This window comes from Oncorhynchus mykiss, chromosome 27, assembly GCF_013265735.2.
Source record: "Oncorhynchus mykiss isolate Arlee chromosome 27, USDA_OmykA_1.1, whole genome shotgun sequence".
NCBI classification, from domain to species: domain Eukaryota; kingdom Metazoa; phylum Chordata; class Actinopteri; order Salmoniformes; family Salmonidae; genus Oncorhynchus; species Oncorhynchus mykiss.
The window spans coordinates 31249007-31393185 of NC_048591.1; the positions used below are offsets into that span (position 1 = coordinate 31249007).

Consider the following 144179-nt stretch of genomic DNA (forward strand, 5'->3'; position numbering starts at 1 on the left):
AGTTCTTCAGTTTCTTGGTAATTTCTCGCATGGAATAGCCCTCATTTCTCAGAACAAGAATAGACTGACGAGTTTCAGAAGAAATGGCTTTGTTTCTGGATATTTTGAGCCTGTAATCAAACCCACAAATGTTGATGCTTCAGATACTCAACTAGTCTAAAGAAGGCCAGTTTTATTGCTTCTTTAATCAGTACCACAGTTTTCAGCTGGGCTAACATAATTGCGAAAGGTTTTTGTTTACTGATCAATTAGCCTTTTAAAATTATAAACTTGGATTAGCTAACACAATTTTTAACTTGAATTTGAATTTTTATTTCACCTTTATTTAACCAGGTCGACCATTTGAGAAAAGTTCTCATTAACAACTGCGACCTGGCCAAGATAAAGCAGAGCAGTGCGACAAAAACAACAACACATAGTTACACATGAACAATAACAATAACGCAATAGAAAAATCCATGTACAGTGTGTGCAAATGTAGAAGAGTAGGGAGGTAAGGCAATAAATAGGCCATAGAGGCAAAATAATTACAATTTAGCATTAAAACTGGATATATGTGCAGATGATGATGTGCAAGTAGAGACACTGGGGTGCAAAAGAGCAAGAGGAAAAGTAGCAATATGGGGATTAGGTAGTCGGGTGTTGTCACGTCCTGACCTTAGAGAGCCTTTTATTCTCTAATTTGGTTAGGTCGGGGTGTGACTAGGGTGGGTACTCTAGTTTTTGTATTTCTATGTTGGCCTGGTATGGATCCCAATCAGAGGCAGCTGTCTATCGTTGTCTCAGATTGGGAATCATATTTAGGCAGCCTTTTCCCACTGGGTTTTTGTGGGATCTTGTTTGTGTGTGCCTGTGAGCACTCTATGACTTCACGTCTCGGTTTGCTCGTTATTGTTTTTTTGTGAGTTTCATTTTAATTAAACATGTGGAACTACGTACGCTCGCCTCGGTACGAGTATGATTACCACGACGAGTGTGACAGGTGTGCTATTTACAGATTGGCTATGTACAGGTACAGTGATCGGTAAGCTGCTCTGACAGCTGGTGCTTAAAGTTAGTGAGGGAGATATGAGACTCCAGCTTAAGTGATTTTCGCAATTCGTTCCAGTCATTGGCAGCAGAGAATTGTAAGGAAAGGCGGCCAAAGGAAGTGTTGGCTTTGGGGGTTACCAGTGACATATACCTGCTGGAGCGCGTGCTATGGGTGGGTGTTGCTATGGTGACCAGTGAGCTGAGATAAGGCGGGGCTTTACCTAGCCTATAGACTTATAGATGACCTGGAGCCAGTGGGTTTGGCGAAGAAAACGTAGTGAAGGCCAGCCAACGAGAGCGTACAGATCGCAGTGGTGGGTAGTATATGGGGCTTTGGTGACAAAATGGATGGCACTGTGATAAACTACATCCAGTTTGCTGAGTAGAGTGTTGGAGGCTATTTTGTAAATGACATCGCTGAAGTCAAGGTTTGGTAGGATAGTCAGTTTTACGAGGGTATGTTTGGCAGCATGAGTGAAGGATGCTTTATTGCGAAATAGGAAGCTGATTCTAGATTACATTTTGGATTGGAGATGCTTAATGTGAGTCTGTAAGGAGAGTTTACAGTCTAACCAGACACCTAGGTATTTGTAGTTGTCCACATATTCTAAGTCAGAACCGTCCAGAGTAGTGATGCTAGTCGGGCGGGAGGGTGCGGGCAGCGATCGGTTGAAGAGCATGCATTTAGTTTTACTTGCATTTAAAAGCAGTTGGAGCCCTCGGAAGGAGTGTTGTATAGCATTGAAGCTTGTTTGGAGGTTTGTTAGCACAGTGTCCAAAGAAGGGCCAGACGTATACAGAATGATGTCGTCTGTGTAGAGGTGGATCAGAGAATCACCAGCAGCAAAAGCGAAATCATTGATATATACAGAGAAAAGAGACGGCCCAAGAATTGAACCCTGTGGCACCCCCATAGAAACTGCCAGAGGTCCGTTCAACAGGCCCTCCGATTTGACACAGTGAACTCTATCTGAGAAGTAGTTGGTGAACCAGGCGAGGCAGTCATTTGAGAAGCCAAGGCTATTGATTCTGCCGATAAGAATGCGGTGACTGACAGAGTCGAAAGCCTTGGCTGGCCAGGTCGATGAAGACGGCTGCACAGTACTGTCTTTTATCGATGGAGGTTATGATATCGTTTAGGATATTGAGCGTGGCTGAGGTGCACCCATGACCAGCTCGGAAACCAGATTGCACAGTGGGATTTAAAATGGTCGGTGATCTGTTAACTTGGCTTTCAAACATTTTAGAAAGGCAGGGTAGGATAGACATAGGTCTATAACAGTTTGGGTCTAGAGTGTCTCCTCCCTTTGAAGAGGGGGATGACCACGACAGCTTTCCAGTCTTTGCGGATCTCAGACTATACGAAAGATAGGTTGAATAGGCTAGTAATAGGGGTTGCAACAATTTCGGCTGATATTTTTAGAAAGAGAGAGTCCACATTGTCTAGCCCAGCTGATTTGTAGGGATCCAGATTTTGCAGCTCTTTCAGAACATCAGCTGTCTGGATTTGGGTGAAGGAGAAGCAGGGGGGGACATGGGCATGTTGCTGCAGGGGGTGCAGAGCTGTTGGCCGGGGTAGGTTTAGCCAGGTGGAAAGCATGGCCAGCTGTAGAAAAATGCTTATTGAAATTATCGATTATTGTAGATGTATCGGTAGTGACAATGTTTCCTATCCTCAGTGCAGTGGGCTGCTGGGAGGGAGTTTAGTCACATAATTTCTCAATTTGCCAGTAAGCCAGTCAGATGTGCAGCCAGACTTATTAGCCACTCCTTTTGCCCCATCTCTTTCAACCATACAGTTTTTAAATTCCTCATCAATTCGTGGAGCCTTAACAGTTCTAACAGTCAGTTTCATAACAGGTGTTTATGTTTATCAATAATTGGAAGAAGCAATTTCATAAATTCATCAAGTGCAGCGTCTGGATGCAAATATTTTTATCATCCACATAAGAGTCACAGCTAAATATTTTGTATGATCTCTTATATACTATTTTAGGCCCTGCTGTTGGAACTTTGGCTTTCCTGGATATAGCCACTATATTGTGATCACTGCATCCAATGGGTACATATATAGCTTTAGAACAAAGTTCTACAGTATTAGTAAAGATGTGATCAATACATGTGGATGATCCTGTATTGTTTGTCAACACCCTGGTAGGTTGATTAATAACCTGAACCAGATTACAGGCACTGGTTGCAGTAAGAAGCTTCCTATTGAGCGGACAGCTTGATGAAAACCAGTCAATATTTCGGTCCCCAAGAAAGTAGACCTCTCTGTTTACATTACATACACTATCAAGCATTTCACACATATTATTTAGATACTGACTGTTAGCACTTGGTGGCCTATAGCAACACCCCAAAATAAAATTCTTTAGATGTGCCAAGTGAACCTGCAACCACAACACTTCAATAACACTTGACATAAGATCTTCTCTAAGCATTACAGGGATATGGCTCTGAATATATACAGCAACACCTCCCCCATAAGCATTTCTGTCTCCTCTATAAATGTTATATCCTTGTATTGCTACTGATGTATCATCAAATTAATTATCTAAGTGAGTCTCAGAAAAGTCTAATATATGAATGTTATCTGATTTTAGCAAGTTATTGATTTCATGAACCTTGTTTCTAAGGCTACATATATAAATATGGGCTAATTTCAGCCCTTTCCTGGTTAGCTTATCAGAGGTAGACATAATATTAAAAAGAGCACACAAATCAAGAGAAAAAATAAACATTCAGCAGTCCATTAATCAATGTGTGTGTGTGTGTGTGTGTGTGAGTGTGTGTGGTGCGGGGTTGAGGCTACAAACCCATAGGCTTGGCTCTCTCATCCCTTCCAGGCTTCTGGGATGGAGGGTGGACAATGAGCCTGTCATAGAGGATGTATGCAATGCCCTGATGCAGCTTTCATGGCTGGGATCAGTTCTTCCCTCTTCTGGCGCACAGCTTCTGGATAGTCCTCGTTGAGGAAGATATACGTTCCGCTCAAGTTCTTGGCTCTTTCCAGAACAACTACCTTGTCCTTGAACCTCAGGAACTTGACCACTATCGACCTGGGCCTATCGCCTGGGCCGGCGGTGGGTTTTCCAGTCCTGTGGGCACGCTCCACCTCAATCTTCCTGTGGACCACCTTCAATTTCTCAGAGATCATTTCCCTCACTTTGTCCTCAGACTCCATCCGGATCTCATGTGAAGATTTTGCAATTCCGTCCCCAACCATGTTGTTCCGCCTTGATTGTCCCTCGAGATAGTCTGATTTATCTGTCATTGTTATCATGGATTCACACACAGAACTGATGTCCACTCTCAATGACTTACAGATTGCTGTCATCTTGCTGTTCTCCTGCTTCAACTCGTTGAGCTGACCCTGGGAGAACTGCAAACTGTTCTTCAGGTCCTGGACCTCTCTGGTCAGGTCATCCATTATTTTATTAGTAGAATTCATGAGTATTTGGACAAAACAATTGAAGCTATTTTCTTTTTGTTGTAACAACTGCTTGTAGGTCTCTTTATGTTTGTTTAAAAGATCCTTCATGTGTGATAGAGAGACACCACTAGCACTGTACTCATTGGTACTCCAGCCGGCATTGGTCTTTGTCATGATAGCTAGCAACGTATGTTAGGTTACTCCTCACATTTCCAGATAAGGCAGGAGGCAGAAAATTTAAAACAACAAACAGCAGGGATCTAGACAGCCACAAACCCAGGACAATCCGTGGTCCCAGCCACAATGGCTAACCGCGTCACGGGCTATGTTCAAGAACACCTCGCTAGCTTTTACTTGCAGCTAGCTAGCAGCTAGGCTAGCTGCGATGCCAAATAGCTCCTCACACCCGTCCTTGGTTGGCAGGATCACTGGAAAGATACAAGATACAAGCAGCAACTGATGCCAACTGCGTCGCGGGATCCAAAATAAGAAGCTAGGTAGCTACCAAGAACTTTTCAATATACTTTTAAACAACACACTTTTCAAACAAACAAAACCGAGCTCTTCCTCGTTTGGTGTACAACAGGAAGTGACGTTCACCTACAGATTACCCAGTGGTATATTACTATAGGAGAGACATGTAGATTACCCAGTGGGAAGTGGGTATAGGGTGTCAGGTAAGGAAGAGGTGATATGACCCTTAACTAGCCTCTCAAACCACTTCATGATGACAGAAGAGAGTGCTACAGAGAGATAGTCATTTAGTTCAGTTACCTTTGCTTTCTTCGGGACAGAAACAATGGTGGACAACTTGAAGCAAGTGGAGACAGCAGACTGGGATAGGGAAAGATTGAATATGTCTGTAAACACTCCAGCCAGCTGGTCGGCGCATGCTCTGAGGACGCGACTAGAGAAGCCGTCTGGGCCGGCAGCCTTGCGAGGGTTAACGCGCTTAAATGTCTTACTCATGCCGGCCATATAGAACGAGAGACCACAGTACTTGGGAGCGGGCCGCATCGGTGGCACTGTGTTATCCTCAAAGCGGGTGAAGAAGTTGTTTAGCTTGTCCGGGAGCAAGATGTCGGTGTCCTTGACGTGGCTGGTTTTCCCTTTGTAATCTGTGACTGTCTGTAGACCCTGCCACATACGTCTCGTGTCTGAGCCGTTTGTCTCTGTACTGATGTTTTGCCTGTTTGATTGCCTTACGGAAGGAATAACTACACTGTTTGTATTCAACCATATTCCCAGTCACCTTGCCATGGTTAAATGCGGTGGTTCGTGCATTCAGTTCTGCGGGAATGCTGCCATCTATCCACGGTTTATGGTTTGGGTAAGTTTTAATAGTAATAGGGGGAACCACTATACACTTCCTGATGAACTCAGTCACCGTGTCCGTGTTTAAATCAATGTTATTCTCAGAGGCAACCCGGAACATATTCCAGTCCATGTGATCAAAAAAATCTTGAAGCATGGATTCCGATTGGTCAGACCAGCGTTGAATAGACCTTAGCACAGGTACTTCATGTTTGAGTTTCTGCCAATAGGAAGGGAGGAGCAAAAAGGATGTTGTGATCTGATTTGCCGAAGGGAGGACTTCTTTCGAGCATGGATTAAATTCCTTATATTATTTTTGCATCTCTGCCTCCTTAGGTTATTCATTTAATGGTTTTGAGTGCGAGTACGTTTTGAACTCTACAGATATTTTCTCTCCCACGCACCGGCTGCCTTTCATTCTAGTCTGAGCACAAACCCTCATACTTTTAAACTCTACAGATATTTTCTCTCCCACGCACCAGCTGCCTTTCATTCTAGTCTGAGCACAAACCCTCATACTTTTGAACTCTACAGATATTTTCTCTCCCACGCACCAGCTGCCTTTCATTCTAGTCTGAGCACAAACCCTCATACTTTTGAACTCTACAGATATTTTCTCTCCCACGCACCGGCTGCCTTTCATTCTAGTCTGAGCACAAACCCTCATACTTTTGAACTCTACAGATATTTTCTCTCCCACGCACCGGCTGCCTTTCATTCTAGTCTGAGCACAAACCCTCATACTTTTGAACTCTACAGATATTTTCTCTCCCACGCACCGACTGCCTTTCATTTTAGTCTGAGCACAAACCCTCATACTTGCTTTCCATGAATTATAATCAACATAATAATTAAAATTTCCTGCTGCTGCAGAATTATTTTCCTGCTGTAGCAAACTGGCTCAAATTAAGATCCTACATCTGTAGACGCACACACACATAGGCCACTCACCTGGGCTTCACATGAAAAAAAATAAAGACCGTCTCCACAAGTGCCCTCCTGTAAGAAAGGCTGTGATTGTGGTGAACAGAATGGGCATTCAATCATTTTTGTCCTGGCCCTTTTTGTCCTGGGTGCCTGGAAGTGTGTGTGTGTGTGTGTGTGTGTGTGTGTGTGTGTGTGTATGCACGTGCACGTGCACGTGTACAGGTGTAGGATCCTAATTGGATCACCCTGTTGCAGGTGAAATTTAAAACTTGCAGTGTATTTGTGGTTTAAAAAGGCTTCTGAAGTTTGTAAATTCCACTTGACATTTCAGACTTGATTTTCCTTTACGAAAAATGTATCAACCCCTACGAAAATGTCCATGAATTATAATCCACATAATCACGTCTCCTGTTACTGCAGGAATATTTTCCTGCTGTAGCAAACAAATGTGGCTCAAATTACGATCCTACATGTGCATGTACTATGAACATTTTTGCTTTGTACAGCTATGTCAGACTTCTCTGATGGAGCATAGAGTGGTTGAAAGCTGGTGATTTTGGAACAGCCTCCTGCAGTCCTGAGAATGAAAGAAAAGCCATTCTATTGTACTGTACGGGCATATTGGAAACCTTTTGACTGTCTCTGTGACACCTGAGCACAACGATTTCTATTCAGGAGACCGTGGGTGACCACAGAACAGCTCTTTAAGAACGTAAAGAACATTTTAAAAATCTTCTAAGTCTTCTACATGTAACAAGTATTTTGGCGTGTAAGGGAAAATGTATGGGTGTAAAAAGTGCATATTTTCTTTAGGAATGTAGTGGAGTAGAAGTAAAAGTTGTCCAAAATATAAATACTAAATTAAATTACAGATACCCAAAAACAATACTTAAGTAGTACTTCAAAGAATTTTTACTTATTTACGTTACACCACTGATCTTTGATGCTTCCAAAACTAAAGCTGCAACACAGCTAGTAAGAAGAAACATAAAGACAGAGAGAGGTACACAGGAAGTGAAGATGGAAAAAAAAGCTTTCTGTAATGGGGTGGCAGGTAGCCTAGTGGTTAGAGTGGAGGGACGGCAGGTAGCCTAGTGGTTAGAGTGGAGGGACGGCAGGTAGCCCAGTGATTAGAGCGTTGGGCCAGTAACCAGCAGGTAGCCTAGTGATTAGAGCGTTGGGCCAGTAACCAGCAGGTAGCCTAGTGATTAGAGCGTTGGGCCAGTAACCAGCAGGTAGCCTAGTGATTAGAGCGTTGGGGCAGTAACCAGCAGGTAGCCTAGTGATTAGAGCGTTGGGCCAGTAACCAGCAGGTAGCCTAGTGATTAGAGGGTTGGGCCAGTAACCAGCAGGTAGCCTAGTGATTAGAGCGTTGGGCCAGTAACCAGCAGGTAGCCTAGTGATTAGAGCGTTGGGCCAGTAATCAAAAGGTTGCTAGATTGAATCCCTGAACAGACAAAGTAAAAATCTGTTGTTCTGCCCATGAACAAGGCAGTTAACTCACTGTTTCTAGGCCGTCATTGTAAATCAGAATTTGTTTTTAACTGACTTGACTCGTTAAATTTAAAAAACACACACAAGAGCCGTCATATTTGCAGCCAGCCCATTAGATGGGTTATGAAATCAGTTGTCTAGACTCCTGTGTTCAGGGGCACAACCTTGGTTTTAGAAGTGGGCAGGACATATCCTGGCGGGGGGCTGGGGTCCTCCCTCCAAATTTTTGGGGGCATCTAAAGCCAATTTAGGGTACATTTTATTGTAAATAAGAATAGAATATGTTTTTAAACACTTCTACATGAATATGGATGCAACCATGATTATGGATAATCCTGAATGAATTGTGAATAATGATGAGTGAGAAAGTGCTAACCTCCCCTGTGAAGGTAATGGTGAGAGGTTAGCATGTCTTGAGGGTATGATATTTGTGTGTCTGTAACTTTCATTGTTCACGATTCATTCAGGATTATCTGTAATCATGGTAGCATCCACATTAATGTAGATGTGTTTAGAAACATATTCTATCCTTATTTACAATGAAAGTGACTCCAAAATGACACAATACATTATTTACCATTCATTTGTATTGGGCACAAAATAATCTGAAACACAACAAAAAGAAATAGCAAATGCATCCAACAAATGTCACAAGTCACAAGCTTGATGCAGTCATTCCGTGCTATGAATATGGTACCAAATACTTAACTTTGTACTACTTTAATATACATAAAAGTGAATTTGTCCAAATACTTTTGCCCCCTTAAAATGGGGAGACTATGTAGAAAAAGTGCCGTTACTTCTAAACGGTTTACCCAAAATTGATTAAAATAACCTCAAATTAAAGCTGACTGTCTGCACTTTAACTTCATAGTCATTGTTTGATTTCAAATCCAAACTTTTAGAGTACAGAGCCAAAAGAAGAACAAATGCTTCACTGTCCCAATAATTACGGAGGGCACTGTAATGCCTATCATAGGCCTAATAGTAATCTAGAGCTCTTTTACTTTCAATCAATATAACTGGATAGCCCTGTCCTGCCCCTAGTCTCCACCAAACTGCAGCGCCAAAGCCACAGTGACAACCAACATAACGGCAGACCAGGACGTGGGCATATTTTCAATACAGACTCCTTTTCAAATCAAATCTTATTTGTAACATGCGTCAAATGCAACAGTGAAATGCTTACTGACAAGTCCTTAATTAACCAACAATGTCGTTTTAAGAAAAATACCATTGTGATTTTGTTATTGTAATTGTTTGTAGGCTTATGTAGCCAAATTGTATCTATGATCGTACGCTATCCATCTATGTTTTTTGTATGCTATTTTAACATATGAGAATTAACCAATGATATCAGAGCTCCTATAGTGTGCAGCTCTCCTTTATTTTTTAAAGAAAAATATCAACACATTTTTTTAAAGATAAAAATATAAGAAATAAAAGTAACAAATAATTAAAAAGCAGCAGTAGAATAACAATAGCGAGGCTATATACAGGTGGACCGGTACAGAGTCGATGTGCGGGGGCACCGGTTAGTTGAGGTAATTGAGGTCATATATACATGTGGATAGAGTTATTAAAGTGACTTATGCATAGTTAATAACAGAGAGTAGCAGCAGCGTAAAATAGGAGGGGGGGGGGGGCTGTTTCCCGTGCGGTAGCAGAAGAAAAGTCTATGACTAGGGTGGCTGGAGTCTTCGACAATTGATGGGGCCTTCCTCTGACACCGCCTGGTATAGAGGTCCTGGATGGCAGGAAGCTTGGTCCCAGTGATGTACTGGGCCGTACCCTCTGTAGTGTCTTGCGATCGGAGGCCGCGCAGTTGCCATACCAGGCAGTGATGCTTTCGATGGTGCAGCTGTAGAACCTTTTGAGGATCTGAGGACCCATGCCAAATCTTTTCAGTCTCCTGAGTGGGAATAAGATTTGTTGTGCCCTCTTCATGACTGTCTTGGTGTGCTTGGAACATGTTAGTTTGTTGGTGAGGTGGACGCCAAGGAACTTGAAGCTCTCAACCTGCTCCACTACAGCCCTCCTTTTCCTGTAGTCCACAATACAAGACTTAGTCTTGATCACGTTGAGGGAGAGGTTGTTGTCCTGGCACCACACGACCAGGTCTCTGACCTGCTCACAATAGGCTGTCTCATCGTTGTCGGTGATCAGGCAACAATACTGTTGTGTCATCGGCAAACTTAATGATGGTGTTGGAGTCGTGCCTGGCCGTGCAGTTATGAGTAAACAGGGAGTACAGGAGGGGACTGAGAATGCACCCCTGAGGGGCCCCTGTGTTGAGGATAAGCGTGGCAGATGTGTTGTTACCTACCCTTACCACCTGAAGGTGGCCCGTCACGAAGTCCAGGATCCAGTTGCAGAGGGAGGTGTTTAGTCCCAGGGTCCTAAGCTAAGTGATGAGCTTTGAGGTCACTATGGTGTTGAATGCTGAGCTGTAGTCAACGGGTGAGTGCTACGGGTCGATAGTCATTTAGACAGGTTACCTTAGTGTTCTTGGGCACAGGGACTATGGGACTCTACTTGAAACATGTTTGTATTACAGACTGAGACAAGGAGTCTGTAATACAGTATTCCATATAAGGCATCCAGACCTTTTGAAAGTTGCACAGTATACCCTTAATCTTGTATTAAATCAAATCTAGTGACACATTACTTGACATTTCTGCCATCCATTGTTACATTGTGGGTGGATAACCAACCTTCCAATTAATGGCAATGCATTTCTTAGCTGCTATAAATGCAAGGTTACACAGTTCCTTGTGATAACAATCTCCAGTTTCAACATTTAAAAGCAAACAAAAACAGGGAGAAGGGAGAATCTGTAGACATGCTGAGATAAACGAACATACTCTTTGCCAGAATGCAGCCAGCCTTCACAAGAGCGAGCATAACATATGTCCCCTTGTGTTTTACACCTCCAGCAGAGGAATGACATGTCTGAGTGCATGATATTCTGTTTCACTGGCATATAGTATGTTCTATGGATGGTCTTCAACTGCAGTAATTTATGTCTGAGATTATATGAACATGATGGAGCATTCAAACACATCTGTTTCCATTCATTCATAAAAAAAAAAAGCACCTTTATTTAACCAGGTAGGAACAGTTGAGAACAAGTTCTCATTTACATCTGTGACCTGGCCAAGATAAAGCAAAGCAGTGCGACAAAAACAACAACACAGAGTTACACATAAACAAAAGTACAGTCAGTAACACAAAATAAAATAAAAATAGAAAAATATATGTGCAGTGTGTGCAAATGTAGAAGACTAGGGAGGTAAGCAAAAAATAGGCCCTAGAAGCGAAAAAATATGGGGATGAGGTAGTTGGGTGTGCTATTTACAGATTGGCTGTGTACAGGTACAGTGATCGGTAAGCTGCTCAGACAGCTGATGCTTAAAGTTAGAGAGGGAGATATAAGATTTTTGCAATTCGTTCCAGTCATTGGCAGCAGAGAACTGGAAGGAAAGGCGACCAAAGGAAGTGCTGGCTTTGGGGATGACCACCATCATCAATAGTGTCTCCCAGGTCTTCCTCATATTTGTATTTTACATTTGTTTTACAGGTTTGTCAGACTGTCTTAATAGAATGGTTTAAATATTTGAAGCTTCTGGCTTGCCCAGTGTTTGCTGCAGAGTCTGAGCATGTGAAGAGCACGCACAAGTAAAAAATGACTTGTTTTCCATGTTACAACACTGCCCTCGTGTTTTTAACACACAATACAATCCATGTTTGGCATAGAAGTTGTTGCTGGTGAGCCCAGTCTATAACAAAAAGTGGGTGGCTATAGCACACGATACTCTCAGGACAGCGAGTAGCCTACTGGTTAGAGAACTGGAGCAGTAACCGTGAGCCAACAAGGTAAAAAATCTGTCTATGTGCCCTTAAGCAAGGCACTAATTGCTCCATGGTTGCCGTTGGCAGATCCTAGCTGTGACCCCACTCTTCAAGGGTGTCTCAAGGAGTTGGGATTTTCAAAATAACGCATTTGAAATAGGCAAATGTAATCACCCACCTACAGTGTCTTGTGAAAGTATTCACCCCCCTTTTTTCCTATTTTGTTGCCTTACAACCTGGAATTAAAATTGATTTTGGGGGGGGGTTGTGTCATTTGATATACACAACATACCTACCACTTTGAAAAACTTGAGCGTGCATAACTATTCAAGTCAGTACTTTGTAGAACCACCTTTTGCAGACATTACAGCTGCAAGTCTCTAGGCATATGTCTGTATAAGCTTGGCACATCTAGCCACTGGAATTGTTGCCCATTCTTCAAGGCAAAACTGCTCCAGCTCCTTCAAGTTGGATGGGTTCCGCTGGTGTACAGCAATCTTTAAGTCATACCACAGATTCTCAATTGGATTGAGGTCTGGGCTTTGACTAGGCCATTCCAAGACATTTAAATGTTTCCCCATAAACCACTCGAGTGTTGCTTTAGCAGTATGCTTACGATCATTGTCCTGCTGGAAGGTGAACCTACACCCCAGTCTCAAATCTCTGGAACACTGAAACAGGTTTCCTTCAAGAATTTCCCTGTATTTGGTGCCATCCATCATTCCTTCAATTCTGACCAGTTTCCCAGTCCCTGATGAAAAACACCCCCACAGCATGATGCTGGTGTTCTCGGGGAGATGAGGGGTTTTGGATTTGCGCCAGACATAGCGTTTATCTTGATGGCCAAAAAGCTCCCTTTTAGTCTCATCTGACCAGAGTACCTTCTTCCATATGTTTGGGAAGTCTCCCACATGAACACTTTAAGCAATGGCTTTTTTTCTGGCCACTCTTCTATAAAACCCAGCTCTGTGGAGTGTACGACTTAAAGTGGTCCTATGGACAGATACTCTAATCTCCGCTGTGGAGCTTTGCAGCTCCTTCAGGGTTATCTTTGGTCTCTTTGTTGCCTCTCTGATTAAGCCCTCCTTGCCTGGTCTGTGAGTTTCGGTGGGCGGCCCACTCTTGGCAGGTTTGTTGTGCCATATTCTTTCAATTTTTTAATAATGGATTTAATGGTGCTCTGTGGGATGTTCAAAGTTTCGGATATTTTTTTATAACCCAACCCTGATCTGTACTTCTCCACAACTTTGTCCCTGACCTGTTTGGAGAGCTCCTTGGTTTTCATGGTGCCGCTTGCTTGGTGATGCCCCTTGCTTAGTGGTGTTGGAGACTCTGGGGCCTTTCCGTACAGGTGTATATATACTGAGATCATGTGACAGATCATGTGACACTTAAATTGCACACAGGTGGACTTTTAAAAATGAATTATGTGACGTTTGAAGGTAATTGGTTGCACCAGATCTTATTTAGGAGCTTCATAGTAAAGGGGGTAAATACATATGCACACACCACTTTTCAGTTTTTTAAAAACATTTTTTGAAGCAAGTTTTTTCTTTCATTTCACTTCACCAATCTGGACTATTTTGTGTATGTCCATTACATGAAATCCAAAGAAAAACGCCAAGGGGGATGAATACTTTTGCAAGGCACAGTAATAAATATCAACCCTCTACTGCACTCATTTTGGATTACGCTTTTTTTGGGGGGGGGGGGAGATTTTGTCTTTCTGATAATGTATCAATAATATAAAACAATCTTAAATAATATAAAACACTTTTACCCGCACACACATCATCTTTATGGGTTGCCTCAGGGCAATGCTGTGGGTTAAGTAATTGGATTCTGCATTCTGTAGGCTTTTACATAATGAAGGAAGAGCAAGGTTACTCAGCCAGCACTAGTTTTAAGAAACACTTACTCAGGTGCATGACAACATTTCCTTTCCGTGAGACTTTACTCAGTTGCGTGGCAATGATGGGGTGAAAGTTCCGATGATAATAGTGTTATTTTGATCTTATCAGAGGGGTGATAAAACATTTCAGACATCGACCTTTGACCCCTTCAAAGCAACTCAAGAGTTCAATTCACATCACAGTCAAACTGTCAAACTGTTATTTTGATGTGATGCAAATGCAATAATCGTGTGAAATACAGCTCCGTTTAAATTTGAATTAAATTACAACATTTTTGTCCCCGCAGGTAAATTAATTGTGTAGTCAGGAGTACATACAACACAATATATGCAGAGCCGTTGTTCAGCTGTGGTTGGTTGCATGTATTTATGGAATAGGATTGTGGTTTAGGGTAACAGTGAACTCAATCCTGATAAATGAATAACGCTGGGTTCAACCTACACCAAGCTCATGCATGATCTATGTCCTTAATTCAGTGTTGATGAGCTCAAGGTCACATTCGGAATACTAAATGATGCACATTATTCACATTACTGTGAACATACAGTACCATGCAAATTACTGTAAACATACAATGGCAAAAATACTGACCAAATACTTATTTTCCACCATAATTTGCAAATAAATTCATAAAAAATCCTACAATATGATTTTCTGGATTTTTTTTCTCATTTTGTCTGTCATAGTTGAAGTGTACCTATGGTGAAAATTACAGGCCTCTCTCATCTTTTTAAGTGGGAGAACTTGCACAATTGGTGGCTGACTAAATACTTTTTTTGCCCCACTGTATGTGGCAGACAACAAAGTAATCAGCTCATTATCTCTTTCTTTCTCTCTCTCGCTCTCACTCTCACACACACACAAATACACTAATCAACATTGATTATGAGAAGGGATTTCAAGCCAGAAATACGGTAGGTTATTGTAATTCATTAGGGAGAATTAAAGTCTAAGCAAATATAACCACAAACCACTTACAGATATAGAGTTAATTGGCAAATACGCCATCACAACCTGGGAAAATGTACAGAAAGTTGTTTTACTTTCCCTGCAGATTGCATCGAGCGTGGTTGCCAGATCTGTAATACTTTAGCCAGTTTCCCTGGGCTAAAGAATAGGAGTTGGCTAAAGCACCTACACATCTGGCAACCAGAATAGAATGCGGGTTAAATGCAAAGGCCAGTGTGTTGCTTTGACTCCCATTATTTTTCTGTGTCTTAACATGAAGAAAATAGTCAAATGTACACTCTGTGTATTCTGTGTTTGAACTAGAAACCTAGTTTATATTTATTCTTGTTTCAGAAGAGAGAAATAACCTTCTGACCTTCTCCTCAGCATTGCTTTTTAGTGTCTGCGTTGACAGGTGACAGGGGAACTAGCTCTCATTGCTCTAGCTGGTGCTCTCCATATTGTTTCCTTTCTGCATCATTTCGATGAACAAAGGATCTGGCTAGCCTGTTGAGAGGCAGTGGGTTAGCTGATGCTAAGTGCCTCCACACTTGACACACACACACACACATACAGACAGACAAACACACATACAGTCACACACACCTGTCCCTTCTCTCTATAAGGAATATAGAGAGTGTTATCAGGCGAACCCTGCCCCTTAGTTCCACACATAAACAGGCTGTATATAAAGGGTTGGGACCATAGAATCTGACTCTACCTCTTGCAGTGTGTGTGTGTGTGTGAGCAAATTCCCCATAGACAGATACAGGGCATATACAATAACACAAACCCGGCCGGTGCCAAGATGCCTGCAGACTTCAATGGACAATGGGTGATGGTCACCAATGAAAACTTTGAGGACATCATGAAGGCTATTGGTAAGCTGTTGTTCTAATGTCTGTTGGAAAATAGCAACATAAGATACAGAGAGAGATACTAGATATGCAGAGAGAGATATTACATATGCAGAGAGATACTAGATATGCAGAGAAACTAGATATGCAGAGAGATATACTGGATATGCATAGAGAGATACTGGATATGCAGAGAGATGCTAGATATGCAGAGACAGATACTAGATATGCAGAGAGAGGTATTGGATATGCAGAGAGAGATACTGGATAAGCAGAGATACTAGATATGCAGAGAGATATACTGGATATGCATAGAGAGATACTAGATATGCAGAGAGACATACTGTATATGAAGAGACATACTGGATATGCAGAGAGAGATACTGGATATGCAGAGATACTGGATATGCAGAGAGAGATACTGGATATGCAGAGAGAGATACTGGATATGCAGAGAGAGATACTGGAAATGCAGAGAGATACTGAATATGCATAGAGAGATACTAGATATGCAGAGAGATATACTAGATATGCAGAGATACTAGATATGCAGAAAGAGATACTAGATATGCAGAGATACTAGATATGCAGAGAGAGATACTAGCTGTGCAGAGAGATACTAGATATGCAGAGATATACTGGATATGCAGAGATACTAGATATGCAGAGAGATACTGGATATGCAGAGATATACTGGATATGCAGAGATACTAGATATGCAGAGATACTAGATATGCAGAGAGAGATACTAGCTGTGCAGAGAGATACTAGATATGCAGAGATATACTGGATATGCAGAGATACTAGATATGCAGAGAGATACTGGATATGCAGAGATATACTGGATATGCAGATATACTAGATATGCAGAGGGATACTGGATTTGCAGAGATACATACTGGATATGTAGAGAGAGATACTGGATATGCAGAGAGAGATACTAGATATGCAGAGAGATAGTAGATATGCAGAGGGAGATACTAGATATGCAGAGATACTAGATATGCAGAGAGATAGTAGATATGCAGAGGGAGATACTAGATATGCAGAGATACTAGATATGCAGAGGGAGATACTAGATATGCAGAGAGATACTGGATATGCAGAGGGAGATACTAGATATGCAGAGAGATACTGGATATGCAGAGGGAGATACTAGATATGCAGAGAGATAGTAGATATGCAGAGGGAGATACTAGATTTGCAGAGAGATAGTAGATATGCAGAGAGAGATGCTGGATATGCAGAGAGATAGTAGATATGCAGAGAGAGATACTGGATATGCAGAGAGAGATACTAGATACGCAGAGAGAGATACTGGATATTCAGAGGGAGATACTAGATATGCAGAGAGAGATACTGGATATGCAGATAGATACTAGATATACAGAGAGATACTAGATATGCAGAGAGAGATACTGGATATGCAGAGAGATACTAGATATGCAGAGAGAGATACTGGATATGCAGAGAGAGATACTAGATACGCAGAGAGAGATACTGGATATTCAGAGGGAGATACTAGATATGCAGAGAGAGATACTGGATATGCAGATAGATCCTAGATATACAGAGAGATACTAGATATGCAGAGAGAGATACTGGATATGCAGAGAGATACTAGATATACAGAGAGATACTAGATATGCAGAGAGAGATACTAGATATGCAGAGAGAGATGGTGGAGAGGGAGGGAGGGAAGGAAGGGGTGGAGACGAGAGAGGGAAATGACAGAGAAAGAGTGTGTTGTGTGTGTGTGTGTGTGTGTGCATATGTCTATGTGTGTGTGTGTGTGTGCATATGTCTATGTGTGTGTGTGCACGAGTGTGTTTGATAGAGAGGGGGATGTCAGACCCAATGTTAGTGTAAATACTTTATTTGAGAGTGTTAGTGAGTGAGATTGTGAGAGAGAGAAAGGATGATGTGGTGCTGCTTCAGTTACTTATTGAGCTTCTGTCATGGCGACTTAACCTCCAATGTTTGTGTGAATGGCTCCCGCTTGTTACCACGTCGAACAAATATTGATTTACTCTTTTAAGCATTTTTATCGTCCCCATTCAAGAGAAAAAAAAATCACATCCCAAGCTCTGCCAAGAGGCGTCGGCATGTCGCTGGAAAGCGAAGGCCCTCGTCCATCCACTCAGCATGGCGTTGATAAAACACAAGTCTTTTATTATTCATGACTTTATCGGCAATTTCAAACTCCCTCCATGCCATAACTCCCACCGTGTCATAACTCCCTCCATGTTATAACTCCCTCCGTGTCATAACTCCCTCCATGTTATAACTCCCTCCGTGTCATAACTCCCTCCGTGTTATAACTCCCTCCGTGTACTGTACAGATACTGGAAATGCAGAGAGATACTAAATATGCATAGAGAAATACTAGATATGCAGAGATACTGGATATGCAGAGAGAGATACTGGATATGCAGAGAGAGATACTGGATGTGCAGAGATACTGGATATGCAGAGAGAGATACTGGATATGCAGAGAGATACTGAATATGCATAGAGAGATACTAGATATGCATAGAGACATACTGAATATGAAGAGAGTTACTAGATATGCAGAGATACTAGATATGGAGAGAGATACTGGATATCTCATAACTCCCTCCGTGTCATAACTCCCTCCGTGTCATAACTCCCTTCGTCATAACTCCCTCCGTGTCATAACTCCCTCCGTCATAACTCCCTCCATGCCATAACTCCCTCCATGTCATAACTCCCTCCATGCCATAACTCCCTCCATGTCATAACTCCCTCCGTGTTATAACTCCCTCCGTGTCATAACTCCCTCCATGTCATAACTCCCTCCGTCATAACTCCCTCCGTGTCATAACTCCCTCCGTCATAACTCCCTCCGTGTCATAACTCCCTCCGTGTCATAACTCCCTCCATGTCATAACTCCCTCCGTCATAACTCCCTCCGTGTCATAACTCCCTTCGTGTCATAACTCCATCCCTGTTATAACTCCCTCCGTCATAACTCCCTCCGTCATAACTCCCTCCGTGTCATAACTCCCTCCATGTCATAACTCCCTCCATGTCATAACTCCCTCCGTGTCATAACTCCCTCCATGCCATAACTCCCTCCGTGTCATAACTCCCTCCCTGTCATAACTCCCTTCGTGTCATAACTCCATCCCTGTTATAACTCCCTCCGTCATAACTCCCTCCGTCATAACTCCCTCCGTGTCATAACTCCCTCCATGTCATAACTCCCTCCATGTCATAACTCCCTCCGTGTCATAACTCCCTCCATGCCATAACTCCCTCCGTGTCATAACTCCCTCCCTGTCATAACTCCCTCCGTGTCATAACTCCCTCCATGCCATAACTCCCTCCCTGTCATAACTCCCTCCATGCCATAACTCCCTCCATGTCATAACTCCCTCCATGCCATAACTCCCTCCGTGTCATAACTCCCTCTATGTCATAACTCCCTCCATGCCATAACTCCCTCCGTGTCATAACTCCCTCCTTCATAACTCCCTCCATGCCATAACTCCCTCCATGTCATAACTCCCTCCGTCATAACTCCCTCCATGTCATAACTCCCTCCATGCCATAACTCCCTCCATGCCATAACTCCCTCCATGCCATAACTCCCTCCATGTCATAACTCCCTCCATGTCATAACTCCCTCCGTGTCATAACTCCCTCCATGTCATAACTCCCTCCGTCATAACTCCCTCTATGTCATAACTCCCTCTATGTCATAACTCCCTCTATGTCATAACTCCCTCCGTCATAACTCCCTCCATGTCATAACTCCCTCCATGTCATAACTCCCTCCCTGTCATAACTCCCTCCCTGTCATAACTCCCTCCATGCCATAACTCCCTCCGTCATAACTCCCTCCCTGTCATAACTCCCTCCGTGTCATAACTCCCTCCCTGTCATAACTCCCTCCGTGTCATAACTCAATCCGCCATAACTCCCTCCATGTCATAACTCCCTCCATGCCATAACTCCCTCCGTCATAACTCCCTCCGTGTCATAACTCCCTCCATGCCATAACTCCCTCCGTGTCATAACTCCCTCCGTGTTATAACTCCCTCCATGTCATAACTCCCTCCGTCATAACTCCCTCCATGCCATAACTCCCTCCATGCCATAAATCCCTCCGTCATAACTCCCTCTGTGTCATATCTCCCTCCGTGTCATAACTCCCTCCGTGTCATAACTCCCTCCGTGTCATAACTCCCTCCATGCCATAACTCCCTCCATGTCATAACTCCCTCCATGCCATAACTCCCTCCATGTCATAACTCCCTCCGTGTTATAACTCCCTCCATGTCATAACTCCCTCCATGTCATAACTCCCTCCGTGTCATAACTTCCTCCCTCATAACTCCCTCAGTGTCATAACTCCCTCCATGTCATAACTCCCTCCGTCATAACTCCCTCCGTGTCATAACTCCCTCCGTCATAACTCCCTCCGTGTCATAACTCCCTCCATGTCATAACTCCCTCCGTCATAACTCCCTCCATGTCATAACTCCCTCCATGCCATAACTCCCTCCATGCCATAACTCCCTCCATGTCATAACTCCCTCCGTGTCATAACTCCCTCCATGTCATAACTCCCTCCGTCATAACTCCCTCTATGTCATAACTCCCTCTATGTCATAACTCCCTCTATGTCATAACTCCCTCCGTCATAACTCCCTCCATGTCATAACTCCCTCCATGTCATAACTCCCTCCCTGTCATAACTCCCTCCATGCCATAACTCCCTCCATGTCATAACTCCCTCCCTGTCATAACTCCCTCCATGCCATAACTCCCTCCATGCCATAACTCCCTCCGTGTCATAACTCCCTCCATGCCATAACTCCCTCCATGTCATAACTCCCTCCGTCATAACTCCCTCCCTGTCATAACTCCCTCCGTGTCATAACTCCCTCCCTGTCATAACTCCCTCCGTGTCATAACTCAATCCGCCATAACTCCCTCCATGTCATAACTCCCTCCATGCCATAACTCCCTCCATGTCATAACTCCCTCCGTCATAACTCCCTCCGTGTCATAACTCCCTCCATGCCATAACTCCCTCCGTGTCATAACTCCCTCCGTGTTATAACTCCCTCCATGTCATAACTCCCTCCGTCATAACTCCCTCCATGCCATAACTCCCTCCATGCCATAAATCCCTCCGTCATAACTCCCTCTGTGTCATATCTCCCTCCGTGTCATAACTCCCTCCGTGTCATAACTCCCTCCGTGTCATAACTCCCTCCATGCCATAACTCCCTCCATGTCATAACTCCCTCCATCCCATAACTCCCTCCATGTCATAACTCCCTCCGTGTTATAACTCCCTCCATGTCATAACTCCCTCCGTGTTATAACTCCCTCCGTGTCATAACTCCCTCCCTGTCATAACTCCCTCCATGTCATAACTCCCTCCGTGTCATAACTCCCTCCCTCATAACTCCCTCAGTGTCATAGCTCCCTCCATGTCATAACTCCCTCCGTCATAACTCCCTCTATGTCATAACTCCCTCCGTCATAACTCCCTCCATGTCATAACTCCCTCCATGTCATAACTCCCTCCCTGTCATAACTCCCTCCATGCCATAACTCCCTCCATGTCATAACTCCCTCCCTGTCATAACTCCCTCCATGCCATAACTCCCTCCGTCATAACTCCCTCCCTGTCATAACTCCCTCCGTGTCATAACTCCCTCCCTGTCATAACTCCCTCCGTGTCATAACTCAATCCGCCATAACTCCCTCCATGTCATAACTCCCTCCATGCCATAACTCCCTCCGTCATAACTCCCTCCGTGTCATAACTCCCTCCATGCCATAACTCCCTCCGTGTCATAACTCTCTCCGTGTTATAACTCCCTCCATGTCATAACTCCCTCCGTCATAACTCCCTCCATGCCATAACTCCCTCCATGCCATAAATCCCTCCGTCATAACTCCCTCTGTGTCATATCTCCCTCCGTGTCATAACTCCCTCCGTGTCATAACTCCCTCCGTGTCATAACTCCCTCCATGCCATAACTCCCTCCATGTCATAACTCCCTCCATGCCATAACTCCCTCCATGTCATAACTCCCTCCGTGTTATAACTCCCTCCATGTCATAACTCCCTCCGTGTTATAACTCCCTCCGTGTCATAACTCCCTCCCTGTCATAACTCCCTCCATGTCATAGCTCCCTCCGTGTCATAACTTCCTCCCTCATAACTCCCTCAGTGTCATAACTCCCTCCATGTCATAACTCCCTCCGTCATAACTCCCTCCGTGTCATAACTCCCTCCGTCATAACTCCCTCCGTGTCATAACTCCCTCCATGTCATAACTCCCTCCGTCATAACTCCCTCCATGTCATAACTCCCTCCATGCCATAACTCCCTCCATGCCATAACTCCCTCCATGTCATAACTCCCTCCGTGTCATAACTCCCTCCATGTCATAACTCCCTCCGTCATAACTCCCTCTATGTCATAACTCCCTCTATGTCATAACTCCCTCTATGTCATAACTCCCTCCGTCATAACTCCCTCCATGTCATAACTCCCTCCATGTCATAACTCCCTCTCTGTCATAACTCCCTCCATGCCATAACTCCCTCCATGTCATAACTCCCTCCCTGTCATAACTCCCTCCATGCCATAACTCCCTCCATGCCATAACGCCCTCCGTGTCATAACTCCCTCCATGCCATAACTCCCTCCATGTCATAACTCCCTCCGTCATAACTCCCTCCCTGTCATAACTCCCTCCGTGTCATAACTCCCTCCCTGTCATAACTCCCTCCGTGTCATAACTCAATCCGCCATAACTCCCTCCATGTCATAACTCCCTCCATGCCATAACTCCCTCCATGTCATAACTCCCTCCGTCATAACTCCCTCCGTGTCATAACTCCCTCCATGCCATAACTCCCTCCGTGTCATAACTCCCTCCGTGTTATAACTCCCTCCATGTCATAACTCCCTCCGTCATAACTCCCTCCATGCCATAACTCCCTCCATGCCATAAATCCCTCCGTCATAACTCCCTCTGTGTCATATCTCCCTCCGTGTCATAACTCCCTCCGTGTCATAACTCCCTCCATGCCATAACTCCCTCCGTCATAACTCCCTCCCTGTCATAACTCCCTCCGTGTCATAACTCCCTCCCTGTCATAACTCCCTCCGTGTCATAACTCAATCCGCCATAACTCCCTCCATGTCATAACTCCCTCCATGCCATAACTCCCTCCGTCATAACTCCCTCCGTGTCATAACTCCCTCCATGCCATAACTCCCTCCGTGTCATAACTCTCTCCGTGTTATAACTCCCTCCATGTCATAACTCCCTCCGTCATAACTCCCTCCATGCCATAACTCCCTCCATGCCATAAATCCCTCCGTCATAACTCCCTCTGTGTCATATCTCCCTCCGTGTCATAACTCCCTCCGTGTCATAACTCCCTCCGTGTCATAACTCCCTCCATGCCATAACTCCCTCCATGTCATAACTCCCTCCATGCCATAACTCCCTCCATGTCATAACTCCCTCCGTCATAACTCCCTCCATGCCATAACTCCCTCCATGCCATAAATCCCTCCGTCATAACTCCCTCTGTGTCATATCTCCCTCCGTGTCATAACTCCCTCCGTGTCATAACTCCCTCCGTGTCATAACTCCCTCCATGCCATAACTCCCTCCATGCCATAACTCCCTCCATGTCATAACTCCCTCCGTGTTATAACTCCCTCCATGTCATAACTCCCTCCGTGTTATAACTCCCTCCGTGTCATAACTCCCTCCCTGTCATAACTCCCTCCATGTCATAGCTCCCTCCGTGTCATAACTTCCTCCCTCATAACTCCCTCAGTGTCATAACTCCCTCCATGTCATAACTCCCTCCGTCATAACTCCCTCCGTGTCATAACTCCCTCCGTCATAACTCCCTCCGTGTCATAACTCCCTCCATGTCATAACTCCCTCCGTCATAACTCCCTCCATGTCATAACTCCCTCCATGCCATAACTCCCTCCATGCCATAACTCCCTCCATGTCATAACTCCCTCCGTGTCATAACTCCCTCCATGTCATAACTCCCTCCGTCATAACTCCCTCTATGTCATAACTCCCTCTATGTCATAACTCCCTCTATGTCATAACTCCCTCCGTCATAACTCCCTCCATGTCATAACTCCCTCCATGTCATAACTCCCTCTCTGTCATAACTCCCTCCATGCCATAACTCCCTCCATGTCATAACTCCCTCCCTGTCATAACTCCCTCCATGCCATAACTCCCTCCATGCCATAACTCCCTCCGTGTCATAACTCCCTCCATGCCATAACTCCCTCCATGTCATAACTCCCTCCGTCATAACTCCCTCCCTGTCATAACTCCCTCCGTGTCATAACTCCCTCCCTGTCATAACTCCCTCCGTGTCATAACTCAATCCGCCATAACTCCCTCCATGTCATAACTCCCTCCATGCCATAACTCCCTCCATGTCATAACTCCCTCCGTCATAACTCCCTCCGTGTCATAACTCCCTCCATGCCATAACTCCCTCCGTGTCATAACTCCCTCCGTGTTATAACTCCCTCCATGTCATAACTCCCTCCGTCATAACTCCCTCCATGCCATAACTCCCTCCATGCCATAAATCCCTCCGTCATAACTCCCTCTGTGTCATATCTCCCTCCGTGTCATAACTCCCTCCGTGTCATAACTCCCTCCATGCCATAACTCCCTCCGTCATAACTCCCTCCCTGTCATAACTCCCTCCGTGTCATAACTCCCTCCCTGTCATAACTCCCTCCGTGTCATAACTCAATCCGCCATAACTCCCTCCATGTCATAACTCCCTCCATGCCATAACTCCCTCCGTCATAACTCCCTCCGTGTCATAACTCCCTCCATGCCATAACTCCCTCCGTGTCATAACTCTCTCCGTGTTATAACTCCCTCCATGTCATAACTCCCTCCGTCATAACTCCCTCCATGCCATAACTCCCTCCATGCCATAAATCCCTCCGTCATAACTCCCTCTGTGTCATATCTCCCTCCGTGTCATAACTCCCTCCGTGTCATAACTCCCTCCGTGTCATAACTCCCTCCATGCCATAACTCCCTCCATGTCATAACTCCCTCCATGCCATAACTCCCTCCATGTCATAACTCCCTCCGTGTTATAACTCCCTCCATGTCATAACTCCCTCCGTGTTATAACTCCCTCCGTGTCATAACTCCCTCCCTGTCATAACTCCCTCCATGTCATAACTCCCTCCGTGTCATAACTTCCTCCCTCATAACTCCCTCAGTGTCATAACTCCCTCCATGTCATAACTCCCTCCGTCATAACTCCCTCCGTGTCATAACTTCCTCCGTCATAACTCCCTCCGTGTCATAACTCCCTCCATGTCATAACTCCCTCCGTCATAACTCCCTCCATGTCATAACTCCCTCCATGCCATAACTCCCTCCATGCCATAACTCCCTGAATGTCATAACTCCCTCCGTGTCATAACTCCCTCCATGTCATAACTCCCTCCGTCATAACTCCCTCTACGTCATAACTCCCTCTATGTCATAACTCCCTCTATGTCATAACTCCCTCCGTCATAACTCCCTCCATGTCATAACTCCCTCCATGTCATAACTCCCTCCCTGTCATAACTCCCTCCATGCCATAACTCCCTCCATGTCATAACTCCCTCCCTGTCATAACTCCCTCCATGCCATAACTCCCTCCATGCCATAACTCCCTCCGTGTCATAACTCCCTCCATGCCATAACTCCCTCCATGTCATAACTCCCTCCGTCATAACTCCCTCCCTGTCATAACTCCCTCCGTGTCATAACTCCCTCCCTGTCATAACTCCCTCCGTGTCATAACTCAATCCGCCATAACTCCCTCCATGTCATAACTCCCTCCATGCCATAACTCCCTCCATGTCATAACTCCCTCCGTCATAACTCCCTCCGTGTCATAACTCCCTCCATGCCATAACTCCCTCCGTGTCATAACTCCCTCCGTGTTATAACTCCCTCCATGTCATAACTCCCTCCGTCATAACTCCCTCCATGCCATAACTCCCTCCATGCCATAAATCCCTCCGTCATAACTCCCTCTGTGTCATATCTCCCTCCGTGTCATAACTCCCTCCGTGTCATAACTCCCTCCGTGTCATAACTCCCTCCATGCCATAACTCCCTCCATGTCATAACTCCCTCCATGCCATAACTCCCTCCATGTCATAACTCCCTCCGTGTTATAACTCCCTCCATGTCATAACTCCCTCCGTGTTATAACTCCCTCCCTGTCATAACTCCCTCCATGTCATAACTCCCTCCGTGTCATAACTCCCTCCCTCATAACTCCCTCAGTGTCATAACTCCCTCCATGTCATAACTCCCTCCGTCATATCTCCCTCCGTGTCATAACTCCCTCCGTCATAACTCCCTCCGTGTCATAACTCCCTCCGTGTCATAACTCCCTCCATGTCATAACTCCCTCCGTCATAACTCCCTCCGTGTCATAACTCCCTCCGTGTCATAACTCCCTCCCTGTCATAACTCCCTCCGTCATAACTCCCTCCGTCATAACTCCCTCCGTGTCATAACTCCCTCCATGTCATAACTCCCTCCATGTCATAACTCCCTCCGTCATAACTCCCTCCGTGTCATAACTCCCTCCATGCCATAACTCCCTCCGTGTCATAACTCCCTCCGTCATAACTCCCTCCGTGTCATAACTCAATCCGCCATAACTCCCTCCCTGTCATAACTCCCTCCATGCCATAACTCCCTCCATGTCATAAATCCCTCCGTGTCATAACTCTCTCCGTCATAACTCCCTCCGTGTCATAACTCCCTCCATGTCATAACTCCCTCCATGTCATAACTCCCTCCGTCATAACTCCCTCCGTGTCATAACTCCCTCCATGCCATAACTCCCTCCGTGTCATAACTCCCTCCCTGTCATAACTCCCTCCGTGTCATAACTCCCTCCGCCATAACTCCCTCCCTGTCATAACTCCCTCCATGCCATAACTCCCTCCATGTCATAACTCCCTCCGTGTCATAACTCCCTCCGTCATAACTCCCTCCATGTCATAACTCCCTCCATGCCATAACTCCCTCCCTGTCATAACTCCCTCCATGCCATAACTCCCTCCATGTCATAACTCCCTCCATGCCATAACTCCCTCCGTGTCATAACTCCCTCCATGCCATAACTCCCTCCGTGTCATAACTCCCTCCATGTCATAACTCCCTCCATGCCATAACTCCCTCCGTGTCATAACTCCCTCCTTCATAACTCCCTCCATGCCATAACTCCCTCCATGTCATAACTCCCTCCGTCATAACTCCCTCCATGTCATAACTCCCTCCATGCCATAACTCCCTCCATGTCATAACTCCCTCCATGCCATAACTCCCTCCGTGTCATAACTCCCTCCATGTCATAACTCCCTCCATGCCATAACTCCCTCCGTGTCATAACTCCCTCCATGCTATAACTCCCTCCGTGTCATAACTCCCTCCATGCCATAACTCCCTCCGTGTCATAACTCCCTTCGTGTTATAACTCCCTCCATGTCATAACTCCCTCCGTCATAACTCCCTCCATGCCATAACTCCCTCCATGCCATAAATCCCTCCGTCATAACTCCCTCTGTGTCATATCTCCCTCCGTGTCATAACTCCCTCCGTGTCATAACTCCCTCCGTGTCATAACTCCCTCCATGTTATAACTCCCTCCGTGTTTTAAATCCCTCCGTGTTATAACTCCCTCCGTGTCATAACTCCCTCCGTGTCATAACTCCCTCCGTGTCATAACTCCCTCCGTGTTTTAAATCCCTCCGTGTTATAACTCCCTCCGTGTTATAACTCCCTCCGTGTCATAACTCCCTCCCTGTCATAACTCCCTCCATGCCATAACTCCCTCCATGTCATAACTCCCTCTATGTCATAACTCCCTCCGTCATAACTCCCTCCATGTCATAACTCCCTCCATGTCATAACTCCCTCCCTGTCATAACTCCCTCCATGCCATAACTCCCTCCATGTCATAACTCCCTCCCTGTCATAACTCCCTCCATGCCATAACTCCCTCCATGCCATAACTCCCTCCGTGTCATAACTCCCTCCATGCCATAACTCCCTCCATGTCATAACTCCCTCCGTCATAACTCCCTCCCTGTCATAACTCCCTCCGTGTCATAACTCAATCCGCCATAACTCCCTCCGTCATAACTCCCTCCATGTCATAACTCCCTCCATGTCATAACTCCCTCCCTGTCATAACTCCCTCCATGCCATAACTCCCTCCATGTCATAACTCCCTCCCTGTCATAACTCCCTCCATGCCATAACTCCCTCCATGCCATAACTCCCTCCATGCCATAACTCCCTCCATGTCATAACTCCCTCCGTCATAACTCCCTCCGTGTCATAACTCCCTCCATGCCATAACTCCCTCCGTGTCATAACTCCCTCCGTGTTATAACTCCCTCCATGTCATAACTCCCTCCGTCATAACTCCCTCCATGCCATAACTCCCTCCATGCCATAAATCCCTCCGTCATAACTCCCTCTGTGTCATATCTCCCTCCGTGTCATAACTCCCTCCGTGTCATAACTCCCTCCGTGTCATAACTCCCTCCATGCCATAACTCCCTCCATGTCATAACTCCCTCCATGCCATAACTCCCTCCATGTCATAACTCCCTCCGTGTTATAACTCCCTCCATGTCATAACTCCCTCCGTGTTATAACTCCCTCCGTGTCATAACTCCCTCCCTGTCATAACTCCCTCCATGTCATAACTCCCTCCGTGTCATAACTCCCTCCCTCATAACTCCCTCAGTGTCATAACTCCCTCCATGTCATAACTCCCTCCGTCATAACTCCCTCCGTGTCATAACTCCCTCCGTCATAACTCCCTCCGTGTCATAACTCCCTCCGTGTCATAACTCTCTCCATGTCATAACTCCCTCCGTCATAACTCCCTCCGTGTCATAACTCCCTCTCTGTTATAACTCCCTCCGTCATAACTCCCTCCGTCATAACTCCCTCCGTGTCATAACTCCCTCCATGTCATAACTCCCTCCATGTCATAACTCCCTCCGTCATAACTCCCTCCGTGTCATAACTCCCTCCATGCCATAACTCCCTCCGTGTCATAACTCCCTCCGTCATAACTCCCTCCGTGTCATAACTCAATCCGCCATAACTCCCTCCCTGTCATAACTCCCTCCATGTCATAACTCCCTCCGTGTCATAACTTCCTCCCTCATAACTCCCTCAGTGTCATAACTCCCTCCATGTCATAACTCCCTCCGTCATAACTCCCTCCGTGTCATAACTTCCTCCGTCATAACTCCCTCCGTGTCATAACTCCCTCCATGTCATAACTCCCTCCGTCATAACTCCCTCCATGTCATAACTCCCTCCATGCCATAACTCCCTCCATGCCATAACTCCCTCCATGTCATAACTCCCTCCGTGTCATAACTCCCTCCATGTCATAACTCCCTCCGTCATAACTCCCTCTACGTCATAACTCCCTCTATGTCATAACTCCCTCTATGTCATAACTCCCTCCGTCATAACTCCCTCCATGTCATAACTCCCTCCATGTCATAACTCCCTCCCTGTCATAACTCCCTCCATGCCATAACTCCCTCCATGTCATAACTCCCTCCCTGTCATAACTCCCTCCATGCCATAACTCCCTCCATGCCATAACTCCCTCCGTGTCATAACTCCCTCCATGCCATAACTCCCTCCATGTCATAACTCCCTCCGTCATAACTCCCTCCCTGTCATAACTCCCTCCGTGTCATAACTCCCTCCCTGTCATAACTCCCTCCGTGTCATAACTCAATCCGCCATAACTCCCTCCATGTCATAACTCCCTCCATGCCATAACTCCCTCCATGTCATAACTCCCTCCGTCATAACTCCCTCCGTGTCATAACTCCCTCCATGCCATAACTCCCTCCGTGTCATAACTCCCTCCGTGTTATAACTCCCTCCATGTCATAACTCCCTCCGTCATAACTCCCTCCATGCCATAACTCCCTCCATGCCATAAATCCCTCCGTCATAACTCCCTCTGTGTCATATCTCCCTCCGTGTCATAACTCCCTCCGTGTCATAACTCCCTCCGTGTCATAACTCCCTCCATGCCATAACTCCCTCCATGTCATAACTCCCTCCATGCCATAACTCCCTCCATGTCATAACTCCCTCCGTGTTATAACTCCCTCCATGTCATAACTCCCTCCGTGTTATAACTCCCTCCCTGTCATAACTCCCTCCATGTCATAACTCCCTCCGTGTCATAACTCCCTCCCTCATAACTCCCTCAGTGTCATAACTCCCTCCATGTCATAACTCCCTCCGTCATATCTCCCTCCGTGTCATAACTCCCTCCGTCATAACTCCCTCCGTGTCATAACTCCCTCCGTGTCATAACTCCCTCCATGTCATAACTCCCTCCGTCATAACTCCCTCCGTGTCATAACTCCCTCCGTGTCATAACTCCCTCCCTGTCATAACTCCCTCCGTCATAACTCCCTCCGTCATAACTCCCTCCGTGTCATAACTCCCTCCATGTCATAACTCCCTCCATGTCATAACTCCCTCCGTCATAACTCCCTCCGTGTCATAACTCCCTCCATGCCATAACTCCCTCCGTGTCATAACTCCCTCCGTCATAACTCCCTCCGTGTCATAACTCAATCCGCCATAACTCCCTCCCTGTCATAACTCCCTCCATGCCATAACTCCCTCCATGTCATAAATCCCTCCGTGTCATAACTCTCTCCGTCATAACTCCCTCCGTGTCATAACTCCCTCCATGTCATAACTCCCTCCATGTCATAACTCCCTCCGTCATAACTCCCTCCGTGTCATAACTCCCTCCATGCCATAACTCCCTCCGTGTCATAACTCCCTCCCTGTCATAACTCCCTCCGTGTCATAACTCCCTCCGCCATAACTCCCTCCCTGTCATAACTCCCTCCATGCCATAACTCCCTCCATGTCATAACTCCCTCCGTGTCATAACTCCCTCCGTCATAACTCCCTCCGGGTCATAACTCCCTCCATGCCATAACTCCCTCCCTGTCATAACTCCCTCCATGCCATAACTCCCTCCATGTCATAACTCCCTCCATGCCATAACTCCCTCCGTGTCATAACTCCCTCCATGCCATAACTCCCTCCGTGTCATAACTCCCTCCATGTCATAACTCCCTCCATGCCATAACGCCCTCAGTGTCATAACTCCCTCCTTCATAACTCCCTCCATGCCATAACTCCCTCCATGTCATAACTCCCTCCGTCATAACTCCCTCCATGTCATAACTCCCTCCATGCCATAACTCCCTCCATGTCATAACTCCCTCCATGCCATAACTCCCTCCGTGTCATAACTCCCTCCATGTCATAACTCCCTCCATGCCATAACTCCCTCCGTGTCATAACTCCCTCCATGCTATAACTCCCTCCGTGTCATAACTCCCTCCATGCCATAACTCCCTCCGTGTCATAACTCCCTTCGTGTTATAACTCCCTCCATGTCATAACTCCCTCCGTCATAACTCCCTCCATGCCATAACTCCCTCCATGCCATAAATCCCTCCGTCATAACTCCCTCTGTGTCATATCTCCCTCCGTGTCATAACTCCCTCCGTGTCATAACTCCCTCCGTGTCATAACTCCCTCCATGTTATAACTCCCTCCGTGTTTTAAATCCCTCCGTGTTATAACTCCCTCCGTGTCATAACTCCCTCCGTGTCATAACTCCCTCCGTGTCATAACTCCCTCCGTGTTTTAAATCCCTCCGTGTTATAACTCCCTCCGTGTTATAACTCCCTCCGTGTCATAACTCCCTCCCTGTCATAACTCCCTCCATGCCATAACTCCCTCCATGTCATAACTCCCTCTATGTCATAACTCCCTCCGTCATAACTCCCTCCATGTCATAACTCCCTCCATGTCATAACTCCCTCCCTGTCATAACTCCCTCCATGCCATAACTCCCTCCATGTCATAACTCCCTCCCTGTCATAACTCCCTCCATGCCATAACTCCCTCCATGCCATAACTCCCTCCGTGTCATAACTCCCTCCATGCCATAACTCCCTCCATGTCATAACTCCCTCCGTCATAACTCCCTCCCTGTCATAACTCCCTCCGTGTCATAACTCAATCCGCCATAACTCCCTCCGTCATAACTCCCTCCATGTCATAACTCCCTCCATGTCATAACTCCCTCCCTGTCATAACTCCCTCCATGCCATAACTCCCTCCATGTCATAACTCCCTCCCTGTCATAACTCCCTCCATGCCATAACTCCCTCCATGCCATAACTCCCTCCATGCCATAACTCCCTCCATGTCATAACTCCCTCCGTCATAACTCCCTCCGTGTCATAACTCCCTCCATGCCATAACTCCCTCCGTGTCATAACTCCCTCCGTGTTATAACTCCCTCCATGTCATAACTCCCTCCGTCATAACTCCCTCCATGCCATAACTCCCTCCATGCCATAAATCCCTCCGTCATAACTCCCTCTGTGTCATATCTCCCTCCGTGTCATAACTCCCTCCGTGTCATAACTCCCTCCGTGTCATAACTCCCTCCATGCCATAACTCCCTCCATGTCATAACTCCCTCCATGCCATAACTCCCTCCATGTCATAACTCCCTCCGTGTTATAACTCCCTCCATGTCATAACTCCCTCCGTGTTATAACTCCCTCCGTGTCATAACTCCCTCCCTGTCATAACTCCCTCCATGTCATAACTCCCTCCGTGTCATAACTCCCTCCCTCATAACTCCCTCAGTGTCATAACTCCCTCCATGTCATAACTCCCTCCGTCATAACTCCCTCCGTGTCATAACTCCCTCCGTCATAACTCCCTCCGTGTCATAACTCCCTCCGTGTCATAACTCTCTCCATGTCATAACTCCCTCCGTCATAACTCCCTCCGTGTCATAACTCCCTCCCTGTTATAACTCCCTCCGTCATAACTCCCTCCGTCATAACTCCCTCCGTGTCATAACTCCCTCCATGTCATAACTCCCTCCATGTCATAACTCCCTCCGTCATAACTCCCTCCGTGTCATAACTCCCTCCATGCCATAACTCCCTCCGTGTCATAACTCCCTCCGTCATAACTCCCTCCGTGTCATAACTCAATCCGCCATAACTCCCTCCCTGTCATAACTCCCTCCATGCCATAACTCCCTCCATGTCATAAATCCCTCCGTGTCATAACCCTCTCCGTCATAACTCCCTCCGTGTCATAACTCCCTCCATGTCATAACTCCCTCCATGTCATAACTCCCTCCGTCATAACTCCCTCCGTGTCATAACTCCCTCCATGCCATAACTCCCTCCGTGTCATAACTCCCTCCCTGTCATAACTCCCTCCGTGTCATAACTCCCTCCGCCATAACTCCCTCCATGTCATAACTCCCTCCATGCCATAACTCCCTCCATGTCATAACTCCCTCCATGTCATAACTCCCTCCGTCATAACTCCCTCCGTGTCATAACTCCCTCCATGCCATAACTCCCTCCGTGTCATAACTCCCTCCCTGTCATAACTCCCTCCGTGTCATAACTCCCTCCGCCATAACTCCCTCCATGTCATAACTCCCTCCATGTCATAACTCCCTCCCTGTCATAACTCCCTCCATGCCATAACTCCCTCCATGTCATAACTCCCTCCCTGTCATAACTCCCTCCATGCCATAACTCCCTCCATGCCATAACTCCCTCCGTGTCATAACTCCCTCCATGCCATAACTCCCTCCATGTCATAACTCCCTCCGTCATAACTCCCTCCCTGTCATAACTCCCTCCGTGTCATAACTCAATCCGCCATAACTCCCTCCGTCATAACTCCCTCCATGTCATAACTCCCTCCATGTCATAACTCCCTCCCTGTCATAACTCCCTCCATGCCATAACTCCCTCCATGTCATAACTCCCTCCCTGTCATAACTCCCTCCATGCCATAACTCCCTCCATGCCATAACTCCCTCCATGCCATAACTCCCTCCATGTCATAACTCCCTCCGTCATAACTCCCTCCGTGTCATAACTCCCTCCATGCCATAACTCCCTCCGTGTCATAACTCCCTCCGTGTTATAACTCCCTCCATGTCATAACTCCCTCCGTCATAACTCCCTCCATGCCATAACTCCCTCCATGCCATAAATCCCTCCGTCATAACTCCCTCTGTGTCATATCTCCCTCCGTGTCATAACTCCCTCCGTGTCATAACTCCCTCCGTGTCATAACTCCCTCCATGCCATAACTCCCTCCATGTCATAACTCCCTCCATGCCATAACTCCCTCCATGTCATAACTCCCTCCGTGTTATAACTCCCTCCATGTCATAACTCCCTCCGTGTTATAACTCCCTCCGTGTCATAACTCCCTCCCTGTCATAACTCCCTCCATGTCATAACTCCCTCCGTGTCATAACTCCCTCCCTCATAACTCCCTCAGTGTCATAACTCCCTCCATGTCATAACTCCCTCCGTCATAACTCCCTCCGTGTCATAACTCCCTCCGTCATAACTCCCTCCGTGTCATAACTCCCTCCGTGTCATAACTCTCTCCATGTCATAACTCCCTCCGTCATAACTCCCTCCGTGTCATAACTCCCTCCCTGTTATAACTCCCTCCGTCATAACTCCCTCCGTCATAACTCCCTCCGTGTCATAACTCCCTCCATGTCATAACTCCCTCCATGTCATAACTCCCTCCGTCATAACTCCCTCCGTGTCATAACTCCCTCCATGCCATAACTCCCTCCGTGTCATAACTCCCTCCGTCATAACTCCCTCCGTGTCATAACTCAATCCGCCATAACTCCCTCCCTGTCATAACTCCCTCCATGCCATAACTCCCTCCATGTCATAAATCCCTCCGTGTCATAACCCTCTCCGTCATAACTCCCTCCGTGTCATAACTCCCTCCATGTCATAACTCCCTCCATGTCATAACTCCCTCCGTCATAACTCCCTCCGTGTCATAACTCCCTCCATGCCATAACTCCCTCCGTGTCATAACTCCCTCCCTGTCATAACTCCCTCCGTGTCATAACTCCCTCCGCCATAACTCCCTCCATGTCATAACTCCCTCCATGCCATAACTCCCTCCGTGTCATAACTCCCTCCTTCATAACTCCCTCCATGCCATAACTCTCCTCCATGTCATAACTCCCTCCGTCATAACTCCCTCCATGTCATAACTCCCTCCATGCCATAACTCCCTCCATGTCATAACTCCCTCCATGCCATAACTCCCTCCGTGTCATAACTCCCTCCATGCTATAACTCCCTCCGTGTCATAACTCCCTCCATGCCATAACTCCCTCCGTGTCATAACTCCCTCCGTGTTATAACTCCCTCCATGTCATAACTCCCTCCGTCATAACTCCCTCCATGCCATAACTCCCTCCATGCCATAAATCCCTCCGTCATAACTCCCTCTGTGTCATATCTCCCTCCGTGTCATAACTCCCTCCGTGTCATAACTCCCTCCGTGTCATAACTCCCTCCATGTTATAACTCCCTCCGTGTTTTAAATCCCTCCGTGTTATAACTCCCTCCGTGTCATAACTCCCTCCGTGTCATAACTCCCTCCGTGTCATAACTCCCTACGTGTTTTAAATCCCTCCGTGTTATAACTCCCTCCGTGTTATAACTCCCTCCGTGTTGTAACTCCCTCCGTGTTTTAAATCCCTCCGTGTTATAACTCCCTCCGTGTTATAACTTCCTCCGTGTTATAACTCCCTCCGTGTTGTAACTCCCTCCGTGTTTTAAATCCCTCCGTGTTATAACTCCCTCCGTGTTATAACTTCCTCCGTGTTATAACTCCCTCCGTGTCATAACTCCCTCCATGCCATAACTCCCTCCGTGTCATAACTCCCTCCATGTCATAACTCCCTCCATGCCATAACTCCCTCCGTGTCATAACTCCCTCCTTCATAACTCCCTCCATGCCATAACTCCCTCCATGTCATAACTCCCTCTGTCATAACTCCCTCCATGTCATAACTCCCTCCATGCCATAACTCCCTCCATGTCATAACTCCCTCCGTGTTATAACTCCCTCCATGTCATAACTTCCTCCGTTTCATAACTCCCTCCGTGTCATAACTCCCTCCATGCCATAACTCCCTCCGTGTCATAACTCCCTCCATGCCATAACTCCCTCCGTGTCATAACTCCCTCCGTGTTATAACTCCCTCCATGTCATAACTCCCTCCGTCATAATTCCCTCCATGCCATAACTCAGTCCATGCCATAAATCCCTCCGTCATAACTCCCTCTGTGTCATAACTCCCTCCATGTCATAACTCCCTCCGTGTCATAACTCCCTCCTTGTCATAACTCCCTCCATGTCATAACTCCCTCCGTGTTTTAAATCCCTCCGTGTTATAACTCCCTCCATGCCATAACTCCCTCCGTGTCATAACTCCCTCCGTGTTATAACTCCCTCCATGTCATAACTCCCTCCGTCATAATTCCCTCCATGCCATAACTCAGTCCATGCCATAAATCCCTCCGTCATAACTCCCTCTGTGTCATAACTCCCTCCATGTCATAACTCCCTCCATGTCATAACTCCCTCCCTGTCATAACTCCCTCCATGCCATAACTCCCTCCATGCCATAACTCCCTCCATGCCATAACTCCCTCCATGTCATAACTCCCTCCGTCATAACTCCCTCCGTGTCATAACTCCCTCCATGCCATAACTCCCTCCGTGTCATAACTCCCTCCGTGTTATAACTCCCTCCATGTCATAACTCCCTCCGTCATAACTCCCTCCATGCCATAACTCCCTCCATGCCATAAATCCCTCCGTCATAACTCCCTCTGTGTCATATCTCCCTCCGTGTCATAACTCCCTCCGTGTCATAACTCCCTCCGTGTCATAACTCCCTCCATGCCATAACTCCCTCCATGTCATAACTCCCTCCATGCCATAACTCCCTCCATGTCATAACTCCCTCCGTGTTATAACTCCCTCCATGTCATAACTCCCTCCGTGTTATAACTCCCTCCGTGTCATAACTCCCTCCCTGTCATAACTCCCTCCATGTCATAACTCCCTCCGTGTCATAACTCCCTCCCTCATAACTCCCTCAGTGTCATAACTCCCTCCATGTCATAACTCCCTCCGTCATAACTCCCTCCGTGTCATAACTCCCTCCGTCATAACTCCCTCCGTGTCATAACTCCCTCCGTGTCATAACTCTCTCCATGTCATAACTCCCTCCGTCATAACTCCCTCCGTGTCATAACTCCCTCCCTGTTATAACTCCCTCCGTCATAACTCCCTCCGTCATAACTCCCTCCGTGTCATAACTCCCTCCATGTCATAACTCCCTCCATGTCATAACTCCCTCCGTCATAACTCCCTCCGTGTCATAACTCCCTCCATGCCATAACTCCCTCCGTGTCATAACTCCCTCCGTCATAACTCCCTCCGTGTCATAACTCAATCCGCCATAACTCCCTCCCTGTCATAACTCCCTCCATGCCATAACTCCCTCCATGTCATAAATCCCTCCGTGTCATAACCCTCTCCGTCATAACTCCCTCCGTGTCATAACTCCCTCCATGTCATAACTCCCTCCATGTCATAACTCCCTCCGTCATAACTCCCTCCGTGTCATAACTCCCTCCATGCCATAACTCCCTCCGTGTCATAACTCCCTCCCTGTCATAACTCCCTCCGTGTCATAACTCCCTCCGCCATAACTCCCTCCATGTCATAACTCCCTCCATGCCATAACTCCCTCCATGTCATAACTCCCTCCATGTCATAACTCCCTCCGTCATAACTCCCTCCGTGTCATAACTCCCTCCATGCCATAACTCCCTCCGTGTCATAACTCCCTCCCTGTCATAACTCCCTCCGTGTCATAACTCCCTCCGCCATAACTCCCTCCATGTCATAACTCCCTCCATGTCATAACTCCCTCCCTGTCATAACTCCCTCCATGCCATAACTCCCTCCATGTCATAACTCCCTCCCTGTCATAACTCCCTCCATGCCATAACTCCCTCCATGCCATAACTCCCTCCGTGTCATAACTCCCTCCATGCCATAACTCCCTCCATGTCATAACTCCCTCCGTCATAACTCCCTCCCTGTCATAACTCCCTCCGTGTCATAACTCAATCCGCCATAACTCCCTCCGTCATAACTCCCTCCATGTCATAACTCCCTCCATGTCATAACTCCCTCCCTGTCATAACTCCCTCCATGCCATAACTCCCTCCATGTCATAACTCCCTCCCTGTCATAACTCCCTCCATGCCATAACTCCCTCCATGCCATAACTCCCTCCATGCCATAACTCCCTCCATGTCATAACTCCCTCCGTCATAACTCCCTCCGTGTCATAACTCCCTCCATGCCATAACTCCCTCCGTGTCATAACTCCCTCCGTGTTATAACTCCCTCCATGTCATAACTCCCTCCGTCATAACTCCCTCCATGCCATAACTCCCTCCATGCCATAAATCCCTCCGTCATAACTCCCTCTGTGTCATATCTCCCTCCGTGTCATAACTCCCTCCGTGTCATAACTCCCTCCGTGTCATAACTCCCTCCATGCCATAACTCCCTCCATGTCATAACTCCCTCCATGCCATAACTCCCTCCATGTCATAACTCCCTCCGTGTTATAACTCCCTCCATGTCATAACTCCCTCCGTGTTATAACTCCCTCCGTGTCATAACTCCCTCCCTGTCATAACTCCCTCCATGTCATAACTCCCTCCGTGTCATAACTCCCTCCCTCATAACTCCCTCAGTGTCATAACTCCCTCCATGTCATAACTCCCTCCGTCATAACTCCCTCCGTGTCATAACTCCCTCCGTCATAACTCCCTCCGTGTCATAACTCCCTCCGTGTCATAACTCTCTCCATGTCATAACTCCCTCCGTCATAACTCCCTCCGTGTCATAACTCCCTCCCTGTTATAACTCCCTCCGTCATAACTCCCTCCGTCATAACTCCCTCCGTGTCATAACTCCCTCCATGTCATAACTCCCTCCATGTCATAACTCCCTCCGTCATAACTCCCTCCGTGTCATAACTCCCTCCATGCCATAACTCCCTCCGTGTCATAACTCCCTCCGTCATAACTCCCTCCGTGTCATAACTCAATCCGCCATAACTCCCTCCCTGTCATAACTCCCTCCATGCCATAACTCCCTCCATGTCATAAATCCCTCCGTGTCATAACCCTCTCCGTCATAACTCCCTCCGTGTCATAACTCCCTCCATGTCATAACTCCCTCCATGTCATAACTCCCTCCGTCATAACTCCCTCCGTGTCATAACTCCCTCCATGCCATAACTCCCTCCGTGTCATAACTCCCTCCCTGTCATAACTCCCTCCGTGTCATAACTCCCTCCGCCATAACTCCCTCCATGTCATAACTCCCTCCATGCCATAACTCCCTCCGTGTCATAACTCCCTCCTTCATAACTCCCTCCATGCCATAACTCTCCTCCATGTCATAACTCCCTCCGTCATAACTCCCTCCATGTCATAACTCCCTCCATGCCATAACTCCCTCCATGTCATAACTCCCTCCATGCCATAACTCCCTCCGTGTCATAACTCCCTCCATGCTATAACTCCCTCCGTGTCATAACTCCCTCCATGCCATAACTCCCTCCGTGTCATAACTCCCTCCGTGTTATAACTCCCTCCATGTCATAACTCCCTCCGTCATAACTCCCTCCATGCCATAACTCCCTCCATGCCATAAATCCCTCCGTCATAACTCCCTCTGTGTCATATCTCCCTCCGTGTCATAACTCCCTCCGTGTCATAACTCCCTCCGTGTCATAACTCCCTCCATGTTATAACTCCCTCCGTGTTTTAAATCCCTCCGTGTTATAACTCCCTCCGTGTCATAACTCCCTCCGTGTCATAACTCCCTCCGTGTCATAACTCCCTACGTGTTTTAAATCCCTCCGTGTTATAACTCCCTCCGTGTTATAACTCCCTCCGTGTTGTAACTCCCTCCGTGTTTTAAATCCCTCCGTGTTATAACTCCCTCCGTGTTATAACTTCCTCCGTGTTATAACTCCCTCCGTGTTGTAACTCCCTCCGTGTTTTAAATCCCTCCGTGTTATAACTCCCTCCGTGTTATAACTTCCTCCGTGTTATAACTCCCTCCGTGTCATAACTCCCTCCATGCCATAACTCCCTCCGTGTCATAACTCCCTCCATGTCATAACTCCCTCCATGCCATAACTCCCTCCGTGTCATAACTCCCTCCTTCATAACTCCCTCCATGCCATAACTCCCTCCATGTCATAACTCCCTCTGTCATAACTCCCTCCATGTCATAACTCCCTCCATGCCATAACTCCCTCCATGTCATAACTCCCTCCGTGTTATAACTCCCTCCATGTCATAACTTCCTCCGTTTCATAACTCCCTCCGTGTCATAACTCCCTCCATGCCATAACTCCCTCCGTGTCATAACTCCCTCCATGCCATAACTCCCTCCGTGTCATAACTCCCTCCGTGTTATAACTCCCTCCATGTCATAACTCCCTCCGTCATAATTCCCTCCATGCCATAACTCAGTCCATGCCATAAATCCCTCCGTCATAACTCCCTCTGTGTCATAACTCCCTCCATGTCATAACTCCCTCCGTGTCATAACTCCCTCCTTGTCATAACTCCCTCCATGTCATAACTCCCTCCGTGTTTTAAATCCCTCCGTGTTATAACTCCCTCCGTGTCATAACTCCCTCCGTGTCATAACTCCCTCCGTGTCATAACTCCCTCCGTGTTATAAATCCCTCCGTGTTATAACTCCCTCCGTGTTATAACTCCCTCCGTGTTGTAACTCCCTCCGTGTTTTAAATCCCTCCGTGTTATAACTCCCTCCGTGTTATAACTTCCTCCGTGTTATAACTCCCTCCGTGTTATAACTCCCTCCGTGTTTTAAATCCCTCCGTGTTATAACTCCCTCCATGTTATAACTCCCCCTGGGGTTTTAAATCCCTCCGTGTTATGACTCCCTCCGTGTCATAACTCCCTTCTTGTCATAACTCCCTCCGTGTCATAACTCCCTCCGTGTTTTAAATCCCTCCGTGTTATAACTCCCTCCGTGTCATAACTCCCTCCTTGTTTTAAATCCCTCCGTGTTATAACTCCCTCCGTGTCATAACTCCCTCCGTGTTATAACTCCCTCCATGTCATAACTTCCTCCGTTTCATAACTCCCTCCGTGTCATAATTCCCTCCATGCCATAACTCCCTCCGTGTCATAACTCCCTCCATGCCATAACTCCCTCCGTGTCATAACTCCCTCCGTGTTATAACTCCCTCCATGTCATAACTCCCTCGGTCATAATTCCCTCCATGCCATAACTCCGTCCATGCCATAAATCCCTCCGTCATAACTCCCTCTGTGTCATAACTCCCTCCATGTCATAACTCCCTCCGTGTCATAACTCCCTCCTTGTCATAACTCCCTCCATGTCATAACTCCCTCCGTGTTTTAAATCCCTCCGTGTTATAACTCCCTCCGTGTCATAACTCCCTCCGTGTCATAACTCCCTCCGTGTCATAACTCCCTCCGTGTTTTAAATCCCTCCGTGTTATAACTCCCTCCGTGTTATAACTCCCTCCGTGTTGTAACTCCCTCCGTGTTTTAAATCCCTCCGTGTTATAACTCCCTCCGTGTTATAACTTCCTCCGTGTTATAACTCCCTCCGTGTTATAACTCCCTCCGTGTTTTAAATCCCTCCGTGTTATAACTCCCTCCATGTTATAACTCCCCCTGGGGTTTTAAATCCCTCCGTGTTATGACTCCCTCCGTGTCATAACTCCCTTCTTGTCATAACTCCCTCCGTGTCATAACTCCCTCCGTGTTTTAAATCCCTCCGTGTTATAACTCCCTCCGTGTCATAACTCCCTCCTTGTTTTAAATCCCTCCGTGTTATAACTCCCTCCGTGTCATAACTCCCTCCGTGTCATAACTCCCTCCGTGTCATAACTCCCTCCGTGTTATAACTCCCTCCATGTCATAACTCCCTCCGTCATAACTCCCTCCGTGTTATAACTCCCTCCGTGTCATAACTCCCTCCGTCATAACTCCCTCCATACCATAACTCCCTCCATGCCATAATTCCCTCCATGTCATAACTCCCTCCATGCCATAACTCCCTCCGTGTCATAACTCCCTCCGTCATAACTCCCTCCATGTCATAACTACCTCCATGCCATAACTCCCTCCATGCCATAACTCCCTCCATGCCATAACTCCCTCCATGCCATAACTCCCTCCGTGTCATAACTCCCTCCATGCCATAACTCCCTCCGTGTCATAACTCCCTCCGTGTTTTAAATCCCTCCGTGTCATAACTCCCTCCGTGTTATAACTCCCTCCATGCCATAAATCCCTCGGTGTCATAATTCCCTCCGTGTCATAACTCCCTCCGTGTCATAACTCCCTCCGTGTCATAACTCCCTTCGTGTTATAACTAACTCCGTATTATAAATCCCTCCATGCAATAACTCCTCCGTGCCATAACTCCCTCCATGCCATAACTCCCTCCGTGCCATAACTCCCTCCGTGTCATAACTCCCTCAGTGTCATAACTCCCTCCGTGTCATAACACCCTCAGTGTCATAACTCCCTCCGTGCCATAACTCCTCCGTGTTATAACTCCCCCCGTGTCACAACTCCCTCCGTGTCACAACTCCCTCCGTGCCATAACTCCCTCCGTGTTTTAAATCCCTCCGTGTCATAACTCCCTCCGTGTCATAACTCCCTCTATGCCATAACTCCCTCCGTGCCATAACTCCCTCCATGTTTTAAATCCCTCCGTGTCATAACTCCCTCCATGCCATAACTCCCTCCGTGTCATAACTCCCTTCGTGTTATAACTCCCTCCATGTCATAACTGCCTCCGTCATAACTCCCTCCATGCCATAACTCCCTCCATGCCATGAATCCCTCCGTCATAACTCCCTCTGTGTCATAACTCCCTCCGTGTCATAACTCCCTCCGTGTCATAACACCATCCGTGTTATAACTCCCTCCGTGTTTTAAATCCCTCCGTGTTATAACTCCCTCCGTGTCATAACTCCCTCCGTGTCATAACTCCCTCCGTGTCACAACTCCCTCCGTGTCATAACTCCATCCGTGTTATAATTCCCTCCGTGTTTAAAATCCATCCATGTTATAACTCCCTCCATGTTATAACTCCCTCCGTGTTTGAAATCCCTCCGTGTTATAACTCCCTCTGTGTTAAAACTCCCTCCGTGTTATAACTCCCTCCGTGTTTTAAATCCCTACGTGTTTTGAATCCCTCCGTGTTATAACTCCCTCCGTTTCATAACTTCCTCCTTGTCATAACTCCCTCCATGCCATAACTCCCTCCGTGTCATAACTCCCTTCGTGTTATAACTCCCTCCATGTCATAACTGCCTCCGTCATAACTCCCTCCATGCCATAACTCCCTCCATGCCATGAATCCCTCCGTCATAACTCCCTCTGTGTCATAACTCCCTCCGTGTCATAACTCCCTCCGTGTCATAACTCCATCCGTGTTATAACTCCCTCCGTGTTTTAAATCCCTCCGTGTTATAACTACCTCCGTGTCATAACTCCCTCCGTGTCACAACTCCCTCCGTGTTATAATTCCCTCCGTGTTTAAAATCCCTCCATGTTATAACTCCGTCCATGTTATAACTCCCTCCGTGTTTTAAATCCCTCCGTGTTATAACTCCCTCCTTGTTATAACTCCCTACGTGTTTTAAATCCCTCCGTGTTATAACTCCCTCCGTGTCATAACTCCCTCCGTGTCATAACTCCTTCCGTGTCATAACTCCCTCCGTGTTTTAAATCCCTCCGTGTTATAACTCCCTCCGTGTTATAACTCCCTCCGTGTCATAACTCCCTCCGTGTCATAACTCCATCCGTGTTATAACTCCCTCCGTGTTTTAAATCCCTCCGTGTTATAACTCCCTCCGTGTCATAACTCCCTCCGTGTCATAACTCCCTCCGTGTCACAACTCCCTCCGTGTCATAACTCCATCCGTGTTATAATTCCCTCCGTGTTTAAAATCCATCCATGTTATAACTCCCTCCATGTTATAACTCCCTCCGTGTTTGAAATCCCTCCGTGTTATAACTCCCTCTGTGTTAAAACTCCCTCCGTGTTATAACTCCCTCCGTTTCATAACTCCCTCCGTGTCATAACTCCCTCCGTGTCATAACTCCCTCCGTGTCATAACTACCTCCGTGTTATAACTCCCTCCGTGTTATAACTCCTTCCGTGTTTTAAATCCCTCCGTGTTATAACTCCCTCCTTGTTATAACTCCCTACGTGTTTTAAATCCCTCCGTGTTATAACTCCCTCCGTGTCATAACTCCCTCCGTGTCATAACTCCTTCCGTGTCATAACTCCCTCCGTGTTTTAAATCCCTCCGTGTTATAACTCCCTCCGTGTTATAACTCCCTCCGTGTCATAACTCCCTCCGTGTCATAACTCCCTCCATGCCATAACTCCCTCCGTGTCATAACTCCCTCCGTCATAACTCCCTCCGTCATAACTCCCTCCATGCCATAACTCCCTCCATGCCATAATTCCCTCCATGTTATAACTCCCTCCATGCCATAACTCCCTCCGTGTCATAACTCCCTCCGTCATAACTCCCTCCATGCCATAACTACCTCCATGCCATAACTCCCTCCATGCCATAACTCCCTCCATGCCATAACTCCCTCCGTGTCATAACTCCCTCCATGCCATAGCTCCCTCCGTGTCATAACTCCCTCCGTGTTTTAAATCCCTCCGTGTCATAACTCCCTCCGTGTTATAACTCCCTCCATGCCATAACTCCCTCCGTGTCATAACTCCCTCCATGCCATAAATCCCTCCATGCCATAACTCCCTCCGTGTTATAACTCCCTCCGTGTCATAACTCCCTCCGTGTTATAACTCCCTCCGTGTCATAACTCCCTCCTTGTTTTAAATCCCTCCGTGTTATAACTCCCTCCGTGTCATAACTCCCTCCGTGTCATAACTCCCTCCGTGTCATAACTCCCTCCGTGTTATAACTCCCTCCATGTCATAACTCCCTCCGTCATAACTCCCTCCGTGTTATAACTCCCTCCGTGTCATAACTCCCTCCGTGTCATAACTCCCTCCATGCCATAACTCCCTCCGTGTCATAACTCCCTCCGTCATAACTCCCTCCGTCATAACTCCCTCCATGCCATAACTCCCTCCATGCCATAATTCCCTCCATGTCATAACTCCCTCCATGCCATAACTCCCTCCGTGTCATAACTCCCTCCGTCATTACTCCCTCCATGCCATAACTACCTCCATGCCATAACTCCCTCCATGCCATAAATCCCTCCATGCCATAACTCCCTCAGTGTCATAACTCCCTCCATGCCATAACTCCCTCCATGTCATAACTCCCTCCGTGTTATAACTCCCTCCGTATCATAACTCCCTCCGTCATAACTCCTTCCATGCCATAACTCCCTCCATGCCATAACATCCTCCGTGTCTTAACTACCTCCATGCCATACATCCCTCCGTCATAACTCCCTCCGTGTCATAACTCCCTCCATGTCATAACTCCCTCCGTGTCATAACTCCCTCCATGCCATAACTCCCTCCGTGTCATAACTCCCTCCATGCCATAAATCCCTCCATGCCATAACTCCCTCCGTGTCATAACTCCCTCCATGCCATAACTCCCTACGTGTCATAACTCCCTCCGTGTTATAACTCCCTCCATGTCATAACTCCCTCCGTCATAACTCCCTCCATGCCATAGATCCCTCAATGCCATAACACCCTCTGTGTCTTAACTCCCTCCATGCCATAAATCCCTCCGTCATAACTCCCTCCGTGTCATAACTCCCTCCGTGTCATAACTCCCTCCGTGTCATAACTCCCTCCGTGTCATAACTCCCTCCGTGTTATAACTCCCTCAGTGTTTTAAATCCCTCCGTGTTATAACTCCCTCCGTGTTATAACTCCCTCTGTGTTTTAAATCCCTCCATGTTATAACTCCCTCCGTGTTATAACTCCCTCCATGTTATAACTCCCTCAGTGTTTTAAATCCCTCCGTGTTATAACACCCTCCGTGTTATAACTCCCTCCGTGTTATAACTCCCTTCGTGTTATAACTCCCTCCGTGTTTTAAATCCCTCCGTGTTATAACTCCCTCCGTGTCAAAACTCCCTCCGTATCATAAGTCCCTCCGTGTCATAACTCCCTCCGTGTTATAACTCCCTCCGTGTGTTAAATCCCTCCGTGTTATAACTCCCTCCGTGTCAAAACTTCCTCCGTGTCATAACTCCCTCCGTGTTATAACTCCCTCCGTGTTTTAAATCCCTACGTGTTATAACTCCCTCCGTGTCATAACTCACTCCGTGTTACAACTCCCTCCGTGTTTTAAATCCCTCCGTGTTATAACTCCCTCCGTGTCATAACTCCCTCCGTGTCATAACTCCTTCCGTGTCATAATTCCCTCCGTGTTATAACTAACTCTGTGTTATAAATCCCTACATGCAATAACTCCTCCGTGCCATAACTCCCTCCATGCCATAACTCCCTCCGTGCCATAACTCCCTCCGTGTCAAAACTCCCTCAGTGTCATAACTCCCTCCTTGTCATAACTCCCTCAGTGTCATAACTCCCTCCGTGCCATAACTCCTCCGTGTTATAACTCCCTCCGTGTCACAACTCCCTCCGTGTCACAACTCCCTCCGTGCCATAACTCCCTCCGTGTCAAAACTTCCTCCGTGTCATAACTCCCTCCGTGTCATAACTCTGTCCGTGTCATAACTCCCTCCGTGTCATAACTCCCTCCGTGTTATAACTTCTTCCCTGTCATAACGCCCTCTGTGTCATAACTCTCTCCCTATCATAACTCCCTCCGTGTTATAACTCCTTCCCTGTCATAACTCCCTCCGTGTCATAACTCCCTCCGTGTTATAACTCCCTCCGTGTTATAACTCCCTCCCTGTCATAACTCCCTCCGTGTTATAACTCCCTCCCTGTCATAAATCCCTCCGTGTTATAACTCCCTCCCTGTCATAACTCCCTCCGTGTATTAAATCCCTCCGTGTTATAACTCCCTCCGTGTCAAAACTCCCTCCGTATCATAAGTCCCTCCGTGTCATAACTCCCTCCGTGTTATAACTCCCTCCGTGTGTTAAATCCCTCCGTGTTATAACTCCCTCCGTGTCAAAACTTCCTCCGTGTCATAACTCCCTCCGTGTTATAACTCCCTCCGTGTTTTAAATCCCTACGTGTTATAACTCCCTCCAGGTCATAACTCCCTCCGTGTTACAACTCCCTCCGTGTTTTAAATCCCTCCGTGTTATAACTCCCTCCGTGTCATAACTCCCTCCGTGTCATAACTCCTTCCGTGTCATAATTCCCTCCGTGTTATAACTAACTCTGTGTTATAAATCCCTACATGCAATAACTCCTCCGTGCCATAACTCCCTCCATGCCATAACTCCCTCCGTGCCATAACTCCCTCCGTGTCAAAACTCCCTCAGTGTCATAACTCCCTCCTTGTCATAACTCCCTCAGTGTCATAACTCCCTCCGTGCCATAACTCCTCCGTGTTATAACTCCCTCCGTGTCACAACTCCCTCCGTGTCACAACTCCCTCCGTGCCATAACTCCCTCCGTGTCAAAACTTCCTCCGTGTCATAACTCCCTCCGTGTCATAACTCTGTCCGTGTCATAACTCCCTCCGTGTCATAACTCCCTCCGTGTTATAACTCCTTCCCTGTCATAACGCCCTCTGTGTCATAACTCCCTCCGTGTTATAACTCCCTCCCTTTCATAACTCCCTCCGTGTCATAACTTCCTCTGTGTTATAACTCCCTCTGTGTTTTAAATCCCTCCGTGTCATAACTCCCTCCGTGTTATAACTCTCTCCCTATCATAACTCCCTCCGTGTTATAACTCCTTCCCTGTCATAACTCCCTCCGTGTCATAACTCCCTCTGTGTTATAACTCCCTCCGTGTTATAACTCCCTCCCTGTCATAACTCCCTCCGTGTTATAACTCCCTCCCTGTCATAAATCCCTCCGTGTTATAACTCCCTCCCTGTCATAACTCCCTCCGTGTTATAACTCCCTCCCTGTCATAACTCCCTCCGTGTTATAACTCCCTCCCTTTCATAACTCCCTCCGTGTCATAACTCCCTCTGTGTTATAACTCCCTCTGTGTTTCAAATCCCTCCGTGTCATAACTCCCTCCGTGTTATAACTCTCTCCCTATCATAACTCCCTCCGTGTTATAACTCCTTCCCTGTCATAACTCCCTCCGTGTCATAACTCCCTCCGTGTTATAACTCCCTCCGTGTTATAACTCCCTCCCTGTCATAACTCCCTCCGTGTTATAACTCCCTCCCTGTCATAAATCCCTCCGTGTTATAACTCCCTCCCTGTCATAACTCCCTCCGTGTTATAACTCCCTCCCTGTCATAACTCCCTCCGTGTTATAACTCCCTCCCTGTCATAACTCCCTCCGTGTTATAACTCCCTCCCTGTCATAACTCCCTCCGTGTCATAACTGCCTCCCTGTTATAACTCCTCCCTGTCATCACTCCCCCCCATTCAACCCAAAAAATCCCAAATCCGAGGCGTCTCATTCCGTGCCGCTCTCTCATTTCCATGAACGAATTGAAAATCACAGCCATATGGAAACATAGGGAGGGAGAACATATTTGGATGGGTAAGTAATAGAACCTCATCAAAAAGAGAGATGGGTAAAAAGAGAGATGCAATGCAGTGCAGGCTCACAGTTTAACTTATTCAGCTCTATTTCTGGTACAAGGCCATTTTAAAAAGGGTAAATGAGATTGTCAACAGAGCTGGTCTGAGTGGAATAGTAATTCTAGAACTTGAGCTCCAGTCTCATAACTGAAGAGGGGGACTGGTGGCTAATACACAAGGGAACACAACAAAACAGTATACTATACACACCTCACTGTCCAACCAAGGTGAAAAGAGTATATATGAAATTGGTTGGTGGTTTGAGCCCTGAATGCTGATTGGCTGAAAGCTGTGGTATAGCAGAACGTGTAGCACAGGTATGACAAAATATTACTTTCAACTCTTCCAATTTCATTGGTAACCAGTTTATAATAAAGCAATAAGGCCCAAAGGTTGTGGTACATGGCTAATAAACAGTTGAAGTCAGAAGTTTACATACACTTAGGTTGGAGTCATTAAAACTTGTTTTTCAACCACTCCACTAATTTCTTGTTAACAAACTATAGTTTTGTCAATTCGGTTAGGACATCTACTTTGTGCATGACACAAGTAATTTTTCCAACAATTGTTTACAGACAGATTATTTCACTTATAATTCACTGTATCACAATTCCAGTGGGTCAGAAGTTTACATACACTAAGTTGACTGTCCCTTTTAACAGCTTGGAAAATTCCAGAAAAGTATGTAATGGCTTTAGAAGCTTCTGATAGGCTAATTGACATCATTTGAGTCAATTAGAGGTAAACCTGTGGATGTATTTCGAGGCCTAACTTCAAATCAAACAAATCAGCCAAGACCTCAGAAAAACAATTGTAGACCTCCACAAGTCTGGTTCATCCATGGGAGCAATTTACAAATGCCTGAAGGTACCACGTTCATCTGTACAAACAATAGTATAAACACCATGGGACCATGCAGCCGTCATACCACTTAGTCATACCACTTAGGAAGGAGACACGTTCTGCCTCCTAGAGATAAACGTACTTTGGTGCAAAAAGTGCAAATCAATACCGGAACAACAGCAAAGGACCTTGTGAAGATGCTGGAGGAAACAGGCACAAAAGTATCTATATCCGCAGTAAAACGCGTCCTACATTGACATAATCTGAAAGGCCGATCAGCAAGGAAGAAGCCACTGCTCCAAAACCGCCATAAAAAGCCAGACTACGGTTTGCAACTGCAATTCGAGATAAATATCATACTTTTTGGAGAAATGTCCTCTGGTCTGATGAAACAAAAATAGAACTGTTTGGCCATAATGGCCAACGTTATGTTTGGAGGAAAAAGGGGGAGGCTTGCAAGCCAAAGAACACCATCCCAACTGTGAAGCACGGGGGTGGCAGCATCATGTTGTGGGGGTGCTTTGCTGCAGGAGGGACTGGTGCACTTCACAAAATAAATCATCATGAGGCAGGATAATGATGTGGTTATATTGAAGCAACATCTCAAGACATCAGTCAGGAAGTTAAAGCTTGGTCGCAAATGGGTCTTCCAAATGGACAATGACCAAAGTTGTGGCAAAATGGCTTAAGGACAACAAAGTCAAGGTATTGGAGTGGCCATCACAAAGCCCTGACCTCAATCCTAAAGAAAATGTGTGGGCAGAACTGAAAAATCATGTGCGAGCAAGTAGGCCTTCAACCCTGACTCAGTTACACCAGCTCTGTTAGGAGGAGTGGGCCAAAATTCACCCAACTTATTGTGGGAAGCTTGTGGAAGGCTGCCCGAAACGTTTGACCCAAGTTAAACAATTTAAAAGGCAATGCTACCAAATACGAATTGAGTGTGTGTAAACCTCTGACCCACTGGGAATGTGATGAAAGAAATAAAAGCTGAAATAAGTCATTCTCTCTACTATTATTCTGACATGGTGTTCTTTGGCTTGCAAGCCTCCCCCTTTTTCCTCCAAACATAACGATGGTCATTATGGCCAAACAGTTTCATCAGACCAGAGGACATTTCTCCAAAAAGTATGATCTTTTCTCAATGTGCAGTTCACATTCTTAAAATAAAGTGGTGATCCTTAACTGGATTAAGACATTTTTACCCATCTGTGCCAGCTACCCGTACCCACCCTGAAGAGCCAGAGACCGTCAGGGAGGCAATGGAGAATTTGGGAGAGAGAGAGATGAGAGAAATGTTATGTAGGTGTGTTCTACACGGCATCCGACCTGAGGAGCCTGTCAACAGTTTGGTCCTGTGCCAGCTCTCCGCACAATTCCTGAAGTGCGTGTCACCAGTCCAGTGCAACCTGTGCCGGCTCCCCAGTCCGGTACGTCCTGTGCCAGCTCCCCGCACTAGCCCTGAAGTGCGTGTCACCAGTCCGGTGCCACCTGTGCCGGCTCCATGCACCAGGCCTCCAGTGCGCCTTTCACCGTAATAAAGATGTGGAACTTCAATCACGCTGCGCCTTGGTCCGCTCATTACGATGATCGTAACAGTATCTAAGGAGTAAATCGAAACTTATTTTGACTTGTTGAAACAAAGTTTAGGGGTAGATTTTCGGATTCCTTTCTCTGCATGTTGAACGAGTGGATTACTCAAATCGATGGCGCCAACTAAACTGACTTTTTGGGATATAAATAAGGATTTTATCTAACACATCGACACTACATGTTATAGCTGGGACCCTTTGGATGACAAATCAGAGGAAGATTTTCAAAAAGTAAGTGAATATTTAATCGCTATTTGTGAATTTATGAAACCTGTGCCGGTGGAAAAATATTTTGATGTGGTGTGCCGTCCTCAAACAATCGCATGGCATGCTTTCACTGTAAAAGCTACTGTAAATTGAACAATGCTGTTAAATCAACAAGAATTTAATATTTTGACCAATATAAGACACTTGTATGTACCCAGCGGGACGCCAAGCCCTAAAAAGTTCATACTTCATACTCACAGTATACACTAAAACATTAGGAACACCTTCCTAATACTGAGTTGCACCCCATTTTGCCCTCAGAACGGCCTCAATACGTCAGGGCATGGACTCTACAAGGTGTCGAAAGCTTTCCACAGGGATGCTGGCCCATGTTGACTCCAATGCTTCCCACAGTTGTGTCAAGTTGGCTGGATGTCTTTCATGTGGTGGACCATTCTGAAAAACCCAGCAGCGTTGAGGTTTTTGACACACTCAAATCAGTGCGCCTGGCACCTACTACCATACCCCGTTCAAAGGCACTTAAATATTTTGTCTTGCTCATTCACCCTCTGAATGGCACACATACACAATCCATGTCTCATTTGTCTCAAGACTTACACATCCTGTTTAACCTGTCTCCTCCACTTCATCTACACTGATTTAAGTGGATGAAACAAGTGACATCAATAAGGGATTGGATTCACCTGGTCAGTCTATGTCATGGAAAGAGCAGAGCATCTTTAAACATTGACATTGTTGTTTCATTGTGTTTCCTCCAGATATTGACTTTGCAACCCGTAAGATCGCCACCCACCTGACCCAGACCAAGGTGATCATCCAGAACGGAGACAAGTTTGAGACCAAGACCTTGAGCACCTTCAGGAACTACGAGGTCAACTTCACCGTCGGGGAGGAGTTTGAGGAGGTCACTAAGGGACTGGACAACAGGACGATCCAGGTAGGACCACAACCAATATGACCACGTCAGAGTGTCACTGCACTTTGTCCTAACTGGTTCCAACCCCTAACCTTTACCCTCTCCATGCTCTCTCCTTTTATTCTATTCCACCATTTTTATTTACATTTCTTATAGGTTTTCATCTCCTACTTTCCCTTGACTCTCAGTTTGTTAATGCATACTGTATGGTCACATAGCCCTCACACACATAGCCCACAATCCAAGCATCTTAAAAGGTTTGGCCCAGTCTCTCTCAGATTAGAATTCAAGAGACAGCCATAAGCACTGCTGTGGGTTGTTGACCCTGGCTTTATGGAAACATACACACATCTTCAGCCTGTACTCAGGGTTAGACGTAACATAGTAAATGAAAATACGGGACACCCAAATTAGTCTGATATTTTACATTTGGTATGGTATGTTTTAATTTGTGGATATACATCATCCACTTTGTATGATATGTTCTGAATTAAAATGTGTATGATATGTTACCAATTACAACTTTGGGGTTGCTAGACGCTCACGTCATCCACCCCGACCAACGTTTTTGCCTTAAGTAACCTTCTGTCTTATGCAACCATACCAAATGTAACATATACTAATTTGAGTTTCACGTATTATCTTTTACTATGTTACGTCTATGATACCAGCCTGATATCTTAGCTGTGGGACATTTGGGTAAATGCTTGTCTACGGTAAGCTAACTGTGTGTGTTCTTCAGACACTGGTTACCTGGAATGGAGATACGTTGGTGGCTGTGCAGAAGGGAGAGAAGGCCAATCGTGGCTGGAAGCAATGGATAGAAGGAGACCTGCTACACCTGGTGAGAGCAAGACAGATGGGGGGAGGGGTTTAGAGACAGAAAAGAGAGAGAAATGTCCTAGACTTCAAGTTGAACATACAGAACGTTACATATTCTTCATATCTAAGACAACAGAAGCTCTATACATTTAGTACATTTCTGAGGAGAGAGATAAAGAGGCAGACAGCTATCAATCCTTCAGCTTTTATACATATCCTCATTCAGACTTACACTCTGGCCTTTTTCATGATAATAAAGTGAGAAGTTGCATGTATGTATGTCAATCAGTACAGTGTAAGTTGTAAAGTCAATCTTGTTTTCGAGCTCTGAGAAAGAGAAGTGGTACTATAATCCCTATAGGGCTTCATGCCAAATGGCACCCTATTCCCTTTATAGTGCACTACTTTTTACCAGAAGTGCACTATATAGGGCACATATGTCAAACCCATTTTATTGAGGGACAAGTGTCTGTGGGTTTTTGCTCCACCCTTGTAATGATGAATTAAGGGTACTAATTAGTAAGGAACTCCCCTCACCTGGTTATCTAGGTCTTAATAGAAAGGAAAAAACTGAAACCCGCAGACAATCGGCCCTCCATGGAATGAGTTTACACCCCTGATATAGGGAATAGGGTGCCGGTTCAGATGCAGACTACATGTTATATGATTGTCTAATTGTCTTTCTGTCCGTCTCTTTTTTTTTCAGGACATCTATGTTGAAGACAAAGTCTGCAAACAAGTATTCAAGAAGAAACCCTAAAACAGTCTTTGTTGTAATGTTTAAAAAATGATTTCACCTTTGTTTAACCAGGTAGGCCAGTTGAGATCAAGTTCTCATTTACAACTGCAACCTGGCCAAGATAAAGCAAAGCAGTGCGACTAAAACAACACAGAGTTACACATAAACAAACATATAGTCAATAACACAATAGAAAAATATATGTACAGTGTGTGCAAATGTAGAAGAGTAGGGAGGTTTAGGGAGGTAATAAATAGGCCTTGGAGGGGAAAAAAATGACAATTTAGCATTAACACTGAAGTGATAGATGTGCAGATGATGATGTGCAGGTAGAGATACTGGGGTGCAAAAGATAAAAGAAGAACATTACATACATGTGTTTCTGCCTGCATAATTATGTTATGTATTTATGATGTGATTACATTTAATAAATACTTAATTCAACCCAAGCAGATGGGATGCATTGACTTTAAGTTAAATTCATATTTATATGGGTGTATATTGACCAGAGTTGACAGTACTTGCAAATAAAAACAAACAGTATGACCTTTTAAAAACATAACATTTCTTCTCAAATTAGCACGTCATTGTGAGAGAACGGAATTGTGTAAATTGGCAAATCAATCGAGTACACTGTACAGTAGATGACCAGAAGAAGGCATATATGAATAGCGTACAGTATATGATGTTCAGTTGGGTTGTGAAGGCCTGCAACCTTATCTACTACTTCACAGGGACAGATCTAAGTGATTATCAATGACATGACAGAAGGTCTACGGAACCTTTCAACATGCAACAGTGAGGAGGTTTGGACTTTGAATACAAGATTGGGAGAGTATTCCTCACACCATCCAGGCTTTCTTATCAAGACCTGACGGATATGAAACCCTCAACAGGAGCAGTTAAATGATTTAAAGTAGAACACTACGACCATAAAGCATAGGCATAGAGCTGGGAGCGTATAACATTCTAATTGTTATGACACAAGTATGTGATTGCTTAGTTGGTTGGAACGTGCTTCTTGCAACACCAACATGGTCTGAACTTTAGTCTGAACCAACTATACTGGATGACTGTGTGATAATGCTCTCGGTAGCCGATGTGAACAAAACATTTAAACAGGTCAACATTCACAAAGCCACTGGGCCAGACGGATTACCAGGACGTGTACTCAAAGCATGCATGGATAAACTGTCAAGTGTCTTCACTGACATTTTCAACCTCTCCCTGACCGAGTCTGTAATACCAACATGTTTCAAGCAGACCATCATAGTCCCTGTGCCCGAGGAAGTGAAGGTAACCTGCCTAAATGATTACCGCACCGTGGCACTCATGTCGGTAGCCATGAAGTGCTTTGAAAGGCTGGTCATGGCTCACATCAACTGCATCCTCCCGAACACCCTAGACCCACTCCAATTCACATACCACCCCAACAGATCCACAGATGAAGCAATCTCATCGCACTCCACACTGCCCTTTCTCACCTGGAAAAAGGAACACATATGTGAAAATGCTTTTCATTGAATACAGCTCAGCGTTCAACACCATAGTGCCCACAAAGCTCATCACTAAGCTAAGGACCCTGGGACTAAACACCTCCCTCTGCAACTGGATCCTGGACATTCTGACGGGCCGCCCCCAGGTGGGAAGAGTAGGCAACAACACGTCTACCACGCTGATACTTAACCCTCAGGGGTGTGTACTTTGTCTCCTCCTGTATTCCCTGCTCACCTACAACTGCGTGGCCAAACCCGACTCCAACACCATCATTAAATATGCTGAAGACACAACAGTGGTAGACCTGATCACCGACAACGATGAGACAGTCTATAGGGAGGAGGTCAGAGAACTGTCAATGTGATGCCAGGACAACAACCTCTCCCTCAATGTGAGCAAGACAAATGAGCTGATTGTGGACTACAGGAAAAGGCGGGCCAAACAGGCCCCCATTAACATTGACGGGGCTGTAGTGGAGCGGGTCGAGAGTTTCAAGATCCTTGGTGTCCACATCACCAACGAACTATCATGGTCCAAAACATACCAAGACAGTCGTGAAGAGGGCACGACAAAACCTTTTCCCCCTCGGGAGACTGAAAAGATTTGGCATGGGTCCCCAGATCCTAAAAATGCTCTACAGCTGCACCATTGAGAGCATCCTGACCGGTTGCATCACCACCTGGTATGGCAACTGCTCGGCATCTGACCGTAAGGCGCTACAGAGGGTAGTGCAAACATCACTGGGGCCAAACTTCCTGCCATTCAGGACCTACAGTTGAAGTTTACATATACCTTAGTCAAATACATTTAAACTCAGTTTTTCACAATTCCTGACATTTAATCAGAGTAAGCATTCCCTGTCTTAGGTCAGTTAGGATAACCACTTTATTTTAAGAATGTGAAATGTCAGAATAATAGTAAAGAGAATAATTTTTTCCAGCTTTTATTTCTTTCGTCACATTCCCAATGGGTCAGAAGTTTACATACACTCTATTTAAATGTTGGCCCATTGCTCCTGACAGAGCTGGTGTAACTGAGTCAGGTTTGTAGGCTTCCTTGCTCGCACATGCCTTTTCAGTTCTGCCCACACATTTTCTATAGGATTTAGGTCAGGGCTTTGAGATGGCAACTCCAATACCTTGACTTTGTTGTCCTTAAGCTATTTAAGCCAGTATGCTTCCAATTGGAAAACCCATTTGTGACCAAGCTTTAACTTCCTGACTGATGTCTTGAGATGTTGCTTCAATATATCCACGTAATTTTCCTGCCTCATGAGGCCATCTATTTTGTGAAGTGCACCAGTCCCTCCTGCAGCAAAGCACCCCCACAACATGATGCTGCCACCCCCGTGCTTCACGGTTGGGATGGTGTTCTTCAGCTTGCAAGCCTCCCCCTTTTTCCTCCAAACATAACAATGGTCATTATGGCCAAACAGTTCTATTTTTGTTTCATCAGACCAGAGGACATTTCTCCAAAAAGTACGATCTTTGTCCCCATGTGCAGTTGCAAACCGTAGTGTTTTTTTTAATGGCGGTTTTGGCTCAGTGGCTTCTTCCTTGCTGAGCGGCCTTTCGGGTTATGTCGATATAGGACTCATTTTACTGTGGATATAGATACTTTTGTACCTGTTTCCTCCAGCCTCTTCACAAGGTCCTTTGCTGTTGTTCTGGGATTGATTTGCACTTTTCGCACCAAAGCACTTTCATCTCTAGGAGACAGAATGCGTTTCCTTCCTGAGCGGTATGACGGCTGCGTGGTCCCATGGTGTTTATACTTGCATACTATTGTTTGTACAGATGAACGTGGTACCTTCAGGCGTTTGGAAATTGCTCCCAAGAATGAACCAGACTTGTGGAGGTCTACAATTTTATTTCTGAGGCCTTGGCTGATTTCTTTAGATTTTCCCATGATGTCAAGCAAAGAGGCACTGCGTTTGAAGGTAGGCCTTGAAATACATCCACAGGTACACCTCCAATTGACTCAAATGATGTCAATTAGCCCATCAGAAGCTTCTAAAGCCATGACATCATTTTCTGGAATTTTCCAAGCTGTTTAAAGGCACAGTCAACTTAGTGTATGTAAACTTCTGACCCACTGGAATTGTGATATAGTGAATTATAAGTCAAACAATCTGTCTGTAAACAATTGTTGGAATAATTACTTGTGTCATGCACAAAGTAGATGTCCTAACTGACTTGCCAAAACTATAGGTTGTTAACCAGAAGTTTGTGCAATAGATGAAAAACAAGTTTTAATGACTCCAACCTAAGTGTATGTAAACTTCCGACTTCAACTGCATATAATAGGCGGTGTCAGAGGAAAGCCCATAAATTGTCAGACTCCAGTCACCCAAGTTATAGACTGTTTTCTCTGCTACCACACAGCAAGCCGTACGGGAGCGCCAAGTCTAGGACCAAAAGGCTCCTCAACAGCTTCTACCCCCAAGCCATAAGACTGCTGAACAATTAATAATATTGCCACCAAAAAATTTACATTGACCCCCCTCCCCTTTTGTACACTGCTGCTACTCACTGTTTATTATCTATGCATAGTCACTTCACCCCCACCTACATGTACAAATTACCTCAACTAGCCTGTACCCCTGCACACTGACTCGGTACCGGTGCCCCCTGTATACAGCCTCGTTAATGTTATTCTTATTGTGTTACTTTTTATCATAGTCTACTTGGTCAATATTTTCCTAACTTTTCTTGAACTGCACTGTTGGTTAAGTGCTTGTAAGTAAGCATTTCACAGTCAAGTCTACACTTGTTGTATTCAGCGCATGTGACAAATACAGTTTTATTTGATTTGAACTCTGCATGGACTATATTGGGTAAGCCTAGATACTGTAGCTTTAGCCTGATAAACATCTGAAAGACTATTCACTCACCAAGTTAGCATATTTATACACATTAGAAATAGGGAGATAATTTGAACAAATAGGAAATTAGGCAATGTTTAAGATGTTCAAATTAATGATTATCTTTATAATTCATTCATTTATTCGTTTTTATTTATGTATATCTTTTTTTGGAGGGGAGAGTGGGCAGGCTACATACAATTACCTGATTTTGCCTGTAATCGAACGTCCATACATTTCTCTGTAACCTACATACACACCGCATAGTCTGATCATGTTAGGTACAGACTGTACTGGTGCTCCACCGGATCTTGCGAAGTACAGCCAGGAAGCGTCATAGACTCCACGTCGCCAAGAAGACTCTCCGCTCTAAACTAGTCTACCCGCCCGACTAATTTCTCAGGGTGGTCGGGCACTTTGGTCAAACACTACACGCAGACGTAGAAACATGGTAAGGAAATGAAAACATCGATTTTGAATGAAGTGGAACATAGATTTAGAGTGAAAGTATTGATAAAGATCCGCTGCCGCTCAGGCCAGTCGTTTTAGGCATTTAAAAAAATATATGAATAGCTTTTTTACGATTGCTACCTGATTGAAAACTAATTTAGACCACATCCAATGAATTAACCTATGCCTGGCTAGTTGTGAATGAAGATATTGCAGAAACTCTAGAAATGGCAATAATGTTACAATATGGTATTCAAAAGAGACATGAAGTCTCTGATCGATTGGTCAGTTACTAAATATGCTAGTCCTTCAATATGCAACTTTATATAACGATTTTTTTTCCTAAACTACCTTATCGCAAATGGCTAATGCCTGGGAATTTCCAGACCAGAGAGAATCATTCATGCACCTCAAATGTGGTGGAATGAGACACATGCCACAGACACGCCCCCATATTAACCCTCCCCACAAGCTGTACAGTTGACTTGATGAAACTTTGTATCTACTGTAGGCCGACAAGTGTATAGCTGTTATGGTTTGGATACACTTATAGTTTTATTGATAAGCGTAATCAGACTAATTTGAAAACATGTTATAAAAAAAAGGGGGGAAGTGTATCCGACCTGTCTCTATAAAAACATACTCAGATCTGATCTCTGTCAAAGCAGATGTTTTATTTATTGTTTCCTTTCAACTGATCTGCATATACATAGGAGTGAAGAGTAATCTGGTTAGTATCAAAATAAGATACTGTGTCTAGTATTGGTCTAGTATAAGTTAGGAGTCAGAGGTAAAATATGACTTAATATATTGGGTTCTCTCTCTCTCTCCCTCTGTCCCTCTCAGCCTCTCCGGTTGGACATCAAGCGGAAGCTGACCGCTCGGTCGGACCGTGTGAAGAGTGTGGACCTGCACCCAACTGAACCATGGATGGTTGCCAGCCTGTACAATGGCAGTGTCTGTGTCTGGAACCACGAGACACAGGTAAACAACATTCATTCTCATTTAGGATTCAGTTCTCATTCATTCATTCATTGTAGACCTTGCTGCACACTATGTTCTTGAGTGATATATGAATGGATTGTTTCTCTATGATGATGATAACCATGATGCTGGTGCTTCTTTTGAATCTGTGTAGACCCTGGTGAAGACATTCGAGGTGTGTGACCTGCCTGTGAGAGTGGCTAAGTTTGTGGCGAGGAAGCACTGGGTCATTGCTGGAGCAGTAAGTGTTATAACACCCTTATAACTGCTTATAATGCATCTATCTGTCCTATTCAGAGTTCAGAGATTTCCCATATCTCTCTCCATTTTAACCTTCTCCACCCTCTCTCCCTTCACCTTCTCCCCCTCTCTCTTGCTCTTCTCTGTTCCTCCCCAGGATGACATGCAGATCCGTGTGTTTAACTACAACACTCTGGAGAGAGCTCACATGTTTGAGGCCCACTCTGACTACATCCGCTGCATCGCAGTCCACCCAACACAACCTTACATCCTTACCAGCAGTGGTATGTTGTGTTTGTCTCTTTCTTTTTCTCACTCTCTCTCTCTTTCTCTCTTTCTCTCTTTATATATACATAAATTACAAACATCAACCATTGAATATTGTGAACATGATCGTGTGTGTGTGCATGTTTGTTTGTGTGTCCAGATGACATGCTGATCAAGCTTTGGGACTGGGACAGGAAGTGGGTGTGTGGTCAGGTGTTTGAGGGCCACACCCACTATGTCATGCAGATCGTCATCAACCCTAAAGACAACAACCAGTTCGCCAGCGCCTCCCTGGACAGGACCATTAAGGTACATACAGTACACACACTAATCTTTGTGTTTGTACCACTACAGTTGTTGGTTGGATTATTGTCATGTTGAAGTGCTTATAGATGTGTAATGTTTCATGAATTCTATACAATTGTTGTAAATCATTACCACTACATTTCAGTAATACACTGGAGTATTCTTTGGTCCTTGGCTGTTGCAGGTGTGGCAGCTGGGATCTTCCTCCCCTAACTTCACTCTGGAGGGCCATGAGAAAGGAGTCAACTGTATCGACTACTACAGCGGAGGGGACAAGCCCTATCTTATATCAGGAGCTGACGACCGCCTGGTCAAGATCTGGGACTACCAGGTACACATGGAAATAAACATGGAAACACAGTTTATGTACAGTCGTGGCCAAAGTTTTGATAATGGGCCTCCTGGGTGGCGCAGTGATCTAGGGCACTGCATCGCAGTGCTAGCTGTGCCACCAGAGACTCTGGGTTCGAGCCCAGGCTCTGTTGCAGCCAGCCGTGACCGAGAGGTCCATGGGGCGACGCACAATTGGCCTCCCTGGGTTAGGGAGGGCTTGGCTTGGATATCCTTGTCTCATCCCGCACTAGCGACTCCTGTGGCAGGCCGGGCACGGTACAATCTAACCAGGTCACCAGGTGCACTGTGTTTCCTTCGACACATTGGATGCGCGCTGTGTTAAGGACGCATGGCTTTCGACCTTCGTCTCTCCCGAGCCCGTACGGGAGTTGTAGCGATGAGACAAGATAGTACAAAACAAAACAAAACAATTGGATACCACAAAATTGGGGAGAAAAGGGGGTAAAATGTAAAAATATAAATAAAGTTTTGAGAATGACACAAATATGAATTTTCCCGAAGTCTGCTGCCTCAGTTTGTATGATGGCAATTTGCATATACTCCAGAATGTTATGAAGAGTGATCAGATGAATTGCAATTAATCACAAAGTCCCTCTTTGCCATGCAAATGAACTGAATCCCCCCCAAAAACATTTCCACTGCATTTCAGCCCTGCCACAAAAGGACCAGCTGACATCATGTCAGTGATTCTCTCGTTAACACAGGTGTGAGTGTTGACGAGGACAAGGCTGGAGATCACTCTGTCATGCTGATTGAGCTCGAATAACAGACTGGAAGCCTCAAAAGGAGGGTGGTGCTTGGAATCATTGTTCTTCCTCTGTCAATCATGGTTACCTGCAAGGAAACATGTGCTGTCATCATTGCTTTGCACAAAAAGGGCTTCACAGGCAAGGATATTGCCGATTGTTTGGGGCACGCGGAAAAAAGCTTGTCCGCAGAAGACAAGGTGAGCGCTATCATCAGTCCTGTGTCATGCCAACAGTAAAGCATCCTGAGACCATTCATGTGTGTGGTTGCTTCTCAGACAAGGGAGTGGGCTCACTCACAATTTTGCCTAAGAACACAGCCATGAATAAAGAATGGTACCAACACATCCTCCGAGAGCAACTTCTCCCAACCATCCAGGAACAGTTTGGTGATGAACAATGCCTTTTCCAGCATGATGGAGCTTGCCATAAGGCAAAAGTGATAACTAAGTGGCTCGGGGAACAAAACATCAATATTTTGGGTCCATGGCCAGGAAACCACCCAGACCTTAATCCCATTGAGATTATTGTGGTCAATCCTCAAGAGGCGGGTGGACAAACAAAACCCCACAAATTCTGACAAACTCCAAGCATTGATTATGCAAGAATGGGCTGCCATCAGTCAGGATGTGGCCCAGAAGTTAATTGACAGCATGCCAGGGCGGATTGCAGAGGTCTTGAACAAGAAGGGTCAACACTGCAAATATTGACTCTTTGCATCAACTTCATGTAATTGTCAATAAAAGCCTTTGACACTTATGAAATTGTAATTATACTTCAGTATTCCATAGTAACATCTGACAAAAATATCTAAAGACACTGAAGCAGCAAACTTTGTGGAAATGAATATTTGTGTCATTCTCAAAACTTTTGGCCACGACTGTACACATGTACACACAGTTTATATACACATGTACACACAGTTTATATGCACACGTACACACAGTTTTTCACACACTCTCAAACGAAGAATGAAACACATATGAATATGCACAGCATACACACTTTTCAGATGAGAAAATACACACACTTGAAGTGTTACGCGTCTGTCCTATTGATGATATATATTGAGTTGACTGATTCTACTCTAGTCCTCTCCTCTACCTCCAGAATAAGACATGTGTGCAGACTCTAGAGGGCCATACCCAGAATGTGTCCTGTGTCAGCTTTCACCCTGAGCTGCCAATCATTCTCACAGGCTCCGAGGACGGTGGGTAGTGTAGTGTTTACCTTATCCCTTTAGAATGGAATAACAAGGTGTTTACCTATGTTATAACATAGTAATAACATGTTAAAGTTGTAACATTGTACCGTGGTAATAACATGGTGCTTTCTTGTCATGTTGACTAGTTCTAGTCTTCCCTGGATCCGTTATCTATGTTTGACCATCCTCTCACATGTAAATCTCTTTCTCTCCACCCTTCTTCCATCTTCTTATGGACATACAGGCACAGTGAGAGTCTGGCATTCCAGCACGTACCGCCTGGAAAACACACTGAACTATGGGATGGAACGTGTGTGGTGTGTGTGTGGCCAACGAGGCGCCAACAGTGTGGCGCTGGGATATGATGAAGGCAGCATCATCATCAAGGTACCAACTTAAGGAAACTCTAAACTACACATCAAGAATGATGTGGGGTCAGTGATCTGATTATTAGTATCGTTGGTAATCATATAGAATGCTTGTATTGTTTTCATACAGGGACAGTTTGATTCTGTAGGCTGACATATCACCCATGTCACCCATGTACAGTATGTCCAAGTTGTCCAAGTTGTATGTTCAGCTGAATATTATGATTTGAACATCAATCCTTCTCTTCCTCTGTCTCATCTTCTTCACTCTCTCCCACCTCTTCTCCCTCTCTCTCCTCATCCCCCCCCTCCCTCCCTCAGTTGGGTCGCGAGGAACCAGCCATGTCTATGGACTCTAACGGTAAGATCATGTGGGCCAAGCACTCTGAGGTGCAGCAGGCCAACCTGAAGGCCATGGGAGAGGCTGAGATACAGGACGGAGAGAGGCTGTCCCTGGCCGTCAAAGACATGGGCAGCTGTGAAATCTATCCCCAGACCATCCAGCACAACCCCAACGGCAGGTCAGGGTGTGCTTGTGTTACCGTGTTTGTGTGCATGTGTGTACTAGTTGCTCATCAAATGTAAAAAAAAATATGTACAGTACCAGTCAAAAGTTTGGACACACCAACTCATTCCAGGGTTTTTCTTTATTTTTTTTTACTATTTTCTACATTGTAGACATCAAAACTATGAAATAATACATGGAATCATGTAGTAAGCAAAAAAGTGCTAAACAAATCCAAATATATTTTATATTTGAGATTATTCAAATTAGCCAACCTTTGCCTTGATGATAGCATTGCACACTCTTGGCAGTCTCTCACCCAGCTTTACCTGGAATGCTTTTCCAACAATCTCGAAGGAGTTCCCACATATGCTGAGCACTTGTTGGCACCATCTCAATTGGGTTGAGGTCGGGTGGTAGAGGCCAGGTCATCTGATACAGCACTCCATCACTCTCCTTCTTGGTCAAATAGCCCTTACACAGTCTGGAGGTGTGTTGGGTCATTGTCCTGTGGAAAACAAATAATAGTCCCACTAAGCGCAAATCAGATGGGATGGCGTATCGCTGCAGAATGCTGTGGTAGCCATGCTGGTTAAGTGTGCCTTGAATTCAAAATAAATCACACAGTGTCACAAGCGAAGCACCACCATACCACCTCCTCCATGCTTTACAGTGGGAACCACACATGCAGAGATCATCCGTTCACCAACTCTGCGTCTCACAAAGACACGGCGGTTAGAACCAAAAATCTCAAATTTGGACATATTTCCACCGGTCTAATGTCCATTGCTCGTGTTTCTTGGCCCAAGCAAGTCTCTTCTTATTGGTGTCCTTTAGTAATGGTTTCTTTGCAGCAATAATGGTTTCTTTGCAGCAATTCAACCATGAAGGCCACAGTCTCCTCTGAACAGTTGAGGATGAGATGTGCATTTATTTAGGCTGCAATTTCTGAGACTGGTAACTCTAATGAAATTATCCTCTGCAGCAGAGGTAACTATGGGTCTTCCTTTCTGGTGGCCGTCCTCATGAGAGCCAGTTTCATCATAGTGCTTGAAGGTTTTTGCGGCTGCATTTGAAGAAACTTTCAAAGTTCTTTACATTTTCCGCATTGACTGACCTTCATGTCTTAAAGTAATGATGGACTGTAGTTTCTCTTTGCTTATTTGAGCTGTTCTTGCCATAATATGTAACCTTTATTTAATTAGTCAAGTCTGTTAAGAACCGATTCTTATTTACAATGACGGCCTACCCCAGCCAAACCCAGACGACACTGGGCCAATTGTGCGTTGCCCTATGGGACTCCCAATGTGATACACGGCTGGATGGACTTGGTCTTTTACCAAATAGGGCTATCTTCTGTATACCACCCCTACTGTACCTTCTCACAACACAAATTCCACAAACCTTTAACAAGGCACACCTGTTAATTGAAATGCATTCCAGGTGACTACCTCATGAAGCTGGTTGAGAGAATGCCAAGAGTGTGCAGAGCTGTCATCAAGGCAAAGGGTAGCTACTTTGAAGAATCTCAAATATAAAATATATTTAGATTTGTTTAACACTTTTTTGGTTACTACTTGATTCCGTATGTGTTATTTCAGAGTTTTGATGTCTTCACTATTATTCTACAATGTAGAAAATAGTAAAAATAAAGAAAAACCCTGGAATGAGTTGGTGTGTCCAGCCTTTTGACTGGTACTGTATATATGCTATTTAGCAGATGCTTTTATCCAAAGTGACTTACAGTCATGCGAGCATGCATTTGTATGTACTGTTGCGCCCCGGGAATCGAACCCACAATCTTAGTATTGCAAGGACCATGGTCTACCAACTGAGCTTTACAGGACCATAAATGGACAGTAAATATGTGTGTGTGTGTGTGTGTGTGTGTTTGTCAGTGGAGGCTGCTGATGGGAGGATGGCTCATAATAATGTCTTGAAGGGAGTAAATGGAATGGTATCAAACGTGGTTTATATGTGGTTGATATCATTCCATTGACTCCATTTCATCCGTTACTATGAGTCGTCCTCCCCTCAGCACTGGTGTGTGATCACACACTAACTAATGTCGTGTTTCTGTGTGTGTATGTGTGTTACAGGTTTGTGGTGGTGTGTGGGGATGGAGAGTACATCATCTACACTGCAATGGCCCTGAGGAACAAGAGCTTCGGTTCAGCACAGGAGTTTGTCTGGGGCCACGACTCCTCAGAGTAAATCAAGTCAACCGCACACTGACCACTCATACACAGTCATCTATGGACCATCCACGGTCTAGTATGGTCAGGCTGACTTAACCACTGTTGTTTCTATGGCAGGTATGCTACTCGGGAGAGCACCAGCATGGTCAAAATCTTCAAGAACTTCAAGGAAAATAAGTATTTTAAACCAGACTTTGGGGCAGAAGGTAAGACAAACATATCATATTTGATCCAGTATGAGCTGACTCCCTGTGTGTGTGTCTGCATGCAGATGATATACTGATGTGTTATACCTAACGATATGTGTGTATCATCCCCTGCAGGTATCCATGGTGGGTTCTTGCTGGGCGTGAGATCAGTGAGTGGTCTAGCCTTCTACGATTGGGAGAACACAGAGCTGGTCCGCCGCATTGAGATCCAGCCTAAACACGTGAGTCGGCCACAGTATTTAAACTGTTATTAATCCACAGTTGATCTATATCAACTTTCAGACACGTGACCATTTACAGATTATAGCAGGTCCAGGCAGCGCCTAGCTCAGGTCAAGAGGGTGAGAAGCCACCCACAGTGACCAAACCCTCCTCTAACCTCCTCTCCACAGCGACCCAACTCTTCTCTAACCCCCTCTCCACAGTGACCAAACCCTCCTCTAACCTCCTCTCCACTGCAACCCAACCCTCCTCTAACCTCCTCTCCACAGCGACCCAACCCTTCTCTACCCCCCTCTCCACTGCAACCCAACCCTTTTCTAACCCCCTCTCCACAGTGACCAAACCCTCCTCTAACCTCCTATCCACAGCGACTCAACCCTTCTCTACCCCCCTCTCCACTGCAACCCAACCCTTTTCTAACCCCCTCTCCACTGCGACCCAACCCTTCTCTAACCCCCTCTCCACTGCAACCCAACCCTCCTCTAACCTCCTATCCACAGCGACTCAACCCTTCTCTACCCCCCTCTCCACTGCAACCCAACCCTTCTCTAACCCCCTCTCCACTGCAACCAAACCCTCCTCTAACCTCCTATCCACTGCGACCCAACCCTTCTCTAACCCCCTCTCCACTGCAACCCAACCCTCCTCTAACCTCCTATCCAAAGCGACTCAACCCTTCTCTACCCCCCTCTCCACTGCAACCCAACCCTTCTCTAACCCCCTCTCCACTGCCACCCAACCCTTCTCTAACCCTCCTCTCCACAGTGACCAAACCCTCCTCTAACCTCCTCTCCACAGCGACCCAATCCTCCTCTAACCTCCTCTCCACAGCAACCCAACCCTCCTCTCCACAGTGACCAAACCCACCTCTGACCTCCTCTCCACAGCGACCCAACCCTCCTCTGTCCTCCTCTCCACAGCAATCCAACCCTCCTCTGACCTCCTCTCCACAGCGACCCAACCCTCTTCGGACCTCCTCTCCACAGCGACACAACCCTCCTCTGACCTCCTCTCCACAGCGACCCAACCCTCTTCTGACCTCCTCTCCACAGCGACACAACCCTTCTCTAACCCCATCCCCACTGCAACCCAACCCTTCTCTAACCCCCTTTCCACAGCGACCCAACCCTCCTCTGACCTCCTCTCCACAGCGACTCAACCCTCCTCTGACCTCCTCCCCACAGCGATCCAACCCTCCTCTAAATTCCTTCCCCCAGCGATCCAACCCTCCTCTAAATTCCTCCCCACAGTGATCCAACCGTCCTCTAACTTCCTCCTCACTGCGAGTCTAACCTCCTCCCCACAGCGATCCAACCCCCTCTTCACAGCTACCAAACCCTCTTCTAACCTCCTCCCCACAGCAACCCAACCCTCCTCTATCCTCCTCTACACAGCGACCCAACCCTTCTCTAACCTCCTCTCCACAACAACCCAACCCTCCTCTCCACAGCGACCCAACCCTTCTCTAACCCCCTCTCCACAGCGACCCAACCCTCCTCTGACATCCTCTCCACAGCGACCCAGCCCTCCTCTGACATCCTCTCCACAGCGACCCAACCCTCCTCTGACCTCCACTCCACAGCGATCCAACCCTCCTCTGACCTCCTCTCCACAGTGACACAACCCTCCTGTAACCACCTATTCTTTCCTCAGGTCTTCTGGTCAGAGTCTGGGGAGCTGGTGTGTATTGCCACGGAGGAGTCTTTCTTTGTGCTGCGCTACCTGGCTGAGAAAGTGGCAACAGCACAGGAGACCAAGGAGGGAGTCACCGAGGATGGGATAGAGGATGCCTTTGAGGTGAGACTACGCAACATCTAGAGATTAGATTCTGGACAGGACAATTTATTTTGTATTTCTACTCTAACATTTTTTTCCATACCTATAGCTCTCCCACTCTTGGTCTCTCTCTCCCCCCTCACCCCCATTTCTCTAGGTGTTGGGTGAGATTCAGGAGGTGGTGAAGACTGGTCTGTGGGTGGGAGACTGTTTCATCTACACCAGCTCAGTCAACAGACTCAATTACTACGTAGGAGGAGAGATTGTCACCGTCGCCCACCTGGACAGGTAAGACTATACCTACCTGCTGAGACTGCTACAAACCATTGACCTGTTGACCTCAAATGACCTGTTATGCATGTGTTTCAATATTTCAAATCTCGCTCAACTCTTACAGTTCCCTAGGGCCTAAAACATAAAGGATTCATGCCTTACAAAATGTTATGTCAGAATGTCGTTTCCTTAAGTCATTGCATGTCATGTTTCCTTTCATTCAAGCTATGTGCTCACCTTAATACTGGTGTTGTTTTGACTCCCCTGTCTGTCTGCTATAGAACTACAGTTGAAGTCAGAAGTTTACACACACCTTAGCCAAATACATTTAAACTCAGATTTTCACAATTCCTGACATTTAATCCTAGTAAAAATTGCCTGTCTTAGGTAAGTTAGGATCACTACTTTATTTTAAGAATGTGAAATGTCAGAATAATAGTAGAGAGTTATTTATTTCAGCTTTTATTTCTTTCATCACATTCCCAGTGGGTCAGAATTTTACACTGAATTAGTATTTGGTAGCATTGCCTATAAATTGTTTAACTTTGATCAAACGTTTCAGGTAGCCTTCCACAAGCTTCCCACAATAAGTTGGGTGAATTTTGGCCCATTCCTCCTGACAGAGATGGTGTAGCTGAGTCAGGTTTGTAGGCCTCCTTGCTCGCACACGCTTTTTCAGTTCTGCCCACACATTTTCTATAGGAGGTCAGTGCTTTGTGATGGTCACTCCAATAATGTCACGACTTCCGCCGAAGTCGGGTCCTCTCCTTGTTCGGGCGGTGCTCGGCACAGTTTGCGCGAGGACGTCCGTCGGGAGTTGGCCTGCAGGGACACCACCCTCACCTTCGACCAGCTGGTGGACCTGTCCATTCGGCTGGATAACCTGCTGGCTACCCGCGGACGTCCAGATCGGGTTCTGTCGGTTCCATCCCCCAGCACCACCGCTCCAGTGCGTAGGGAGACTGGAGGAGGTTCCGGCTCGTGCACCATCTGTGGCCACAGAGGTCACACTGCAGTCGGTGCCAGGTTGGTTCCTCTGGGAATCGAGGCAGCAGGCAGGGCACTCTAGCGTCATCCCAGATGAGCCAGCACCAGGCTCACCCAGAGCCCTCTGTTGCACACATGTTTTTGTATGTTACTTTTCCTGAGTTTTCCCCCGCATTCCCAGCATAAGGCGCTCGTCGATTTCAGGCGCAGCTGGGAATTATATAGACAGATCATTCGCCCTTAGTTTAGGGATCTCTATTGTTCCCGTGGCTGTGCCCTTCCCCGGTCATGCCTTAGACAGTCGACCATTAGGGTCTGGGTTGATTAGGGAGGCCACCGCTCCTCTGGGCATGGTGACGCAGGGGTGTCACAAGGAGAGAATCAGTCTCTTCCTCATTGAGTCTCCTGCGTTTCACGTGGTGCTAGGCCTACCCAGGTTAGCTTGTCATGATCCCACTGTTTCTTGGCAACGGAGGGCTCTCACGGGGTGGACGCGAGAGTGCTCGGGAGGTGTTTAGGGGTTTCCGTTGGAGCTACTACGGTGGAAAATCCAGACCAGGTTTCCACCGTTGCCATTCCCCCTGAATATGCCGATTTGGCTCCCGCCTTCTCCAAAAAGAAGGCGACTCAATTACCACCCCATCGACGGGGTGATTGTGCGATAAATCTCCTGCTAGACGCAGCACTTCCCAGGAGTCACGTGTATCCTCTGTCACAGGTGGAGACGACAGCTATGGAAACATATGTCTCCGAATCCCTGCGTCAGGGGTGCATTGGGTCCTCCACATCACCCGCCTCCTCGAGTTTCTTTTTTGTGAAGAAGAAGGAGGGAGGTGTCATGTCGTTCCCCTCTTTGGGTACAGCAAGACCCATCCCCCTCTCCCTGCCTCTCCCTTCCCCCTTCAACTAGGCTGCTGTGGTCAGAGAGGTCGTAAATTCCTAGGGAAGACCCTGCCTCATGGCCACACAGTATAACGACAGAGTGAATTTTCATAGAGAACAAAGGAATTTCTTCCACCTCACAGAACTTGAGGTCCGAACAACATTTATGTTCTGGAGAAGTATTAAAAGATCGGTGAAGAATCCAGCTACGAACTGGTCCGTTTGTTACATTTTGGTAAGGCTCATGGGAGACGGTGCGGCCACATTACCATAACGCTGTTTATATAATAGCCTCAGATATGAGGTTTACATCTAATTGTTGTATAAGATGAATGAGTGAGTATGATACTGTTTGTAAAACTGTGGAATGTGATTTTGCACTCCAATTCTCCAATTCCCTTTTGAGTTTAACTAAATAAGAGGACCGCCCATGAGCCCAGTTAGGGTCAGGCATCCTGGGACAGCCCCTTTTCTGCAATTCTGAATAAAACCCCAACTTTGAGAAGTTCTCAGTAGACCATGTTTTTCTCTATTACGAGAGGACGAAGGTTGCAGACCAAAGACCTGAATCTTTTAATCATACCACGTGGTTAAACCCTTAGACTATCGATACCGACAGAATAAGAACAAGTCTTTGATTTTGATTACTAGTCTGCAGCTAGGAATTCGGTATCATTGAACGCGAAGAACGACAATTGCCAAAACATCCATTCTAAAACAACATGAATGAATGTCGCTCTGAACTATCACTATCAGGACAGACAGAGAGAGAGAGATGGACAATTCTACAAAAGAAGCAAACTTTTCAACAGCGATCAAGACGACACACTGAGCATAAATATATATATTGATTGCAATTGTTCCCAAATGAGTTCATGTGCAAAGGCATTTCAATTGTTATTATTATCAACTCTGTAGTGACTTCTCAGGTGACCTCCACCTCCCATTTTGTCTAACAAGCCGCCATGCCGGTTTAGCACACTAGGGCACATTCTCCTATCATTTCTTGTAACCATATTTACTTTGTTTGTGTGTGTGTGCACTTCTGTGATTGTTTAGTTAGTTAATAAATAAATTATTTAAGATAATTGATGTATGGATGACTCATAGTGAAGACTGGTTTCGTGCAGATAACCAACAATTTACGACGTTTGGAATGAGACTAACGTGAGGTAAAGTAAATAATTAATTAATCAGAAGACTATTGATCAGATATGAAAATATCTGAAAGGTTATATTAGGAAATTATAACTTTGTAATCTGAATATTTTCCTTGGTGCCCCGACTTCCTAGTTAATTACAGTTACCTGATTAATCAGTTTGATTGCGTAATACTAATTACAGAGAATCTTTGATAAAAACTATAAGTCTTCAGTTTAATGATAGTAAAGACACGACAGAGGTCTGCGCCCGTGTATTGACTACCGAGGCCTAAACCAGATCACGGTGAGGTACAGTTACCCGCTACCTCTTATCGCCACGGCAATTGAGTCAATGCACGGGGTGCGCTTCTTTACCAAACTAGATCTCAGGAGTGCTTACAACCTGGTGCGTATCCGGGAGGGAGACGAGTGGAAGACGGCGTTCAGTATGACCTCAGGGCATTATGAGTACCTCGTCATGCCGTACGTGTTGATGAATGATCCGTCAGTCTTCCAGGCCTTTGTAGACGAGATTTTCAGGGAGTAGGTGTATATTGATGACATTCTGAAATACTCCGCTGCATTCGCCGAGCATGTGTCCCTGATGCGCAGGGTGCTTGGTCGACTGTTGGAGCATGACCTTTACATCAATGCCTGTTCTTCCAGCAGTCCATCATCTTCCTAGGGTACCGCATTTCCACCTCGGGGGTGGAGATGGAGAGTGACCGCATTTCTGCCGTGCGTAATTGGCCGACTCCCACCACGGTAAAGGAAGTGCAGCTGTTCCTAGGGTTTGCCAATTACTACTGGAGGTTTATCCGGGGTTTTGGTCAGGCAGCGGCTCCCATTACCTCACTGCTGAAGGGGGGCCCGGTACGTTTGCAGTGGTCGGCTGAGGCAGACATGGCTTTTGGTCACCTGAGGGCTCTGTTTACCTTGGCCCCGTGCTGGCCCATCCGGATCCCTCTTTGGCGTTCATAGTGGAGGTGGACACGTCCGAGGCTGGGATAGGAGCCGTGCTCTCTCAGCGCTCGGGTACGCCACCGAGCGAAACTATGACGTGGGGGACTAGGAGCTGTTTGCTGTCGTCAAGGCTCTGTAGGTGTGGAGACATTGGCTTGAGGGGGCTAAACACCCTTTTCTCATCTGGACTGACCACCGCAATCTGGAGTACATCCGGGCAGCGAGGAGACTGAACCCTCGCCAGGCAAGGTGGGCCATGTTTTTCGCCCGTTTTGTTTTTTCCCTTTCCTACAGACCAGGTTCCCAAAACATGAAGGCAGACGCACTGTCCCGACTGTATGACACAGAGGAGCGGCCCATGGATCCCACTCCCATACTCCCAGCCTCCTGCCTGGTGGTGCCGGTAGTGTGGGAGCTGAACGCGGACATTGAGCAGGTGTTACGTGCAGAGCCCGCTCCACTCCAGTGTACCGCTGGGTGTCTGTACGTTCTGTCTGCTGTCTGTGACCGGTTGATCTATTGGGCCCACACGTCACCCTCCTCTGGTCATCCTGGGATCGGTCGGACGGTGCGCTGTTTGGTTGGGAAGTACTGGTGGCCTACCTTGGCCAAGGACGTGAGGGTTTATGTTTCCTCCTGCTCGGTGTGCGCTCAGTGTAAGGCTCCTAGGCACCTGCCCAGAGGGAAGCTACACCCCTTACCGTTCCACAGCGGCTTTGGTCTGGAAGGTGTTCATGGAACATCTGGTGGTCTCGATCAGCCTTACCTCGGGGTTTCATCACGAAAGTAATGGGCAGGTGGAGAGAGTGAACCAGGATGTAGGCAGGTTTCTGCGGTCGTATTGCCAGGATCTGCTGGGGGAGTCGTCCCGAGCGCTGCTGGAGCCGTGCGTCAAGGGGAGGGGGGGGGGGGGGGGGGTACTGTCATGACTTCCGCCGGAGTCGGGTCCTCTCCTTGTACAGGCGGCGCTCGGCGGTCGGCTCCGCCGGTCTTCTAGCCATCGTCGAGCCAATTTTCATTTTCCATTTGTCTTGTTTTTCCACACACCTGGTTTCTACTCCCTCATTTACTTGTTGTGTATTTAACCCTCTGTTCCTCCCATGTCTTTGTGTGGGATTGTTTATTGTAGTGCTTGTGCACGTTCCCCTTGAGCGCACTACGTGTTATTTTTGTGCCTATTTATCTTGTTGCTCTGGATACCATTGGTTTTGCTTAATAAATCTTACCGGTTATTACCCAGTTTCTGCTCTCCTGCGCCTAACTTCTCTGCCGCCTATTACGCACCCCGCTACAAATAACTTGACTTTGTTGTCCTTAAGCCATTTTGCCACAACTTTGGAAGTCTGCTTGGGGCCACTGTTCATTTGGAGGCCCATTTGCAACCAAGCTTTAACTTCCTGACTGATGTCTTGAGATGTTGAGATGCCCTGGAATCCACATCATTTTCCACCCTCATGATGCCATCTATTTTGTGAAGTGCACCAGTTCCTCCTGCAGCAAAGCACCCCCACAACATGATGCTGCCACCCCTGTGCTTCACGGTTGGGATGGTATTCTTCGGCTTGCAAGCCTCCCCCTTTTTCCTCCAAACATAACGATGATCATTATGGCCAAACAGTTTCATCAGACCAGAGGACCTTTCTCCAAAAAGTTTGATATTTGTCCCCATGTCCAGTTGCAAACCGTAGTCTGGCTTTTTTATGGCGGTTTTGGAGCAGTGGCTTCTTCCTTACTGAGCTGCCTTTCAGGTTATGTCGATATAGGACTTGTTTTACTGTGGATATAGATATTTAGTACCTGTTTCCTCCAGCATCTTCACAAGGTCCTTTGCTGTTGTTCTGGGATTGATTTGCACTTTTCACACCAAAGTACGTTCATCTCTAAGAGACAGAACGAGTCTCCTTCCTGAGCGGTATGATGGCTGCGTGGTCCCATGGTGTTTATACTTACGTATTATTGTTTGTACAGATGAACATGGTACCTTCAGGCGTTTGGAAATTGCTCCCAAGGATGAATCAGACTTGTGGAGGTCTACAATTTTATTTCTGAGGTCTTGGCTGATTTCTTTTGATTTTCCCATGATGTCAATCAGAGGCACTGAGTTTGAAGGTAGGCCTTGAAATACATCCACAGGTACACCTCCAATTGACTCAAATTATGTCAATTAGCCTATCAGAAGCTTCTAAAGCCATAACATCATTTTCTGGAATTTTCCAAGCTGTTTAAAGGCATAGTCAACTTAGTGTATGTACACTTCTGACCCACTGGAATTGTGATACAGTGAATAAGTGAAATAATCTGTAAACAATTGTTGGAAAAATGTATTGTGTCATGCACGAAGTAGATATCCTAACCGACTTGCCAAAACTATAGTTTGTTTACAAGACATTTGTGGAGTGGTTGAAAAACAAGTTTTAATGACTCCAACCTAAGTGTATGTAAACTTCCGACTTCAACTGTATGTACTGTACCTGTCTGTCTACAATATTGGTGTTGTATTGACTCCCTGTCTGTCTGCTATAGCTACATAGTTCTGTCTGTCTAAAATACTGGTGTTGTATTGACTCCCTGTCTGTCTGCTATAGAACTATGTACCTGTCTGTCTAAAATATTGGTGTTGTATTGACTCCCTGTCTGTCTGCTATAGAACTATGTACCTGTCTGTCTAAAATACTGGTGTTGTATTGACTCCCTGTCTGTCTGCTATAGAACTATGTACCTGTCTGTCTACAATATTGGTGTTGTATTGACTCCCTGTCTGTCTGCTATAGGTACATAGTTCTGTCTGTCTAAAATACTGGTGTTGTATTGACTCCCTGTCTGTCTGCTATAGAACTATGTACCTGTCTGTCTACAATATTGGTGTTGTATTGACTCCCTGTCTGTCTGCTATAGGTACATAGTTCTGTCTGTCTAAAATACTGGTGTTGTATTGACTCCCTGTCTGTCTGCTATAGAACTATGTACCTGTCTGTCTAAAATATTGGTGTTGTATTGACTCCCTGTCTGTCTGCTATAGAACTATGTACCTGTCTGTCTAAAATACTGGTGTTGTATTGACTCCCTGTCTGTCTGCTATAGAACTATGTACCTGTTGGGCTACATCCCTAAGGATGACCGTCTGTATCTGGGTGATAAGGAGCTGAACATCGTCACTTACTCTCTGCTGGTGTCGGTACTGGAGTACCAGACAGCTGTAATGAGGAGGGACTTTGGGATGGCCGACAGGGTCCTACCCACCATCCCTAAAGAGATGAGGACCAGGGTCGCCCACTTTTTAGAGAAACAGGTGAGACTGGGAGGGTGGGTGTATTTTTACATTGGTGTGTGTCTTAACGCACACCATTTCTGTGTGTGTCCTCTAGTGTCTGTGTGAATATTTTGTGTGTGTGTGTGTGTGTGTGTGTAACCCTTTATCCTCTCTCTATCTCTCTCTCTGCAGGGTTTCATGCAGCAGGCTCTGGCTGTGTCCACAGACTCAGAACACAGGTTTGAGTTGGCTCTGCAGCTAGGAGAACTGAAGATCGCCTACCAGCTGGCTGTAGAGGCTGAGGTGAGACAACACGTAAAGAGAAATACTGGGATTTTTTGGGACAAACTGGGAATTATAGCAGTCTTGGAATGCAAGGGAAGTATTGAGAAATGTACGGCCAAATTTGGATATTTGCAGGCATACAGTATTTGGAGACCTACAGTATAAGATGACATGTGAAATACTAAAGGTTATATCTTATCATATTTTTAACCAATCAAAAGCAGAGTGAATAGGGCTTCTATTTTGTGTTTGTGATGAATGACTTTCTAACATGGCATACCTGTTCCCTCTCTCTCTTCCCCCCGTCCCTTTCTCTCCCTCTCCACATCCTCTCTCCCTGGCACGGTGCCCTGCAGTCAGAGCAGAAGTGGAAGCAGTTGGCAGAGCTGGCCACCACTAAGTGCCAGTTTGTCCTGGCCCAGGAGTGTCTGCACCATGCCCAGGACTATGGGGGGCTACTGCTGTTGGCCACAGCCTCGGGCAACACCACCATGGTGGGCAAGCTGGCAGAGGGGGCAGAGAGAGATGGCAAGACCAACGTGGCTTTCCTCACCTATTTCCTCCAGGGGAAGTAAGTGTGTTTAGGGAGAGAAGGGTGCGGGGGGTGGATGGTACAGAGGGAGGTGAGGAGGAGTGAGCAGAGTGTTTAGGTTTAACTTTTATATGTACATCATCTGTCAATAAATTGTTCTTATTGTTTCATCATTTATAATTCATTATTGGATCTTGGTGGGCTTTATGTTTATGATCTGGAAATGGCAATGTCCTTGGTTTCATCATTAGTCATTGTATTTCCATATTTCTGTTTTTTCCTTCTAGACTGGACAAATGTCTGGAGCTCCTCATTAAAACCAACCGGCTGCCAGAGGCTGCATTCCTGGCCAGAACATACCTGCCCAGCCATGTGTCTAGGTACAGCACTGGCAGGTTGACCTTGATTATCTCAATCTTGCCCTGGAGACACAACTTAGCTAAATTGGCTATATTAAAAAAATGCATGAAAACAAAATCTAGCTTTTTGGTCTTAATTTAAGGTTAGTGTTAAGCATTCGGGTTAGCAGTATTGTAAAAATCGGAATTTATGACTTTGTGGCTGTGCCAGCTAGTGACCACTCTGCAGAGCTACCTCCAGCACATGATTCATGACAGAAAAACGCTAACGTGCACAGCTGTGTGTGTGTGTGTGTGTGTATACACATGTACTGACCTCTCTGTGTCTCCAGAGTGGTGAATCTGTGGAAGGAGAGCCTGGGGAAAGTGAACCAGAAGGCAGCTGATGCGTTGGCCAACCCTACAGACTACAGCAACCTGTTCCCCGGCCTACAGGAGGCCTTCCTGGCCGAAGAGTATCTCAAGGAGACGCACGTCAGGCTGAGGCCCGCCGCAGAGTACCCTCTCATCACCGTGAGTAGATACACACACATCTTGGGAACATTGTGGTAAAACTTTTGCAGCCATTTTGGATCATTTTCTTCTGTTTCATACCTATTTAACACAACCCTGATTGAACATGTTCTTTCCATCTTACACTGAACAAAAATATAAACACAAGTCCCCTGTTTCATGAGCTGAAATAAAAGATCCCAGAAATGTTACATGTGCACAAAAAAACATATGTTTACATCCCTGTTAGCATTTCTCTTTTGCCAAGATAATCCATCCACCTGACAGGTGTGGCATATCAAGAAGCTCATTAAACAGCAAGATCATTACACAGGTGCACCTTGTGCTGGGGGACAATAAAATGCCACTCTAAAATGTGCAGTTTTGTCACACAACACAATGCTACAGATGTCTCAAGTTTTGAGGGAGCATGCAATTGGCATGCTGACTGCAGGAATGTCTACCAGAGCTGTTGCTCATTTCTCTACCATAAGCCGTCTTTAACACCATTAAAGAGAATTTGGTAGTACGTCTGACCGGCCTAACAACTGCAGACCACATGTATGGCGTTGTGTGGGCGAGCAGTTTGCTGATGTCAACATTGTGAACAGAGGTGGTGGGGTTATGGTATAGGCAGGACATAAGCTACGAACAACGAACACAATTGCATTTTATCGCAATTTGAATGCACAGAGATACTGTGCCGAGATCCTGAGACCCATTGTCATGCCATTCATCTTCCACCATCACCTCATGTTTCAGCATTATAATGCACGGCACCATGTCGTAAGGATCTCTACACAATTCCTGGAAGCTGAAAATGTCCTAGTACTAACGAGACATGTCACCCATTGAGCATGTGTGGGATGCTCTGGATCGACGTGTATGACAGAGTGTTCCAGTTCCCGCCAATATCCAGCAACTTCACATAGCCATTGAAGAGGAGTGGGACAACATTCCACAGGCCACAATCAACAGCCTGATCAACTCTATGTGAAGTAGATGTGTTGCAAAGCATAAGGCAAATGGTGGTCACACCAGATTCTCACTGGTTTTCTGATCCATGTCCCTACTTTTTTTTTTAAGGTATCTATGACCAACTGTATTCCCAGTCATGTGAAATCCATAGATTAGGGCCTAATGAATTCATTTCAATTGACTGATTTCCTTATATGAACTGTAACTCAGTAAAATCTTTGAAATTGTTGCATGTTGTGTTTATTTTTTGTTCAGTATAATTATGTTACTGTAGTGTGTTAGCAACACCTAGTGGTGCAATACCAGCCAAGCACAATAGAAACATGTGATGCACTGATGAAGACACTCAATGTATGCGACCAGCAGTAAAATACAGGTCAATGATTTGTGTAAAGGCAATACTTTACAGGTAACATAAACCCCTTGTACCTCTGCCCTTGTTTTCTGATCAAATAAATAATAGTATAATAATGCTTGTTATTTTAGTATAAGTCTTGTACCTGTACTTGTAGTAATACTGTCGTAATAATGCCTCTCCACACACTGTTCTGCCTCTCTACTCACTGTTCTACCTCTCTACTCACTGTTCTACCTCTACTCACTGTTCTACTTCTCTGCACACTGTTCTACTTCTCTACTCACTGTTCTACTCTCTACTCACTGTTCTACCTCTCTACTCACTGTTCTACCTCTCTACTCACTGTTCTGCCACTCTACTCACTGTTCTACCTATACTCACTGTTCTACCTCTACTCACTGTTCTACCTCTCTACTCACTGTTCTACCTCTAATCACTGTTCTACCTCTCTACTCACTGTTCTACCTCTCTACTCACTGTTCTACCTCTCTACTCACTGTTCTACCTCTACTCACTGTTCTACTTCTCTGCACACTGTTCTACTTCTCTACTCACTGTTCTACTCTCTACTCACTGTTCTACCTCTCTACTCACTGTTCTACCTCTCTACTCACTGTTCTGCCACTCTACTCACTGTTCTACCTATACTCACTGTTCTACCTCTACTCACTGTTCTACCTCTCTACTCACTGTTCTACCTCTAATCACTGTTCTACCTCTCTACTCACTGTTCTACCTCTCTACTCGCTGTTCTACCTCTCAACTCGCTGTTCTACTTCTCTACTCACTGTTCTACCTCTCTACTCACTATTCTACCTCTCTACTCACTGTTCTACCTCTCTACTCACTGTTCTACCTATCTACTCACTGTTCTACCTCTCTACTCACTGTTCTGCCTCTCTACTCACTGTTCTACCTCTCTACTCACTGTTCTACCTCTACTCACTGTTCTACCTCCCTACTCACTGTTCTACCTCTCTACTCACTGTTCTACCTCCCTACTCACTGTTATACCTCTACTCACTGTTATACCTCTCTACTCACTGTTCTACCTCTCTACTCACTGTTCTACCTCTTTACTCACTGTTCTACCTCTACTCACTGTTCTACCTCTCTACTTGCTGTTCTATCTCTCTACTCACTGTTCTACCTCTCTACTCGCTGTTCTACCTCTCTACTCGCTGTTCTACCTCTCAACTCGCTGTTCTACTTCTCTACTCCCTGTTCTACCTCTCTACTCACTGTTCTACTTCTCTACTTACTGTTCTACTTCTCTACTCACTGTTCTACTTCTCTACTCACTGTTCTACCTCTCTACTCACTGTTCTACTTCTCTACTTTTCAGTCCAATGAGAATAGGAATGTCCTGGGGGAATCTGCAGACTATGTGCCAAAAGTAGTGCCTGCTGAACCAGAGGTAAATTCTGAAATCTCACACCTACTAGAATAATTGACATGGCCACAGCTGTTATATGTTGTACTACTTACATAACCCCTATTTTAGACACAACCATTCAGTGTGATTTGTCAACTTGTCAATCTTAATTAAAGTACTTTACTGTCACTGTTCTAGGTTGCTGGGAGCATGGATGAACCCCCTGTATTGGAAGCAGTGGTAGAAGCCCCTGTAATGGCAGCAGTGGTGGAGGCTGCAGCCCCAGAAGCTCCAGTAGTGGAAGAGTCCATTGTCATGGAAGAGGTAGAACCTGTTGCAGCTGCCGTAGTGGAGTTTATCCCAGCAGTAGAAGAATCTATCCCAGTGACAGTAGTGGAACCAACTATGGCTGCAGTGGAAGAATCCATTGAGTTGGCAGAGGAGGAACCCATTGTTGTTGAAGTGGAAGCTCCCAAGCCAAAGCAGGCAACATCAGTGGAAGATATCCTCACTAAGATAGAGGCTCTTGTCACCATAGAAAATGACACAGAAGCACCCCTCTTGGTGCCAGAGGTAGCACAGTCCACCCCAGAGGAAGAGTTCAGAGCAACACCAGAGGAGGCCGTTGAGGAAGGACCTGCAACAATGAAGCCCATAGCAACAGATGCACCTGTTACAGAGTCGGTCACAGAACCCATTGTAACAGAAGCACCAGTTGCCGAGGAAGCGCCAGTGCCTATAGCAACAGAACCAGAACCTGTTACCATAGAAGCAGTGGTGGAAGCTGAAGCACCCATTGCCGCAGCAGTACTAGAAGCCATAGCAACAGAACCCATGGTTACAGAACAAGCACCTGTTACCATTGAAGTGGCAGTGGCAGCAGAAGCACCCATTACTGAGGCAGTAGCAGAAGCCATAGCAGCATCTGAAAAAGCCCCAGTCATTGTAGAAGAGAATGAACCTGCCCCAGCACCACTCATAGACCTAGCCCCAGCCATAGACCTAGTCCCAGCCAGAGACCTAGTCCCAGCCATAGACCTAGTCCCAGCCAGAGACCTAGTCCCAGCCATAGACCTAGTCCCAGCCAGAGACCTAGTCCCAGCCATAGACCTAGTCCCAGCCAGAGACCTAGTCCCAGCCATAGACCTAGTCCCAGCCAGAGACCTAGCCTCAGCCATAGACCTATCCCCAGCACCACTCATAGACCTAGCCCCAGCCAGAGACCTAGCCTCAGCCATAGACCTAGCCCCAGCCATAGACCTAGCCCCAGCACCACTCATAGACCTAGCCCCAGCCAGAGACTTAGCCCCAGCACCATTCATAGACCTAGCCCCAGCCATAGACCTAGCCTCAGCCATAGACCTAGCCAGAGACCTAGCCCCAGCACCACTCATAGACCTAGCCCCAGCCAGAGACCTAGCCCCAACCAGAGACCTAGCCTCAGCCATAGACCTAGCCCCAGCACCACTCATAGACCTAGCCCCAGCTCCACTCATAGAACTAGCACCACTCATAGACCTAGCTCCAGCCATAGATCCAGCTACAACACCAACTGTAGAGGACAAGGCTGCAGCAGCCCCAGCAGTAGAGCCCCTACCAGCACTCACCCAGGTGGTTCCACCAGGCGCAGAGCTAGCCCCTGCAGCCCCTCTAGCTGCCCTCTTAGAGGGTAAAGGTGTGGAGGAGGCAGCCCCTGCAGCCCCTCTAGCTGCCCTCTTAGAGGGTAAAGCTGTGAAGGAGGCAGCCCCTGCAGCCTCTCTAGCTGCCCTCTTAGAGGGTAAAGTTATGGAGGCAGCCCCTCTAGCTGCCCTCTTAGAGGGTAAAGGTATGAAGGAGGCAGACCCTGTAGCTGCCCTCTTAGAGGGTAAAGTTATGGAGGCAGCCCCTCTAGCTGCCCTCTTAGAGGGTAAAGTTATGGAGGAAGCCCCTCTAGCTGCCCTCTTAGAGGGTAAAGGTATGGAGGAGGCAGCCCCTGTAGCAGTAGCAACAACATCCATGGACCTGCTGGACCTGAATGATGAGGTAAACCTAACCAGTCTATACATCCTGTCATGACGTACACAGTATTTAGAATGCTAATCTATATTGGAAATCACGTTTAGATTTTTATTGATATTGAACAATGATGTACTCTATATAACTGTTACGGACAACAAAGTACCAGCAAGGTAGTTCACCCTCGCCTACAGTTTTCCACTGACTCCTCACTCATATACATTACTTATTCCTGCAGGGTCTTGACGACCTGGACATGTTTGATCTGGACGACGACATCGACACCACAGACGTCAATCTGGACGATGACTTCTTAGACGACTGAAACTCTTGGAGAAATGCTCTTAAAGTGACCAAAGTGTTGTTCATACTCCTAGTGAATGGGAGTGTGTGTGTGGGGGACCAGGGTGTTTTTACCTTTACAGTGAAACTGGTGAAAGGTGGGGCGGATGAGTTCATGTCTTTCCATCTTTACACATTAACTGTGAAAACACCGTGGAAGGTTGTTTGTAGAATGCTTTGGGTGATAATGTGGTGGACTGGGTTCATTCATTAGGAATAAACACAGTAAATGTTTGAAACGGGATACAAATTTGCCTTCTTATTGAACAGGTCAAATGTACTGTGTCAAATAGATTTCTGGTTTCGCACATGCTGAACACAACCCCGGGTTGTATTCATTAGTCGTATTTCATTGCAAAAGTTTTGCAATGGAAACGGTTTACACCAAATACAAAACACGTTTCTATTGCACAAATTCAGGTTGGTTCATAGAGTAAACGTTTTCCATTGCAAACATTTAGCAATGGCATCCAACTAGTGAATACACCATGGTTTTGAAATCCTTTGTACAGTACTTCATCCTCCAACTCTCACATTGACCTACAGTATAGAATGATAGTGTGAACCAGAGTGGTCATGGGTTTGACATGTTTACCTTATCCTCTCACATAGGAAGATGGGAATAGTTTACTACTGTACCTCTTACCGCTAGTTAAACAGGCTTTGATCTTTCATTCATTAGTTAGGTCATGAGCTTGTCTTCAGTATACCTCTACATGTCTTGGCAAGCATGCTGCTCTGCCATGGTCTAGTATCTTATGCATCTGCTGTTTTTAATAAGGAACCTACTTCATTGTTACAGATGTGAACCCAAGTGCCTAATGTATGACTGGTCTGGAATTAAATGTTATCAACTCAATAAAGATGACAAGTGTTTGTCTGAATCAGGCCAAAGGAATAATTGTAAAAAATTATTTTACCTTTATTTAACTAGGCAAGTCAGTTAAGAACAAATTCTTATTTTCAATGACGGCCTAGGAACAGTGGGTTATGCCTGTTCAGGGGCAGAACGACAGATTTGTACCTTGTCACGTCAGGGATTTGAACTTACAACCTTGCGGTTACTAGTCCAACGCTCTAACCACTAGGCTACCCTGCATGCAATAAATGAGAGAATGTATATAAACATTTTTATTTTGTATGTACATGATAATTAAACAGCTTACAGTCAGTTCCAATGTTGAGATACAGTATGATTAAGGTTATGGACAAATTACAAGGTTGAAATGCAGAAGTGAATATCTGCACTGCGTCAACAGAAGTCAAGCTTGGTGCATCCCAATTATGTGCACATGTTGATGCCATTCATTGGCAATGGACACTTGGCTTGCAAGTGGTTCAAGATGAGCTCCATAGTTCAAGGACTAAGTTTTTCTCTTTGTTTACTGTAATTGTCCAGTTGATTAAAGATTGGGGTCATGGATAGGCAGGCCATTGGGGAGAATGTCACTGCTCCGTTGGTTTATTGTTGTGGGTGTGAGATGTATGGGACGGTTAGATGGAGCTATGCTGTGATGTGAGAGAGCTCTCCAGTGGTTAGGTGTAGTGATGCATGACGGTCAGACGGATCTCTGCGGAAGTCTGCTCGGAGGCCTGCAGGGCCAGCTCTACGTATCCTGCCCTCTGGGACTCCCGCTTAGCGTAGATCTGGTGGGGAACAGACACAAGAGGTTAAACAAAGGGTTTACTGTGTATCACAGCTACCAATATGGTGACTGGTGCAACGTATAAATCAGGTTCTGAGATATACTAGTGTCAGCAGATTAGGCTTCACCTTGAGCAGGTCCAGTCCAGAGGCCTGTTGGCTGGAGGCCTCCTGGGCTGTCTCACTGTGTGGATGGACCTTGTTGAACAGACCCACCAGACTCACTGCATCCTGCCATCTAGAACAATACAACCAGTGTTACTCTAGGCTAACAATGTAACAGTTATGGTGTTATTAAATCGTTACTTGTTCCAATGCCTACAAAACACTTATAACATATGGGGTGTCATGTAGAAGAAAAACAAGCCTCTAACACAGTGTTCCCAACAAAGGGTACTTGTGGTCTATCCACAGGGGGTACTTGGAGATTCATGAGACCATAGGCTCGTTTTTCCGAGTTCCAAGTTGTCTTGAACGCACTGAAATCGGAGATTTCTGAGTTCCCAGTTTTGAACGCGTCATAAATTTGCGTTGTTGTCAACATGCGTTTAAATCGCTTCGAGGATAACAACTAGCTACTAGTACCATTAAAATACTAAAAAGTTAACGCTAGCATAGGCAGCTAACGTTAGACAACAATAGCTGCACATGCTACAAGGTCAGAGGTAGAACTCCAATTTGACAAAATAAACGACTTACTGCTGTCAGACAGCATCCTTCTGCTACATCTGACAAGTACTCGTGTATTTTCTGACCCGAGAATAGCTTCTAAATAAGCAACGTATTGCAAAAAGCGCTGCCATGTTTGTAGTTACCTCAACACGCACAATGACGTGACCTTTACATACGACGTAGGAATGGGGGAATCATGGGAGATGATGTCTTTCGATTGTGTGAGTGTTTTATAAAGGATGTTCGCAAGATGGCGCTAATTGATTATTTGTTCTGTTTCCACTTGCAAATCGTTCATGGTTACAGTGGTGATGCTCATGAAACTGTGGCATGTAGTCCTAGGTTGGAATTAGGAATTTAGTATTGTCCTCAAATTGTAAGTACCATACACATGTATTATGTTTGTCTTACCAATACAGACAGTCTTTTCTCATTACGAAAATAAATAAATACATTCAATTTAGATGCCATGGGTGTCAACATGTTGGAGTGCCATGCTCTTTGGGCAACCATGCTAAAAAAAAAAAAAAACAGCAATTATCTTTCCTTCTCTCTGCATGGTAGAATTGTGTCTGATAAGAATTCAGCTATTCCTGTATTCAGCAATTTAGTTGTTTTTCTGCGCTGCTATGTGATGTCTGCCTATCCTTGAGGAAAAGCTTTGAGTCAGAGTACTAGACATTCCTACACCTTCGTTACAATGTGTTCCTGTATTGTCTGATAGATAGCTATGAAATCTGTCTGGATGATAGGGAACACACACACTTTCTCATGCAGACATACAAAACACTTTCTCATGCAGACATACAAAACAAAATGTAGACATCTACAAAAACAGAGACACGTAACATTGCACTTTAGCACAGATTTACTGTCAAACACATTATGATTTGGTCTGTAAAAAACATCTCCAAGAATTTTTGAAACATTCTTAATAATAAAGGGTCGTGGGATAGATTCTAGGACAATATGTTTGTATGAAAACTTTAAGGAAGTCACAAACATTTTGTTAGATAATTATTCATTCTGACCCATAAGTCAGCAGCTGATTGGAAAGTTCTATAATGGTAGGCAATTGAATTTTCATTGTGCACTATAGTGTATTCCACAATAAAAGGAGAGCGAAACCAAGGAGACTGTTTTTGGACTGTTGAATATCTATTCATTGAGAAAGACTAGGCTGGCTTTGGCAGACATTCTCTGGTCGTCCCAGGTAACATGTAGGAGTGAAGCCTTGATCACTGCTTAGATCTTCTAGAGAGGGATTATGAAAGACCAGGTGGCTATCGCTCACAGTGAGCCCATGGCACACACACACACACACACACACACACACACACACACACACACACACTCACAAGCCACCAGCATATTATACAGTCACGTAACCAGAGATACCTATCTGTACGTCATCATGAAAAACAGCATGTGTCACACATAGATCCTTCCCCCAGGGAAGGGCTAGACAAGAGATGGGGGATGTAAGATAGAGCAGGGTAAGGTGTGTGTTTGTCAGTAACAATGTGATGTGTAGCACAGCAGAGTAAAGAAGGGCAGACAGTGGGGTAGCTGTAGCTAGCTGTATGTAACGATGTGAGGATTGAGCTGTAAGGGGCCAACAGCTCCAGATGTACGCAGCTGTCGCGCTGCTGACAGCCCTAATCCTGCTACCCACAACTGAGTGCTCTGGGGGGGAGTGCTCTGAGAGGGATTTCTGATTGTCCTCTGTGTTGTCTTTATTTTTCTGTAAGATAGAGGGAGAGTAGGGAGAAGAAATCTGTCTATCTTTCTACATATCTGTTGACCCTCCTCCTCCTTTATCTCTCTGGACAGAGATTGTTTAATACAAACAGGAAGCTTGGTGACAACCATGATGGGTCAGGATCAAGCTCAACACACACACATATATACAGTGCATTTGAAAAGTAATCAGACCTCTTGACTTTTTCTTAATTTTGTTACGTTACGTTTCGTAATGTCTATGTCTATGTTTTATATTTACGTCTTGGTTAGGGTCAATTGCATTTAGATTCAGATAATCCAGTAGGAGGTTCATAAACATTTCTATTCAAGAACTGGAAAGTGCAATTAGGGTGTTTTTTCAGCTCTTGAATTCTAATTCACTACCTAAATTGACATGGGATTGACCCCAAACCTGAAATACCTAGACACACATGTAGGCCTACATATTTTCTCACACCCACGCATTCCATATTGGACTGGTTGAGTGTAAGGGTGTGTGTCAGCGTGACTGGGCGCAGCAGGAAGCACAGAGAAGTGAAACCTGAGTGGAGGGGCTCTCTGATAGAGGGGCTGCTATGGCGGGCGGTGAGGGTGGCACTCAGGGAGCGAGTCAGTCTATGTTTATTTGTCTTTCTGCACGGTGGACAGAGGAGAATGGGTTTCGAGGAGGCTGGACAGAGGAGAACAGGTTCAGAGGAAGCTGGACAGAGGAGGACGGGTTCAGAGGAGGCTGGACAGAGGAGAACGGGTTCAGAGGAGGCTGGACAGAGGAGAATAGGTTCAGAGGAGGCTGGACAGAGGAGAACGGGTTGAGAGGAGGCTGGACAGAGGAGAATGGGTTCAGAGGAGGCTGGATAGAGGAGAACGGGCTCAGAGGAGGCTGGACAGAGGAGAACAGGTTCAGAGGAGGCTGGACAGAGGAGAACGGGTTCAGAGGAGGCTGGACAGAGGAGAACAGGTTCAGAGGAGGCTGGACAGAGGAGAACGGGTTCAGACGAGGCAGGACAGAGAAGACTAGGTTCAGAGGAGGCTGGACAGAGGAGAACGGGTTGAGAGGAGGCTGGACAGAGGAGAATGGTTTCAGAGGAGGCTGGACAGAGAAGAATAGGTTCAGAGGAGGCTTTACAGAGGAGAACAGATTCAGAGGAGGGTGGACAGAGGAGAACGGGTTCAGAGGAGAACGGGTTTAGAGGAGGCTGGACAGAGGAGAACGGATTCAGAGGAGGCTGGACAGAGGAGAACGGGTTCAGAGGAGAACGGGTTCAGAGGAGAACGGGTTCAGAGGAGGTTGGACAGAGAAGAATGGGTTCAGAGGAGGCTGGACAGAGGAGAACGGGTTCAGAGGAGGGTGGACAGAGGGGAACGGATTCAGAGGAGGTTGGACAGAGGAGAACAGATTCAGAGGAGGCTTTACAGAGGAGAACGGATTCAGAGGAGGCTTTACAGAGGAAAACGGATTCAGAGGAGGCTTTACAGAGGAAAACGGATTCAGAGGAGGCTTTACAGAGGAGAACGGATTCAGAGGAGGCTTTACAGAGGAGAACGGATTCAGAGGAGGCTTTACAGAGGAGAACGGGTTCAGAGGTGAAACCGAAAGGTTTGTGACTATGAAGGAGGACGGCCCTTTTTGAAAAACGATATGACCAAAATGTGAGAAAATAAATACTACCAATGCTGTATAGTTAAAATAATGTTTAATTCAAAGGGAATTGTAAGGTCAATGCCTTTTAGTAGAAAAGCATTTATTGACCCTGACATAGAAAGAAGAAAACTCTGAAAGGATACATTTTCCCAAATTCCACCAGTTAAAATGTTTCTCAAATGCTTCGGAAATAAGTGTTATAAACCCCCTAAGGTCCATGTCCGTGCCCCTATGTCGCACTTCTGCATCTGCGGTAAATGGTCTTCTCACAAAATAGTCTGTAGTGTCCATTTGGTTTAGCCGACAAAACTTATGAAAGATGAGACTCTCACGAACACTACAGTGTTTTTCATTTGCTCTCCAACCCCAACAATGTGTCTTGTGACTCGTCTGAAGTCGGTACAGCCAATCTGTCAACTTCTATCAGTAGTGTCTGAACCGTTTGGGCTACACACCTCTGTGGAAAGGTGAGACTAACGAACACGTACTGTACATGTCAGTTGATTTGCTCTAGGATGCCTACAGGCCTCAAAAGACACGTCTGAAGGTCCCCGGAACCAGTTTAAATCTATGGAAGTATATATGGAGACTGTTTAGTGCCAAAAATGAAGGGTTAGATACATGTCAAATGTTTGTGTGTGTGTGTGTATGTGTCAGCTGAGAAACAGGGGCATCTCTGTGGCTTCAGTCTCAAGGACAGCAGCTCCTCCTCTCCTCCTCGTCTTTGAACGAAGAGGAGTGAGAATGGGAGAGAAGACAGATAGGAGTTAGGGAGAGATTGAGGAGAGGGAGGAAGAGAGAAGGGCACAGTGACATAGGGATGGGTTGCTCCACAACTACAACCTGCATATTTGTATGATTATTACTGAGTGAAGCTAGTGGCTCCCACCATCATGGAATCAGAGAGAGAGAGAGAGAGAATTCCTAGAGGGAGAGTTCACCTGCACCCTCTGACCTCCCTTGACCTGCCTACATCTGTTCATGCTCACTGGTTTCTAGTCAAGCCCAGAATAGCCCCATGCCATGCACTAAGCTATATGCCTCCCAACCTTTCTTATGGTTTTCACCCCAACTTCACCCTTTACTGTCTCCCTTCTCTCTCACACACACACACACGCGCACACACACACACACACACACACACACACACACACACTCATGTACACACTCATCATCACACCAATCACACAGACTACCCCCAACCTCCCCCTCCAAATGAAACTGGAACCAACTAGCCACCACACCCTGCTGCACCTCCACCGTTCGAAAGGCCTTTAGACTGCATTTGTTTCCAACTAAAGCCTGTCTTGGTTTACATGCAATGCGAGAAGGCCTGCGAGAAGGGGGGGGGGGGAGGGGGAGCGTGGCACTGATAAAGAAGCTAATAACCAGACTCTGAGGAGGTCAGAGGTCAAGCCGGGAAAACTTCTCAGTGCTTCTCAGTAGGGATTGAGTAAAAATAGGTATGAAAGGTGCTTCTGAGTAGGGGGCTAGACTGGGCCGGGGCCTCATTGCGTGCCACATCAACCTCGACTTTTGAGGGACTGGAAGAAAGCGAACAAAAGATGGGAGGGAACACACTCTCTGATCAGTGACAGTAATCAGAGCCAGTGTCCCACGGGATTCAGCTACTGATCTGCCCCAGCACTCAGAAGCCTCCACTACACCCTGTCCCCCACACACACACAACCTGTTCCCCTACTTCACCACACACATAACCTGTTCCCCTACTTCGCCACACACACAACCTGTTCCACTACTCCCCTATTCCCCCACACACACAACCTGTTCCCCTACTTCACCACACACACAACCTGTTCCCCTACTCCCCTATTCCCCCACACACACAACCTGTTCCCCTACTTCACCACACACACAACCTGTTCCCCTACTTCACCACACACACAACCTGTTCCCCTACTTCACCACACACACAACCTGTTCCCCTACTTCACCACACACACAACCTGTTCCCCTACTTCGCCACACACACAACCTGTTCCCCTACTCCCCTATTCCCCCACACACACAACCTGTTCCCCTACTTCACCACACACACAACCTGTTCCCCTACTTTGCCACACACACAACCTGTTCCCCTACTCCCCTATTCCCCCACACACACAACCTGTTCCCCTACTTCACCACACACACAACCTGTTCCCCTACTTCGCCACACACACAACCTGTTCCCCTACTCCCCTATTCCCCCACATACACAACCTGTTCCCCTACTTCACCACACACACAACCAGTTCTACTAGTTCGCAACACACACAACCTGTTCCCCTACTCCCCTATTCCCCCACACACACAACCTGTTCCCCTACTTCACCACACACACAACCTGTTCCCCTACTCCCCTACTTCACCACACACACAACCTGTTCCCCTACTTCACCACACACACAACCTGTTCCCCTACTTCACCACACACACAACCTGTTCCCCTACTCCCCTATTCCCCCACACACACAACCTGTTCCCCTACTTCACCACACACACAACCTGTTCCCCTACTTCACCACACACAACCTGTTCCCCTACTTCACCACACACACAACCTGTTCCCCTACTTCACCACACACACAACCTGTTCCCCTACTTCGCCACACACACAACCTGTTCCCCTACTCCCCTACTTCACCACACACACAACCTGTTCCCCTACTTCACCACACACACAACCTGTTCCCCTACTTCACCACACACACAACCTGTTCCCCTACTCCCCTATTCCCCCACACACACAACCTGTTCCCCTACTTCACCACACACACAACCTGTTCCCCTACTTCACCACATACACAACCTGTTCCCCTACTTCACCACACACACAACCTGTTCCCCTACTTCACCACACACACAACCTGTTCCCCTACTTCGCCACACACACAACCTGTTCCCCTACTCCCCTATTCCCCCACACACACAACCTGTTCCCCTATTCCCCCACACACACAACCAGTTCCCATACTCCCCTATTCCCGCACACACACAACCTGTTCCCCTGCTCCCCTATTCCCCCACACACACACACAACCTGTTCCCATACTCCCCTATTCCCCCACACACACTAACTGTTCCCCTACTCCCCTATTCCCCCCCACACATAACCTGTTCCCCTACTCCCCTATTCCCCCACACACACAACCTGTTCACCTACTCCCCTATTCCCCCACACACACAACCTGTTCCCCTACTCCCGTATTCCTCCCCCCACCACACACACAACCTGTTCCCCTACTCCCCTATTCCTCCCCCCATCACACACAACCTGTTCCCCTACTCCCCTATTCCTCCCCCAAACACACACAACCTGTTCCCCTACTCCCCTATTCCTCCCCCAAACACACACAACCTGTTCACCTACTCCCCTATTCCCCCACACACACAACTTGTTCCCATACTCTCCTATTCCTCCCCCCACCACACACACAACCTGTTCCCCTACTCCCCTATTCCTCCCCTCATCACAAACACACACAACCTGTTCCCCTACTCCCCTATGCCCCCACACACACAACCTGTTCCCCTACTCCCCTATTCCTCCCCTCATCACACACACACAACCTGTTCCCCTACTCCCCTATGCCCCCACACACACAACCTGTTCCCCTACTCCCCTATTCCTCCCCCAAACACACACAACCTGTTCCCCTACTCCCCTATTCCCCCACACACACAACCTGTTCCCATACTCCCCTATTCCCCCACACACACAACCTGTTCCCCTGCTCCCCTATTCCCCCACACACACACACAACCTGTTTCCCTACTCCCCTATTCCCCCACACACACTAACTGTTCCCCTACTACCCTATTCCCCCCACACATAACCTGTTCACCTACTCCCCTATGCCCCCACACACACAACCTGTTCCAATACTCCCCTATTCCTCCCCCCACCACACACATAACCTGTTCCCCTACTCCCCTATTCCCCCCCACACACAACCTGTTCACCTACTCCCCTATGCCCCCACACACACAACCTGTTCCAATACTCCCCTATTCCTCCCCCCACCACACACACAACCTGTTCCCCTACTCCCCTATTCCTCCCCCAAACACACACAACCTGTTCCCCTACTCCCGTATTCCTACCCCCATCACACACAACCTGTTCCCCTACTCCCCTATTCCCCCACACACACAACCTGTTCACCTACTCCCCTATGCCCCCACACACACAACCTGTTCCAATACTCCCCTATTCCTCCCCCCACCACACACACAACCTGTTCCCCTACTCCCCTATTCCTCCCCCAAACACACACAACCTGTTCCCCTACTCCCCTATTCCTCCCGTCATCACACACACACAACCTGTTCCCCTACTCCCGTATTCCTACCCCCATCACACACAACCTGTTCCCCTACTCCCCTATTCCTCCCCCAAACACACACAACCTGTTCCCCTACTCCCCTATTCCTCCCCCAAACACACACAACCTGTTCCCCTACTCCCCTATTCCTCCCCCATCACACACAACCTGTTCCCCTACTCCCCTATTCCTCCCCCAAAGACACACAACCTGTTCCCCTACTCCCCTATTCCTCCCCCAAACACACACAACCTGTTCCCCTACTCCCCTATTCCCCCACACACACAACCTGTTCCCCTACTCCCGTATTCCTCCCCCAAATACACACAACCTGTTCCCCTATTCCCCTATTCCTCCCCTCACCACACACACACAACCTGTTCCCCTACTCCCCTATTCCTCCCCCAAACACACACAACCTGTTCCCCTACTCCCCTATTCCTCCCCCAAACACACACAATCTGTTCCCCTACTCCCCTATTCCCCCACACACAACCTGTTCCCATACTCCCCTATTCCCCCACACACACAACCTGTTCCCCTACTCCCCTATTCACCCACACACATAACCTGTTCCCCTACTCCCCTATTCTCCCACACACACAACCTGTTCCCCTAGTCCCCTATTCTCCCACACACACTAACTGTTCCCCTACTCCCCTATTCCCCCAAACACACTAACTGTTCCCCTACGCCCCTATTCCCCCCACACATAATCTGTTCCCCTACTCCCCTATTCCCCCACACACACCACCTGTTCACCTACTCCCCTATTCCCCCACACACACAACCTGTTCCCATACTCCCCTATTCCTCCCCCCACCACACACACAACCTGTTCCCCTACTCCCCTATTCCTCCCCTCATCACACACACACAACCTGTTCCCCTACTCCCGTATTCCTACCCCCATCACACACAACCTGTTCCCCTACTCCCCTATTCCTCCCCCAAACACACACAACGGTTCCCCTACTCCCCTATTCCTCTCCTCACCACACACACACAACCTGTTCCACTACTCCCCTATTCCTCCCCCAAACACACACAACGGTTCCCCTACTCCCCTATTCCTCTCCTCACCACACACACACAACCTGTTCCCCTACTCCCCTATTCCTCCCCCAAATACACACAACGGTTCCCCTACTCCCCTATTCCTCTCCTCACCACACACACAACCTGTTCCCATACTCCCGTATTCCTCCCCAAAACACACACAACCTGTTCCCCTACTCCCCTATTCCTCCCCCAAACACACACAACCTGTTCCCCTACTCCCCTATTCCTCTCCTCACCACACACACACAACCTGTTCCCCTACTCCCGTATTCCTCCCCCAAACACACACAACCTGTTCCCCTACTCCCCTATTCCTCCACCAAACACACACAACCTGTTCCCCTACTCCCCTATTCCTCCACCAAACACACACAACCTGTTCCCCTACTCCCCTATTCCTCCACCAAACACACACAACCTGTTCCCCTACTCCCCTATTCCTCCACCAAACACACACAACCTGTTCCCCTACTCCCCTATTCCTCCACCAAACACACACAACCTGTTCCCCTACTCCCCTATTCCTCCCCCCAACACACATACTCCAGCTCCAAATTAGACTGTTGATTGAGCCAACCACTAATTTTAGCCAGAGACGCCCCCAGCTCCGAATCAGAATTGTCGGAAGAAGAGGTAATCAATCGCTGTCAGCCCTGTCACGACTGAAAAAGGAGCAATGCGGAGCGGAGGGGAACGCTGGGGAATGTTATGGAAGTGGGGGTAACAAGCAAAATCCTGACATCTGTTGTTGTTGTAATTATTGTCGGTTGGAGAGATTTGCGTGCGAGCGTGTACGTAAGAAACATAGAAAGAGAGATGTACTGTGTATTCCCCAGTCTGATGACTCTCTGATGATGAGGAGCAGAGCAGAGGTACACACAGTCTACTGACACACGTATATAACACCATACAAACACTGTCTACTAACAACACACTGATAACACCATACAAACACTGTCTACTGACAACACACTGATAACACCATACAAACACTGTCTACTGACAACACACTGATAATACCATACAAAAACGGTATACTGACACAATGATAACACCATACAAACACTGTCTACTGACAACACACTGATAACACCATACAAACACTGTCTACTGACAACACACTGATAACACCATACAAACACTGTCTACTGACAACACACTGATAACACCATACAAACACTGTCTACTGACAACACACTGATAACACCATACAAACACTGTCTACTGACAACACACTGATAACACCATTCAAACACTGTCTACTGACAACACACTGATAACACTATACAAACACTGTGTACTAACAACACACTGATAGCACCATACAAACACTGTGTACTAACAACACAGTGATGACACCATACAAATATAGTCTACTAACAACACACTGATAACAACATACAAACACTATGTACTAACACACTGATAACACCATAAAAACACTGTCTACTAACATCACACTGATAACACCATACAAACACTGTGTACTGGCAACACACTGATAACACCATACAAACACTGTGTACTAACACACTGGTAACACCATACAAACAATGTGTACTAACAACACACTGATAACACCATACAAACTATGTGTACTGATACACTGATAACAACATACAAACAATGACTACTGACAACACACTGATAACACCATACAAACACTGTGTACTGACAACACACTGATAACACTATACAAACACTGTGTACTAACAACACACTGATAGCACCATACAAACACTGTGTACTAACAACACACTGATAGCACCATACAAACACTGTGTACTAACAACACAGTGATAACACCATACAAATACAGTCTACTAACAACACACTGATAACAACATACAAACACTATGTACTAACACACTGATAACACCATAAAAACACTGTCTACTAACAACACACTGATAACACCATACAAACACTGTGTACTAACACACTGATAACACCATAAAAACACTGTCTACTAACAACACACTGATAACAACATACAAACACTGTGTACTAGCAACACACTGATAACACCATACAAACACTGTGTACTGACACACTGGTAACACCATACAAACAATGTGTACTAACAACACACTGATAACAGCATACAAACAATGTGTACTGACAACACAATGATAACACCATACAAACAATGTGTACTGACACACTGATAACACCATACAAACACTGTCTACTGACAACACCATGATAACACCATACAAACACTGTCTACTGACAACACACTGATAACACCATTCAAACACTGTCTACTGACAACACACTGATAACACTATACAAACACTGTGTACTAACAACACACTGATAACACCGTACAAACACTGTGTACTAACAACACAGTGATGACACCATACAAATACAGTCTACTAACAACACACTGATAACAACATACAAACACTATGTACTAACACACTGATAACACCATACAAACACTGTCCACTAACAACACACTGATAACACCATACAAACACTGTGTACTAACAACACCCTGATAACACCATACAAACACTGTGTACTGATGCACTGATAACAACATACAAACAATGACTACTGACAACACACTGATAACACCATAGAAACAATGTGTACTGATGCACTGATAACAACATACAAACAATGACTACTGACAACACACTGATAACACCATACAAACACTGTGTACTGACAACACACTGATAACACTATACAAACACTGTGTACTAACAACACACTGATAGCACCATACAAACACTGTGTACTAACAACACACTGATAGCACCATACAAACACTGTGTACTAACAACACAGTGATAACACCATACAAATACAGTCTACTAACAACACACTGATAACAACATACAAACACTATGTACTAACACACTGATAACACCATAAAAACACTGTCTACTAACAACACACTGATAACACCATACAAACACTGTGTACTAACACACTGATAACACCATAAAAACACTGTCTACTAACAACACACTGATAACAACATACAAACACTGTGTACTAGCAACACACTGATAACACCATACAAACACTGTGTACTGACACACTGGTAACACCATACAAACAATGTGTACTAACAACACACTGATAACAGCATACAAACAATGTGTACTGACAACACAATGATAACACCATACAAACAATGTGTACTGACACACTGATAACACCATACAAACACTGTCTACTGACAACACCATGATAACACCATACAAACACTGTCTACTGACAACACACTGATAACACCATTCAAACACTGTCTACTGACAACACACTGATAACACTATACAAACACTGTGTACTAACAACACACTGATAACACCGTACAAACACTGTGTACTAACAACACAGTGATGACACCATACAAATACAGTCTACTAACAACACACTGATAACAACATACAAACACTATGTACTAACACACTGATAACACCATACAAACACTGTCCACTAACAACACACTGATAACACCATACAAACACTGTGTACTAACAACACCCTGATAACACCATACAAACACTGTGTACTGATGCACTGATAACAACATACAAACAATGACTACTGACAACACACTGATAACACCATAGAAACAATGTGTACTGATGCACTGATAACAACATACAAACAATGACTACTGACAACACACTGATAACACCATACAAACACTGTGTACTGACAACACAATGATAACACCATACAAACAATGTGCAGTGACACATTGACAACACCTAATAACACCACACAAAAACTGTCTGCTGACAACACACTGATTACACCATACAAACACTTTGGACTAACAACACACTGATAACACCATACAAAAACGGTATACTGACACACTGAAAACACCATACAAACACTGTGTACTGACAACACAATGATAACACCACACAAACACTGTCTACTGACAACAAAATGATAACACCATACAAACACTGTCTACTGACAACAAAATGATAACACCATACAAACACTGTCTACTGACAACAAACTGATAACACCATACAAACACTGTCTACTGACAACAAAATAATAACACCATACAAACACTTTGTACTAACAACACACTGATAACACCATACAAATACTGTCTACTGACAACACACTGATAACACCATTCAAACACTGTCTACTGACAACACACTGATAGCACCATACAAACACTGTGTACTAACAACACAGTTATGACACCATACAAATACAGTCTACTAACAACACACTGATAACAACATACAAACACTGTGTACTAACACACTGATAACACCATAAAAACACTGTCTACTAACAACACACTGATAACACCATACAAACACTGTGTACTAACACACTGGTAACAACATACAAACACTGTCTACTGACAACACACTGATAACAACATACAAACACTGTCTACTGTCAACACACTTATAACACCATTCAAACGCTGTCTACTGTCAACACACTTATAACACCATACAAACACTGTGTACTAGCAACACACTGATAACACCATACAAACACTGTGTACTAACACACTGATAACACCATACAAACACTGTCTACTGACAACACACTGATAACACCATGCAAACACTGTCTACTAACAACACACTTATAACACCATACAAACACTGTGTACTAGCAACACACTGATAACACCATACAAACACTGTGTACTAACAACACACTGATAACACCATAAAAACACGGTATACTTTCAACACACTGATAACACCATACAAACACTGTCTAGTAACACTGAATTCACCATACAAACACTGTCTACTGACAACACACTGATAACACCATGCAAACACTGTCTACTGACATCACACTGATAACACCATACAAACACTGTCTACAGAAAACACACTGATAACACCATACAAACACTGTCTACTGACAACACACTGATAACACCATACAAACACTGTCTAGTAACACTGAATACACCATACAAACACTGTCTACTGACAACAAACTGATAAAACCATACAAACACTGTCTGGTAACACTGAATACACCATACAAACACTGTCTACTGACAACACACTGATAACACCATACAAACACTGTCTACTGAAAACACACTGATAACACCATACAAACACTGTCTACTGACAACACACTGATAACATCATAAAAACACTGTATACTTTCATCACACTGATAACACCATAAAAACACGGTCTACTAACACACTGATAACGCCATACAAACAAACTGATAACACCTTACAAACAAACTCATAACACCATAGAAACACTGTGTACTAACACACTGATAACACCATACTAACATTGTCTACTGACACACTGACAACACCATACAAACACTGTCTACTGACAACACACTGACAACACCACACAAACACTGTGTACTAACACACTGATAACACCATACAAACACTGTCTACTGAAAACACAGTGATAACACTATACAAACAAACTGATGACACCATAAAACACTGTCTACTAACACACTGATAACACCATAAAACACTGTCTACTAACACACTGATAACACTATACAAACACAGTCTACTGACAACACAGTGATAACACCATACAAACACTGTGTATTAACAACACTCTGATATCACCGTACAAACACAGTCTACTGTCAACACACTGATAACACCATACAAACACTGTCTATTAACACACTGATAACACCATACAAACACTGTCTACTAACACACTGATAACACCATACAACCACTGTGTACCTTCACACTGATAACACCATACAAACATTGTCTATTAAAAAACTGATAACACCATGCAAACACTGTCTACTAACACACTGATAACACCATACAAACCCTGTCTACTAACACACTTATAACACCATACAAACACTGTGTTCTGACACACTGATAACACCATACAAACACTGTCTACTGACACACTGATAACACCATGCAAACACTGTCTACTGACAACACACTGATAACACCATTCAAACACTGTCTACTGACAACACACTGATAACACCATGCAAACACTGTCTACTGACAACACACTGATAACACCATACAAACACTGTCTAGTAACACTGAATACACCATAGAAACACTGCGTAGTAACTCACTGATAACACCTAATAACACCATACAAACACTGTCTAGTAACACTGAATACACCATACAAACACTGTCGAGTAACACACTGATAACACCTAATAACACCATACAAACACTGTCGAGTAACACACTGATAACACCTAATAACACCATACATAAACAGTCTAGTAACACACTGATTACACCTAATAACACCATACATAAACGGTCTAGTAACACACTGATAACACCTAATAACACCATACAAACACTGTCGAGTAACACACTGATAACACCTAATAACACCATACATAAACAGTCTAGTAACACACTGATTACACCTAATAACACCATACATAAACGGTCTAGTAACACACTGATAACACCTAATAACACCATACATAAACAGTCTAGTAACACACTGATTACACCTAATAACACCATACATAAACAGTCTAGTAACACACTGATTACACCTAATAACACCATACAAACACTGTCTAGTAACACACTGATAACACCTAATAACACCATACAAACACTGTCGAGTAACACACTGATTACACCTAATAACACCATACAAATAGTGTCGAGTAACACACTGATTACACCTAATAACACCATACAAACACAGTCTAGTAACACACTGATAACACCTAATAACACCATACAAACACTGTCGAGTAACACACTGATTACACCTAATAACACCATACAAACACTGTCTAGTAACACACTGATAACACCTAATAACACCATACAAACACTGTCGAGTAACACACTGATTACACCTAATAACACCATACAAACACAGTCTAGTAACACACTGATTACACCTAATAACACCATACAAACACAGTCTAGTAACACACTGATTACACCTAATAACACCATACATAAACAGTCTAGTAACACACTGATAACACCTAATAACACCATACATAAACAGTCTAGTAACACACTGATAACACCTAATAACACCATACATAAACAGTCTAGTAACACACTGATTACACCTAATAACACCATACATAAACAGTCTAGTAACACACTGATTACACCTAATAACACCATACAAATACTGTCGAGTAACACACTGATTACACCTAATAACACCATACAAACACTGTCTAGTAACACACTGATTACACCTAATAACACCATACAAACACTGTCTAGTAACACACTGATTACACCTAATAACACCATACAAACACTGTCTAGTAACACACTGATAACACCTAATAACACCATACAAACACTGTCTAGTAACACACTGATAACACCTAATAACACCATACAAATACTGTCGAGTAACACACTGATTACACCTAATAACACCATACATAAACAGTCTAGTAACACACTGATAACACCTAATAACACCATACAAACACTGTCTAGTAACACACTGATAACACCTAATAACACCATACAAACACTGTCTAGTAACACACTGATAACACCTAATAACACCATACAAATACTGTCGAGTAACACACTGATTACACCTAATAACACCATACATAAACAGTCTAGTAACACACTGATAACACCTAATAACACCATAGAAACACTGTCGAGTAACACACTGATAACACCTAATAACACCATACAAACACTGTCGAGTAACACACTGATTACACCTAATAACACCATACATAAACAGTCTAGTAACACACTGATAACACCTAATAACACCATACAAACACTGTCGAGTAACACACTGATTACACCTAATAACACCATACAAACACTGTCATTTAACACACTGATAACACCTAATAACACAATACAAACACAGTCTAGTAACACACTGATAACACCTAATAACACCATACAAATACTGTCGAGTAACACACTGATAACACCTAATAACACCATACATAAACAGTCTAGTAACACACTGATAACACCTAATAACACCATACAAACACTGTCTAGTAACACACTGATAACACCTAATAACACCATACAAACACTGTCTAGTAACACACTGATAACACCTAATAACACAATACAAACACAGTCTAGTAACACACTGATAACACCTAATAACACCATACAAATACTGTCGAGTAACACACTGATAACACCTAATAACACCATACATAAACAGTCTAGTAACACACTGATAACACCTAATAACACAATACAAACACAGTCTAGTAACACACTGATTACACCTAATAACACCATACATAAACAGTCTAGTAACACACTGATAACACCTAATAACACCATACAAACACAGTCTAGTAACACACTAATAACACAATACAAACACAGTCTAGTAACACACTGATTACACCTAATAACACCATACAAACACAGTCTAGTAACACACTGATTACACCTAATAACACCATACATAAACAGTCTAGTAACACACTGATAACACCTAATAACACCATACAAACACAGTCTAGTAACACACTGATAACACCTAATAACACCATACAAATACTGTCGAGTAACACACTGATTACACCTAATAACACCATACATAAACAGTCTAGTAACACACTGATAACACCTAATAACACCATACATAAACAGTCTAGTAACACACTGATAACACCTAATAACACCATACATAAACAGTCTAGTAACACACTGATTACACCTAATAACACCATACATAAACAGTCTAGTAACACACTGATTACACCTAATAACACCATACAAATACTGTCGAGTAACACACTGATTACACCTAATAACACCATACAAACACTGTCTAGTAACACACTGATTACACCTAATAACACCATACAAACACTGTCTAGTAACACACTGATTACACCTAATAACACCATACAAACACTGTCTAGTAACACACTGATAACACCTAATAACACCATACAAACACTGTCTAGTAACACACTGATAACACCTAATAACACCATACAAATACTGTCGAGTAACACACTGATTACACCTAATAACACCATACATAAACAGTCTAGTAACACACTGATAACACCTAATAACACCATACAAACACTGTCTAGTAACACACTGATAACACCTAATAACACCATACAAACACTGTCTAGTAACACACTGATAACACCTAATAACACCATACAAATACTGTCGAGTAACACACTGATTACACCTAATAACACCATACATAAACAGTCTAGTAACACACTGACAACACCTAATAACACCATAGAAACACTGTCGAGTAACACACTGATAACACCTAATAACACCATACAAACACTGTCGAGTAACACACTGATTACACCTAATAACACCATACATAAACAGTCTAGTAACACACTGATAACACCTAATAACACCATACAAACACTGTCGAGTAACACACTGATTACACCTAATAACACCATACAAACACTGTCATTTAACACACTGATAACACCTAATAACACAATACAAACACAGTCTAGTAACACACTGATAACACCTAATAACACCATACAAATACTGTCGAGTAACACACTGATAACACCTAATAACACCATACATAAACAGTCTAGTAACACACTGATAACACCTAATAACACCATACAAACACTGTCTAGTAACACACTGATAACACCTAATAACACCATACAAACACTGTCTAGTAACACACTGATAACACCTAATAACACAATACAAACACAGTCTAGTAACACACTGATAACACCTAATAACACCATACAAATACTGTCGAGTAACACACTGATAACACCTAATAACACCATACATAAACAGTCTAGTAACACACTGATAACACCTAATAACACAATACAAACACAGTCTAGTAACACACTGATTACACCTAATAACACCATACATAAACAGTCTAGTAACACACTGATAACACCTAATAACACCATACAAACACAGTCTAGTAACACACTAATAACACAATACAAACACAGTCTAGTAACACACTGATTACACCTAATAACACCATACAAACACAGTCTAGTAACACACTGATTACACCTAATAACACCATACATAAACAGTCTAGTAACACACTGATAACACCTAATAACACCATACAAACACAGTCTAGTAACACACTGATAACACCTAATAACACCATACAAATACTGTCGAGTAACACACTGATTACACCTAATAACACCATACAAACACTGTCTAGTAACACACTGATTACACCTAATAACACCATACATAAACAGTCTAGTAACACACTGATAACACCTAATAACACCATACATAAACAGTCTAGTAACACACTGATAACACCTAATAACACCATACATAAACAGTCTAGTAACACACTGATTACACCTAATAACACCATACATAAACAGTTTAGTAACACACTGATTACACCTAATAACACCATACAAACACTGTCTAGTAACACACTGATTACACCTAATAACACCATACAAACACTGTCTAGTAACACACTGATAACACCTAATAACACCATACAAACACTGTCTAGTAACACACTGATTACACCTAATAACACCATACATAAACGGTCTAGTAACACACTGATTACACCTAATAACACCATACATAAACAGTCTAGTAACACACTGATTACACCTAATAACACCATACATAAACAGTCTAGTAACACACTGATTACACCTAATAACACCATACAAACACTGTCTAGTAACACACTGATTACACCTAATAACACCATACAAACACTGTCTAGTAACACACTGATTACACCTAATAACACCATACATAAACAGTCTAGTAACACACTGATAACACCTAATAACACCATACAAACACTGTCTAGTAACACACTGATAACACCTAATAACACCATACATAAACAGTCTAGTAACACACTGATTACACCTAATAACACCATACAAACACTGTCTAGTAACACACTGATAACACCTAATAACACCGTACATAAACAGTCTAGTAACACACTGATAACACCTAATAACACCATACAAACACTGTCTAGTAACACACTGATAACACCTAATAACACCATACAAACACAGTCTAGTAACACACTGATTACACCTAATAACACCATACAAACACTGTCTAGTAACACACTGATAACGCCTAATAACACCATACATAAACAGTCTAGTAACACACTGATTACACCTAATAACACCATACATAAACAGTCTAGTAACACACTGATAACACCTAATAACACCATACAAACACTGTCTAGTAACACACTGATTACACCTAATAACACCATACATAAACAGTCTAGTAACACACTGATAACACCTAATTACACCATACAAACACTGTCTAGTAACACACTGATAACACCTAATTACACCATACAAACACTGTCTAGTAACACACTGATAACACCTAATTACACCATACATAAACAGTCTAGTAACACACTGATTACACCTAATAACACCATACAAACACTGTCTAGTAACACACTGATAACACCTAATAACACCGTACATAAACAGTCTAGTAACACACTGATAACACCTAATAACACCATACAAACACTGTCTAGTAACACACTGATAACACCTAATAACACCATACAAACACAGTCTAGTAACACACTGATTACACCTAATAACACCATACAAACACTGTCTAGTAACACACTGATAACGCCTAATAACACCATACATAAACAGTCTAGTAACACACTGATTACACCTAATAACACCATACATAAACAGTCTAGTAACACACTGATAACACCTAATAACACCATACAAACACTGTCTAGTAACACACTGATTACACCTAATAACACCATACATAAACAGTCTAGTAACACACTGATAACACCTAATTACACCATACAAACACTGTCTAGTAACACACTGATAACACCTAATTACACCATACAAACACTGTCTAGTAACACACTGATAACACCTAATTACACCATACAAACACAGTCTAGTAACACACTGATTACACCTAATAACACCATACAAACACTGTCTAGTAACACACTGATTACACCTAATAACACCATACAAACACTGTCTAGTAACACACTGATTACACCTAATAACACCATACATAAACAGTCTAGTAACACACTGATAACACCTAATAACACCATACAAACACTGTCTAGTAACACACTGATAACACCTAATAACACCATACATAAACAGTCTAGTAACACACTGATTACACCTCATAACACCATACAAACACTGTCTAGTAACACACTGATAACACCTAATAACACCATACATAAACAGTCTAGTAACACACTGATTACACCTAATAACACCATACAAACACAGTCTAGTAACACACTGATAACACCTAATAACACCATACATAAACAGTCTAGTAACACACTGATTACACCTAATAACACCATACATAAACCGTCTAGTAACACACTGATAACACCTAATAACACCATACATAAACAGTCTAGCAACACACTGATAACACCTAATAACACCATACATAAACAGTCTAGTAACACACTGATTACACCTAATAACACCATACAAACACTGTCTAGTAACACACTGATAACACCTAATAACACCGTACATAAACAGTCTAGTAACACACTGATAACACCTAATAACACCATACAAACACTGTCTAGTAACACACTGATAACACCTAATAACACCATACAAACACAGTCTAGTAACACACTGATTACACCTAATAACACCATACAAACACTGTCTAGTAACACACTGATAACGCCTAATAACACCATACATAAACAGTCTAGTAACACACTGATTACACCTAATAACACCATACATAAACAGTCTAGTAACACACTGATAACACCTAATAACACCATACAAACACTGTCTAGTAACACACTGATTACACCTAATAACACCATACATAAACAGTCTAGTAACACACTGATTGCACCTAATAACACCATACAAACACTGTCTAGTAACACACTGATAACACCTAATAACACCATACATAAACAGTCTAGTAACACACTGATTACACCTAATAACACCATACAAACACAGTCTAGTAACACACTGATAACACCTAATAACACCATACATAAACAGTCTAGTAACACACTGATTACACCTAATAACACCATACATAAACAGTCTAGTAACACACTGATAACACCTAATAACACCATACATAAACAGTCTAGTAACACACTGATAACACCTAATAACACCATACATAAACAGTCTAGTAACACACTGATTACACCTAATAACACCATACAAACACTGTCTAGTAACACACTGATAACACCTAATAACACCGTACATAAACAGTCTAGTAACACACTGATAACACCTAATAACACCATACAAACACTGTCTAGTAACACACTGATAACACCTAATAACACCATACAAACACAGTCTAGTAACACACTGATTACACCTAATAACACCATACAAACACTGTCTAGTAACACACTGATAACGCCTAATAACACCATACATAAACAGTCTAGTAACACACTGATTACACCTAATAACACCATACATAAACAGTCTAGTAACACACTGATAACACCTAATAACACCATACAAACACTGTCTAGTAACACACTGATTACACCTAATAACACCATACATAAACAGTCTAGTAACACACTGATAACACCTAATTACACCATACAAACACTGTCTAGTAACACACTGATAACACCTAATTACACCATACAAACACTGTCTAGTAACACACTGATAACACCTAATTACACCATACAAACACTGTCTAGTAACACACTGATAACACCTAATAACACCATACATAAACAGTCTAGTAACACACTGATTACACCTAATAACACCATACATAAACAGTCTAGTAACACACTGATAACACCTAATAACACCATACAAACACAGTCTAGTAACACACTGATAACACCTAATTACACCATACAAACACTGTCTAGTAACACACTGATTACACCTAATAACACCGTACATAAACAGTCTAGTAACACACTGATTACACCTAATAACACCATACAAACACTGTCTAGTAACACACTGATTACACCTAATAACACCATACAAACACTGTCTAGTAACACACTGATTACACCTAATAACACCATACATAAACAGTCTAGTAACACACTGATTACACCTAATAACACCATACAAACACTGTCTAGTAACACACTGATAACACCTAATAACACCATACAAACACTGTCTAGTAACACACTGATAACACCTAATAACACCATACAAACACTGTCGAGTAACACACTGATTACACCTAATAACACCATACAAACACAGTCTATTAACACACTAATAACACCATACAAACACTGTCTAGAACGCACTGATAACACCTAATAACACCATACATGCAGCCACCAGCTGGTGTGACTAAGAGGCACATCAGATGACCATTATACCTCTTCCTCTTCTTCTTCCCATCCCAATCTATATTTTATTTGTTATTACTTTCATTATATTTACTGTCAGTGCTCTGGGACTCTTTGTGTGCTATCCCTCACATTGAACACTAGAGGGCGCTAGGCATGCTCATTGGGATATTATGTTATATTTTCTCTGTCGCTGATGATGAGAACAGCTCCTCTCCCTGACCCTCCACCTGGCTGATGCAGCCCCACTACAGTCTGACTGGGTTCCCAGCTCCACCACAGTCTCTGTAGACCTGAGGCCTGGGCCACCTACATTCTGACTGGGTTCCCAGCTCCTCCACAGTCTCTGTAGACCTGGGGCCTGGGCCACCTACATTCTGACTGGGTTCCCAGCTCCTCCACAGTCTCTGTAGACCTGGGGCCTGGGCCACCTACATTCTGACTGGGTTCCTAGCTCCTCCACAGTCTCTGTAGACCTGAGGCCTGGGCAAACTACATTCTGACTGGGTTCCCAGCTCCTCCACAGTCTCTGTAGACCTGGGGCCTGGGCAACCTACAGTCTGACTGGGTTCCCAGCTCCTCCACAGTCTCTGTAGACCTGGGCCCTGGGCCACCTACATTCTGACTGGGTTCCCAGCTCCTCCACAGTCTCTGTAGACCTGGGGCCTGGGCAACCTACAGTCTGACTGGGTTCCCAGCTCCTCCACAGTCTCTGTAGGCCTGGGCCATCAACTTCTCTGGGTAGAGTGACACTGGCAGGATAGTGGGTGGGTTAGTCAGTCACCTCTCACTCATAATGAGCTACTCAGATCTCAGATTGTGGAGGTTTCTACAGGAAAGGTGGTGGTCTGTTTTTTTGCTGGCTATATTTAGAATATTCAACAATGTTTTACAAAGACATCACTTTAACATATACAGATGATACACTCACACGTACAAGGATTATGTTTCTTTTCAGAGCTCTCAGAGTCTTTAGTCCTTAGTGGTAGACATGTAAGATGTTTTCACATGTCTGTCGGCACCAATCACTTACAGCCTGGCTGTTTTCTAACCAGTCATTAATTAGCACATGTTCCTATGAAGATTATTGATATAACACCTGTTAGTCTGGCCGCTGGTGTTATGGCTGTGTTTGTACAGAGGTAGGATCTTCATTTGATCCATTTTTCTACATCAGGAAAATAATCCTGCAGCAACCGAAAATGTGAATTATTATGTGGATTAGAATCCATGGACATTTTTTTCTAGGGATTGATACATTTTTTGTTAGGGCAAATCAAGTTGGAATTTTCAAAGTGGAAATTATAAACTTAGAAGCCTTTTAAAAATGTAAGGTTTGCACTTCCTGCTATGCAGGAAAATGCTCAGAAACAAAAGAGATCAAATTAAGATCCTACATTTAGGCCTTCACCTAAATAGAGACCACTGTGCAGAATATGAAATACAATTTACATAAATGGAGTTGTCACAAATTCCTGCAGGAAATATGTGTTATTGCGTATTTCTGAGTGTAGCGTATTTTATGTGTGTATGTGTGTTTGTGTCTGTGTATGTGCAAAATATTTGTCTGTCTCTCTGCTTCCCTGTCTGTCTCTGTCTGTCTGCTTGTCTGTCTGTCTGTCTGCCTGCCGGCCTGCCTGCCTGTCTGTCTGTCTGTCTGTCTGTCTGTCTGTCTGTCTGTCTGTCTGTCTGTCTGTCTGTCTGCCTGTCTGTCTGACCTCACCCTCTCCAGCAGGATACATGGACCTGGGTCCGTTCCGTTGGCTGCAGAACACACCTCCCTCTGTGTAGGAGTGGATCGCTTTTGAAGTCGCTGACTGACATCTTCTTTCTGCGTTTGGCGTTAGATCTGTGTACACACAGCCGCGTGGGCTGGGTTGAGCTGACCACAGCGCCAACGGTCGGGTTCTGGTCAAGTGACCTGGTCAGGTGACCTGGGTCAGGGAAGCCATTGGCTGTGCTTTCTTGTCCTCTGTCATGTGGTGGGAAAACATTCCAACAGCTGTCCTGGAACGTTCTAGAAACATCTGCAACGTTTGTTCGCTTGCTTGGTGAGAATCTCCACTCGCACTGCTTTAAAACACAACCTACAAATAACAGTGTTTATGATTTATGGAAAATATTGTAAGGTCCAGAGTTTCAGATTCAGAGCTCCCCTCTCCTCCTTACCAGCTTGAATGTAACTGGGCAGAGAGTTATTGTGTGTGTGTGTGTGTGTGTGTGTGTGTGTGTGTGTGTGTGTGTGTGTGTGTGTGTGTGTGTGTGTGTGTGTGTGTGTGTGTGTGTGTGTGTGTGTGTGTGTGTGAGAGAGAGAGAGAGCACTCTGTAGCCTTTGACATAATGTTAATTTGAAGAATGTTTGAAGTATGATGCAACATCAGCTGCTCTTACTTAGCTTTGAGCTGCTTTTCTCTGAAAGGTCCCCTCCGGTCTCAGATTACCACAGAGACAGCCCTGGTACATGTGTGTGTGTGTGTGTGTGTGTGTGTGTGTGTGTGTGTGTGTGTGTGTGTGTGTGTGTGTGTGTGTGTGTGTGTGTGTGTGTGTGTGTGTGTGTGTGTGTGTGTGTGTGTGTGTGTGTGTGTGTGTGTGTGTGTGTGTGTGTGTGTGTGCATTCTCAAGTGCATGGGCATTTGTAATAACATATTTGTGTTAATATTTTCTTTTCCTTGGATGTTTTCTTTCTTGGAATGACTCTGTTTAGGAAATTGGCCAATTGACATAGTTGCGGTATATCAAATAGTAACAATCCCAAACATGGAAAAGATAAGATGGTGTTCTTATTTATGTTTTGGAAATGTGTTGTCAGTACTAAGTAGAGTTACGAACTGTTTTGAATATATGTCCATGATTGAATAATCCAAGCGCTTTATTGTGTTGTCGTCCATATTTGCCATAGGACTGAGTAGGAAAAATAGTCTTCCAGAATAGTTAGCGAAAGGATTTTGGAGTGTCCATTATTGGTTGTGTCACAAATCAGTCTATGAAAGTTGCAAAAAAATGGATATATAGTACTGATTAAACTGTATTCACCCTCTGAGCGTCGTGGGGAATGGAAGTGGGTTGGGGTTTAATTATTTTGGTTCAGTTATGTCACAGACATTTTTCATTCACTCCATGAGGGCTCTTTTTAACACAACCCATACAGACCTCATGGCTGACTCAATGGGCGTTATCTCCCAATGACCTATTCTCAGTTTTCTACTCTTTCCCTCACTCTTCCTATCCTTCATTCAATCATTCGTTTATATATTTTCCTGGTTAAATGAGTTAATTCACTCGTTTACCTCTGGGTTTGCTGTGTTCTTTTGTTCCTCTCTCATTCCCAACAGGTTTGGGAGTGGAGTGAAATCCCCGTTGCCCAGGTGCCAGGGCTTCGGTGTGGATCCGGGTGTGATCAGTTGGAGTTTTGCATGACCAACGCCACTACACCTGATCGGTGAGTTTGATAAACAAAAAGAAGCAGGTCCTTTGGCGCCTCTGCAACCACACACATTCTGAATACAGAAATATGATGTTGAAAGATCGTTTGAAAGATGAATTGTGGTCAGTCACTAGTCACTCTACAGCTCACTTCTTGGAAATATGCTTATGGTGGTGGTCGACCCAAATGAGAGGTGATGCAGTTGTATTGTAGGCTATTATATTGCCTTAGAACATACTTGTCCACTCAGGAATTTGACATGAACAGTTGTGTCAATAATAACAGACCAGAAGAGTGTCATAATGGTTACATGTTGCAAATAATGTTGCATGTCAAAGCTAATGGTCAATAGTCTCTTGTGATAAGGTCATTTCTGTATTCTAACTTTACGCTATGTCAGAAACATTGGTAACACTTGATTTAGTACCAATTTATATTTGTTCCTACTTAAGGACTTCATAACACATTCATAAACTATACATAATGCCTTCATAAGCAATACGTAAGTACGTTTTGTATGGCTAACATTTGCATCTTCCATTATCTCTGACCTAGAGGATCTTACCTTAGGAGAGCTGCTCTTGCCTCATCTTTCAACTCTCAGCTCACCCTGCTCTTACAACCCTCAGCCCTTAGATCACTATGGATAAAAGCCTCCATTATACGAGAAGGAAACAGCACGCACACAGAGTTTGTTTTACATGGGGCCTAAAGGAGAACCCTGTGTGTGTGTGTGTGTGTGTGTGTGTGTGTGTGTGTGTGTGTGGGTGTGCGTGTGTGGGTGTGCGTGCGCATCCGGTTCCCCTCTACACCTCGGCAGGCGGCACACACACGCGTGACCATGCATAAGCATGCACACAGCGTTACGCATGCCTGGCTGCGACAGGATGGCACCCACACATATGCCCTGGGTTAGAGGCGGGACATAGGCGGAAGGTGGGGAGGTGGGTACAAGGTGGGCACAATAGGAGGATGTGGCGTGTTGTTTTACCCTGTGGTGGAATGAGCCGTGCGCTGCCAGGGCTGCCGGTCCGAGCTGACACATATGACGTGGTCGATGAGTGATGGCAGTAAGTGCAGTATGAGTGGTCATGTAGATATAGACTGCTACTAAAAACATAACCAGACCAAACACAACTCCACCACAGTCAGATTATGGTTCACTGGCCCCACTGCTTGTTCAAGTTGACCGTTTTGAGATAAATAGTATTGTATGTAATATGGTTGTTTTTGCACATTTCATTGTTGTTTCAGTGTACAGAAAACGTAAACCATAATGTGATACAGCAACATCAATAAGAGTGCATGTCAAAGTGGGTCAGAATGTGGAATGTCTTAGCCAATCAGGCGCCTAAACCTCAGGCTTGCAGCCGATCAGGTCATGGTGCTGCCGTCCCCCAGGAGACCATTGAACTCAACACATAGTTCCATACATGTATTTATGAAGAGATGATGAACTCTTCACTCCAGGAGATCTCTCCTTCTCTCTCTCCTCTCTTTCCTTCTCTCTCTCCTCTCTCTCCTTCTCTCTCTCCTCTCTCTCCTTCTCCCTCTGTCTCCCCTTCCTTTCTCGTTGTAAAGCATGTCTCTTTCTGGTAATTTTATTTCTCTGCTTGCCAAGAAAATGTTTCCTCAGTGAGGCAGTCTCTCTCTCTCTCGCTCTGTCTCTCTCTCTGGGGCAATGGGAAAAAAGGTGCAGCAGGAATTTCTGTGTCTGTGCGCTGTTTAGTTAGATAGGGTCATATAACACCGCTACGGCGTGTTCACATGTGCCGGAGCGTCAGGGCTGTGATGGCTATTTACACTAAAGGGCCGTGTGCGGCCGGCACTGGGGCTCCGCCGCCCTCCCTGGTTACATTAAGTGAAATAGAATCAGCCTAACCCTCACTGCTCAACTCTGCTCTGTCTCTGGATAACTCTCTCTCACGATACTCTCTTTCTCTCTCTCTCAATTCAATTGAATTCAATTCAAGGTGCTTTATTGGCATGGGAAACATATGTTAACATTGCCAAAGCAAGTGGAGTAGATAATAAACAAAAGTGGAATAAACAATAAAAAATTTACAGTAAACATTACACTCACAAAAGTTCCAAAAGAATAAAGACATTACAAATGTCATATTATGTCTATATACAGTGTTGTAATGATGTGCAAATACTTAAAGTACAAAAGGAAAAATAAGTAAACCTAAATATGGGTTGTATTTACAATGGTGTTTGTTCTTCACTGGTTGCCCTTTTCTTGTGGCAACAGGTCACAAATCTTGCTGCTATGATGGCACACTGTGGTATTTCACCAAGTAGATATGGGAGTTTATCTGGTCCATTTTCGAATTCTTTGTGGATCTGTGTAATCTGTGTCTCTAATATTGTCATACATTTGGCAGTGCAGGAAGTGCAGCTCAGTTTCCACCTCATTTTGTGGGCAGTATGCACATAGCCTGTCTTCTCTTGAGAGCCAGGTCTGCCTACGGCAGCCTTTCTCAATAGCAAGGCTATGCTCACTGAGTCTGTACATAGCCAAAGCTTTCCTTAAGTTTGGGTCAGTCACAGTGGTCAGGTATTCTGCCACTGTGTACTCTCTGTTTAGGGCTAAATAGCATTCTAGTTTGCTCTGTTTATTTAGTTAATTCTTCCCAATGTGTCAAATAATTATCTTTTTGTTTTCTCATGATTTGTTTTAGTCTAATTGTGCTGCTGTCCTGGTGCTCTGTGGGGTCTGTTTGTGTTCGTGAACAAAGCCTCAGGACCAGCTTGCTTTGGGGACTCGGCAGGGTGGCCTAGTGGTTAGAGCGTTGGACTAGTAACCGGAAGGTTGTGAGTTCAAACCCCCGAGCTGACAAGGTACAAATCTGTCGTTCTGCCCCTGAACAGGCAGTTAACCCACTGTTCCCAGGCCGTCATTGAAATTAAGAATTTGTTCTTAACTGACTTGCCTGGTTAAATAAAGGTAAAAAAAAAAAAAAAAAACTCTTCTCCAGGTTCATCTCTCTGTAGGTGATGGCTTCTGTTATGGAAGGTTTGGGAATCACTTCCTTTTAGGTGGTTGTAGAATTTAACGTCTCTTTCTGGATTATGATAATTAGTGGGTATCGGCCTAATTCTGCTCTGCATGCATTATTTGGTGTTCTATGTTGTACATGGAGGATATTTTTGCAGAATTCTGCGTGCAGAGTCACAATTTGGTGTTTGTGTAACGGTGTTCTTCCTCTTCGTCTGAAGAGGAGTAAGGATCGGACCAAGATGCAGCGTGGTAAGTGTTCATGACGATTTATTAAAAACGAACTGAACATTGAAATACAAAACAATAAACGAAGTGATGAAAACGAAAACCGAAACAGTACCATGTGGCGACAAACACTCACACGGAAACAAACACCCACAAACCAAAAGTGAAACCCAGGCTACCTAAGTATAATTCTCAATCAGAGATAACTAACAACACCTGCCTCTGATTGAGAACCATACTAGGCTGAACTCAAAAACCCAACATAGAAAAACACACAGACTGCCCACCCCAACTCACGCCCTGACCATACTGAATAAAGACAAAACAAAGGAAATGAAGGTCAGAACGTGACAGTTTGTCCCATTTTGTGGATTCTTGGTTGGTGAGCGGACCCCAGACCTCACAACCATAAAGGGCAATGGGTTCTATAACTGATTCAAGTATTTTTAGCCAGATCCTAATAGGTATGTCGAATTTGATGTTCCTTTTGATGGCATAGAATGCCCTTCTCGCCTTGTGTCTCAGATCATTCACAGCTTTGTGGAAGTTACCTGTGGCGCTGATGTTTAGGCCAAGGTACAGGTATGTATAGTGTTTTGTGTGCTCTAGGGCAACGGTGTCTAAATGGAATTTGTATTTGTGCTCCTGGCGACTGGACCTTTTTTGGAACACCATTATTTTGGACTTACTGAGATTTACTGTCAGGGCCCAGGTCTAGCAGAATCTGTGCAGAAGATCTAGGTGCTGCTACAGGCCCTCCTTGGTTGGTGACAGAAGCACCACATCATCAGCAAACAGTAGACATTTGACTTCAGATTCTAGTAGGGTGAGGCCAGGTACTGCAGACTTTTCTATTGCCCTCACCAATTCGTTGATATATATATATTGAAGAGGGTGGGGCTTAAACTGCATCCCTGTCTCACCGCATGGCCCTGTTTGTTTGCCTATTTTAACTGCACACTTGTTGTTTGTGTACATGGATTTTATAATGTTGTATGTTATTCCCCCAACACTACTTTCCATCAATTTGTATAGCAGACCCTCATTCCAAATTGAGTCGAATGCTTTTTTGAAATCAATAAAGCATGAGAAGACTTTGCCTTTGTTTTGGTTTGTTTGTTTGTCAATTAGGGTGTGCAGGGTGAATACGTGGTCTGTCGTACGATAATTTGGTAAAAATTTCACATTTGCTCTGTACAGTGTTTTCACTGAGGAAATGTACGAGTCTGCAGAGGATTTTCCCAAGGTTGCTGTTGACGCATATCCCACGGTAGGTATTGGGGTCATTGGGGAGTCCTTGGTTCCAAATATTGGGGAAGATGCCAGAGCTAAGGATGATGTTAAAGAATTTTAGTATAGCCAATTGGAATTTGTTGTCTGTGTATTTGATCATTTGATATCTCTCTCTCTCCCTCTCTCTCTCTCTCTCTCTCTCTCTCTCTCTCTCTCTCTCTCTCTATTTTTCAGTCACTCATGCTCTCTCTTTATTTCTTACTTATATTTTTTCTCCCCCTCCCCTCCCTCCCTCTCTTCAGAGAGTAGTGTAGCGGGTGTTAGTAATGTTATCACCCTCAACAGTCGGGGCTGCACTGCTCAGAGCTCATACGTACATGCGGAGAGAGGTTTCAAAACAGAGGAAGTGTTTCAATACAGTGTACGCACCAACACATCTGCCAATAGTAAAGAACAACTCCCTGCCCCTTTGGCCATCAGCACCTACTCTCAGCCTGGAGAAACCCCCCTCTCCAATATCATTACATCTGTTTGGACTAAAGTAGGCCTAAACTCCTCTCATAATATCGTTATATCCGTTTGGACTAAAGTAGACCTAAACTCCTCTCCAATATCGTTATATCTGTTTGGACTAAAGTAGGCCTAAACTCCTCTCCAATATCGTTACATCTGTTTAGACTAAAGTAGGCCTATACTCCTCTCATAATATCATTATATCTGTTTGGACTAAAGTAGGCCTAAACTCCTCTCCAATATCGTTACATCTGTTTAGACTAAAGTAGGCCTATACTCCTCTCATAATATCATTATATCTGTTTGGACTAAAGTAGACCTATACCCCTCTCCAAACCTTCTGGTACGTTATCTATCACCCCTGCCTTTCAACCCTGTTTCTGATCAGTCTTCACACATAAAAGAAATGCAGCACCCACACACAAGCACGCATGCACACACACACGCAAACACACACACAAACGCAAACACACACATGCACACACGCAAACACACACACAAACGCAAACACACACATGCACACACGCAAACACACACACAAACGCAAACACACACACACACAGGGAGTTTCTGTGTCTGCTCTCACTGTGTCTCTATTAGTCCCTAGGGGCCCACCCACTGGGCAGTGAGGCCCACCCAATCAGATTGTGTCTTTTGACCTAAACATGCAAAAACTATCAGATTTAATTCATAGCAGATTAACTGGAATGACATTCACTAGCATGGGTGGCCAAAAATGAATACCTGAAAGCCAATAAGCCACGGATATGACTGCATTGAGATATATGACACTGTGCTTCTATGGCTATATGGACCATGCCACTGCCTAATTCATTTGTTCATTTAGCAAACAAGACAGCGCATAATCCAGTGCCTTTATAACAGTCAACACACCTTTATTTTATCTTTAATTAGCTTTAAAAATGCTAAATGCTATTTTAGCCTCATGGAAAAATTTGTAGAATAGCCTGAGATTAGCTGTAAAACATCAAATGATTCCACCCACCAACTAATTTCTGGCTAGACTACTGGACTAGCCTTGGTAAGAATTGTTAGTCTTTCTTTCATGTTATTGATGTAGCAGGTTTTTTCTGCAGTTTTATTCATAACAAATAATCAGAAAGTTGCACTTAGGCATATTTAGGGCTACTATCATGGAATATACTGTATGTGTTTAATGGTTATACTGTTTTATACAGCACAAAACACTAGTTGAATAACATAGTAGATGAGGTACATCAAGTCCTGTCCATTGCTGAAATGAACCTTTTTGATATTGGATTAATATTTTTCCATTATTATTGTACTATAGTCTGAGGTGAAATAGAGTCCCTGCCCTTCTCCTCTTGGGATAGCAGTTGTTTCCTCCCAGAATCTACCTCCAGCCTGCTCAAAAGGCAGGTATAGTGTTTCTTCCTGGGAGTTGCGCTGGGCCTGACCCCAGCACATATAAAACATGTTAGCTAATGGGGCGGGAAGCGGGGCCAAGTCGGAGCGTTTGATCAGGAAATCCTGCATGCGCCTTACTGGATGGAAATGTGATTAGTAGCCTTGGTGACGAAGAGATGAGATCCACACGGCTTTCTCTCGAGCGGATGTGACAGGGAGTGTTTTTCCTCATCTTCCCAGCGCAGCGGGATCAGAAGGGCTCGGACATAGGGCATTAGATAATGCGCGCGTAATTGAATGCATCGCCAAAAGCTGGGGAAAGCGGAGACGCTTCTGATCGCGACCTATGATAAGATAACCGCACCATTTACTTGATTTAATTATTCCCAATGCCCCGTGCGCCACCTGTAATGTAATGCTTTTCATTTACAGAAGTGGAAAACTGAAATTCAGGGAACATGTGGTGTGTAAAAGAATAAATCACATAGGCCTAATAATAAGTAGGCCTAGTTTTTAGGCTTATAGGCTACTGTCTTGATGCTTTTATGCGAATTTCTGGAGTGGACTGGGGAACGAGGTGAAGTCAAGGTGACGCGTCGTGCTGGGTCAAATCAACGACCTGAAGGGTGAAAGTAGATTCCAGTAGTCCGGAATCTAGAACCAAAACAAACATGTCAAACCTATTTAGTTGGCAATGGCAGGACACTCTCTGGAATACCGAGGTGTATATTGTTTCTGATTATGTTTTTATATCCACGTGTCTCAGTCCCAATCTTAAACAATCTTCTCAATTTAAATTTGGCTTGGCCAAGTACATATAAAATAAATCACTATTTTAGAAGGAATTACATATTTAAACACTGTCAAACATGCATAATCAGGCATTTCAATGTGAAATAGGCGTTTTTCATTATTGGAGATTCAATTAAATTCATTCAATTTAATTGCCCTATGAGACCAAAGGACAGCAATATTTTTAACATCTGTAGTTCCCTCCACTAACCAACTATAAAATCTTTTTCTCAACACTTTTCATCAATATTGACCTGTGAAGAGAAATCATCACACAGAATGCCTCAGCCATTCTCCTGAGAACATGAGAACGATTAAATAGTGACCATAAAAAGAGAGCCGATCATTTCCCAGACATCTGTGAAAAATGTAACCTTTCCGTCGCTCTCATGATGTCAGTGCGCCGCTGTTTTCTGCGGGGATTGCGCTAAAACGCTTGTGACAGAGCCAAGCTAAACAATTCCAAATGGAGCCCAGCGCGGGAAAAGGGACACTAGCAACAAAAGGAGTTAGATATGGATCATTGGGTCTGCGCGCGGGCCGCAGCTTGAACCAATTATTGGTGTCATCTTGATCCAATTTAATCAATCCGAGGGGGGACTCGAGGGGGGGGGGGGGGGGGGGGGGGGGGGGGGGGGTGCAAACGTTGGTCAAATACCCCCTCCACTTTCTGCTGTGACCACTGGTGACTGGTAAGAGAATGGTTTGATTTGCGCAATTCCACACATAACATAACATTTTCAAACTCTTAACAATTTTTACAATAGGTAAAATAGGAAAGGCCACATTCTCTATACTGAAAGTGAAACAAGTGATAGGGAGGATTTTAATTTGTCCACTTGAGAAAACAATGCTTTAATTTTAGAGATCTAGAGAACTGTCTTTATCTCCCTGAAAAAAATGTTTTTATATCCGTGCCAGAAAGCAGCCACCCGCCCCTCTTCCTATCCGTTTTCTGTCGCTATGGATGAACTGTAATGGGAGATGAGGCTGAGCCTGTGGCGCACGAGCCCCCATTAGCACACAAGTCTGGATTTAGGACCTTACATTGTTTTTTATCCAACAAGATCCATTGCATGATAGCCTTTTAGTTATATTTGTTTCGTATTTACAAGTATGCAACATCGGTTGTCTTAATACGTCGCCCACTCTAACTCACTCACACACACCATGACTCGGGGTCTTTATATGTCGCCAGAGAAACCCTTCACCCTTCCTAAAACAATCAGTATTTGAATCAAGAAACCTGTAGAATTACTTAGTGTTTAAGAAAAACAATACACAGTAGTACTTATTATTATATCTTAAACCGGGTCGCGTTCCCAATTACCCTAAATCGTTGTGTTGACATGGTCAGTGTTTTCACTGATAATATTGATATTATTTCAGGTAATGCGTCTTGGCACGGTGGGTAAATGTAGTGTTCACTGCGATTCCACTACTTGTCAATAGCAGAGTGGAATAGGTTTTGAAAAACGAAAAAATATATTTCCAACATCAAGGACTAGACTATTCAAATTTTACCCTACGAGTTCCGGAGCCTGCTGCTTTTCTGTTCTACCTGATAATGAATTGCACACACCTGGTGTCCCATGTCTAAATCAGTCCCTGATTAGAGGGGAACAAGGAAAATATGCATTGGAATTGGCTTCTTCGAGGTCCAGAGTTGAGGGGCTCCGTTGCAACGTTAGGTAGCGCTGCGGGTCAAAAGTTCACCCAGGCCCTGAAAGTCATTAACTAACACATATTTTAAATGTTTGTTTGTTTGTTTGTTTTCACTTAGGCTATGTCTCAAAAAAAGCATTCCACTTTGCGCGCGAGGTTACAAGTTTATGCACAAGCAAGATGTGTATACAGCAAATATAACCTAATATTACAGCATATTCAGCTAATTAAGTGTCTCTCATTCGATGTTTCTATGCTCATCCTTTCCATGGGGTAGTCTATATAAAAGGGTGATTCGTTTATTTGCATTAAGGCAGTTAGCCTTCATTGGGTCCCCTTAATAACTGTTGTTGCAGTAATTACGTCGACATAATACCCCTCTGATGTTCTACCGCCGATGGAAGCCACCGTGTCCATCTGCAGGATGGTAGGCCAATTACACAAAGCCGGCTCTAGTTCTCCAAATTAAAAATGGCCTCCATTGACTGTTGACCTTGGCTCGACTTTCTCGCTTTCTATTTTTATTAGGTTATTAACACAAACCCCTGAAAGTATCTTTTTAAAGTATAAAGCAAATTCGATTAAGCCTCTTTACTCGCACCGGTGCAGACATAGGCTACATATCGCTGTCTAAACTCCTGTCTGCTCCTTGTTACCTATAGCGGCGTGGAGACACTGAACTCACTGAAACCGTTTCGGCCAGAAAGCCTATATCCCTCGGTCCACATCTGATGGAGGGGGCCGAGGTTTGCAGCACATTACCACTTTATTGAATTAATTACGATAAGGATCATAGCTTTAAAGCGGGGTGAGGCGAGGGGCGTTTTTCGGCGCAGATAGCTCCGAGCAATTTCTTCCCTGAACGATCGCGCAGGGTTATTGGATCTGTCAGGCCTGAACTCGGTGGCACAGTAACGAACTCCATAAGGTAAGGAGGTTGGGCACAGTTCGCGGCGGTGATCCCTATACCTCTGCTACACAGGGAAATTTGTACTACATACTGAACAAATAACGAGAGAGGCAGGCAGGGCCGTCGTTTCCATGGTGCTGCATGCAACTCCAAAGGCTTGGATGAGAGAGTGGGGTTTCCCGGGGTCTCGCGCCATATACAGTTTCACCCTATGAAATAAACTGTGTCATTCTATTATGATGCCGGTTGGATTTGTAACGACCTTACCCAGTTTGACTTGTTTCTGTATAATAAGGCGACGTGACGTGCACGAGTATACAGAATGAACGCAAATAGGTCTAGTAAAAACGTTACAAATAGCCATTTTTTTGTGTTGGGTGCGCAGTTGGGAAAACCAAGAAGACCTCCCATCCACTTCACATCAAAGGATTCCTCTTCCATTGAGTGAGTCCATTCTCATTTTCTCAATTTCACCCATCACAATGTTGAAAGTATTAGAAGATATTAGTAGAGAATACCTGTCATGTTTTTGAATAACAAACGCACGGAAACGCGCGGGTATCAGAATGTGGGGGGCCCGGGGGAAGGAGTGTCTTTTCAAGTAAAGAGCGGTGGGGTGAGTTGTCTGTCCGGTTCCAATTAGCGGCTTTGTTGATCAATAGCGCTGCTGAGGGCGTTATGGCTGCTTATGACGTTTAGATAATGTTTTTATTCCTTTGTGAGCCAACCAACATTTCAACACATTTGACAGCCCTCCCAGGCTCCCTTCTTTACTTTTTACATACTCCACACGAGGTGTGTGGACAAGAGCTAAGTGTGTGCAGATGTACCACAATATTTTCACTGTAAGAGAGAATCTTTCAGCGACAATAACCTGCAGCTGAAATAGCGCGCTGTCCCGCCACGCGAGAGCCTTTCATATGAACGCAAAATATCTCGAGAATGTGCGCGCAGTCTTTTCATTTTCTTATATCTGACCACTCTCTCACAGACGCTCTTTCTCCCTCCCTACTGTTCAGACACACACTTGTAGCCTATGTAACCCCCCCCCCCCCCCCCCCCCCCCCCAAACACACACATGCCTGTGCCACATGCAGGCGCACTCCGTATAGCCCACGTACAGCCTTTGCCAACACATACATTAATCCCCTAGTTGTTGATTGAGAGAAGACAGTTATTGGGTATTTGGGAAAAACAGTGAGGAGATCAGATGCACTCACAGCCTTGTACAGTTGGCTCTTAATTCTGCATCTCTGTGCAAGAGGCGTCACTACAATCCCTGATTCGAATCCAGGCTGTGTTACATCCGGCCGTGATAGACCCATAAGGCAGCGCACAACTGGCCCAGCGTCGTCCGAGTTTGGCCGCGGTAGGCCGTCATTGACAATAATATTTTTTTCTTAACTGACTTGCCTAATTAAATAAAGGTTCAAAATATATATATATCCAGGGGGAGGAAAACAAATTCCCATTCAAAACACATCAGGGTCAAATGTGCCCATAAGGCCAGAAGAGAACATTACTGCCATGGCTGGGGCTGATTCCAGATCAGTGTATGACACAGGAGGTTGGTGGCACCTTTATTGGGGAGGATGGTCTCGTGGTAATGGCTGGAGCGGAATCAATGGAATGGTATCAAACACATGGTTTCCATGTTATGAGCCTCCCTCCCTTCAGCAACCTCCACTTGTGTATAGGGTCTGTCTGGTGTGTGTTCATTCACTGATGTCCGCAATTAGACTGGTCTGAGAACATCAACTAGACACTCATTATTTTCCAATTAAAATCAAATATTCCTTATTGCCATGGCTATAAAGATATTATTGCCAAAGCTGTTTATAATGGCCTAATAACATTATGTTTAGAATGTAGGTTGATCTGAGTTAAATAATGTAGCCAAGTTGTCCACTGTTAGGTTTCATTTCCAGCTGTACTATAATCTAAGGTATGATGTACAAATGTGAAGTTCTACTCCTGTTGGTAGTATACAGGGGCAGGATCTTAATTTGATCACTCTTTTGTTGCTGAGAATTTTCCTGCACTTCAGGAAATGCAAATGTGTTGTGTATTCAAGGTTTAAAAAGGCTTCTAAACATTTTTTTTTTTTCATAATTTGCCCTAACCAACCCCTAGAAAACATTTCCTTTAATTATAATCCACATAATAATTTACCTTTCCCGTTGCTGCATGATTATTTTCCTGCTGTAGCAAACTGGCTCAAATGAACATCCTACATCTATAGTCCGTATTGACCCTCTCCATATCATCATAATCAGAGTCAGATTAAATCAGGAGGGCTGGGCAGTCCAGGAATGGGGGGCACAAGAGGGGAGAGGTGGGCTGGAGGTTATGGAGGGGTGGGAGGAGAGGGGTGAGAGGCTATAGGGGGACCAGAAGGATAGCAGACTTTTTGGGGGGTTGTAGAGAAGGGGAGAGGGTTTAGAGGAAGCAGGGGGTCCAGAGTTTTAGAGTGGGGTGTATTCGGAGCTGGCCAGAGCCTCGTAGGGGTGTGTTGTTTTAGGGGTCCCTAGGGAGGCAGTCTAAGGGGTCAGGGGTGGTTGAGATTGGGGAGGTTGGAGAGCAGAGGAGGAGGGGGATAAGGGGGATAATCATGTTACTGTAATGCTGTTAGCCCAGAATCAGTGCAGGGCGTGGAAAGCAATTTCTGGGCACTCGAGTTGTCTGGCCCAAGGTATGTCATTTAAAGTAACTAAATGTGCACCCCCCTCTAACTCCATCCCTTCATTCCTCCCGCCACCCCCTTATTGTCTATTCTATTTCTTGAGTAAACACTTGATTGAAATGAGAAGTAGTCGACTTTGGACCGCCAGCCAGAGAGCACAGAAATGGACCTGGATCTCAAGAACACTACGCACAAAAATACGATTTCACATTCAAACACAGAACCTTCTTCACCATCTCTCCATCTCTACCTGCTCTCTATCACTCCATCTCTTTCTCCTCACATCTCGTGTCCTGTCCTCATTTCTCCTCACGTCTCGTGTCCTGTCCTCATTTCTCCTCACATCTCGTGTCCTGTCCTCATTTCTCCTCACGTCTCGTGTCCTGTCCTAATTTCTCCTCACATCTCGTGTCCTGTCCTCATTTCTCCTCACGTCTCATGTCCTGTCCTCATTTCTCCTCACATCTCGTGTCCTGTCCTCATTTCTCCTCACGTCTCGTGTCCTGTCCTCATTTCTCCTCACATCTCGTGTCCTGTCCTCATTTCTCCTCACGTCTCGTGTCCTGTCCTAATTTCTCCTCACATCTCGTGTCCTGTCCTCATTTCTCCTCACGTCTCGTGTCCTGTCCTCATTTCTCCTCACGTCTCGTGTCCTGTCCTCATTTCTCCTCACATCTCGTGTCCTGTCCTCATTTATCCTCACGTCTCGTGTCCTGTCCTCATTTCTCCTCAAAACTTTATTTTTCACCTTGGTCCCTGTTTATTCCCTCCATCCTGGGGTTCTCTCCCCCAAACCTTTCCTCTTTCACCCTGCCTCAATTTCAGATGTGTTAACTTGTGAGTAGGGCCAAGAGTTTCACCTGTATGGCCAGAAGGTCTATAACCAAGGCCAGGAATTTCACCTGTACGGCCAGTAGCTTAATAACCAGGGCCCAGAGTTATTCCTGCTCAGGTTACGTGGTCCCGTCAGGAAGAGTTAAGAGAAAATGTATTAGTTCTCTCCTCTCTTCGGCCCCAGTGTAAGTGCTCTATTTCTCTATTTCTGTTTTGGGGCCTAAGTACAGTGCCTTGCGAAAGTATTCGGCCCCCTTTAACTTTGCGACCTTTTGCCACATTTCAGGCTTCAAACATAAAGATATAAAACTGTATTTTTTTGTGAAGAATCAACAACAAGTGGGACACAATCATGAAGTGGAACGACATTTATTGGATATTTCAAACTTTTCTAACAAATCAAAAACTGAAAAATTGGGCGTGCAAAATTATTCAGCCCCCTTTAATTAAGTTAATACTTTGTAGCGCCACCTTTTGCTGCGATTACAGCTGTAAGTCGCTTGGGGTATGTCTTTATCAGTTTTGCACATCGAGAGACTGACATTTTTTCCCATTCCTCCTTGCAAAACAGCTCGAGCTCAGTGAGGTTGGATGGAGAGCATTTGTGAACAGCAGTTTTCAGTTCTTTCCACAGATTCTCGATTGGATTCAGGTCTGGACTTTGACTTGGCCATTCTAACACCTGGATATGTTTATTTTTGAACCATTCCATTGTAGATTTTGCTTTATGTTTTGGATCATTGTCTTGTTGGAAGACAAATCTCCGTCCCAGTCTCAGGTCTTTTGCAGACTCCATCAGGGTTTCTTCCAGAATGGTCCTGTATTTGGCTCCATCCATCTTCCCATCAATTTTAACCATCTTCCCTGTCCCTGCTGAAGAAAAGCAGGCCCAAACCATGATGCTGCCACCACCATGTTTGACAGTGGGGATGGTGTGTTCAGCTGTGTTGCTTTTACGGCAAACATAACGTTTTGCATTGTTGCCAAAAAGTTCAATTTTGGTTTCATCTGACCAGAGCACCTTCTTCCACATGTTTGGTGTGTCTCCCAGGTGGCTTGTGGCAAACTTTAAACAACACTTTTTATGGATATCTTTAAGAAATGGCTTTCTTCTTGCCACTCCTCCATAAAGGCCAGATTTGTGCAATATACGACTGATTGTTGTCCTATGGACAGAGTCTCCCACCTCAGCTGTAGATCTCTGCAGTTCATCCAGAGTGATCATGGGCCTCTTGGCTGCATCTCTGATCAGTCTTCTCCTTGTATGAGCTGAAAGTTTAGAGGGACGGCCAGGTCTTGGTAGATTTGCAGTGGTCTGATACTCCTTCCATTTCAATATTATCGCTTGCACAGTGCTCCTTGGGATGTTTAAAGCTTGGGAAATCTTTTTGTATCCAAATCCGTCTTTAAACTTCTTCACAACAGTATCTCGGACCTGCCTGGTGTGTTCCTTGTTCTTCATGATGCTCTCTGCGCTTTTAACGGACCTCTGAGACTATCACAGTGCAGGTGCATTTATACGGAGACTTGATTACACACAGGTGGATTGTATTTATCATCATTAGTCATTTAGGTCAACATTGGATCATTCAGAGATCCTCACTGAACTTCTGGAGAGAGTATGCTGCACTGAAAGTAAAGGGGCTGAATAATTTTGCACGCCCAATTTTTCAGTTTTTGATTTGTTAAAAAAGTTTGAAATATCCAATAAATGTCGTTCCACTTCATGATTGTGTCCCATTTGTTGTTGATTCTTCACAAAAAAAATACAGTTTTATATCTTTATGTTTGAAGCCTGAAATGTGGCAAAAGGTCGCAAAGTTCAAGGGGGCCGAATACTTTCGCAAGGCACTGTATTTGTTGTGCCACGGTACAGTACATGTTTCTGATGAGGATAGGAGCGATGAGAAAAGCATTCTTTAATTTGTTTTTCTGTTTGTTTTCTTTTCCTCCCTCTCTCCTCTCTTTTAGAACGAAGAGGGTGACGCTTTATCTGGTAGCCAAGTTTACACGTTGTCTGACAGAAAGAGGCTTCAAACAAACAATCTCTACTCTTAACGTAAACACTAGTGTTAACTGGACTAAATATTTACCTTTTCGCTCTATTCATCCCTCTATCCGTCCTGTCTTTCACGTTGATGCGCCACACGCCTAGCGCTGGCTTTGAGATGGCTATCACACACTCAGTGAATCAATCATTTGGGTAGACGGGGGTATGCAACATATGGGCCCTCTAGCCCTTGGGGTGCAATGGTAGGAGGGTTATGAGGTGTGCGTGTGTGTGTGTGTGTGTAAACTCTTGAGACATGTTGACAGAAGAGGTAAACTGTGGAGGTACACTCACAAGCACAGAGGGAGGAAGGAAGATAGAGAGAGAGAGTGGGGATAAGTGTGTTGGATAAGTATGTTTTCATAACAGTTTCCATAATAAAAATAAAACACACAAGCACACACACACACACACACACACACACACAATGACTGCATCTCCAGTAAAGCAACGCCTTAGGAAGGAAATGCTAGGGTTTAAAATGACACACAATGACAAAGACACAAACACACACAAACTCTCAGATAACGTCACTCACACAGGACAAGCTCATTCACGTAAATGCACTCTACTAACCATAAGTCCCACACATATGTATGTACACACATACACTCACCCTGCATCTCTCCATCTCCCTCCACAGCCATTGTGTTTATATGTTTGTTTAGCGGTCTACACATCGCTGCATTTGTTTTGTTCTCTCAGTTGCCCCGACAACCACTTTTAAACACTGTTCCTGTGTGTATGTGTGTGTGTGTGTGTGTGTGTGGGGAGGGGGGGGGGGGGGGGGGGGTGTTGAAGCTGACAGTGTTATATCTGTGCATCAGTTGACACCCAACACACAACATTAACCCCACTAGCACCCCCAGACACTACTCTACACACAACACTAACCCCACTAGCAACCCCAGACACTACACACAACACTAACCCCACTAGCAACCCCAGACACTACACACAACACTAACCCCATTAGCAACCCCAGACACTACACACAACACTAACCCCACTAGCAACCCCAGACACTACACTACACACAACACTAACCCCACTAGCTACCCCAGACACTACACACAACACAACACTAACCCCACTAGCAACCCCAGACACTACACTACACACAACACTAACCCCACTAGTAACCCCAGACACTACACACAACACTAACCCCACTAGCAACCCCAGACACTACACTACACACAACACTAACCCCACTAGCAACCCCAGACACTACACTATACACAAACCACACTACCAACCCCAGACACTACACTACACACTACACACAACACTAACCCCACTACCAACCCCAGACACTACACACTACACACAACACTAACCCCACTACCGACCCCAGACACTACACACTACACTAACCCCACTAGCAACCCCAGACACTACACACTACACAAACCCCACTACCAACCCCAGACACTACACTACACACTACACAAACCCCACTACCAACCCCAGACACTACACTACACACTACACTAACCCCACTACCAACCCCAGACACTACACTATACACTAAACCCACTACCAACCCCAGACACTACGCTATACACTAACCCCACTACCAACCCAGACACTACACTATACACTAACCCCACTACCAACCCCAGACAATACACTATACACTAACCCCACTACCAACCCCAGACACTACACTATACACTAACCCCACTACCAACCCTAGACACTACACTATACACTAACCCCACCACCAACCCAAACACTACACTGTACACTAACCCCACTGCCAACCCCAGACACTACACAATACACTAACCCCACTACCAACCCCAGACACTACACTATACACTAACCCCACTACCAACCCCAGACAATACACTATACACTAACCCCACTACCAACCCCAGACACTACACTACACACTACACAAACCCCACTACCAACCCCAGACACTACACTACACACTACACTAACCCCACTACCAACCCTAGACACTACACTATACACTAAACCCACTACCAACCCCAGACACTACGCTATACACTAACCCCACTACCAACCCAGACACTACACTATACACTAACCCCACTACCAACCCCAGACACTACACTATACACTAACCCCACTGCCAAAACCAGACACTACACAATACACTAACCCCACTACCAACCCCAGACACTACACTATACACTAACCCCACTACCAACCCCAGACACTACAGTATACACTAACCCCACTACAAACCCTAGACACTACACTGTACACCAACCCCACTGCCAACCCCAGACACTACACTATACACTAACCCCACTACCAACCCCAGACACTACACACTACACTAACCCCACTACCAACCCCAGACACTACACTATACACTAACCCCACTGCCAAAACCAGACACTACACAATACACTAACCCCACTACCAACCCCAGACACTACACTATACACTAACCCCACTACCAACCCCAGACACTACAGTATACACTAACCCCACTACCAACCCAAACACTACACTGTACACCAACCCCACTGCCAACCCCAGACACTACACTATACACTAACCCCACTACCAACCCCAGACACTACACACTACACTAACCCCACTACCAACCCCAGACACTACACTATACACTAAACCCACTACCAACCCCAGACACTACGCTATACACTAACCCCACTACCAACCCAGACACTACACTATACACTAACCCCACCACCAACCCAAACACTACACTGTACACTAACCCCACTGCCAAAACCAGACACTACACAATACACTAACCCCACTACCAACCCCAGACACTACAGTATACACTAACCCCACTACAAACCCTAGACCCTACACTATACACTAACCCCACTACCAACCCAAACACTACACTGTACACCAACCCCACTGCCAACCCCAGACACTACACTATACACTAACCCCACTACCAACCCCAGACACTACACTATACACTAACCCCACTACCAACCCCAGACACTGCAGTATACACTAACCCCACTACAAACCCTAGACCCTACACTATACACTAACCCCACTACCAACCCAAACACTACACTATACACTAACCCCACTACCAACCCCAGACACTACACTACACACTACACTAACCCCACTACCAACCCCAGACACTACACTATACACTAAACCCACTACCAACCCCAGACACTACGCTATACACTAACCCCACTACCAACCCAGACACTACACTATACACTAACCCCACTACCAACCCCAGACAATACACTATACACTAACCCCACTACCAACCCCAGACACTACACTATACACTAACCCCACTACCAACCCTAGACACTACACTATACACTAACCCCACCACCAACCCAAACACTACACTGTACACTAACCCCACTGCCAACCCCAGACACTACACAATACACTAACCCCACTACCAACCCCAGACACTACACTATACACTAACCCCACTACCAACCCCAGACAATACACTATACACTAACCCCACTACCAACCCCAGACACTACACTACACACTACACAAACCCCACTACCAACCCCAGACACTACACTACACACTACACTAACCCCACTACCAACACTAGACACTACACTATACACTAAACCCACTACCAACCCCAGACACTACGCTATACACTAACCCCACTACCAACCCAGACACTACACTATACACTAACCCCACTACCAACCCCAGACACTACACTATACACTAACCCCACTGCCAAAACCAGACACTACACAATACACTAACCCCACTACCAACCCCAGACACTACACTATACACTAACCCCACTACCAACCCCAGACACTACAGTATACACTAACCCCACTACAAACCCTAGACACTACACTGTACACCAACCCCACTGCCAACCCCAGACACTACACTATACACTAACCCCACTACCAACCCCAGACACTACACACTACACTAACCCCACTACCAACCCCAGACACTACACTATACACTAACCCCACTGCCAAAACCAGACACTACACAATACACTAACCCCACTACCAACCCCAGACACTACACTATACACTAACCCCACTACCAACCCCAGACACTACAGTATACACTAACCCCACTACCAACCCAAACACTACACTGTACACCAACCCCACTGCCAACCCCAGACACTACACTATACACTAACCCCACTACCAACCCCAGACACTACACACTACACTAACCCCACTACCAACCCCAGACACTACACTATACACTAAACCCACTACCAACCCCAGACACTACGCTATACACTAACCCCACTACCAACCCAGACACTACACTATACACTAACCCCACCACCAACCCAAACACTACACTGTACACTAACCCCACTGCCAAAACCAGACACTACACAATACACTAACCCCACTACCAACCCCAGACACTACAGTATACACTAACCCCACTACAAACCCTAGACCCTACACTATACACTAACCCCACTACCAACCCAAACACTACACTGTACACCAACCCCACTGCCAACCCCAGACACTACACTATACACTAACCCCACTACCAACCCCAGACACTACACTATACACTAACCCCACTACCAACCCCAGACACTACAGTATACACTAACCCCACTACAAACCCTAGACCCTACACTATACACTAACCCCACTACCAACCCAAACACTACACTATACACTAACCCCACTACCAACCCAAACACTACACTATACACTAACCCCACTACAAACCAAAGACACTACACTATACACTAACCCCACTACCAACCCCAGACACTACACAATATACTAATATGCTTCATTTATAAAGGTGTTGGAGTGTACCCCTGGCTGTCCGTAAATTGTAAAAACAAGAAAATGGTGCCTTCTGGTTTGCTTTATATAGTGAATTTGAAATGATTTATACTTTTACTTTTACTTTTGATACTTAATGCCACAAATTCCCCCAGTACTGCTGCTCATTCTGTTCACCCGCTCCGGAGGTCTACGTCACCAGATTACGAGGAGACACTGAACTGGATTCATTACCACCAACCCCAGACTGTCTTGTCTCATTACGCAAACCGTGTTCCCATACCCCTGATTAGTATGTTATATATGTGCCCTCTGTTCCCCATTGTCCTTGTTGATTTTTGTTCCAATGTCCGTTGGTCTTGTGAGTACCTGTGCTTTGTTGTTTCGACTTTCGTGCTGCGTGTATTGTGCACATGTAATTTCAGGTCTCGTCCCGTGTAGTGTTATTACGGGTCTCGTCCCATGTAGTCTTTAGAGGTTTGAACCTCGTTCTTTTGTTTGGGTTCATCCCTGTGTATTTTATATACCTCTTCGTTTTGGGCTTCGTTCCCGTGCCTTTTTCATGACATGTTGTATTTGTAAACTACATTTACTTTTGATACTTAAGTATATTTCAAACCAAATACTCTTGGACTTTTACTCAAGTAGCATTTTACAGGGGGACATTCAATTTTACTTGAGTCAATGTCTATTAAGGTATCTTTACTTTTACTCAAGTATGACAATTGGGAACTTCTTCCAACACTGCCCACTACCAACCAAGACACTACACTATACACTACCCCCACTTCCAACCCAGACACTACACTATACACTACCCCCACTTCCAACCCAGACACTACACTATACACTACCCCCACTTCCAACCCAGACACTACACTATACACTACCCCCACTACCAACCCCAGACACTACACACTACACACTAACCCCACTACCAACCCCAGACACTACAGACTACACAATATATTCAGTCTGCTCCAGACAACAATTACAGCCTTTATGAAGGCTCTATGAATGCCATATGACACCCCTATGTCAGGTTTAAGAATATGTTGGCTAATAGAGTCATCATAGCACAACACTGCCCCACTACCCCATCCCAGAGGCGGCATTTCTCACCCTGCTTCAGACAAATACAGCCAGTGACTCCCTTATGAAGTCTCTGAATGTCATATGATAACTCAATGATAACTAGTCTCTGTAGCTCTGACTGATATCTGACCAATGACCCCACAGAGTAGAGAGGGTGCATGTCAGCTCTACCTAGGAATATTACCATTCTGCTAGCTCATTTGACCATATGGGGAAATAATGTTTTGTCTACTGTGTAAATACAGTAAAGCCAGTCTGATTGAGGGATGAGTGTTTGTTGGATTCATTGCAGTAGTCTAATGTTTTGGTGTGCTGTAACAGTGGTTATAGTCAGTGGCTGGGAGACAGTCTTTGGGCCCACGCCCTTACCCCCGTCCCTTGCCCTCTCCGCCTCTACCTCCCACCTCACCCTGGTATGTGGGAACCTCTCACGAATACCAGCATGCACGATGGTGTCCTGCCACTGAACTACGTCACCCCCCCCCCCCACACACACACACACTCATACCCCCACTGCTCTTATCGCCAGCATCGCATCACAGAGAAGCATGCTTCCTACTCTACACACACACACACACACACACACACACACACACACACACACAGACTTTCAAACACACATGTGCAGTTGAAGCTAGACACACACATGTTCTTTGGTATGTATGTATGTGCTGGTGTGTGTTCTGTCTGAGATTTGGGGAGATGCCTATCTAAACCCTACAGGATGACTGTGAAGACAGATAACAGATGGGAAGATAGGCAGGGAGGGAGGAAGAGAGGAGTAATGACTCAACATAGCTGCCTAGCTGTTTTATCTACTGCTTCCCAATTTACCTGCGTATCTCTGTCTCCTGGTACATACACGCGCGCACACACACGCACACACACACACACCAATACGTTCATTCTCATACAGTACATTCGGAAAGCATTGAGACCCCTTGACTTTTTCCACATTTTGTTATGTTACAGCTTTATTCTAAAATTGATTATGTTCTTTTTAAAATCGAAAACAGGTGTTTAGAAATTTTTGCAAATGTATTATAAATAAAAAACAGATACCTTATTTACATAAGTATTCAGACTCTTTGCTATCAGACTCAAAATTGAGCTCAGATGCATCCTGTTTCCACTGATCATCCTTGACATGTTTCTACAACTTGATTGGAGTCCACCTGTGGTAAATTGTATTGATTGGACATGACTTGGGCAGGCACATAACTGTCTATTAGGTCCCACAGTTGACAGTGCATGTCAGAGCAAAAACCAAGCTATGAGGTCGAAAGGAATTGTCCATAGAGCTCCGAGACAGGATTGTGTAGAGGCACAGATCTGGGGAAGGGTACCAGAACATTTCTGCGACATTGAAGCTTCCCAAGAACACAGTAGCCTCGATCATTCTCAAATGGAAGAAGTTTGGAACCACCAATACTCTTCTTAGAGCTGGCCGCCCAGCCAAACTGAGCAATCTGGGGAGAAGGGTCTTGGTCAGGGAGGTGACCAAGATCCCAATAGTTACTCTGACGGAGTTCCAGAGTTCCTCTGCACTAGAGTTTCTCTCAGGATCTCAGACTGAGGTGAAGGTTCACCTTCCAACAGGACAACAACCCTAAGCACACAGCCAAGACAATGCAGGAGTGGCCTGAATATCACCACTCTGAATATCCTTGAGTGGCCTTGCCAGAGCCTGGATTTGAACCCAATCAAACATCTCTGGAGAGACCTGAAAGAAGCTGTACAGCAACGCTCCCCATCCAACCTGACAGAGCTTGAGAGGATCTGCAGAGAAGAATGGGAGAAACACCCCAAATACAGGTGTACCAAGCTTGTACCGTTATACCCAAGAAGACTCGAGGCTGTAATCGCTGCCAAAGTGCTTCATCAAAGTACTGAGTGAAGGGTCGCAATATTTATGTAAATGTGATATTTCAGTTATTATTTTTAATAAATTACCAAACATTTCTGATAACCTGTTTTTGCTTTGTCGTTATGGGGTATTGTGTGTAGATTGATAAGAAGAAAAAAAATGATTTAATACATTTTAGAACAAGGCTGTAATCTAACAAAATGTGAAAAAAGTCAAGGGGTCTGAGCTTTTCCAAGGCCCTGTAGTTGCAAACGAACAAAGAACAGACACAGTGTTACTCACATGTACAAATTCAAATGTATAGACAAACTCAATTGAATGAGCTTCATTGGCATAAGTCAAACTCTCTGAGACATATCTTGCACAATCTCAGTCATACTCTCACTGAGATGCACAAACACGCGCACACACGCACACACATTTAGTAGCCCGCCTGGAGGCTGTGTGTCCTGGTAATAAGTGCTTGTTGATGTTTTCCAAAGTAATAGAAAGAATAAACAAGGCGTAACCTTTTAATTGAGTGATGACATGACGATGATGGAGAGATAGCTAACAGCTCCTTGTAGAGCAGACAAGGAGTGTGTTGACGCTCCCTCCATCCATCCGTATGCCTGGCCTAATCCTCTCTCTCTCTATTTGGTTCTTCTATAGACTCTCTGTCTGTCTATTTGGTTATTCTATTGACTCTCTCTCTCTGGTTCTTCTATAGACTCTCTGTCTATTTGGTTCTTCTATAGACTCTCTCTATTTGGTTCTTCTATATACTCTCTCTCTGGTTCTTCTATGGACTCTCTCTGTCTATTTGGTTCTTCTATAGACTGTCTGTTTACATCCCCTTTTTTAGAGTCCTACTTTATTATTGTCTTTCCTTTCTTTCTCACTTCTTTCTCTCTGTGTTTTTCTACTGTCTTCTATCTTTCCAGCTCTCCCTCTTCCTCCTCCCATCCCTTTGTCTGCTTTGAGAAGGCTTGCCAGAGCCCTGCCAGTGGTAATCTTAGTGACAGACTCTGTGCCACCCACCAACACACACACCAGGCTAGAGGGCTGTATGAGCATGAACCCCCCAGTCTCAGCCCTGCAGCCATATCCAACATCTGGTCCAGTCATGTAGACCAGAGGAGTATAGTGCCACTCCACTTCCTGTTTCATCCCTCCAACTCCACCTCCTAACCATTCTCTCTCTCATTCTCTCTAACTCTCTCGTTCTTTTTGTCTTTATTTATCTTTCACTCTCTCTAAACAATACATGCTTGTTCAATGAACCGTAAACAATTAATGAACATGCACCTATGGAACGGTTGTTAAGACACTAACAGCTTACAGAAGGTAGGCAATTAAGGTCGCAGTTATGAAAACGTAGGACAATAAAGAGGCCTTTCTTCTGACTCTGAAAAACACCATAAGAATGATGCCCAGCGTCCCTGCTCATCTGCGTGAACGTGCCTTAGGCATGCTGCAAAGAGGCATGAGGACTGCAGATGTGGCCAGGGCAATACATTGCTATGTCCGTAATGTGAGAAGCCTAACATAGAGCTACAGGGAGACAGGACGGACAGCTGATCGTCCTCGCAGTGGCAGACCACGTGTAACAACACCTGCACAGGATCGGTACATCCGAACATCACACCTGCGGGACAGGTACAGGATGGCAGCAACAACTGCCCGAGTTTACACCAGGAACACACATTCCCTCCATGTGTGCTCAGACTGTCCGCAATAGGCTAAGAGAGGCTGGACTAAGGGCTTGTAGGCCTGTTGTAAGGCAGGTCCTCACCAGACATCACCAGCAACAATGTTGCCTATGGGCACAAACCCACCGTCGCTGGACCAGACAGGACTGGCAAAAAGTGCTCTTCACTGACGAGTCGCGGTTTTGTCTCACCAGGGGTGATGGTCGGATTCGCATTTATCGTCGAAGGAATGAGCATTACACCGAGGCCTGTACTCTGGAGCGGGATTTGGAGGTGGAGGGTCCGTCATGGTCTGGGCCGGTGTGTCACAGCATCATTGGACTGACCTTGTTGCCATTGCAGGCAATCTCAACGCTGTGCGTTACAGTGAAGACATCCTCCTCCCTCATGCGGTACCCTTCCTGCAGGCTCATCCTGACATAACCCTCCAGAATGACAATGCCACCAGCCATACTGATCGTTCTGTGCGTGATTTCCTGCAAGACAGGAATGTCAGTTTTCTGCCATGGCCAGTGAAGAGCCCGGATCTCAATCCCATTGAGCATGTCTGGAACCTGTTGGATCGGAGGGTGAGGGCTAGGGCCATTCCCCCCAGAAATGTCTGGGAACTTGCAGGTGCCTTGGTGGAAGAGTGGGGTAACATCTCACAGCAAGAACTGGCAAATCTGGAACAGGCCGTGAGGAGGAAAATAAATGCTGTTGACAGTGAGAGGACTCTTCCTTTTTTTCTGAGTTTATTTTGCTATTGCATAATATTCTAAAATGTTGTTCTGGACACACACATTCTCCGAACAGTAGACATGTGTTAGGCACACACACACCAGTTTGTACCAGTTTCCAAAGAGTTGGCTCTTTGAGGAAGATGTGTCGCAGACACATCTCACCTGGACAGAAGACCCAGCCCAGAGAAGACACAACTCACCTGGACAGAAGACCCAGCCCAAAGAAGACTCAACTCATCTGGACAGAAGACTGCAAAGAGAAGACAACTCACCTGGACAGAAGACATATCCCAGAGAAGACATCTCACCTGTACAGAAGACTCAGCCCAGAGAAGACACAACTCACCTGGACAGAGGACCCACCCCAAACAAGACACAACTCACCTGGACAGAAGACCAAGCCCACAGCAGACAACTCATCTGGACAGAAGACCTAGCCCAGAAAATAGACTATTCACCTGTACAGAAGACAACCCAGAGAAGACACAACTCACCTGGACAGAAGACCCAGCCCAGAGAAGAGACAACTCACCTGGACAGAAGACTCAGCCCAGAAAAGACAACTCACCTGTAGTCCCAGAGAATATACACCTCACCTGCGTCAAAATACCTGTGTCAACACCTGATACCAGCTAGCTAGCTAGGTAGGTTGCAATGGAGCCCACTTCACCTGGAGTAGCTTACAAACGTTATCCGCGCTGTATAAGCTGTGTTTTTTTACACCCTTGTCTGGGACAATATTGACATACCGTGAGTTCCAATGTGGGAATTGTTTGCTAATGGAGGATTACAGGGAATGAGGTGGCTATGCTTAGCAAACAAATCTCAATTCTGCTCAAACTTCTGGGGAAAACGCAAATGTTTATGGCTGGATGCCGCTCGGCCTGATGGATGTTTCCTCGCCTTGTCATCTGTCCCTATCCGAATGGCCTGTGTCGTCTCCATCTGCTTCTCATCCTCCATCCTGTAGTGAAGGAGACGGCGATCAGCGATGGTCCCATGTCACAAGTTGTGGAAACCGAAGGCAGCGGCATGCTGCTAAGCGGGCGGGAGCTGACTCCAACTACGCTGACTTTAGTAGTGTCTTCTTTCCCTCTCTCTGGATTCTCGCTCCTTTCCCTCTCTCTGGATTCCCGCTCCTTTCCCTCTCTCTGGATTCCCGCTCCTTTCCCTCTCTCTGGATTCCTGCTCCTTTCCCTCTCTCTGGATCTTTTAAAATGTTTTATTATTTAATATTTTATTTAACCTCTATTTAACTAGGTAAGTCAGTTAAAAACAAATTCTTATTTACAATGACGGTTGTGCTCTCCAGGAGCACGAGTACAGGACACCAATAAGCTGCTCCATTTTAAATCAGCATCAGGAAATTGAGTCTATCATAGTTCATGTGGGATTCAATGGCATTATGAAGGGCATCTCAGAACAGCTGAAGATGAATTTTAAATAACTGATTGGATCACTACTTGACACCAACAAACGCCCCATAATATCTCTCCCTCTGCACTCCCTGAATCGAGGCATTGAACGGTTCAGCAGACTTTTAGCCCTCTAACTGGCAACGAGACAATTGCAGCTCTGTGGGTGTAAAATGTATTTACAATTTTGATAACTTCTGGAAAAAAGCTTGTATTATAAGGAGTGAATTAAAGGGTGATGCCTCTGGAATTTATACACTGATTGAGTTGGTGAATTTATGGAGATTGTACTCCTATTAGAGAGACGGCGAGAGAGAGAGACAGTTCCTCAGTTTAGGGTTGTCACGCCCTGACCATAGAGAGCCCTCGGTTCTCTATGGTGTTTAGGTCAGAGCGTGACTGGGGGGGTTATCTAGTTTATAGATTTCTAGGTTGGTGGTTTGTGTGGTTCCCAATTAGAGGCAGCTGGTAATCGTTGCCTCTAATTGGGGATCATATTATTAGGTTTCTTTCCCCACCTGCATTTGTGAGATATTGTTTGTGTTAGTGTGTTTGAGCACTACGTCGTCACGGTCTTTGTAAGTTTTACTTTGTAATTAAAGATGTGGAACTCAATTCACGCTGCGCCTTGGTCTGATCATTTTCAAGAACGTGACAAGGGTTCTTTTAGGTTGATTGGAGATTAACAATGTTTGCAAGTCTGTGCCATGTTACTCAGCTTTGATTATCTTCGAAATATAATTAATAAACATGAACACAATGGCATCAATACTAAGATAAGGTACATTCATTTAGCAATAACAAAACAAGATATAACGTTACAGCTCTCATCTGTTATATTAATCCAATGACTGAAACAAAAATACAAGTAGTTAGCAACATCAGACTAACCAGCTAACAATGACAGGTGAACATGTAGCTAACAATGTTAGATAGCTAGCATAAAAAGAGACACATAAAGTTGTAATAATGACTAAAATATTCTTAACCTATTGACACCGTCATTAGTAAAACAGGGGGAAAACATATACCTTACTTACAGTTTTGGTATTCACGCACAGTGATAAATAAATTGGTCAGAAAGGAAATCATGTCCAAAACTGAGATTTGAGTTCACAGCAGTAGGTGACGAGCTGCACTTTGTAAGGAACTAAAACACTCTGCCAGTTTGTGATAACTGTCATGTAATCACTGAGTTCTTGAAGGGACAGGCTTTCTTACAAGGAGGATGGGATCCACCCAAATAATTTGGGTTCCTGGATCCTTTCACGACATTATAAGGCTGCGTTGAGACAATGTCTTATCAATGACCCAAGCCCAGCTCATTTCATCCCTACCATTGTGTCGCTAAGTTGTCTATGAAACAAAGATAAATTAAATAAAGAATGATAGTACAAAGCTTTGGAGGATCTTAAATGAAATTCTGGGTAAAAAGGCAAACTCAGCTCCATCTGTAATGGCATATTTTCTCTATTCCATCCAATAAATATGACCACTGCCCTGGCGTGAGAGGAGCTATTTGGGACATACTCTCACTGCAGGCTTTACTGCACGTCCATAGAGATGATGGCAGTCTGGCACTTCGGATTGCAAGTTTACAAACAAAAGGATGTCACGCCCTGATCTGTTTCACCTGTCCTTGTGCTTGTCTCCACCCCCCTCCAGGTGTCACCCATTTTCCCCATTATCTCCTGGGTACTTATACCTGTGTTCTCTGTTTGTCTGTTGCCAGTTTATTTTGTTTCGTCAAGCCTACTATCATTTTTCCCTCTGTTCCTGTCTATTGATTCTTCCTCTTTTTCCCAGTTTTGACCTTTTCTGCCTGCCCTGAACCTGAGCCTGCCTGACGTCTTGTACTGTTGCCCCGCAACTCTGGATTACCAACCTCTGCCTAACCTGTGCCTGCCTGCCGTCCTGTACCTTTGCACCACTACGCTGGATTATCGACTCCTGCCTGTCTTGACCTGTCGTTTGCCTGCCCCTGTTGCTGTAATACACATTGTTACTTCAACACAGTCTGCATTTGGGTCTTACCTGAAACGTGATAAAGGATGCTTCTTTGTTCAAGCATATAAAACTTACAGACTTTCTAATATAAAAAATGGGAAAACTAAAATGTTCCTCATAATTCCTCTAATTCTAGTACCTTATAAGTGCAATAAATGAAGGCTATTGTGTGCAGTAAATAATTAAACTAATAATGCTCAGGTTGCTGTATAGAAATACAAATTAACTATTTGGCTCTAACACCCTCATTCATTGAATCAGATGGCTCATTCATCACAAAGCCAACTGATATTTCCAACTACTTTAATGATTTTTTCATTGGCAAGATTAGCATATTTAGGCTTGACATGCCAGCAACAAATGCTGACACTGCACATCCAAGTATAACTGATCAAATAATGAAAGACAAGCACTGTAATTTTAAATTCTGTAAAGTTAATGTGGAAGAGGTGAAAAAAATATTGTTGTCTATCAACAATGACAATCCACCGGGTCTGACAATCTGGATGGAAAATTACTGAGGATAATAGTGGACGATATTGCCACTCCTATTTGCCATATTTTAAATTTAAGCCTACTAGAATGTATGTGCTCTCAGGCTTGGAGGGAAGCAAAAGTCATTCCGCTACCTAAGAATAGTAAAGACCCCTTTACTGGCTCAAATAGCCGATCAATCAGCCTGTTACCAACCCTTAGTAGACTTTTGGAAGAAATTGTGTTTGACCAGATACAATGGTTTTTTTCAGTAAACAAATTGACAGCAAACTTTCAGCATGCTTATAGAGAAGGACATTCAATAAACACAGCACTTACACAAATGACTAATGATTGGCTGAGAGAAATTGATGATACAAATATTGTGGGGGTTGTTTTGTTAGACTTCAGTGCTGCTTTTGACATTATCGATCATAGTCTGCTGCTGGCAACTTGTGTTATGGCTTTACACCCCCTGCTATATTGTGGATAAAGAGTTACCTGTCTAACATAACATAGAGGGTGTTCTTTAATGGAAGCCTATCCAACATAATCCAGGTAGAATCAGGAATTCCCCAAGGCAGTTGTCTAGGACCATTACTTTTTTCAATCTTTACTAAAGGCATGCCATTGGCTTTAAGTAAAGCCAGTGTGTCTGTATGTTGATGACTCAACACTATACACATCAGCTACTACTGAAATGACTGCAACATTGAATAACACAGTACTGCAGTTAGATTCAGAATGGGTGGCAAGGAATAAGTTAGTCCGTAATATTTCAAAAACTAAGAGCATTGTATTTGGGACAAATCATTCACTAAAACCTAAACCTCAACTAAAACTTTTAATGAATAATGTGGAAATTGAGCATGTTGAGGTGACTAAACTGCTTGGAATAACCCTGGATTGTAAACTGAATCCTACAGACGAAGAACCATATATGTGACAATTTTTCCATTTTAAGATAATCAGTTATTTTTATATTATTAATTGTGTGTACTACATTAGGTGTTTTATGGTTGACAAATAATTTACCATACCCATATCTTCCAACAACAATTTATATTTTTTTGTTATTTCAAAAAATACTTTTTTTATTGCCGTTTTAATTTTAAGAATGTGGAAGAACAGTATATCTCTAGTGTTGATTTCAGTTTGTGGAAGAACAGTATATGTGACATTTTGCATGACTCTTGTAAGATGTCCTTGTTTAACACCTGATAGGATGTTTTAAGTACTTTCAAGTACCGATGCCCTTCATGTAAATAACTTAAATGCAATATGTAGTTAATTCATTTGTATGGAGGTTCATTTTAAGGTGGTCTATCAACTTTAGCACTGATTACTTTTCTTAAAATTTGAGTCATGAAATCTTAGTCTCATTTAAAATGAAGCCCTCAATGTGAACATACCATAGAACTACAAAACACTCCCAATCTATACACAGAATGAGTTTGTATTGCACCATTGTGTAACACAGCACTTTTAGAGTTAACGTTAATGTACGTATCATTACTGTCAAAGTTAAACTATGCAAGTGTTCAATATAGTTATTATAATAATAGGCGTTTTGTCTTATTTCTTATTCCTGTTCTAAGCCGGAGAGAATCAACGCTTGTTGTTTCTCGTATGGGACAGTGTAGAAACTGTTGAACAGATGCAGCTTGCGCTCATCAGTCACTTTCCACACTCCTTTCTGCACGTCGTGGAACACGCTCTTCCCTGCAGGATACAGTGTAACTAGCTAGCGACTGTAGCCATGTCAAATCATCCGGTGGATGGAGAAAAAGTAGCTACCTATGTTTCTTCTATAATCTAGCAATAACATTTGTAACGATAATGTATGAGTTATTAGCCAACGAACTTTAGCTAATATGTTTTCTCTATAGTTACAAATTAGACAACCCACAACATACATGTTAGTTACTGTACTCTATAGCTAGCTAGCTTGATTGTTTGATATACGGTTCTTCCACAAACCTCTTTTGGACAGCTTTACCCAGTTTTTTCTTGACCCTTACGATTTGTATAGGGTTTTCCCGCATCCCGTAAGATCTTCCTTTGCTTGTCTTCCCATTCTTTTAGTTTTGTTTTACGTTTCTTTCCCACATTTCTGCGATTTTCATCAGCAACAGAAAGGTTGTGCGCTTGTCCGTCCATTCTGAGTGGTGCACATAAACGGTTATTCCACGAGAGCCTATCTTTAAATTTAAAATTATTGTTAATTAGCGCGTGGAAAGCTTGTGAAACCGGTTCACTATAGAAAAAGGGTGTCCAATAATGATTGTTCATGTATATCTCATTTTTTTTGTAAATGTCACATATATGGTTCTTCGTCTGTAGGATTCAACTGTCAGGGTCAAAACATATTGATACAACAGTAGCTAGGATGGGGAGAAGTCATTAAGCTTGAGGCCCTGGGTCTCAACCCCGTCCTGTGCGATTGGGTCCTGGACTTCCTAACGGGCCGTCCTCAGGTGGTGAAGGTAGGAAACATCATCTCCTCCTCAATGATCCTCAACACTGGGGCCCCACAAGGGTACGTGCTCAGCCCCCTCCTTTACTCCCTGTTCACCCATGACTGTGTGGCCATGCACGCCTCCAACTCGATCATCAAGTTTGCAGACGACGCAATAGTATGCTTGATCACCAACAATGACGAGACAGCCTATCGGGAGGAGGTGAGGCCACTCAGAGTGTGGTGTCAGGAAAACAACCTTTCACTCCCCCCCGTATCCACATCGACGGGACAGCAGTGGAGAAGGTGGAAAGTTTTAAGTTCCTCGGCATACACATCGCAGACAAACTGAAATGGTCCACCCACACAGACAGTGTGGTGAAGAAGGCGCAACAGTGCATCTTCAACTTCAGGAGGCTGAGCAAATTTGGCTTGTAACCTAAAACCCTCACAAATATTTACATATGCACAATTGAGAGCATCCTGTTGGGCTGTATCACCACCTGGTGATCACCACCTGGCCCACAACCGCAGGGCACTCCAGAGTGCGGTCTGCACAACGCATCACCGGGAGCAAACTACCTGCCCTCCAGGACACTGACAGCACCCAATGTCACAGGAAGGCCAAAAAGAACATCAAGGACAACAACCAGCCGAGCCACTGCCTGTTCACCCCGCTACCATCCAGAAGGCGAGGTCAGTAGAGGTGCATCAAAGCTGGGTCCGAGAGACTGAAAAATAGAAACTATCTCAAGGCCATCGGACTGTTAAACAGCCATTAGTAGCACAGAGAGGCTGCTGCATGCATACAGACTTTTGGCCAAATCATTGGCCACTCTAACAAATGGATCACTAGTCACTTTATTAATGTCACTTTAATAATGATGTTTACATATCTTGCATTACTCATCTCATATGTATATACTGTATATATCATCTATTGCATCTTGCCTATTCCGCTCGGTCATTGGTCATCCATATATTTATGTACATATTCTTAGCCCATCCCTTTACTTAGATTTGTGTGTATTAGGTAGTTGGTGTGGAATTGTCAGATTACTTGTTGATATTGCTGCACTGTCAGAACTAGATGCACAAGCATTTCGCTACACTCGCAATAACATCTGCTAACCATGTATATGTGACCAATACAATTTGATTTGATTTGATTTTGACTGTGACAGGGCCAGTGTGTGTGCTGTCTGTCTGTGTGTGGGGGAGGTCCGTGGCCCCTGGGGAACCAATAGCATGTCACTGTGTGCAGTCAGGGGCCTCTCCAGCCTATTAGAGGCCCACAGTGGAATTCTCAGTGAAACAGAGATCAACAGTGACAGAGACACTACAGCTGTGTGGATACAT

The 144179-nt window shown here is 44.8% G+C and overlaps 3 protein-coding genes across 7 annotated transcripts; 2 read left to right on the forward strand and 1 right to left on the reverse strand.

Annotated features, from left to right (window-relative positions):
- The first annotated feature begins 15609 nt into the window (after positions 1-15609).
- LOC110507963 (retinol-binding protein 2) lies at positions 15610-54216 on the forward strand. Its single transcript, XM_021588390.2, has 4 exons — positions 15610-15797; positions 52031-52209; positions 52931-53032; positions 53717-54216. Exons 1-4 carry the CDS (start codon positions 15725-15727, stop codon positions 53768-53770), a joined length of 408 nt encoding a protein of 135 aa, XP_021444065.1. The 5' UTR covers positions 15610-15724; the 3' UTR covers positions 53771-54216.
- A 4197-nt stretch (positions 54217-58413) lies between these two features.
- On the forward strand, positions 58414-83039 carry LOC110507193 (coatomer subunit beta'). Of its 2 annotated transcripts, XM_036965092.1 has the most exons (23): positions 58414-58560; positions 59406-59543; positions 59698-59784; positions 59941-60067; positions 60211-60359; positions 60541-60687; positions 62567-62666; positions 62905-63047; positions 63350-63549; positions 65633-65743; positions 65849-65937; positions 66055-66161; positions 67816-67959; positions 68096-68226; positions 75267-75474; positions 75628-75738; positions 76077-76291; positions 76540-76632; positions 76944-77124; positions 79785-79856; positions 80013-81639; positions 81769-81836; positions 82048-83039. In XM_036965092.1, the coding sequence occupies exons 1-23, from the start codon at positions 58558-58560 to the stop codon at positions 82132-82134; spliced, it is 4338 nt and encodes a 1445-aa protein (XP_036820987.1). In that variant the 5' UTR covers positions 58414-58557; the 3' UTR covers positions 82135-83039. The 2 variants fall into 2 exon arrangements, with proteins under 2 accessions (XP_036820987.1, XP_036820986.1); XM_036965091.1 differs by having other exon boundaries at positions 80013-81836.
- A 230-nt stretch (positions 83040-83269) lies between these two features.
- On the reverse strand, positions 83270-109477 carry LOC110507962 (28S ribosomal protein S22, mitochondrial). 4 transcript variants are annotated; one of them, XR_005040001.1, is made up of 3 exons: positions 84612-84660; positions 83926-84034; positions 83270-83798 (listed from the first exon to the last, which is right to left on the reverse strand). XR_005040001.1 is itself a non-coding variant. In XM_021588388.2 (3 exons), the coding sequence occupies exons 1-3, from the start codon at positions 109428-109430 to the stop codon at positions 83688-83690; spliced, it is 321 nt and encodes a 106-aa protein (XP_021444063.2). In that variant the 5' UTR covers positions 109431-109477; the 3' UTR covers positions 83270-83687. The 4 variants fall into 4 exon arrangements, 2 of the variants coding, with proteins under 2 accessions (XP_021444063.2, XP_036820988.1); XR_005040000.1 differs by having other exon boundaries at positions 84496-84632; XM_021588388.2 differs by lacking the exon at positions 84612-84660 and adding an exon at positions 109330-109477.
- Between the last annotated feature and the right edge of the window lie 34702 nt (positions 109478-144179).

What these genes read in the sequence shown, in the direction of transcription:
- LOC110507963 (XM_021588390.2), top strand. Translation starts at nt 15,725, where the DNA reads ATGCCTGCAGACTTCAATGGACAATGGGTGATGGTCACCAATGAAAAC. An exon ending in GGACATCATGAAGGCTATTG is followed by an intron (nt 15,798 to 52,030) that starts GTAAGCTGTTGT and finishes TGTTTCCTCCAG; the next exon opens with ATATTGACTTTGCAACCCGT. An exon ending in TGGACAACAGGACGATCCAG is followed by an intron (nt 52,210 to 52,930) that starts GTAGGACCACAA and finishes TGTGTTCTTCAG; the next exon opens with ACACTGGTTACCTGGAATGG.
- LOC110507193 (XM_036965091.1), top strand. An exon ending in CCCACTTTTTAGAGAAACAG is followed by an intron (nt 75,475 to 75,627) that starts GTGAGACTGGGA and finishes CTCTCTCTGCAG; the next exon opens with GGTTTCATGCAGCAGGCTCT. An exon ending in CTGCCCAGCCATGTGTCTAG is followed by an intron (nt 76,633 to 76,943) that starts GTACAGCACTGG and finishes CTGTGTCTCCAG; the next exon opens with AGTGGTGAATCTGTGGAAGG.
- LOC110507962 (XM_036965093.1), bottom strand. Translation starts at nt 84,340, where the DNA reads ATGTTGACAACAACGCAAATTTATGACGCGTTCAAAACTGGGAACTCA. An exon ending in CCCTTTGTTGGGAACACTGT is followed by an intron (nt 84,035 to 84,170) that starts GTTAGAGGCTTG and finishes GTATTGTTCTAG; the next exon opens with ATGGCAGGATGCAGTGAGTC. An exon ending in CTGGACTGGACCTGCTCAAG is followed by an intron (nt 83,799 to 83,925) that starts GTGAAGCCTAAT and finishes GTTCCCCACCAG; the next exon opens with ATCTACGCTAAGCGGGAGTC.